This window comes from Crocodylus siamensis, chromosome 1, assembly GCF_052110815.1.
Source record: "Crocodylus siamensis isolate JL-2025a chromosome 1, ASM5211081v1, whole genome shotgun sequence".
NCBI lineage: Eukaryota > Metazoa > Chordata > Crocodylia > Crocodylidae > Crocodylus > Crocodylus siamensis.
In genome coordinates this window covers 313,419,470-313,563,648 of record NC_143395.1, presented here as the reverse complement: position 1 = coordinate 313,563,648, position 144,179 = coordinate 313,419,470, and positions in this window count along the sequence as shown.

Sequence of the window (144,179 nt, the reverse complement as noted above, 5' to 3'; positions counted from 1 at the left end):
AAGCAATTTTCCCTGCATGCTTTAAGAGTGTGCTACAATTGAGGCAAGCACAAACTGGATTATACTGGGAATCAATCTTTCTGGTGGGTGATAGAATGGCTTGTTAGCTGGAAGCCGCTTTTTCACATGCTGCTTATTTGGCAGGGACCAATTTTTATGTTTTCCCTGGAATAATAATCACATTTGTAGGTGTTGTGAAAAATTAATATTAATTGTCTTTTGAACTGAATCCGTTTGTGGTAATGTATTAGTTACTTGTTTTAATCAATTGCTAAATGTGATTGTTTAAAAAAAAATCCATTTTAAGTAAAAAGGACTAGATACATTCAAACCTCTTAAGTTGCTTTTTGATAATAGTTCCTGGACTAACTTTTATAAAAAAATCAAATGATAGTTTTCAAAAATTGCATTATTTTCATTGGCTCTTAGAATAAATGATACTGTAGAAAGCTATTGATTCAGATTTTATAATTAAATTAAGCACAACAAGAAATTTCTGAACATGGAAGTGGCTCTTATGTTTTCAGTTTGTTTCCAGAGTTTAGACACTAGTAACAATAATTAAGGGTTGGAATTATCATCAGAAAATATCACCACAGATACGTCAGCAGGGTTTTTGTTTTTGTTTTTGTTTTTGTTTTCCCCCTCCAGGATTGTTGATAGTTTCTTATAGGTATGCTTCTAAAAACAGGGAATAGTTTCTATGGTTAGAAACTGAGAAAATATTTTCTTCTTGGAAATAATTAGCTTTTCTTCTTTTCTGTCTCCCTTTGTCTTGCTACAAACTATAAAAGTCAGATGTTAAAGATGACCTGTTTTGATTATTTATTTAGTTTTTTAATAGCAACTCTAATACATTGGTTTGAATGCTTATTTTTTGCTACCCCTCTTCCCCCAAGTCTTTTCAATTAGCTTCAAAAATCAAGCAAGCAAGCAAACTTCCTTTTCTCATGTTCCTCTGTGATGTTAGCCTTGTGGACACAACCTGCTCCCTGCAACACTACATGTAATTTCATTTTCTGTGAAAAAACAGTATCATAAACCCCATGGATATGCTAATCAATGACTAGTGAAAGCCCAGATCACAGTTAAGTGAATGTTTCCCATTCTTGTCCTCACTGCGCTGTCATTGGCTCTCTGATCCATCTGAGTATATCAAAACTTGCCTTTTTTTTCTTTAAAGTAAACTTTAGGGGAGAAATACCAAGCGAATGTTCATGCTATAGTCATGTTTTTCTGTCTCTACAACTGAGCCTGAAACAAATGTCATCTTCATCAATATGGACTTTCAACCATCAAGACGCAGTGACCTGGGAGTCCTGCCATCATATCCCAGGAAAGGACTGTGTGTGTGGCAAGAGGTCAGTAAAGTGGAGACAGATTATCAAGCAAAAACAAACTTCAGCTTCAGGGGTCAGAGCCAAGAGGTAGGTCTCTAGCTTTGCTGGCACACATCTGTTTTTGGGATCTCACCTGCCACTTTTCTTGCTGTCACTACGAAGGGGAGAAGTAACTCCTTCTGGAGTGTTGGGGGAGGATGGGCTTTAATCATCATTTCTCTTAATGAGTAGTAGGATCACAGCATTAAAGCAGAGGCATAGGATGGCTTCATATGATGTATGGTGTATCAAAGGCATTATTCTGCCTTCAGGCATATTTGCATACAAGCACAAGATACCTACTATTAGACGGGATTAATCAAAGAAATGTCACATAGGCTGCTCTGATTTTAATTTACGAAGTGAAAATGGAAACTTTTTATTCACAGTTTTGCCTACCTCCTTAGTAAGCTGTTTCAGGAGATGAAACAGATGGGCTTATCTCTAGTAGCCTTTACACATTTATGCACATCATACATGCTTTTCATCTCCTTTCGGTCTTTTACACACACAAATACATGCACATACTTTTGTATATATATGTCTGCAAATATTGACTTATGCCTCAAAAACAAATTTAGTGTTAACTTGGGGCTGCAAATACCAACCGACATACTGAAGGTAGGTGCTTTGTGCCTGAAAACTGATCCATTTAAAAAAAAATCACAAAAATAACAAAAAAAACCTTGTTTTTTGTACATTTTCTGGACCATCACAGCTACAAAAGCACTCCAACCCTATTACAGCATACACTTCTATTTACAATTTTTTTTATAGTAACTTGTAGCATTTTTGCTTTCATAAAGTTATGGAGGGAAGGAATTTGTTTAAAAAATACGGCAAATCTAAATCCATAACCTACACAGCATTAGTAATCTATGGGCCTGTTTTTGGAAATTTCAGTTGCCAAGGGGTCTTCTACAGGGAGAAGACAGGAGCCAATATTAGTAAACACTAATCAAAGATAAATGAAAATTTTAAGAACCTCTTAGTAGGCAATCCCAGTTTTTAAAAGTCACCTGAAGGGCAGCTATTAGAACAAATCTCATTCTTACCATTTATATTTTGTTAGAGAAAAAATATTGAGAATTTTTTTGGCTTCTGCTGGTGATGTGACTATGGCTAGCTCTTCATTATAACTTGCTTCTAGGTTTGGGTATAGGATGGTGAATGTCATATACTAGACGCTAGTAGAATAATTATTTTTAGATGATAGTTTAGCATTGCTCTGCTTCAGAATCCAAATATTAATTTTTTCTAGGGCTCTATAGAATTATGGTAATTTTTAACAGTTGCTCTGACTCTTCCATTGGTGGCAAAATGCTCCTTCTTGGTTTTGCTCCAGCTATGCCTAACTTGTGTTTTTTAAGCAGAGTCGGAATCCATTGTTCAAAGACAGACACTGATTGCTTTCCTTCTGTGCCTTTTGGGAGTCCAATCAGTCTTTGAATTTTTATTCCTATGGGACTCTCATTGTTCCAATTTGCCAGCCAGTAGCTTTATTTGCTCTACCATTCTGTTTGTTGATTATCTGTCTCTGTTGATTCAAGTTCAAGGGTAGTGATCTCTTCTGTATATCAGACAGCTTCTTGTATTTCTACAATTGTAGGGCTCATCTTTTTCTAATTTACTGTCTATTTTAGCTTCCAGCTTGGCAAATTTGGAGTCTAAATTAGTTGCAGGATTAATGATGATTTCTGCAACAACTTTCATAGCAACTAGGATGTAAGATGTTTATTTGGAATGGCCTCCCACACTTACAGTTCATTTCTTTTTTCTTTTTTTTCCTTTTTAGAACTTAATTTTGAATTTCTTTAAATTTCAGATTTAAAAAAGAACACTTTCTAACCCCAGCCAGAATGAAATCAGAGTACTCTAATGTCAAGAAGAAGCAGAAAGGAACAAATGGAAGGGTCTTTTCTGCTTCTCATTTCCATGGCTCTCTAAGCAACTTATAAGAACATTCTTTTTACAAGTGAAACAATGGCTTCTGGCTAGCACACAGCAGTATGACATTCTGCTACAATAATGTATTGCCTGCTTTGCTTATAAATCTATTCTTTATACAAACCCACTTTTCACAACATTTCAAACTTCGAAACATGGGACTTTTTAAGTTAATAATACAGAATTAGGAGTTATTCAGTTAATTGGTTCCAGTCAACTGCAATGTTTAACAAGCTCAGATATAAATAGGCTAATCTTTTAAAATTAGTCTATTAATTTCTGGTTAAAAATTTAAAAAACTCTATCAGTAGTACTCAAAGAATGTCCTGAGGCACTAACAATCTAACACCTTTTTACACTCAGCAGCTTCATTAAGTCTGTTTGATTTTGTGCATAAGAAACTCTGGGGCCTGTTATACACTTCTGAAGAGCTGCAGATGCCTGTCATGAATGAAGTAAAGCAATTGGTATTCTACCAGCTTATAAAGTGGTGGGCATATCTTGTGTTATAGTACAGCATGCAAATTATAAGATATATTTTAATATTCACTGTATTTAATATTCAGAATATTTGCAATTCAAATGATATTTTCATATTTAAAGTAAGTGTTTAGGTCTAAATGATGAGTGTGCCATTGTTATTGATAAAATTAAATAAATATTATTAACTACAGTACAATTATATAATGAGCAAAGCCCCTGAAACATTCTGTTATAACATATAGGAGTAATAGGGGGCTTATAGCTATAATGATCCATGAATATAAGAAAAGCAACATTTTCAAGGTGGGGTGATATCTCTGATTTAATTAATTTTTTTAGTCAGGAGAAATAAGAAACAAATTTTCAGACTTCAAGCACCTTTCATCCAACTACTCTTCAAAACTAAATATTTAAATGTAATATAAAATTAGATTTAGCATTTGGAATTTATATTTTTGTTGTTACTTATGGAAATGTACACTGGTTTTATAAATGCAAGAAATTTTCCATAAAACTTTCACTACTATGAGCATTAATTTCAGTTCAGTGTTTCAGTACAAACTTGGATGGTTACATGCCATTGGACTAAAGCCTTGGCCTTAGTGATGTTGATGAGAAATATGTCATTTATTCACTGAAGCCAGGATATAATAGGTCCAGGTATAATCCACCATATTTAAAGTGCTGACAGCTGCATGAAATCCTGCAAACATTGTCTTTTCTATTGTTCTTGCCGATGTTTAGAATGGTAGAACTTTAGGAGTCTATCTTAAGATAGTAACAGCTACATATTTCTAACCATGGGACAGTAAGGATTTGACACAGATGAATATCAAATATTTTGGGAGGGAACTTTTTCAGAAGAAAAAGGTTTTGGTATAGGTCCTTGGCTGCTATCAGTCACCGTAACCCAGGGGCCAACACAATACAGTCTGTGGGTCAGATCCAACCTGTCAGGCAATTCCATCTAGTGCACAGGGCCCCTCTATAAGCCTGCTGTAAGCCCTGGGCCTAGGCTGCCACTCTACCAGCTGGCACAACCATGCAGGAAGTGAGACTCTGGTTGATAAGTAAACACCCCTCCACCCCAGCCTGGCCTGAACTGCCCCCAGTGCCAAGTTAGCGGGTGCTAGAAACAAGAAGCCTCTGCCTGGCAGAGGTTTTTGCCTGGCCACCCCAAGACTGTTTCTAGCCTCCCTACCTGTGAACCTGGAAATTCAGGCAAGGGCCCCACCAGGCACCTGGAGGAAGGGGGCTGGGAATATGGGGAGCTGTGCATTCTGGGGCCAGACTGGGCTGGCCCAACATGCTGCCAGAGCTGTGTCCTATGGGGCTGGCCCCACTTGCTCCCACCATGTGCAGCCAGAGACTCGGGTGGGAGTGCTATTGGGCAGGGTGGAGCTGGCCCTGCATGCTTTCACTGCCTGTTACTGGGTACGTGGGTGGGAGCATGGGGCTGGGTGGGTCTGGTGCTGCTTGCTGTCACCATATGAAGCTCCAGGGACTCATACACTCTGGGGACTCTGAGGACCCCCTCCCCCCCCCACACACCTATATCCTCCCACACACACACCATCTCCACCATTCCTGCAACACATACCCGCAACCTCCCACAGCCCCCACATACTCCCACCTCATTATAACACCACAGCCCTCACCACCACCTTACCCACACACAACCATACCATCCTACACCCCCATCACATACCCCACACCCCACCACATGGAATATACAAGAGTAAGACTATTTCATGCAATCACCTCTAGACCAGCTATGCAAATACACTATAATCAGGTCAAAACTGTTTAAAAAAAAAAATTAAATTAAAAAAATCTGTAGTAGATGCTTGTTTTTTTGTTCTGTTTTTTTGTTTTGTTTTTTTAGTATATGATTTGGTTTTTTCCCTAGTTTCAAGATGGCAACCCCCACCCTCCCACCACTACTAAAAAGAGTACTTCCCAGGCAAGGGGTGGGACTTCCAGTGGCAAATATCAGGGGTTAGGGCTGGGACTTCTGGTCCCAAGAAGGTGGCCAAAGTGGGATACTTGTTAAGGGGTTGGGCTATCCTTGTGTCTCTTGACAGCCCAACCAAAATGCGTTAAGTGGCCCTGCAACTGAAATAGTTGCCCATTGAAGTAGGGGTAGAACCCTGTATGCTTATAAATAAAGTTGTCCTTTTCTCTACTTCTCCCACTTTCTAGATTAAAGATCCATGCTGGCTGTGGGAAAGAAAGTTAGTAGGCTTATCTCCAATGGTAGTGGATGAATGAAAAGTAGATACTTCTGGGAGGAGCTATCCTTTCCATTCTTCTTCCTTTATGGAGTAGCTGATCCTTGGTCCCAAGCACATTTTTTCAAGGCAGGTGATAGAAGAATTTGGTGCTGGCCTTTCACATCTTGGCAGTTCCATCCTGGCCAAGCAGTTAATCATATGCTGAAATATAAATAGGCAACTAATCCCACTGAAATCAATGGGAATATACATCAGTTTAAAGCAAGCATGTGCTCAAGTGCTTTGTTAGCAGTGTATGAATCTCTTCTCATCCTTGGATTTTGTATCACTAACTATGAAGACACTATGGAACAACCATCCCTGCCCCTAAATGAGAAACAACTGTGACATTCTTCTTCTTTCCAGTTTCTGACTCCCTCTCTTTTAGTTGGATGACCTTTATTTTTAAATGTGGAAGAATAGAAGGTTAGATAGAAGGTATCTGGGTTTTCAGTTTGGGTCTACAATTGATCCTGTCTTTCATTTATTTTTAATGAAATGGAGAAGATTGAAATTCTTTGTTGAATTTACTGAATTTTCATTTAAACTAATCAGCCTTAACAATAAATGGACACGGTTTTCATCCCAAGCCCTTCCCATTGAGGAGAACTGAAGCTCCAGGTTCTACCAGTGGGGCTCAAAATCGCCATGGCTGTACCCTTTGACCCCTTTCTCAAATTTGCCAGAGAGGAGCAGCAAGGAAAGTCCCTAGTGGAGCTTTCTTACTTCATTTTGGGAGTTAGTGTGTGAATTGTAAGAACAGTTATTGTTAGACCCCAACTCCATGTGGCACCCAATGACCAGGGAGCTGATGATCCAATTGTCCATGGATCCTGTTAATCGTTAGCCAGAGCAAGCAGGGAGTAAGCACCAGCACGCATTGCTTGCAACAGCTTTATTCAGAATGGAGACAGCTTCGGACAAGGGTCCCTCACAGACACACAGCCCATAAACCAGTGGACCTGCCCTGAACAATAGTTTTTTCCTACATTTATACATTTTGGTTTATGCTCATTACCATTCATTCTACCCTTGCTCCTCCTACATTCCACACATTTTTCCTTCCAGCTTAAGCTCTGCCTCTATTTACTGTTTGCTTCATAGAATTGTCATGCATTTTACTCATGCCTTTTTGCTATGAGTGCATGTCTAAGACCTTGACTCCTGCTCTTCAGTCAATGGGCAGACTTTGACCAAAACTTGGAAGTTTCTGGAGGCTTCTTCACCAGTCACCATTCACCTTTTCACGTATGTTCATCTTGGATTCTGTTACCAATTATGTGTTGTTTTTACACATTCCAGTCAGTTTTTCTGTCTTATGTTGTACTTCCACGTTCCTAAATGTCAACTTATTCACAGCACACAGACTCACACAGATTGGCTTGCTGCTTTTTCCTCAGAAAATGGTTGACACAGCTAAGATGGTTACTTAGCATAAGCAAATGGGTGGCTCAGCTATCATTCTGCCTTGTGGTTAGCAGCTGTGCTAGGCCACAGGTTAAAGCCTTTGTATTCAGCTGCAAATCCAGTGCTCCCCAAGATCTGAATATTGTCACCCTAACAGTTATATGGGACCATGCTTTTCATGGGTGGACATGCCCTAGACTCCTGAGAAAAGCCTCTTGATGTGAGCAATGAATAGGGACTAGGCGAGTGGCTCTTAATCACCTTAGACTCAAGACACCACTAGGAAATGCCAGTTCTCAGCTTTCATTCAGTTTTTGATTATGGAAAAATAGTAGCAATTCTGCTATTACAAAGAAGTCAGAATGCCCACAACAGGTCAGAATGTTTTTGACACTAAGGATACTTGGGATTATTATGTGAATCATCTATAGGTGTTTGCACACTTAACAATATGAATATTGTGCAGCAACCCATGGTACCCTTAAAAGATCTTACATCACCCTGGTGCAGCATTACTAGAAAAGGATCTGGCTATCGAAATATTTATCATCAAAGTAGGCATCAGTAATGTTGGGGAGTCAAATAATTGGCTAATGGACTTGAATCATAAGTCAATTATTACAATGTTGTACATTATTGTAAATACTGTTTTACAGAATAGGCAACTCCAGTGCTGTTTTAACCATTAGAATAACTGTTGTGTATATGTATACGTAGCATAACAGGATGTATCTGTAGTTAAAGACACATAAACATATTATTTCATGTCTATACTAACTAATTTTAAGTTTGTCCATTTGGAATTTGAAATATAAAAAGAAATGCCCCCTTTCAGAGCTGAGGATTTATAAGTTAAACTTAGCAAAATATATATTTTTTTAATCCAAAGAGGTTAAAAACTTGAGGTTATATAAATCGTTCTGAACTCAGAACATTTTTGTAATCTACTAATACTTCATTTGTCTACATTTAACTAAAAATCACTTATTCCAGAACAGATATCTTGTAGGAAAAAATGCAGCTTGTAGCTATTTTGTTGAGTCCTACATTTCTAAAACTGGTTTTAATGGATATGCTGACTCAGCCTTAACTATAGTGCAACAAGGAATTTTTCTATAATTAATTAAATCAAATAACTGTCAAAGTAATGAGAAATGACTTGGTCTAAACCTTTTTCACAAAGAGGCATTAAAAGCTGTGGCTAAAATACAATGTTGCAGAAAGTCCTGCTAATGACTGTAAATCTCAAGTGTTGTCTCTCACACACATACAAACACTCTCACATGCACAGCCCCTAGCTTTAGTTATTACACTTAGATTCTGAAGAACTGTATGCCTCTAAAGCTATTGATCTGCAGACTTTCTGAAATTAAACTGCCAGGTATCACTGTGTTCTTGATATGTTATTGATTTTCTTCAGAAAGTTTTGGAGAAATGTGACAGAGCTGCAGGACGAATGGAAGGGCTTGGGGTTTTTTTGGTAGATAACCTCATTATGCAGCAGCTGACCATAACATTTTTGCTTTTCCACGCTTCAGAAAACTTTTTTTAAATTGTAGTGTTTTATGAGGCTAAAATGTTATGCCCTGAAATCGCTAACTCTTCATTGGTTTTACTTTCAAATGTGCCAAGCTCAGAGTATAGGAGAATTTTCACCTTCTATATTATTGCAGCTTTTAAGTTGCTCTTGTATCACTGGAGACGTTAAAAAAAAAAAAAAGCATGAAAGGGATCAAAGATCTACACTTTGTCTGTATTGTTTCACTTCATTTCCCTGGTACTGATTTAAATCTACCAGTGGTCCATAATTCCAAGGCCTGCTTCTTGCTCTCTTTTGGATGCAGAGATAAGCATGTTGCTTGACTGTCAGTCCTATAATATGGCCAAAGTCATATTATAGGACTGACTCATTCTAACCCTAGCAACTTATCAACTAGTGTAGTTAAAGTAAACTAGTTCTGTAGTATGTAATGTTTTAGGTGCCTGTAAGTACCCAGCTCAAATGATCAAGTATCCATCTGAAATCAGTCAACTGGAAGTAGCCTTCAGTATGAGCCTGTTAGCAGCTCAGTAACTTCATTACCTTTGGTTTTGACATTACAGTTTCTGACAGTGCTTTTCTTCTTTAGCTGATATGAATAAGCATGATCTATTAGGCACCTGTCTAGTATCATCTCTGGTGAAGATTGTAGTATATGTATTATTGTTATTTCAATAGTATCTAAAGAGCCCAATTAGTGCCCATTTTGCTGGGCATTGTACACATACATAGAAAAACACATTCTTTATCCAATAACTTAGAACTTAATTTGAACTAATAAATGATAAAAAAGATTGGGAAGAGAAGACAAAGATCTTACAGTTTCATAGGTTAGCAATTGTAAAAAGGGACAGTTCTTATCACTTGAAAGAAAAATCCATTATAAAATTGATTAAATCACCTATCCCAAATTCTGCTCAGTTTAGCCATCAATCATTTGTTTGCTAATCCCATAGAGGCCTCACATCTATAGTTTCTCTATGTTGCCTTTATCTTTCCTAAGTGATTCCTTCACTCAAATCATCCTGCAGATATGCAGCGATGCTCTGCTCCTCCAATCTCACCTCCTAGAACAGCTTCACCAGCATGGAGCCCAGCTCCTGTACTGGCCACTGTGTGTGTGTGTGTGTATGCGTGTGTGTGCATGCACCCCTTGCTCTGGATTTCCTTACCTTCATCCTTACATCCATTCCTTACATCTCCCTTATGTAAATGTCCATGACTACTAACAGAAATATTTTTCTGTCAGTCTGTGAGCATCAAGTGAAATTGCTTTTTATTGAAGTCTATCAATAAAGATTGAATCCTGCATAGCCTATTTATGTGACTCAGTTATAGTATGACTAAGAAGGCTCTTTTGCAAGACTATTACTTTAATATATTAAAACTGTGGTCTTTTTTATGAAATAACCCTTTCAAATGTTTAATATCATTATAGTAGCTTTTGATGCAATGCTTCTCACAAGGGGCTTTAATTTATTTCTAATCTTAGTCTCTATATTATACTGTTTCATTTGAGGTTATATAATGAAACGTGCGGTCTTCTAATTTGGCTATATAGCTTCTAGAGATCTAGAATTAGGTCTTCCAAGTATTCACAAAGATGCTGGGAAACTTCATCTTTAAATCTTGTCTCAGTGTGATATATAATTTGTTTATATGTGAGCAGATGAGGTTGACTATTACTCTGGCTTTATTACATGTAGTTGAACCTGACCTCTTAATATTGATGTTGAACATTCAGTATCAAAAACTGCCATGCCAGTATCAAAACCTGGGGGTGGAGAGAGAGAACACATCCACAGAGGAGCAAACAGCCCCTCCCCTACCTTGTGCAAGGGCCATCCGCCATGGTAGCCCCCAGGGCCCCCAACTCCCTGCACCCCAGTTTTCTCACCCGAGGAGCAAAAAAGCCTCCCCTAACCATCTCCAAACTCTCTCCTTCCCCTGTCCCTTTTGTAACCCCTTCCTATAGCCCCTAGTCTGCTAGCCTTTTGCTGCTGGCTGGGGAATGCTTTACCCAGTCTGCAGCAGCCATCTTGTTCCAACAAAATGCCATGACATAGCTGCTTGCTGAGTATCCCAGCAAGCAGTTATAACATGGCATTTCATTGCAAGTTGCATTTTTCATGAAAATCACTTCATTTAGTGATTTTCATGAAAAATGCGAAATTGCAATTTAATCTAGTCAATAATTATTACTTGTCAACCACCAGGATTCTAGCCTCCTCTTGTCAGGATTCAAGTCAGGACATGAGGCAGTGCTTACTACTGTGGCTTTCTGACTGTGGCTGGCTGGTGTTTGGTTCTTGCTCATTTCCCTTGGCCCATTGAGAACGATCGTATATTCATCCCTGTCTCTGCTGGCACTTTTTGCTGTTGATATTTCTTCTCCCCTCAAAGAAACTGGAGTTGTTATGAATCTGTAATGGTAACTTGTTCTCTTCTGCAACAACCCTCATCTTGGATGCCACACATACAAATATAACTTTACAACTTTTCCCTCTTGTTAGACAACATAATAAAAATGCCAGTAACGTAGAGGGAAGACTCTGGTTATGGCTGATATAAAGAGCACATTCTCACTTCTCACCAGACACCAGCCACAGCGCTGCACCTGAAAGAAGAGAAACTGCCTGAATCTGGATCCAAACAAATCAGGGATGATATTTGATACTTCAAAGAACACTCATCCCTAATAGCACTCCCTTCCAACTTGGCTCTTGACTGCAAAATTGTTTGCAGCTTTTGTTTTTGTTTTTGGGGGTTTTTTTTGAGGGGGGGGGGTTCAATGTTTTACATTGTGAAATATTCACTGTTTTAACAAAGCCTGCTTCAAGCAGTTTTTCAACATGTGTGTAGTATCACCGTCATACACTCATGCTGATAAAGTGTATATAGTATATATGTGTATATAGTATATATACACTTTATATATAAGTGTATATAGTGCACTAAATTAAATGTAAACCTCATCAAGACTCCCCAAGTGACCAGGGAGCCAGTGAACAGGGGCAGAAAACAGGTCAAGCAGTTTGCAGGTAGTTTGCTGGGAGCATGAGGAGGAAGGGGAAGGAAAAGAGAAGCCAGACATGAGGCACCAGGCACCAGATATTACCCAGGGAAGGTAAGTGATCCAGAGCTGCCTGTGTCTTTGACTTTCTGAGTGTTGTTGGGTAGGCTGTATGTTCTGAGAAGCTGGGAGTGTTGCTAGCTGAGTGATTGCTGAGTGATTGCTGCTTGTGCCTGACAGAAGCCCTAGTAGGGGGCGGAGCCAGTCAAGACCCAGCAGTGTATAAAAGGAGACTCCCCAAGCGACCAGCAAGATAGCAAACAGGGCAAGTAAACATGGCAAGCAGTTTGCTAGCCATTTGCTGCCCCTCCCCTTTGATCAAAGCTTCTTTCAGCTTGGTGTGAGGAAGCAGGGAAAAAGGAACCCTTTGGGGCCAAGAAACAGTAAACAGGCCAGCTTCTAGGTGAATTCACTAGGGAAGGAGTGTTTGGAAGAAGATCAGTAAGAGAGAAGAGACAGATTAAAAGAATTGGTTGGAGGGCATCTTGATGCCAACCACTGCCATTGCCTCTGCTTGCACCTGTGAGGTTTCTGTCCAGGCAGGACCACTCGCTTTTGAGACTTCCACCGAGGTCCATATTTGGCACTGTGGGTTCCTTCTTCTGGTGATTGCCAGGTATGGGAGTGCCTGTGGTGTGAGCAGTGCTTGCTGGTGGTGTCTTTCAGGGAACAGGTGAGAGAGCTAAAGGAGGAGGTGGTAGGCTCTGAAGCATTGTCCATCATGAGAAGTTCGTGTATGTGATGTTGGAGGAGACCTCCAGTACTGTGGAGTAAAAACTGCCAGAGGCAGTGCTAGAGAAAGGAGAGCATATGGACTTCCAGGAATCTGGAACTTGTGACTTCTGGCAGCAAGCAGAAATCTTCATCTCCACCTTCAGCAGTTCCTCTGGAGAATAGATATGGAGCCCCAGGAACAGAGGGTGAGGAGTATGTAGTCACTTTCTCCTGCTCAGGCAGGGGGTCAGACTTGAAGATCTACTAGGTCCCTTCTGAACCTACTTCTATGATTCTATGATTCTGTGATTCCTTGGTGGCGGAAGATAGGCCAGGTGGTTGGAGACTCCCTTCTGCAGGGGAAGGAGGGATCTATCTGCCAAACTGACCTATTGTCTTGGGAAGTCTGCTGCTTGCCTAAAGTCTGAATCCAAGATGTCACTGAGGGATTACAGAGACTCATCTGACCATCATGGGGGCACCCAGAGATACTGCCAAAAGAGACCCTGAGCAGATCAAAGTGACTACAGGGCTCTGGGTGCAAAGCTGAGGGGGACGAGGCAGGAGGGGGTCAAGTTGTGTTCTTTTTGATCCTTCCAGTCAAGGGAAAGGGTATCGGCAGGAACAGGTGCAGCAGATCAATGCCTGGCTGTGCAGGTGGTGTTGCTACAAGGGCTTTGGCTTGTTGGACTATGGGATGATGTTCCAAGAAGAAGGATTGCTGGGAAGAGATGGGATCCGCCTGATAAAGAGAGGGAAGAGCATCTTGACAGACAAGCTCACTAGCTTAGTGAGGAGATCTTTAAACTAGGCTCACCAAGGGATGGGGAACAAGGCCCTGAGGTAAGTAGGGAAGTGGGTGACCTGGAGGAAGAGCAAGCAGGAGGAGGCAACAGGGGAGGTGTTCTCATTCTTCCTGAGAAGTCAGGGCAGTTGACAACTTTAGGTGCCTGTACACGAATGCCTGGGGCCTGAGTAAAAAGCAGCAACAACTGGAAGTCCTTTCACAGTCATAAAACTGTTGTGGCTGGAATAACAGAGACTTGGTGGGATAGCTCGCATGATTGGAACACTATTATGGTTGGATATAAACTGTTCACAAAGGACAGGCAGGGGACAAGAGGAGGAGGTGTTGAACTTTATGTAAAAGAGCCATATGATTGCTTAGAACTTCAGTATGAAACTGGAGATAGGCCGGTCAAAAGTCTCCGGGTAAGGGTCAGAGGAGAGATCAACAAGGGTGATATCATGGTGGGGATCTGGTATAGACTGCCAGACCAGGAGCAAGTGGTAGAACAGGCTTTCTTCAAACAGCTAGTGGAAGTATTCCAATCACAGGTCCTGGTTCTCATGTGGGACTTCAATCACCCTGACATCTGCTGGGAGGAAAATACTGCAATGCATAGGCAATCCAGGAAGTTTTTTGGAGAGTGCTGGGGACAACTTTATAGTACGAATACTGGAGCAGCCAACTAGGGGCCTTGCGCTTCTTGACCTGCCATTTACAACAGTGTGTTCTTGTTGCCACAAAGGCTAATGACATACTGGGCTGTGTTGGCAGTAGTGTTGCCAGCTGGTCAAGGGAAGGGATTATTTCCACCTACTCAGCACTGGTGAGGCATCTGGACTACTCAGCATCTGGAGTACTATGTTCAGTTTTGGGCTTGCCACTACAGATAAGATGTAGAGAAATTGGAGAGAGTCCAGCAGAGGTCAAAGAAAATGGTTCAGGGGCTGGGGCCTATGACTTATGAGGAAATACTGATAGAAATGGTCTTATTTAGTCAAGAGAAGAGAAGACTGAGAGGGGAATTAATAGCAGCCTTCAGCTACCTGAAGCGGGGTTTGAAAGAGGATGGAGCTAGATTGTTTTCAGTGGTGGCAGATGACAGAACAAGGAGCAACTGTCTCAAGTTGCAGCAAGGGAAGTTTAGGCTAGATACTAGGAAGAATTTTCTCACTAGGAGGGTAGTAAAACACTGGAACAGGTTTTACTGTTCCACCAGAGAGGTGGTGGAAGCTCCATCCTTGGAGGTTTTTAAGAACCGGCTAGACAAACCTTGGCTGAGATGATCTAGTATGAGATGGTTTTGCTTTGACCAGGAGGTTGGACTAGATGACCTCCTGAGGTCCTTTCCAAATCTAATTTTCTATGATTCTATATTTAAATATCTCTCCATGTACTCTGTATTTGAGTATGTGTGTGACAGACTAAGTTTCTATCAACTCCTTGATTCTTTTCTAATATGCCATGTATTGTTAATTTTTTAAAATCTAAGACCATATGATTCTGTCTTTGTTAATATATCTACAGAGACTTAGAATAATAACGTGTTCAATGTCTAAGATGACTCTTTCTATGAAATAACTTATGCAACTTGTATAATTCCAATGAAGAGGTGACTGACTCAGCTAAGGAAATAAGTTCACAGATTTTAGTCATTTTGAATTGGGGGAAGAAAATGTACATTTTCTACACCAACTTTAATGAAAGGCAAAGGATAAAATGAAATCCAAAGCTTTACTATAATCTAAAAGTGCCATCGGATATATGGAGAGTACTGTCTCCTGAAAGATGATGTAACAGCTTAGTTTTTCTTTTTGAAAATGTCTCTATTTTATGTTCCTTTATTGTTAAATCTTTTGGTTAGTTCTTCATTTTTTCCCCACCCATATCAGTTCTATCAGAATTTGGACATAGCCTGTCCAAAAAAAGTCCAAACATAGATGAATAAATTACTTTACTTTTCTGGGAAAATGAAATCCATGTGGTTAATTCCTCAAATCCTTTCTTGAAAAGACTATATTATTTTGAGAATAAATAACAGGTACATCTTTTACATTTGGTATCACTGCCTGCAAAAGTGCTTCTTTTCAGATGGATTTAAGCTATGTCAAAAGTGAAATTTATTTTTGATTGTTAGATAAGGGCCATGAACAGATGTTACATTTGTCCTGGAAGAAAAAAAAACAACCCTTCTCCCGGCAAAAAAGATTACCATACAGACATTCAAGAGACTTCTTGTGGAAGAGAAACAGCTCTTGGGAGGAGGGAAATCTTCCTCAAAGAATCTGTTCTGGCTTCTTGAATGCCTGTAACGTTTGGGTAAACGTTATCCTTTTACTGTATTAGACCAACTGAACAGTTGGAAAAAATGTCCTTTGCAAGTGTTCAGGCACAGACGCCATTCTTATGCCTGGGTGTTTGTTCCCGAAAGCTTGCAAAAAACAATTTGTCCCACTATTTAGTTGGTCTAATAAAAGATATCACATTTACCCAAAGAACATTGTCTGCCTATGTTCTTAAATCAACGCGGCTACAACCAACACCCCCGAAACCAGAATGCCTGTACACTTCCCAGGCGAGGACATCTGTATCCCATAGCTCTTTCAGTGGTGTAGGGCATCATTGACCACCTTGGGACAGAGAAGGAAACAGTATTCTACTCACCCCATTTACCCCTCCGCCTCACAGATGAATTGTTTGGTGCTGTATTGACTTGCTGCTATGGCTGGGCAAAGGCACAGGACTTCCCATGCTGCTGCAAAGGTGGGTTGAAGGAGAGAGAAGGGTGGAGTGGAGCATGATTCAGCTCACTCTACTCATCTGCTCTGCCCTCCCAGATACCTGGATTTGTTTGCAGCTGCTCTGCTTCATTCCTATGGTCAGGCAAGGGCAGTTCAGGGCTTCCCCAGCCACAACAAAGGCTCCTGGCAAGGAGAAGCCTCGTAGTTGGTGCTTGGGATGGGTACCCCTCGTGCCCAACCCAAATTATGCTACTACGTTGTCTGCTTTCATCTCCTCTCAGCAGCGAGTGCAAGAAGTGGAGGTTATTGTCTTGCTGCAGGAACTGGGAGGGTTCCCAAACAGCAGTATGCCCCCCAACACTGCCAGCTGATTGGCAGACTGGGAAGGGAGGGGCATTCTCTGAGAGATGGCACTCTCTCTCAGCTGTCAGTGGTAGCTGTTGTCTTTAAGCAGCTGCCAAATACCATTTGACAGCCTTACTCCTTTCCTGCAGAGGAGAGGGCAGGCAGTCTATTAATAGGATCCCCCAGGGGTGGGAATGGCCCAGGGAGGAGCCTGGTCTCCGTGGTTGAAGAATTCACCTGTATAGCTATGGAGGTCAAGTAACACCCTCCAGTGATGGGGTGGAACATATGTATGCTCCTATTCCTGGGCTATTTTTCTACCAGTAGCAAATTTGGGGAAATTTTAACCAGTTGAAATGAATGTCAGGATGTGGCCAAATTAATGTAGGTAACTGATGAGTGCTACATAATGCACCTTTTGGTCTGGGAGTTCCTTTATGTTTTAGGCATATGATGTAGATTTTTGATATTTTAGTTTCTTGAGGTAAGTATTGTACATATTTACAGAGACAGAAATAGCTAAAAGGAAGCCTCGGAGTATAAAATTTGTTTTATACATATTTTCCTAAAGAGGTTATGGATTTTTTTGGATGTGCCCACTCCCAGCCTATGTCCTGTGCCTATCCCCACCCATTAACTTCCAGGTAAGGAAATGTAAAAGTTGAACTGATAACGGAGCTGTGTTTAAGGAAAGTGTCGGTCTCTTTAGAATAACAAAGATTAATTTGTGTCTGAACTTCTGAATACGCCTGAAAATCATACTACCAGAAAAGTTGATAAACTAAAATGGAATTTGTAGCACACTTGTCTGTATGCATGTGTGTTTTCCTTTCAGGGAGGAGAGGGGGGAATGCACTTTTTCTTGTGTCTCTTGAGCTCATTTAAGCAACTGCTGCAGCAATAGGACAGTCCCTCTCCCCCCCCGTCCCTGCCCCCCAAACACACACCTCCCTGCTTTACCTCTGTGTACTTTGGTTTTATGTTTCAGAAAGTTTGCTGGTATGCAGAGACAGGAACCATTTTACTTAACTTTGCCATAAACTATTAAGGAGGGCACCCACTTAACGCTGCATTCCCTTGTGAAACCTTTATTGTCATTCTATATTGTAGCTCTACCCAGTCTAAAAAAAGATATTTGCCTGAAATTATATATTTTTTTCCTTGGGTTTGGAAATTTAAGCTGTATGAATCCGAAGTAATAAGCTGCTATGCATAGATGTCCGACCAGAGTACACTAGTCAAAACAGTCCTCAGCTGCATGGTATGATAAAGCCCTGAATATGTTTATTACTTTTGAGTACTTTATGCCTGCTTTGACTTAAAATTCTTGTGGTTAATATTTTCCTAGACCACATATGTGCTGGTGATGCCTACCTGACAAATTCAATGAGATAAATTGTTTATCATGTGTCTTTTCCATCAAATTATTGCTACTCTATCCACTGATCTTTCTTCCAGATCTACTTCTGTTTCAAAAATTCTAAGCCACTTCAAGCAGCTGTTGTTTGAAAAGAAGTACTGTAGGTCAGGGAAAAATATATATTTATTTCTCTAAATCTTCTCTGAATATCTACATACTCTCTTCTCCACTCTCCAATGCTTTTGCCCATTACATCATCTGGTTGTACAGATTATGATACAGGCAGTGGCTGGACATGCTATGGTATGCAGGCTCCCTGCTAATACACTTTCTTCAACATGCCCCACCTTTTGTGTCAGAAAATGAAGTCCCTCTTAAGCAGAGGCTACCAGTCATATACCTTTAGGATCAATCCTACTTGACCTAATCACAAAAGAAGCCCCACTGAGTTTGCCCTGTGCAATATTCTTTTGATGGCATGGATGAGGACATACTTAATTTCAAATGTGATCTAAGGCATAATTTAATATTAGGTTTCCAGATTATACGTTTCATAAACTTACTATAAAATAACCTGTTTGGGTGGGAGAAGCTAATTATTTGAAAGAAAAATGACGATGCACTATATTATTGGGTCTATGACTTATAAATTAATCTACCACTCATCTTATGCCCTAAAATTGAAAATTGAGGTGTGTTTCTTAAAAGAGGAAGCTGATTCTGAACAATTTGGGGAAAACTTTGGGTATTGTAACCTGGTACCTTTCAAATGTGTTAAAATCTCTTAAAATGGGATTATCTTCAGGTTAAGGCAGGAAAAAACAAGCTAAGTGCCCTGCTCATCTCAGAGATATTTGTCTTCAGGCAAGGATTACTTTAAGCTGATGTTAGCGAGCTCATGTTGCAGTCACATTAGACTACAACATGTATGGAGACAATATGAGTTGGGAGCGGTCTTCCAACATTCCCAGGTGGCACTACTCCCAGTGGACTCCCTGTCCTGCTCTGGAATGACAGCAGGGGGCAGTGGGAGGAGACCTAAAGATAAGAATCCCCAGTTCCCCTCTGTGGTCCGAATGTCCTCTCCCCACTCTTCCCTTCCCCTCTCCTCCCACACCCTTTCCTGGTTCCTCCTGTCCACTGGGGCTCATCTTTCTTTTCTCCAGTCCCTTGGGGCTCATCACCCCTGCCCTCTCAGTTTCTCTGGTCCCTTAGGGCTTAACCCCTGCCTTCGTGTCCCTTCCCAGTTCCCCAGTTACTTGCAATGGTGGGGCTGTGCCACAGAAACAATCAGGGATACAGAACCTGCCCACCTGATGCCACTTCTTTCTGGGTTAAGCCCAGCCCCTGGGGGTGTGGGGGGGGGGGGCGGTGCTGCCACAGGTGAGCAGGATGCTGCCAGGGAGCTGGGGGGGGAGCAAGTGAGTAGTGCCCTGAACAAGGCCTGGTAGCGCTTGGAGGTCTTGATCTGGAGTGTGGGGTCTGGTGGGTTCCAATTCAGGCAAGGAGGATGGAAGGTCCTGATCCATATGGGGTCAGGGCAAACTCAGTGGGGCTTCTTTTGTGATTAGGTCAAGTAGGATTGATCCCAAAGGTACATGACTGGTAGCCTCTGCTTAAGAGGGACTTCATTTTCTGATACAAAAGGTGGGGCATGTTGAAGAAAGTGTATTAGTAGGGAGCCTGCATACCACAGCATGTCCAGCCACTGCCTGTATCATAATCTGTACAACCAGATGGTGTAATGGGCAAAAGCATTGGAGAGTGGAGAAGAGAGTATGTAGATATTCAGAGAAGATTTAGAGAAATAAATATATATTTTTCCCTGACCTACAGTACTGCTTTTACAGGACTCCAGACACCAAGCTTGAAGTCTATTCTGGCACTCTAGGGAATCAGTGCACAGGACAGGTATGGAGCATACTTGCAGCACCTAGCCACACCTCTGCTTGCCAGGCCTCTAAGGGCTCGTCAGTGAAGTACACATTATAGAGGGTATTAACTTTTAATATGTGACTGCTCATGGTACATCTTAGCTTAACACAGCCTAATATTTCTTAGTTAAAGCACGTGTAACAACACCCATCTTCCTTCATTCTGGCTTTCCAAAACAAGGTGCATGTCTTATAAGGAAGTCTATAGGATGCAAGTGCTTTGTGATCAGTCAGTTGCCTGGGGTAGATGGAAAATAGCAGCTACATTTTGCAATATTATTTTGGCTAAATGATTATGGCCCTAATTTTGCAAGTTAACCTTTCAAATGAATTTCACATTTCAGTGAAATTATTTAGAAGTTTAAAATGACACTTTGTACATAATAGTACATTGTAGAATCAGGGGCTATGTTACTGTTGGTGTCACTGGGCATAACCCTAGGTAACTCAGAGGGATGGAAGACCACGAGTGTCCCCCCTTGCCCAACCTTTGTAACCCTTTCTTTGGCGCCTGTAATCTCCTGTCCTTCTGGAAAACAGGCGAGCTAAAACTGTTATCTGTGGAATGCAAGGGCACCGCTTGGAGAGAGAAGGGAGGAGGGAAAGGGGAGGAGGAGACGGGTCAGCTGGTGGAAAACCACTGCAGAAAATTGACCAGGGTATAAAAATACACTGTTGCAGGGCTAGGTCCGTGGGATTTGAGACTATACAGTCTCCCTGCGCCTTTTACTTGAGCTCAAATAAACTCTGTCTACTTCTCCCCCCAGTGTGTTTATTTGGCACGACGCACACCAGGCGACGAACCCAATTGTTGCCTCCCTCGGGCACCTTGTGCCAGCAACATTACCAACTTTATGGACTACCAAAATTATTTTATAACATATACATGCATTTTAAATAATGGTTTTAAACAATTGGATTTATAATTATAAATTGAAGGATTTTGTATATCTTCTTTTCTTTGATGGACATAACTAACAGGATTTTGTTATTCTGTTTGAAATTCATAGAAATGTGGACTTTCTGTTAGGTACGTGATTCTTTTTTTCTTTTCAAGGCATCCATTCTTCATGTAGGCATCCTAGATTAAGACTACATTTTTGTGTATTATCAAGATGTTTTGTGATATCACAACAGAGCAAATGAAAATTGTAGCTAAATTATATGCTAAAGCTGATTAACTAAGAGGTTTGCTTAACTCTGATATATTTAGTTATGGGGTGTAAAGTTTGCTTGTAACAGATTAGCTTCTCATCCTTACAAACATAGAATATGCTCTGCAATAAAATAGCTACTCAAAATCTCTTCCAAACTCATCCTCTACAATCTAACTGCCACATCAAAATCAATCATAATTTTTTGGTAAGTCAGCATTCTCGAAGCTATATAAGGTTAAAAAAAAGTTGTAGTGAACATTATTCTTTCAGCAGGATTTAGTGTCTTGCAATTGCAGATAAATGGAATGATTTCCTCATTGGTTATATCAACAACATTCTATCGCTGAGTACTCAATGTCCACAAAGGAAATACTAGTAAAGAAAAGCCTATCCTGCAAACTTCATCGAACTGCTAATATTACTGGCAGATGGAGGTGTAATATAGTTGCAGACTCTAAGTCCCTCACCTTGCAAGCACTTAAAACCTGAATAACTTCATGGAATTCTCAGTAAAATTAAGTGTTTGTGAAATTAGAGTCTAAGATTTTGTTAGAGATTTATAGGTCCCCACCCCAGCCGTACAATTTCTGGTTCTTGAATTTTCATAGTGAAGCAGATGTCTACATGAAATGCTTTACTGTGTAGTAAGCATGTGTGTCTGCACATGCACATACTTACCATGCAGTAAAGTTCTACCCACAGCCACACCCCAGCAGCCTGCCTGAAGCCTTCAGGTGCTGAGGGACATTGCCTCACCATGTAGCTTGTATTCCCATGCTGGTCCCCTGTCCTGGGCACTGCAGGGACAGCCACATGGCGGCCTAGAGAGCCGGTGCAGGAGCTGCCATCATTGCTGACACTGTGCTTCACCACCCAGGGCCACAACTGGTCACAGGAGGAGACTGGTGACCTTGGGGGGCTGTTGGGTGAAGCAAGGTGTAGCAGCAGTTTACACAGGGCTGATGCTCCAATGCCCATGTCTATGAGGGGCTGTCAGGCTGCATGCAGAAGTACAAGCACAACTTGTCAGAGTGGTAATGTGTATAAAGGTCACTGACCACAACCATTGGTGTCTGTAAGTCCATGCCCTTTGTGTGGCAACTGGATGCCATCCTTGCTCTGGGACCCAAGCTGCAATCATGCTGTGTACAGCAGCATCAGCAACCTGCCCAAGACCCCACACCAGCCTGATATAAGTGGTGACCTTTAACCATGAGACGTCCCCTTTGGGTGCCTGATGCCCATCCCACCAAGCTCTCTACCCCCAGCCTCCATCAGCAGCTTAGAAAGCCTAGGCCAGCACCTTCCCCTACAGGTCCACAGCCTCAGCCTCAGTCCCAGCCATGAGGCACAGATGGTTATGTTACCTCCAGCTACCAGCAGGGCCAGATCCTCCCTGGGGGTGGGCCTCTGGCAGGGTGCCCACACACTGCACCCTGCCACCCAACGAGTCCACCAGGAGTCACACAACATCACCAACAGCAGGGAATGACTTGGAGCCACCAGGCATGCCAGCCCCACCTATGTGGTAAGCCCCACACTGTGGAGAGAAGCCTCCTCACCACGGCCCTGGCCCTGGTCCCAGCCCACATCTCCCACCCCCATCCCCCATCCATATCCCCTCTCCCTGTCTGGCCCTGCCATGCTCCCCTGGCCTCTGGATTTCTTCCCACATAGCATGCAGGAAGGTGGGAGACAGTGCAAAACTTTACTGAGAAGCTTATGTCCCCGCAGCTAGGCAAATATGGGTTTGACATGCCAAGGAACACAGTGATGCTGGTGGCATTGTCCTTTTCAGCTACAGGTAGTCCTCCAGGCAGTGGTAGAGGTTGCAGGGCAGCCCAGGCTTGCTCCCCACACCATCGAAGCCTAGGGTCCCATGCCAGGTGCACAGTTCACTCAGGCCACCCTGTAATCAGCAGCAGCGGGACATAGTGGGTTAAGCACCCCCCAGTCAACACAAACAGCTCCTCTTATAGTTCCTGGGACATGTGCAATAGGGACACATTTGGGGACCAGTGCTGGCATGGTTAGAGGCTGGTTGGGGGCTGGCCTCAGAGAACCCTGTGGGTAGGGTGGGGCTCCATGTAGCTCTTCATTCATGGTCTAGGTGACAGCACAGGAGGCCAGCTGGCCTGCAGGAGGAGAAGTGGGGTGTGGAACCACAGCAGCAGGTGCTGCCAGGAGCCTTGCCTCCCCCGGCCTGGTAACAGGCCAAGGGAGACAGGCTATCTGTGGCCAGCACCCAGGGGCCAACCAACTCCTGCAGAGTAAGCAGGGATGGGGGGCTCATCTGAGGGCTGCCTGGCCATCTTACCATGGACCCTGGGCCTCAGGGATGTAACCTCAGGGTCACCGGCACCCACAGCTGGGGCCCTGGGGTTGTGCCAGCTCCACAGGAGGAGGATCTAGGATTGGATCCTTCTCCTGGACTGGCTGGTAATGGTCACAGAGGACCAGTGAGTTGACACATGGACATGGTAGGCAGAGGACATTGCCTGGCAGGACAGGTGGTGGATGGAGAATGGCACCCCTGAGGAGGCATGGCACTGGCACGAGGAGGCATGGGACTGGATGGACCAGGAGTTCAGGGTGAGCTTCTATCCCTCGAGTGTGAGCATATGGAGGCCCTGCCGGAGCAGGGCACATTCATGGCCAGGGCAGTGCAGGCCACAGTGGAGGACTGCCAGGTGCTGGACACTGTCCTGGGCCTGACCTTCATGACACCTGATGCCTTGAGCCCAGTCCTCACCTTGCCTACCCCCTTGCAGCCACCCACCACCCAGAAGCACTCCTTTTCATGGGCCTAAGCAGAGGTTCAACATCACCTACACTAATCAGGAGCCCCTGTCCCAGCCCTCACCCTGGGTCTCCTGCCACCCAGCCTCCCCCCACACTGCCTGAGCCCAGTGCCACTGTACATTCTGTCTCAAAGCTAGAACAGAGCTGGAGCTCCCTAAAGCAAGGCAAGGACTACACACCATCCCTGCTGGCTTTGGCCAATGGTTGCTGGAGGGAGAGCCACCCATCCTGGGGGATAAGCACTCACCATCATCCCTGGACAAGCCCCCCACCCACTGGCCTCACTGTGAAAGGTACATCCACTAGGAGAATGGCCAGAAGCTGGGGTGTTGACCACCTGTCCCCATGTACCACCCCCTTGGTGCTCCCACCCCATGGCTGCCCACTCCAGGAGGGCACATTGTAAATAGATTGCACAGAGGAGAGGGAGTTTTATTGTTGGTGGGAGGGGTGGGTAGTGGAGGAGCTTTGTTGCTGGAGAGGGAGGAAGGGGGTGGGAGCTATTTCTTGTGAGAGCAATAAAGTGTTTTTCTGAGAACCTTCCACAGTGAGCATGGTGCTGAGGGTAGGTGGTGGGGCAGGGGGTCCATGAGTGGCTGTCCAGGCAGGCTACAGCAGGGAGTGCATGAGGTGATGGTCAGCTAGAAGCTCTTGCACCTGGTGCCCTGGCCCCTGTTGGTGGGTGTGTGGCTTGCTCAGGGCCTTGGCAGCATGTGGGCTAACTGTTGTTGTTGCTGCCACAGCTGGTGCTCCTGCTGCCAGGTGTCCTCTGATCACTGTGCCTCCTTCAACCAAGCCTCATGGAAGAGCTCTCCCTGGGCCTTAAAGATGTTATAAAGCACACAGGCTGTGATAATCACCTAGGAGATATTGTCCTTGGTGAACTCAAGAAAGATGATAAGGGTGCACCAGTGTCCTTTGAAGCAGGTAAAGGTACACTCCATCAGTGCATTGGTCCATCCCAGGCACTGGTTGAAGTGGGTCTGGTGGTGGTCCAGTGGCTGGTGTAGGTCTGCATGAGCCAGGGCAGGAATGAGTAGTGGGGATCCTGATGAGGAGGGGCAGGATCACCATGGCACTCAGCTGCAGGTCCTGCACCCTTGGAATTAAGTGGTCACTCTGCACCAGGACTGGCAGGGAGGAGTTCCAAAATGTGGATGTTGTGAGAACTGCCTGTCCAGCCCTGTGCTCACATTTGTGAAGGTGCCACGATGGTTGATGATAGCCTGAAGCAGAACACAGTGAAAGCCCCTCTGGCTATAGTAGGGGAAGTCACCATGGGGCAGGAAGGTGACCTGGATATGGGTCCCATCCAGGGCATGGAAACCAACTACTACCTCCAGGAGGTCATGCACACAGAGTTCCATGTGCCCCAGGACATCATGGAGGGTGCTGCAGTCCAGGATGGCCTATCTAGTGGTCACTTTGCTTATGCCGAAGAGGAGGCTGGTGGGCTAGCTTCGGCAGGGCAATGGCCAGCCGGGTGTCCACAGGGAGTGGCTAGTGCATGTTGGTGTCCTGTCACTCCAGCTGCAGGCAGAGCTGCTCTAGGAGCCCTGGAAGGTGGCCTGGGTCATGTGGAATACAGCTCCTGCACATGCTCCTGCCCTGCTCTACCCTCATACAGCAGCCAGAGGGAGCTCCAGACTCCCCTGGACTGGCAGGGGTTCCAGCGGTAACCCCAGGCTGACAAGAGGCATGGAGGGTCAGGCCTGGTGTTCAGTGGGGTAAGGGGGAGATGTCTCTGGGTCCTTGACTTAGCCCCAAGCTCTGTGTGGCTTGTATCTGCTCCTAGTGCTGGGAACATCTCCTCTTCCATTCCCCTCCTCCCCCCAATCTTGGGACTAAGCCAAGGAGCCATTGTGACTGGGCTGACCCTTTACTGCCTGGGCTGATTTGGAGCAACTTGCTCCCAGGTCAGCATCTACATGTGAGCTTAGGTGTATTAGTTTTAAGTGCCGTATTCTAGTACCTGTATCCATTGGTACTAGCAAATGACACTTTAAATTAATCTACTGTGCAGCAGTTGTTGCATGTATGTAGACAGTGATGCACAGTAAAGTGCACTTGTAGATGTATCTGGAGAAACACAGAGAGAAAGATATTGGAAAACAGTTAGGTTTTGGGGAGCAGCTTACCTTAACATTTGTTTTGATGTTACCTAAGTTACTGATAAAACTACATCCCAGGAAGGGATTAAACTTGTACTATTTTCAGCATGAGAATCTCCTCAGAAACTGTTTAAAATAGGTTATTATAATATTTTTAAAGCTATATATCAATATGTGTGTCAGACCAGACCGCAGACCACAAAGAAGAAAATGAAGCTGATTCATCAGGAAAAATAGCCTTCATATTTAAAGGCTCATACTGCAATCTTTCAAGTTTTGTTGAAAGATTGTGGTGTGTGTGACATAGAAGGAACAGTATGGACATTCTGACAGAGAAAAGAGGTTGTTATGATTACCATACTGCAGTTTGAACTGCAAATTAAGAAACATTCAGAATATACAGAGAACAACTTTGATACTGTTACGTGTAAATGCATCCTGGAAATGACATGATGACATCATTCTCAGCTTTTGTGGAAACATTCTTAAGATATGTTCAAGTCAGTATTAAGATTCACTGTATTGACAGAACAGGTCAATATTGACCACAATTAAGGTAAGTAGATAACAAAAGACAATAACATGGATTCAGGTTAGACTGTCAAATCAGGAATATCACTCCATTCATCCTACAAAATAAAGTTATTTTTCAGCCAAACATAACGTATTTTCGACGTTTTCATAAATATCAAGCTCATGAACTTTTAGCATACTTTTACTCTAGAATTCAGTGGTTTCAGTTTTACTGTTATAGATTTTCTCTCCTTTCCAACACTTGAAACAGAAAGAAAAAATACCTTCTATTGTTGAGCTGGCCTAAATATAACTACTGAGCATTTTAGTGTTAGAGGCTCTAAAGAAATAGCTTGTGGATGCCAGAATACATTTGTTGCAGGTTAATAATCTTCCAGTGATTGAGTTATTGATGCTCTTCCTGAGATATAAGCACAGTAAGCATGGTATCTTACAGGAAAATTAATACTTCTTTGTTTCCCTCTTAAACAGTTGTACTTTATGACATAACACAAAGAGGTTGATATGCTTCCTAGGCAATTTAGCTGCAGCTCCATTGCTATGAATGACAGCCAAGTAATTAGTCTTTTACCTGAAAGACAGCAGTGGTGTTATTAATAAAACACTGGGACAATAATGCATTTTTATAGGGGAAAAAAGAGAGAAACATAAGTTTTAGGGTGGCATTCATTTTTGGAAGGAATATAGAGGAATGGAAATGATATCAGTGTATTAAATATCTCATAATGCTACTGTATAACAGAACTACAGAGGCAGAAATTTAACTTGAAATAAAATGTACTATTTTTTGAGCCCTGAAACAATGAGATTTGAGGAAAGTTCAGTACTTTGTATGCTGTATACACCACATTCTGTTTAACTGGTTTTTCATGGATTTGAAAATGCATTCTATAGTTAGGTATACATCTGTTTTCCCCAAGATGCATATTATTCTGATTAAATATTTGAAATTAAGATAGAGTGATTTTGTGGGTTAGTTTTGATTATGCTGGCTAGTTTGCAAAGAAGAAAAGAAAGAAATGACAACCTCTTGTAAGTGTTTCAAGAATCTGAAGAGGCATGACTTTGTGATTGAAATTGTTTAATTAGCATTCCCTGAAATGCTAAGAATGAACCAAAGTATGGGATTACTCCAGGGATTGCCTTTAGGTTTTCAGATTAGAAAAAGTGAATTTTGTACCTATGATCTGCTTGTCTGACTAAATTACGAGGAAGCCCAAATTGAATTGTGGTAGTTAGCTCTATTATTGTAGTCAGGACTGGTAGGACCATGTATTATTTAGGTTGCTCATCACAAACTGATTTATTTTTTCCCCTGAAACAGTTCAGTCATTTTCAAGAAGGAGGTTAGAAAAAATGTATGTTTTTTCCACTGAAAGAAAAGAAAGATCTAATTACTGAACCGTATCTTTAGGAATCACTTGAGCTTTCAGGATTTAGATGATTAATTTGAAATTTGCTGAGGGGAAGTCACCAAAGCTATTTCTTTAGGTTTTTTCATGGAAATACATGAAAATTTGGTCAAGGTACAAGTGTTTGAAAAAATCTCGTTGTACACATGAGCAGTGGAGGTATGCTTGGATGTCCTCAGCTAAAATCTCCAAAGACTCTGTCTCCATTTACATGAGGCTCCAATGAGCCAAGCAGGGCGTTCTATTTAATTGTAGCTTTCAGCTCAGTGGTTCTCACCCTTTTTATACTCGAGGTACACCTTGTTAGACTTGAAGCACCTGTTGGAAAATACCAGCTCTTAGTTTTCATTTGCTTTTTGATAACAGAAACATAATAGAATAATTCTTCCATTTCAAAGAACTCAGGAAAGACCCCATTGAGGCAGAATACTATGATTCCTACTTCGAATCACTGGTTTATCTGGTGAATCATGTTTGCATACCTAACAGTGCTAAAATTGTGTGGCAACCTGCAGCACCATTGAAAGGAACTCAAGGCACCCAGGGTGTTGCAGCACCCTCATTGACAATCACTGTTCTGGCTGCTCCAGACCATTCCAGGTCTGAGCAATGAGACTGAGAGCAATGAGCCTGTCTATACAGTATTCTCCCATATGCTGCTGGGCCCAATCAGCCAATGGGGCTGATTTGAATGTAAGCAAGAGAAGAATGAGATTTAGGAGGTAAGAATAGGTGGTATGGCGTGTGAGTGGAAAATGTTACCTGAAGTCTGGTCCAGTGGAAGGTAATCTGGGTTCACAAGCTGGAAAGAGGAATTTGAAACTGGAACCTGATAAGGGAAATTGGGGAAGATGGACTGGAAACTAGTTGTGTGGGGGACACAAGACAGATTTCTGACAAGCTAAGGTAAAGGAGAAGAACTTGGCACTCTTCCTCCATTCACCAACGAATTTCTCTATGGTCCCAGGCAAGTCTTACAGATCAACGTGAAACCGTATCAACATACTTTCACTTTTTAAAGGTTGAACAAGTTTAGCAGTTAACTGCCTCTTGGTAGAGTATCTTCTACTTCATAAAAACCCTATTCTTTAAGTAGTCAAACATTAAAAATATGCTTGGTAGCTTTGAAAATAATTATTTCCATTCTATTTACCTATGTTTGATAGCTAAACTTGCATATGCCTGTATCATATCTCATACCTCATATGACAAAATATTTCAGAAGAAAATAAGAAAACTCTGAGACCTTTGGAAAACACAAGTCAAATCTTTCTGGCATTTGTTCATTCTTTCCTGTGACTAATTTTACTGCAATTTCTGGTGCTAGTGTAAATTCTTAAAAAATGTTAGAAATTGTTTTTGGTAATATTTCCACCTTCATCAGATAGTAGAAATCCTGATTTATTTGTTGGTTCATTTTGCATCGTATTAGTTTTTATTAGTTATGATCAACACCAAATTGCTAAGAACCAGTGGAACTTTGATATGTAAATTAATTGTCACAAAATATTTTTTTCTAAATTTCCATTTCAATCACACACATCTACGTGTCTGAAATATTAGATTTCTTGGAATTAATTAAGTAATAATGGAGATGGCTGGAATTATACGTAATAGCTGCTAAGATAACTGCTAGGGCCTGAATGTGAAGACAATTCTTCAACTGGTTTTGGAGGTGATATCTAGTGATTTGATAAAATGATAGGTAGCCTCTTTTGGACTTCATCAAAAGCTATATTTTAGGTGAATAGCCTAAGTATAATTGTTACAGAAAATAACATTATTTTAATCTTTTGAATAGTTGTCTAATTAATTGAATGCAATTTATATACCATACTGTATTGTAAAGTATCATAAATATACTATATACGAGTATCACTAGGGTATTAGTACAGTACAGAGATTCTTACCTGTCCCTTCAGTTGCTGTGAAGGCTGCCTTGAAGTGTGAGGAGATAAGAAAATTAGGTGTACATAAGAAGATAAATGTAGGCTTGCCCATTTCTGGCTGATCCTCTACCCCCACAGCCCAATCCTTCTGTAATATATAAATTAGTTTGTAGCTGAGTGAGTGGCACCACATTTCAAAAGTTATGGAAGGGTGCCTTAAGTCCAGTGAGGGGTGCCTCAAGTCCAAAAAGTTTGAGAACTACAGTTATAGTATTATTATGTTGGTATTACTATGTAGTATAGTATTATTATACTATGTTTACTGAAGAACACATTTGTTTCATATTTGCTCTCTTTTTCATCAGCAGCTGCAGAAGCAAAACATTCATAGTTTTTATTATTTGATTTATATGACTTTCATTATGCCTATTGTCTTGGCATCCATAAATTGTTTTACAAAATATTAAACACATACAAACAATACCTTGCTGCTTGTGATTGGCATAGAAGAATCTATTTCCAGACAGAAAATGACAGATCAAATCAAAATCAAATTGTCAGGAATAAAAGAAAAACAGAAAACATAAATAACTCTTACCAAATGATATAAAAGTGATGTTCTTCTGAAGACCGTCAATATCTGAATCTGAAAGACTTTGAACTCAACAACAGTGTTGTATTTAACTGTACTGTCTCATTTTAGAAAAGTTGGTTAAATAATTCAACTGATGCTTCAAGCTTTGGCCTTGCTATATCTAAGCACGCCTGTCAGCTGATACGTCTCCTACATATTTTTCAGACTGACTTGTAGGACGTTTGTCTTTAATCAAGGCTTAATCCTGATTAGAAAATAAAAAAAAAGAAAAAGTTGGGATTGTAAATTTTAGGTATGATAAGAGGAAGCATAGAAACCTTTACTTCATCTGTTATAAAGAGATCCTCAACCACAATAATCAATTCGTACTCCCCACAATCAGATCTGAGCTTTCATGTTGATAGAGATCAAATAAATCCAAATGTGTCTGTAAATGCCCATATCTCAATAACCTTTCCTATTAAAGGAAACTGGATGATGGGAAATGTGACTTCTTCCACAACACTGTAACAACCTTTTGTTCAGGTAGAGCTGCCAATCTGTCCTTCTGAAGATGAAAGATAAAAATAATCTATAATGTACTGAATGTATCTTTGATATAATCAAATACACTCCATCCAGAACTCTGGGATTATATTCAAAACTATATTAATGCAACCTGTTTTAATGTGTCTTTTGTTGTTGATGACATTATTGTTTGTTTATATCTGATAATACTGTGTGCTATTTTAGATTCAGAAAATTCCAAGTCCTGTCCAAAAGTTTATGATCTAAAAGCCCAAATTTTAAACCCTCTTTAATCAAGTTACTTTAATACATTCAACTCACTTTCTCAGACAAAATTAAAAAGAATAGAATGAGTCAATAACATGATTAAGGTTAGTAAATCCAGTCAGTGATGGGTCAACCAGAGAAGCCAAGTTGTAGAGCTGAGGACCTCTGGCTGCAAATATCACCAGTCAATAGCCCCTTCCAATTAAAAGGATGGGGTTATTAGCTGAGCACATCAGCTAATGTTTACCGTTGTAGTCAAAGTACAACAGGAAGAGTAATCTCTGAGGTATTTTGTCTAAGCGAACACTGTGATTGTATCAGAATCTTAACTGGGATCCACTGTAGAGAATTATACACCAGAGAAATGTGGTTTCTATCAGAAAAAAAAAAAATTCAACTTGGGGGTGATACTCAAAGATTAATGACCCATTTCAGGAATTCCTGACAACATCTGAGACAGAACAAAATAACTGGAAATGCAACCTTAACACTGGATTATTTTAAGTAATCCCTTTTTCCTGCAGTAATTATTTATCATATCAATTTTCAGAGAATTTAGAGATAACATAGGCGGAAGTAAAAAGTGGGGAATACAGTTCATAAGATCCTTTTTGTTTCACATTGGCCCAAATCCACATATTTTCAAAATTTCCCTTTAAACTGAAGTTCAGAAGTTACAAAGAGAAAGTAGTATTCCTGTCTACTTATCTGTTATAATAAGCAAGAGTACCTATGAAGACTGTCCCAAATTGGTCTTGAGTGTCTGCCTCAGGTCTTCTAGGCAGTGAGCTCAGAACAATGAAGTAGAAAGCTCCATTTAGAGCTGTGTTCTTGGGCTTTCAAGCCAAGGACAGAGCTAGGGACCATGGAACTAGGTGGCCTGCTCCAGGGATGGAAACCTGGAGCTTTCAGGTTTCCCTCCAGGGTAGACTGTCTACAACTACAGGTGCCATGAAGGCAATTCAAACCATGAAACTGAATGTGGGCCTGTGCTGAGTCAAGTACCTGTTGCAGTACCAAACTATTTTAGTTTAGTTGTCCATTTTTAGCGGATGTGCACAAGGTCCTAGAAAAGCAAAACTTTCTTCTGTGTCAAAAGTCCCACTGCTGAGAAATCCAGAGGCTTTAGGGTCTGTGGCACTAGAACACAACCAATAACATATTAATTTAAATAGAAGACAATCCTCATTATAAGACAACTCCCCTCCCCCCCACAATAATTAGATTCTATATTTGGAAAATTTATAAAATTATATTTTTCCAGATATAGAATCTGATTATTGGAGGTTTGCTTTGAATTTGTCCTCCTCCCACTGCTCTTCCCACCAGCTTCTCCCCTAGCAGCCACTTCCCCCTCTCCTTACTGTCACACTCTGCTCTCCCTAAGCACTTGGAAGAAGGAAACAACTCTGAAAACAATTACCTTGAAACTTGGCTGTAACAATTTGCATATAATACCCATGGACTTAGCTCATCCAGGATTGATGAGGGTTACCATTTTTTGAAGCTTCCGCAAGTTTTAGTACAGGTATTCCATAAATACACCTTTGAACCACACTTATCTGTAGTAAAGACTATGCATTATACTAGTCCAAAGCCAAATACTTATGATTTACCACATCATTCATTGCATGGGCCTCACCAGAATCAATAGCATTTCAAGCCATGTTGACTCACAGCTCAGCACTGGTCAGTATATGTGTACCTCAGATATTCCCCAAAGAAGATCCATGTGCTAATTAGCCCCCTCTCATGACTAGAATCGGTTGTTCTTGTCACAAATCCTGGGACACTCCACAAATTTATATGTAGATGAAGTACAAGGCAAACTGGCCTGTCTTCATCTCATGGAGGGCTGGGCTACGCACATCATATGAATCAAAGAGGAGTGAAGATGGAGCAGGAAAAAGAAGAAGACAACCAAATTGGGGAAAAAAAAGAAATCACATGCTATGAACTTAGAAAGAAGAAGGTGGACAAAGGGGGCAGGGAAGGAAAGGGTTGACAGAAAGTTTATCAGAGCTAATGTGGTCTGTGGCTAGTGGAAAGGAGAAAGGGGAAGGAGGAAGTGGAAAGGTGGGGGGGAGGTGAAAGGGGGAAACTTTCTTGAATGTCAGAGTATTAAAACAGGCAGCAAAGACTATGGGGATGTGAAGAGGGGGAGGATTAGAGCTGACTGCATCAAACAGCAGGATAGAAAATGTGTAAAGTGGTAAAGACGTGTATTTTAGATGGACAAGTATGACTGTATTGCATCTATCTATAAATGTCAGAAATGTGTTATCAAGGGAGAGGTGGGATAAGATTATGGCAATATTGACTCATGTTGAAGCAGAGATATGTTTACAGGAGTGTGGAATGCCACAGGACAGGGAATACAAGCATTTTGTTAAAAGATGGGAATGGGGATCGTCGTGGTGGTTGGGGTCAGATGTAAGTAAAGGGGCTGGAATCATTGTTTTGCTGAAGAGTGAGGAAGTAGAAGTGTGGTAAGTGCAAGGGATTTTGGAAGGGAGACTGCAAGAGATAGTGGTAGATTTTGAAAAGAAACTGTTAGAGACTTTTATTATATACTAGGATAAGAGCCTGTAAAAAATGACGGGCAAAAATAGGCTACTTGTTATAGGGTACCACATTCTGTTATTGACTGTGTCATTACCAACTTGAGCTGTTCTGTCTGGTCTTTTTCTATACAGTGGGTATCTATCAACATTTCCAAATATCTCCTCCCTAAATTCCTTTAGATATTTCTTCAGACAGTAATGATTTTCCATGCATGGTGCATTTGGATTCAATCCTTCACACGGTTGGTGAATCATATATCTCATCACAATGATCTTTACTCAACTGGCAATGTATGGTTGTACGATCAAACATTTGTTTTAAAGTTGCAGTAATAGTCATTGTTCTGAGTCATCATCAAATCTCACAGATACACTGGAAATGGTCTTCTTGAAGGCAGAATCACTTTACCGTTATGACAACAACTGCATTTTGGCCATGTGACAGTCTTTAAGCTTGGAAAGACTGTCAATCCAAAACTACGTTCCTCAATCTTGTCTTCAGTGAATCTATTGTTGTCTAGTCTTTCAGCCTGTCTTCTATTGCCTCTGCGAATGCTTTGCCTTTCAATTGCATCTCTTCTACAATGTCCTCTTTGTTATTTATTTCATTTTGTCTTACTCTCGCCATTCTTTCTGCATTCAATTGTCATCTATTCTCTGCTTGGTAAAGGTGTTATGGGTTACAGTAACGTTGTTAAGGGAAGATTTTTGCTCAGATACTGAGAGTATACCATAGCTAATTTAAATCAAATAAAACCACTCAAAGTCTAGAAAAGTGAGTGCAAATATGTTTTCTTGAGTGTGACAGACAAAATGACAAAGAGATAAACAAAGCAAATTATTATAGAGGATGGGCTGGCTAAAAGAAATGAAAAGGTTTCTCTGTTTAAAAAATTAGAGGTATATTTAAGCAGAGGTAGGCAGCAAATCCTGGTTGGGAGTTTCCGTTATTTGGGCTATGGGTGGTAGAAGGTGTAATCAAGATCTTTAGAATCCCCATGGACACTGAAGGGAAAGGAACAAAGACATGGCAGAAGTTAGAGGTAAGAGTTAAGCAAATCTTGGGATCGCGGAGGGGTAGGTAAATGTTATCTTTTAAGGCTAAAGTGGTTACAATGAAAATGTTACTCTGATTATCCTTTACACAGGATTATCCTTTTCCCACCATTCTGGCAACAGATAAGGAGAGTACAGAGAAACATATGTGGAGGGGTTTTGGCAGGGAAGTAAAAGATAAAGGGTAGCCAGAATGGAGCTATACAAAACCAGGGGCTAGAAGACTAGGGAATGCCAGATCTGGAAAGTTTTGTGTATGCTTACTATATACATATGTTCTGTAAAGAGGGAGCAGATGGAGTAGGGAGCACTGCATGCTTCTGCCATTACCTGCCAGAAAGAATGTTAAAATGGGGCATGTATGGGGAAAACTGGAAAAAGCCATGGGCATGGTAGCAACTGGCACTATGTGAAGATCAAGAGCTTTTTACAGGTAAATACATTTGAGGGAGTGGGATTAGAATGCTTGAAAGACCATAAGAAGGTGATTAATATGATAAGAAAGTAAGATAAGATAACAATAGTTGGGGATTTGACAGAAAGGCAGATGACAAATGTATGGAAAGAAGTGGCTGATAATAGACTGAAAGGGGAATGTATGGATATCATATGGATGATAATATGGATTATTCTTCCTGTGAGGGGTATTCAGCATAAATGGGGTATGATAAGATTGGTGGCATGCCCAAGAGAGAGATGTGAAGAATCTGTATTGCATCTACTTTGGGAATGCCTTTCTATGCAAGGTGTATAGGAGGTTTTTGAGGGTGATCAATATGAGCTGTGACTTAACATATGCAATGGTGCTGTATGGGTTAATGCTCAAAGGGCTGGAGTCACAGAGAATGAGCACCATACTCCTGTGTATGATAGTAGTGATATGGAAGGTGAGAAATCTACTATTGGTCAAGGGACTGTTTTTTACAAGAGATTGTTTGGAGTTGGCTATATGGAATAGATCAAGATGCAGATGAAATAGGCAAGAAGAAGGCAGAGAAGAGTTAGAGGAAAGAAGCATGGGGATGTTTCTTCCAAAAAGCCAAGGGGATGGAATGAAAATTATTGTCTTTTCTTGGGTTGGGCAAGTTTCATGGCAGGTTATTGTGTAAAGGATGAAAAGGGTGTAATAAGAACAAGGTATTGTAGGCAGAGGTTGTCAAGTTTGGTATAAATACATGGGAATGGAGTCGGATTTAATGACAGAGTCAAATTAACATAAATTCAAGTGTCATCCTTCATGATTATCCTCTTCCACATTTTTTTTAATAGGAAATGTTACATTACTCAGCAGCTCTTATTACTTTCATTATAGAAGTGAATAAATCCAGATAAGACACTCCCTCACAATTCTACCCTATCAACTAAATCTAAATGTCCTGAATTAAAATATCAGTAGTTATGCACATCTGTGTTCAATGGCCAGTGTGACAAACATTACTATTTTAAGGAATGGCATAATCAAAATATTTCTTTCCTTTCTGCTTGGTATTTGAGTTGTATTCTCTGCGTACATCTCTGGGTGCATCCAGACAACTGGACACATATGGTTTGTGGTACCACAGATGCATCTGCAGAACTGTGAACTGACACTGGAGATCCCAGTGTCAAAAAACCCACACCAGAGAAAAGCGGGGCAGCACACATGGTGGCAGCATGTAGCACCTGAAACCAGAACCTGGCCAGCCAAAGTCATGCTCCAACTTTCAACCAGACTCTGTGCTCCTAGATTGCGACAGCTGGAGCCCCAGGAGGCCCCCAGAATCCCAGGAAAAGTCACTGGGCTTAGCCAGGTGCTGGCCCCATCCGCAGCAACATGCCATGTGCCAGAGCACACATGCAGGGGCATTCCCTAGGGATAACTAACAGTGGCACAAATATATGCCACTGCTATTTGTCCCTGAGGAATGCATTTTCCTACTTGTGGGGACACGCCCTCTGGGTGCCTCTACATGAGGCACTTTACTGTGCATTAAGCTAATCTAATTTACTGCACAGTGAAGCATCACCATCTATATATGCACTGGACTTACTGCATATTAAATTAGCCTAATGCACCATTTGCTAGTACCAACACATAGAGGTACTAGATAAATGGCACATTAAGTAATGCACAATAGACCATGTATACATGCAGACCAGGTTAGTCCAGACAGCAGGGGCCACTGCTGTCTGCCTAAGCCCTTATACAGGGGGTGCTGTGCTGGCTGTAAAGGCAGCTGTCTCCTAATGTACACAGGGCGCGGAAACAGCTGCCCCAGCAGTCAGTACAGCTCCCCCAGTCCTGTCCACATCAGGACCAGTCCCTGTGCCTCCTGCTAGCCCCTGGGCTGGCACCCAAGGGAGTCTGGAGCTTTTCCTGGATGTTGCAGGGGGGCAGAGCAGGGCAGGATCAGCCCTGGACTGGGATGTTCCCACTGGGTGCAAATCTGCACCTGACGGTGTGCACATGTAAACACGGTCCCAGCCACATCTTATTGCACCTTATTGTATTGTGCTGTAACCTGAATGGAGATTAATTGCAGGTGTAGATATGCCCACTGTGTATACTCCCTAAAGCAAGCTGGGATGATAAGGAAATGAAAAATCAAAGAGAATATGCACAATGGTGTTCTAAGATTGCTGTGAAAGCAAAATACATAGCAAGCCTAATAGATATCTTAAGTGCTAAAAATTAAATACTCTACAAATAAGCATTTAAAAGACTTTTAGGCGGTTTATTTTGCATTTTATTTTCTCCTTTCATCTAGATTATAAATGAACTGGAGTAACCCTCTACACTACTTCTCCTGCCTTGTCTCATTCACCAGCCACACCAAAAATAAATAGGTCACTTGTCACAAAGCACAAAATTCAAGTAAGGGGATCTGCACAGAAGTGACTTGAAAGCTCTCTATTGCATTTTCCTAAGTCTGGTGCTGCTCTCTGCATAGGCATTTCCATCACCCTGTATTAGCATGACAGGAAGTCGGGCATAAGTTACATCAAGCCACAATGGCTACAGACAGATGAAAGTGCCACCAAGTTTTGGAAGAAAAAAGGGGGTTTCTGGCCACATATTGATTTTTCTTTAGCCACAAAGCTTTTTCTGGACTTCTCTAGTAGCAAGAAAGGTGAGACGTTTAAGAGATTATATATCAGTTCTACATACTGGAATTCACTCTATTTAACACTGCCAATGCAATGTGTATCAATTCTATGACAGTGGAGATCTTGTTTCCAGATCTTTAATATACTGTTAAAATATACAATAAGGTTCTTTAGAGCTTTAAACCCCTCTTTCCTATAACAGCCATACAAATTGTGTCAACCTGTCTTAATGTTAGATAAGAGAAATTATTTATTTAAGATTAACACCTTCATGGCAAAATTTAATAGTGGTCCAAATTACCTGAGTATTCATTAGCTTGTGGGTCATGTTGTTGGGAAAATGACTGCCCTTCCTACACACAAGAAGACTGTCTGTGTTCTCAGTTAAGGAATATCTTCCCAATTTCCTCATTCCAGCCTTTGTTAATAGCCCATATACAATGGCTCGGTAATACTCTGAATATCAGTGTACAGTCATAATCTATCACCTACATCAAGTTTGCAATATTGAAGCCCTTTCTCATCCTACAAGAGTAGTACTTTTAGTCCCTCAGAGTTTCTTTACTATTCAAAAAGGGTTCTTTTCTTAATCATTCATATTTATATTCTTTTTGGACAAATGTTTCATAAGCAATGACATGTCCTGTAGGGCTGGAGATTTTATCTTCCTGTCAGAGTTGATGTGGAAAAGTCAAGTGAACAACATAATAACAGTGCTTGAAAAGGTGGAAGGTGAGTCAGTACAGATGGGAAGGAAGATGAAAGAAGCTTTCACTCTCAAAGAATTTTGGAACAAGCAATAAAGTGTTAGCCAGCTTTAGCTTTAGAATGATGAGTGCTGAGTCTCAGAATAACAGACATGTGGACAAAATTAAATTACTTGGAACTGGAACACACAAAAAGGAAGCTATGAAAAGCTGTACTTCTCATCTATCATAAGGAACACTTTCCTTTATGTTAAGCACATTACTTTATTACTAAAATGCATTAAATCAGGGGACACAAATGTGATTTGTGGAGGGAAAAATAAAACCAAAATGTATAACTGTGCAATAGAAACATTTTAATGGTCAATGAAAACAAAATCATAGAGCACACTGGAGAAAATTAAAAACCTTAACTTATTTAAGAACCCTCTGAAAGAAAGTTGACCAACTGGGATGTAGATCCTTTGAACTAGAGGTTTGAGCTACAAAAATACCTCCAAGATAATGTCCTTGCTTGTGGTATGTCAAATTTTGAACAAACATTGCACTAATTTTCCCATATACTTTGTCTACTGTTGTGTATGAAATGGATAAAAATGTGGCTATGGTTCATGTACGACCATGCTGAGAATAAAATAATTGCTTTCTGTTGCAGATTCTGCCATGGATTTCCTCAGGAAAAACAGCTGATATCCCTATCTTAAGTATCTCAACCAGAAGAATCTTATCCCCTTATGTCATAGTGGTACTGATGAACAAAGAAGAAACAGGTGATAGGAGGGAGAAATAACACTTGGCACTCCAGAAGATTTTGGAGGACTTAGGTTGCTGTTCCTGATTTCTAAGTTAAGGTTAGAATTAAACTTAGATCTTCTAAAAATGATCACATTGGGTAGTAAACAAGATATGTATTAGCAAAGTAGGATGAATAATGTTTGAAAAAAACAGGGAATAGGTTCCATACCACACTAAAACCCTGTTTGTATTGCTTGGCTGATGTAAAAGGGCAGTAAGGATAACATTTAGCAAGTAGAAGATTCTCCTTGTCTGAATGAATCTTTGGAGGTCATTTAACCACATTAGTGGCTTCTATGCAACTGTCAGGCTTATCTGAGATGTCTGTTCTCCAGCAACCCATGGCTGCCCAAAGAATACTTTCTGCTGTTGGTTACAGAGGCTGCAATGTCAATGGACAGACTGGCTTTCAGATTCTTTCAGTATCGGCAAGCTGTAGAAAGAACCCTTTCCTAATGGTTTTCCCTTTCAACTAAGCATATTTCAGCTGCAGCTAAGGCTTTAGTCCCCGACTTCAAGATAAATCCTTAAAGATTGGTCTACCCTTAACTTACAAAAATAGACCACTAGGATCAAGATAATGTTACCTACAAGAACTTTGTCTTTAAGAGCTGAACCCATTAAAACACTCTCCTTCCCTGTTAGAATAGCAATGGTTGTAAGTGTGTTAGCATCATCCTTAAGTCAGTGGCAAAGGTTTCTTCTGTGAAAGCTGACTAAGGAGAATCAGTGGCCAATCGGCTAACATTAAGAGCCTGTTAACTATAAATAGAAGATAAAGAAAAAAGGGATTCTATGCTGTGTATATATTGAGGAAGAAAAGGAGAAAGGATCCCAGCAGGAACTGTAGTCCAGTATGACATAATCACTGATAAGCCAGGATTTAATATGGATAACATTTACCTGTTGCTTTCTATCTCTCTCTTTCTCTTTCTCTCATTGATTTCCTTTAATGCTGTTACCACAGTATATCAATTATTGCAAGATAAATTAAATCCAATATGAGGGGTCAATAGTTGTTTTCTGCTATTTTCTTCATCTCAATGTAAAAGATTCTGTTAATGAAATTATATTATTTAAAGAGATGAATCCTGGGGTGAAGTCAACAGAGGATAGTTAGCCAACGAGGGCCGGGCTAAGTTCCTTAGTGAGTTGATCAGTTGTATTATCCGCTATGGCAGAGGTTCCCAACCTGGAGTTGCGACCCAAATGAGGGTTAAGGGGGCAATGCCAGTGGCGCTGCACACAAAGAATGAGCCACACTATGTGCTAGGAGCTGCCCTGCCCCTGGGCTGCCACTGCCGCTGCTGCTGCACTCCACTCCCAGCAGCGGGTTGCGGCAAAAAAAGTTTGGGAACCACTGTGCTATGGGCACTGAGGTGCTGGAGATGTAGCTATGAAAGGAAAACCTGCCCTACCCCCTGTATGGATCCAAGCCTCATGTCAGAATGTGGCAACTCCACCACAGTGCCATACAGGACTGACTTGAAAAAGCCATCTCACGAACATTTGGGAGGGTAGTCATGAACTATGCCATTCCAGGCTCTGACAGCCAATTACAACCAGTCCAGTGCTGGATTTAGGCATAAGCTACTTAAGATACAGCTTTGGGCCTCACAATATGAGGGGCCTCTAAATAAGAAAAAAAAAGACTCAATATCAAGTTTTATAGCCGGCTTTTGTTTAAGCCTTGGGGTGAAAGCTGTTGAAATACAGACCACTGGTTGATACCCTAAAGGAAAAGGGATTTGATGTGACAGTGGAGGTATTGATCATTGGGACACTTGGATCATTGGATAGAAGCAATGAGAGAGCATCCAATGGTCAATGGAAATCTATGTTGAGCAAATCACAGGCCATCCTCAGTATATGAGCAGACCACCTACCAGAAGCAAGTGTGAGAAGGTGAACTAAAACCAGCAGTGCACACCACAGACTCATAAAGACTGTTAATGGCCTTGAATATTCCCTACTGCAGCAATTGTACCTTGCATACTGAAACTATTGTCTGAGAATGTCTTATAACCTGACAACTCTGTACCAATGTGGTTACTATGCCGGGGTAGTCTTGTTTTCTCCTTTCTCCATAGTATCATGTCGCGGCTTCTTAACCCCCTTTATCCAGAACTAATCATGCAAGCTAGGCTGCATGATAACTACATGTCTTAGATCACACAAACATACACCACATCTCTTTCTTTCATGTACATTGTTCTAGACCTTGTTGCCTCATTCAGAAGATCAGAGATGTCCATGCTAGTCATAGTAAGAGAAACAATAACAAGTATAATTTAAGTTCAGATTCACTCATAACTATGATGATTGATACGACAGGTTTGAACTGACAGTAAGAATGGAATACAGGTTTGTAGTGCATTTAGGCAACTCATCTCAGGAAGGAGGTTCAAAAGCAAGGTCCGCCATGCTGCGTCCTCATTCAGCCTTAGGCATAGTGAGTTACAGTAGTGCTGTTTGGAGGACAGATGTATGGAGTGCTGAAGCCAGATCCTGAGAGTAATTGGTGACATTTCAGAGCAAGCTGCATGTGAAAAACTTTTCCTCACATTGACTCCACTTGATTGTCTAGTATTAGCAATGGATCAAATAGTGCCCCCACCTGTGAACACAGGTTGGATGAGGAAAGGAGTCAATACCCAATATATGTTTTCTCCAGAAATATCTTTCAATTTCTAGGGTTCATAGTTTTTTTTTTCTTATTCATGTGGTAATTATGCAATAATAAATAAATAATGAATAATATAGAGCACTTTTTTCCCCCTTGACTCATTCTTGGTTATAGAAAAAAGCAAAGCACAATCAGTTCTTAGAAAATAATCGAAAGGACCAAACAAGCTCCAGACTTTCAAAATTTAGTGCTTTTTTCTATGTATATGAAAGAGATGCATGCTCATATTCTGATAAAATAAGGACTGTTTGAAATTTCACGTTACACTCAAAAGGAGTGTTATAGGAGGGTTTAAAGAGAGATGTATTTCCTAGATTTTTCTTTTTTATTTTGAACATCTTTTCATCTTGAAATCTTCCAGGATATTTGCCTTGTCAAAATGTCAGAAGGAAAGTCTTTTCTCCAACTTAAAATGGGCCCATCTGGAAGCAGGATACTCTGGAAGTATGTCAAGAAAACTTACTGCGGAAAATTTCCAAACCTCTTCCCCAAACCAGAGTAATTGAAATACTTTGGATAAAAGTGAAACAAGCATTTCAATTTTGAGTATTTATAAGTAAAGCAAATCAAAGGTTCAAACTTTTTGTGGATGCTATCATAACTATATAGTGTATTTTGGGTTCCACTTCATAGAATAGTATATATAAACTAGTGAAGCTTTTATTGTATAGTAGAAGTCGCTATGCTATGAAACTATATTTGTTCCAATATGGACAAAAAAACACTTCTTGTTCAACCTGGAGTGACGGCAGGCAGCGAGAAAAGTCTTAGATCACCTCAAGACCCCAAGGGTCAGGTAATCACAGACCCGGGTGAAGTACGTTTGCATGCCGTTGCCTGCTATCATGACCTGTTTGCAGCTGAGCTGTCCTGATCTGATGCCATGCGGGAACTCCATGAGGGCCTGCCATGTCTCTGTGCCCTGGAGGCCAGCGAGCTTGAGTGGGAATTGTCTCTGGAGGAGCTGGCATCCACTGAAGCTGGCCTCACTTTTGGCAAACCCCCAGGCCTTGACGGTTACCTGCCAAGTTCTACAAGACCTTTTGGCCTCTCCTCAGCCCCTGCCTCCTGCGTGTTTTCTAGGAGAGCCTTGCCGACAAGGTCCTGCCGATCAGCTGCCACCAAGTGGTGCTTATACTGCTGCCCAAGAAGGGAGACCTTGGCTGCATTAAGAACTGCTAGCCAGTCTCCCTGCTGTGCGTGGACTACAAGTTTCTGGCCAAAGCGCTGGCGACCCACCTCCGTACCATCATGGCCTCTGTCACTGGGCCTGAGCAGAGCTACTGCATGCCAGGCAGGACCATCCAAGACAACCTATTCCAGCTGCATGACCTCCTCACAGCCAGTGAACTCTTTGGCCTAGACATCAGCCTCATCTCTCTGGATCAGGATAAGACCTTTGACCAGGTGGGCCATTCCTACCTCTTCTAGACCCTGGAGGCCTTTGGCTTTGGGCCCCTCTCTCCCAGGGCACTCTGGGTCTTATATTAAGACACCTCCAGCCTGGCCAAGGTGAATGACATGCTCTGTGCCCAATTTCCCATGCACAGAGGCATCCATCAGGGCTGCCCTCTGTTGGGCATGCTCTATGCCCTGGCATGTGCTGCAGCACCACCTGAGTGGTGTGGCCTTGCCATCGGCCACAGGCCTGTCCATTGGCCCTCCGCTTCAGCCTTTGGCATATGCAGACAACTTGACCATATTCCTTAACACCCAAGAAGACACGTTGGGCCTGACAGACTGTCGGTGAGCCTATGAATGTACCTATATCAACTGGGCCAAGAGTAATACCATGCTGTTGGTGCATAGATCAATGTGACCCCCCCTAGATTAGCCAGGGGGCCTCACCTGGCCTTGTGAGGGCCTCAAGGTACTGGCTTTGTTCCTAGGGCCACCAACCTTCATGACACACAACTGGGACACATTCTTCTACCATGGATGTGTCCTTATTATGAACAATCTGGTAGCAATGACCCTGTGGTACCAGTGCACCGTACTCGACCCACCACAAGACCTGCTCAAGAGGCTCCAGTGCCTCCTGGTAGATTTTTTCTGGGATGGGCGCCACTGACTCCCACGAGCAGCTGCTGAGGGAACCCCTGGTGCACAACCTAGCCCTGAGATGCCCCATGCCAAGCCTGGCCTCTGCCAACCTCATGGCCATTCTCATCCAGGTGTGTGTCCTCCACCTGAGCCATCTTCTTGACCCTGCTTGGTCAGCCTGGCTCTTGCCCGAGGCCCTGACCACTCAGCTAGGCATGTGCTTCATCTGCAGCATGCACCATATCCTTCATAACATCCAGGCTGCCCTCCCACCAGAGGCAGCAACCATTCTAGATGATCACCTCTGGGCACACCGGGTCCTCCACACCACAGACGCCACAAGCAAGGCTTTTTCTGCACTGTCAGTTACCCTGGCCATGGCCAGCAAGCTGGTTGGTAAACCTGGGACCCAGCTGATGCTCCGTGTGCCTCCTGGCAGTGACACAGGTTTCCCCTTTGTTTTTCTGTTGCATAGAAGCCTACATGCCTGGGTGGTTCATGACTGTCATGCCCAGGTGCTGATACACTGTGGCGATGGTGCCTGGGGCCACCAGATTCCCCACTGGCCCACCCAGATTGGCACACATTGTATAAGCCACCAACTGCCAAGAAGACTGGCAACCTGCAGTGGTCGTTGCTGCACAGCATCCTAGCCAGTGGCACATTTGCATTCCACTTTCACCCAGCCACCTTGACTGTCTGACCCTTCTGCCCCAGGGGCATTAAGGAGAACACCTTTCATGCCTTCCTCAGCTGTCCCCACATGAAGCCGCTCTTTGTCACCCTTGAGTTCTGGGCAGGAGCCTCTTGGAGACCACCTACATGTGCTCCTACCTGTACCGTGCAGCTCAGCAGGGCACCGTCTGCCTGGCCAATTTTCACCTGGGTCAGGCCAAGATGGCCGTTCTCAAGAGCCACCACAACCAGCTTGCTGGGACTGGCTCAGATGATGCCCTATGTGACTTTTTGGCCTCCTGATGTGGGTGCTCTTCTCGCTGGAGTTTGAGCATGCTGGGCCCTTGAGGGAGCACTGTGCCACATGGAGGACGGGAGTCTTCAATATGTAGTCTGATGTCATGACTGGTTCGGGTGACTGGGCAGGCTTGGTGTTGGACTGTGACTCCCAGCTCATGCCATGCCCTGGGCCCTCACTGGACTACTGTTTCCTTTTTTGTGTGTCTAGGAAGTTGAAGGTGTCACTTGTATGATTGGATAGAGCAGGGTAGGAATCGTTTGTTTATAGAGGGCCTTGGTCTGCACGACTGTGTGCCTATGTCCTGACCACATAGTGGCATGTTAGGCATGATGTGTAGTACAGCAAAGGTGTCTGTCACCATGTGATGTTATGAATTTAATGACATGGTACCCTTGGTTTGATGGAAATTTGTTTGTCTTTGCTTTGTATATTGGACCTGGACCCTAGAGGGGCCAAATTTTTTGCCCCGAACTCCTGAGTAAAGTAGTTAAAAGTTGAAGTCCTTCCTTCTACAAAAATCTCTAAGCAGCTCTAAGCTCCAAGTTTACTTTCCAAAATTAAAAGTCATTTTCAAGTTGATGTTCTGCTATCATGATATTTGTACAACAGAGTTATCAGATCAGCAATTACACATGAAATGCATTGTCAACAAACCAGTTACACATAATTCCTTGTCTACAGCATGATAAATATTGTGGGAACTATTATAATTTGGTTTGGAGGGTATAAGTAGTCATTTCAAAAGCCATAGTTTTCAGCTTCTCTTGGATCAAAGATCTATGCATAGGATTTCTTTGTTAATGATGATCACAACACCCTCCCCTCTCTGCTCCCCATTGTCAGCTATAAGGTGACCTGATAACATTAAGAGTTCAAAGTTTAAGTGCAATAGATCAATCACCACCAAGTTCAAAGAGCAATATGAAGCAAAGTACATATTCCAGATCTAGAGGCAGTGTAGGATTAATTGTCAGGAAAACAGAGGAAAAGGAAGGCACTTTAATCTTCTTGTTCTTAGCAAGACATATGTCAAGTTTTCAGATATGCAATGTGAAAGCATAGCTGCAGGAAGAGAATCACATTTACAGAAACAAAAGGTGTAAAGTAACCTTTTAAAGTTTCTGTTCTTATTTTAAAGATGAAAACAATAAGACTTAAAGGTGCAGTGCTTATTTTTTAGTTCCAGGAGTTAACAGTGAAACTTTGCTCTGCCTTAAAATTGTATGGATATTTGTTTGGGTTGGGTATATCAAGACAAACTCAAGGTAAAGTTACCAAAATATGAAAAAAGGATTATAAAACATTGTTTTATAGCATGGTCAAGTTCTTACTCCATCCAGAAGTTTTTGTTTGGCACTCTTAAAATGGAAAATCCATTAAGAAATGGGGAAATGTCATGAAATTCATATTAAAGTGTGCTCTATTTTTCTTTTTCCTGAGAGGATTTGACATTTGTCCACTATAAAGTGTATGACAGGTTAAGTCATTCAAACTACAAATTCTGTAAAACATTCTAGAGATACCACATGATTTCCCATCTTTTCCAATCTGTATTTTTCTGATAGCAAGATAGTACGGAATTGTGGAGTCCTCTATTTCAGGCCTATGTAGAAGTGTCTGTAGGACAATTAATGTGTCTTAAAGCCCCATTTCATTTATATGAAATCGCTATTTCATTGGTTATGTGGATGGGCTGCATTTTCCAGCAGTCTTCTTACCCCAACTTCTCCTCACTCATTTATTCTGGATATCCCTATTGCTTCTGTTACTTGGGTTAGATATCACGAGGAATAGCTCCAGACTTAGATATGAGGAATTTAGTCTGGTCTGAAGTATTGTTTCAAGTTCCACCATGTAGTTCTTCATTAACAAAACATTAAAATGAACAATTATACTTAATAAAGGTACTGTCAGAGTCATTAAACAGCAGTTTTTCAAAAGGGTTCACTTTTTATTTAAACAGCAAAGTAGGCAGCAAGATTTTCCGGAGGCATTCACAATGCATTGGGTGGTAAGCACTTTAAAATCTTGTTCATAAATTGTTTCAATCCTTAATATGAAGATAGCTATGAGAGAACAATTTAGAAAAGGGAAGATGAATTCAAAATGTATAAAACATTAATGTTTTGATATTAAAAGGAATTAAAGCTAAATTAAGGACATTTAAATTACCTACTAATACTATTTTAAACAATGCCAACAGTCAAAAACCAGGGAATTCTCTCGCACTCATTTTTAACATAAATTAGGCACACATAGTTTAGAGTTAATAATCTTAAGCAAGAAATGTACTCAACTGAGTAGTGTTTTTAAGCTCTATTAGGCAAGGCATGTTTGCAACAAAGTTAGACCTTTTTTTTTTCCCTTCAGCAGTTAAGTTCACAATGGTACAGTTAATGAAAATTTAACTCTAAGTTAATGATGTTTCTGAAGAAAGCATTACTGCCTCTTGTTTGAAATCAGTTACTTGAGTTATGGCTCATTTCTACAGCTGTTTCTGCAAGCTTATTAAAAATACAAGAAGAACCAAAGCCAAACCTATTTTTGTTTTCCGACGCTGTTCCTGCTCATTAATTAGTTCCATTTGAAGTTTCAGTGGGCACACATCAGCCTTTTTAGAGGGTGGTTTAAATGTAATAATTAAGCTGTAGGAGTGATATTCTCAAAAAATAAAAATACTAATGGAAAAAATCCTGCTACACCTATTTGGCCAACTGCCTTCTTGTTTTACCTCCCATTTTCACAGCCCTGACATGTAGCAGTGCATATTTTAACATAAAATAGCAAGTCTGAAACTTTGACATGCTGTATATTTATTCTTGTGTGAAGTAAAACTTTTTTTTAGAGAGTACAGATGATTATATCTATTTTTTCAAACCAAGTGTTTCTTTTAAAGTGTAGGGTTTATTTTCACACTTCTGATTGCCAGAGAAGCAGGAAACAGAGAGCTGCACATCAGACATTCAAATCCAGACATTATGCAATCATGATAACAAGGATTAATAAAGATTAATTTAGCTCCCACTTAAAAGCCTTGGTGTTTCAGCAGCACAACTGTCTAGCTTGTAAAAAGAGAATAATTATAATTTCCTTTTGAAATGTGCTTCTTTGTTGTATAGCATAGTTGTCCATGATTTGAGGCTTATTTGTGCCAAACTGTTCTCTAGCTACTTATTTTTTAAGATGCTGCTGTTCTACTAAAGCAACTGTACAAGAGAAAGAAAAAGAAATATTTCTTCAAGTGCCTGCAATAACCTTTCACTATTTCTTCAGATTCCTGGAACAGATTTTCCTAACAAAAATAATAATAATAAAAAGAATTGACTTTCTATGCTGCACAAAATTACAAATGGAACAGAGAATCCACGTCTTCACAGCAATCTTAATTTTAGTAGCTCCCATTCTTTTCAAAAGGTTCTGCATTGAAATCTGCAATAATTGTGTTCCATGACCATTCCTGACAACAGAATTCCTGCATAATTCAGTACCTTTTTCCTTTGTGAAGATGGCAGCTAGAGAGGAGGGATGTCATAAAAGATGTGCTTCCTTGCAAACAGAAACAAAAAACTGCAAAGTCCAATTTTAGGCTTTCCACCTTTCAAAATGTCTTCACCAGCCCAGTGTGATTAAAAGGCAATATTACCGTATTTAGACTTCTTTGGTTCTCCTTTTTACTGTGTCTTTGCAAACAGCACTAAAAATAATGTTATGGGCTAGGCATAATTGTCACCCTTCATTTTAAATAGTTGCAAGAAACAACTATACCTTCCTGGAGAATCATAGAGCTGATAAAATAGGATCTCAGTAGAAAACAGTTTTATGCTATCACCCTAAATAAAAACACAGATCAGGGGAATGGGTTTCAATTAATCTTGTTTTGTGAATATGTGTATGTCTGTTAAAGACAGGCAAAAAACAAACCTTGAAGAAACAGAAAGAAAGAGTCCAGTTGACAGCAGAATCTGGAAGTGTTTACCTGACAGTGTTAATATTTTTTTGGCAGGGGGAACAGGAGTGGAGAGAGGGGGGCATTGGGAGGAGGCATGGTGAGGGGTAGCGATCAATGCTTGAAAGAGGATTGGAAAAGCCAGTTTCTTCTCCTGACTTTAGGAAAACAGGATTTTGTACATTCTTTGCAAATCAAGAGAATTGCTTCAAAAATAATTGGTTCTATCATTGGTTTTTCCTCCTAACTGAGCAGGAGAAGGCAGTACATTTTTAGCTAACTACCTGGATCAGAAGGAGTAATATATCTGTCAATTTTCCAAGGAAAGAAATTGTGGACATGGAGGCCTGCTTGCTGAAGTTAAAGATGGACAAAATTAATTTAAACAAGACAAAAACAAAAAGATGCAGGCTTTAAAAAAGGAATTAAAATAATAGTTGGAAGCATCTTAGAAAGATCTGAGAAATAATCTTCAGATAGAGATAAAATCTTTTCTGGGAAAACAGTTGCAAAGTATCTGGGAAGACTGTGAAGTCTACTTAAGAGACTCTATTTGGGCTGGCATGAAAAATGAAAGTGTTTACCAGTGACCTGACTACAATGTGCAAGAAGTCTTTCAAGGAAAAAAGGGGGAAAGGAAAGCTTTAGACAACTCAAGAATTTGTAAGCAGAGTTGAGCTAAAGCAGTGAATAAAATCGTCTCCATAAGTAAATCACAGGGCCATAGACCACAATGTAAGTCAGCTGCCTTAATAAAGAATTGGGCTGCTGAGAGAACTTGCAGGACACAGTACATTTGTTGTCACCCAAATCATAGAATCATAGAAAATTAGGCTTAGAAAGGACCTCAGGAGGTCATTTAGTCCAGTCCATTACTCAAAGCAGGATCATCCCCAGCATGATCATCCCACCCATAGCACAGCTTCTCTGGGTATCCTGTTCTAGTGTTTTACTACCCTCCTAGTGATACAGTCCTTCCTAATATCAAACCTAAATTTCCTTTGCTGAAACTTGAGACCATTGCTCCTTATTCTATCATCTGCCACCACTGAGAATAGTTTAGCTCCATCCTCTTTGGAACCAGCCTTCAGGTAGTGGAAGGCAGCTATTAAATCCCCTCTCAGTCTTCTCTTCTCCAAACTGAATAAGCCCAGTTCACCTCAGCTTTTCATAAATCAGGTACCCCAGCTCCCTAACCATTTTCATTGCCCTCCACCAGATGATCTCCAATTTGTCCACATGCTTTCTGCAGTGGGAGGCCAAAAACTGAACACAGTTCTCCAGATGTGTCCTTCACCAGGGCTGAATAGAGAGAAATAATCACTTCTCTCAATCTGCTGGCAATGCTTCTACTAATGCAGTCCACTATGCTGTTATCCTTCTTTGCAACAAGGGCACAGTTAGCTTTCTGCAGAGTTACTGCTTAGCTAGTTCCCCAGCCTATGCTGATGCACGGGATTGTTTCAAAGTACAGGACTTTGTACTTGTCCCTATTGAACCTCATACCATTTTTTGGTCCACTCCCCAATTTGTCAGTCTCTCTGAATCTAGCCCTACCCCCCAGCATATCTACTCTTCCCCCAACTTGGTTTCATCTGCCAACTTGCTGAGGGTGCACTCCATCCCATCTTCCAGGTTGTTGATGAAGATATTGAACAAAACTGGCCCCAGAACTAGCCCCTTGGACACTCCACCAGCTGCCAACAGCCACTGACTATTATCCTTTGAGTCCAATGATCCAGCCAGTTTTCTATCCAGCTTCCAGACTATTCATCCAAACCATACTTCCTTAGCTGGCTTGTGAGAATGTGGGAGACTGTATCAAAAGCTTAGCTAAAATAAGGTATGTCATGGCCACTGCTCTTCCTGCTTCCACAGAGCCAGTCATCTCATCATAGAAGGCAATCAAGTTGGTTGGGCATGACTTGCCCTTGGTGAATCCATGCTAAATGATCCTAATTGCTTTCTTATCCTCCAAGTGCTTAGAAATAGATTCCTTGAGAACTTGCACCATGATTGCTTTTCCAGGGACTGAGCTAAAGATGACTGGTCTGTAGTTCCCTGAATCCCCCTTCTTTCCATTTTTAAAGATGGGCACTATCTTTGTTCCTTTCCAATTATCCAAGACCTCTCCTCATCACCATGAGTTTTCAAACATGATGGCCAGCAGCTCTACAATCACATTGGCCAACTCCCTCAACACCCTTGGGTGTATCCCATCCAGTAGGACTGTGCAAAGCTTTGGTCCCTGATTTCATTCAACAGAGATTCAGCCTGATTTGGTGGCTAAATCTCTGAATCCAAATCAAATCAGAGGACCTTTTAATCTCTCCAAATCAAATCAGAACCCTCCAAATCAATTCAGAGAGTCTTGGAAATATTCAGCAATTTGAACATAGACACAGCTTTCTGCATACCTCTAAGTAGCAGGCAGCTTGTGAATGCTGCAAAGCTGAGGCACATGGCATGTCCCACAGAAGCATAGGGCTCTCCAGCACACTCAGCATCAGACCCATAAGTGGACCAGAAGCACTTCTGGTCTACTTCCGGGTCCACCAAAGAGCACATAACCCCCTCTCCCCCATGCTCCTCTGGCTCAATGACTGGTGCCTCCTGGGGCAGCACCCAGAGTCCCCCTGTGGCCAGTCACCAAGCCAGGGGGGCTGGGGAAGCCCCCTGCGTGCTCCCTGATGGACTCAGAAGTGGACTGGAAGTACTTGCAGTCCACTTCCGGGTTTGCCACCAAGCACGTGGGGAGCCCCTCCATGCTCCTGTGGGACGCTCCATCTGCCCCAGCATTGCAGCATTCATGAGCCGTGCTGGTACCTCGAGTCATGTAGAAAAAACATTTAAAGCTGTGTCTGTATCTGAATAGCTGATTCTCTGAATCAGCATCGAATCATCAGATTTGGATTTAGCTGAATTGAATCAGGGATAGTGATCTGAATCAATAAATCAAATCACTGTCCCTGATTCAGGCTCAATCCAAATTTGAATCTAATAGGGCCCACTTTGCAGACCATTCAGTCTGATGGGATGTCCAGCTCTTCTAAATAGTTCCCAACCTATTCTTTTGTCACTGTTGGCTGCTCACATCCTCCCCAAACTGTGTTGCCAGAAAGATGAGTAGTGAGAGAAACTATTAGCATTCAACTTGAGCACTAGCTCAATAGCAGAATATAGCCCCAGAAAAGAGACACGGATGTCCAGTTTTGGTACTGTAGTTCCTTACCTATTCATATATTTAGATTTCCAGGAAACATTGGCAGCTTGTCCATATACTCTGAGAGGTGGTGGAATTGGAATTTGCCATAGAACTTAAAGCAGTACACCAGAAGAGAATTCAGCTATAAATGAGATAAATGGCAGTGGATTATCATGAGGCCTACAGTAAAGTATAGGGCAAAAGATGATAAAAAATGAGCAAAAAGAGTTCTGTGTTTAAAAGGAAATCTAACCTGATTGCAATTATAAAATCTGGTCATTTTGGTTCCCTAACAAGGGAGATTGGCAATGATGTGAAAGTTAAGGGGATCAGGTTAGTTAAATTCTGGCATTAAAAAGAAGAAGAAGAAAAAAAGTCTACAATGGAAGAAGTGTTAAAAATATAAAGCTTACCAAATTAAGCATAACAATGCTTACTGAAAGCCCCTCTCCCTGCCTGGGAAATGAAGTAGGAGGTTTATCAAACAAAGGGACAAAGCTTGTAGTTACAAAAATGAGCCCTACAGTTTATGTTTATGGTTTAGGTATGGGCAGTTAATAATAATAGGTGTTTCTCTGTTAAATGTAAAAAAGAAATTGTGACATTCAAAGGAAGACTGAATACTGGCTCAAACATTTATTAGAGCAGACATGCTGAAAGGGTTGTGGAATAAGGGTTCCAGAACTTCACCACTTAATTGATCTCAAATGGAGAGAATTACATGAGAATACCAACCTGTCAAAAAATTGGGAAAATTGGTTTGAAAAATGGACCCTAGAAATTTGAACAAGAAGAGTGCATTAGTGGATGAGCTAATAATCAGTTTGGATTTCATTATGGCTAATAAATGTATAATATATGACAGGAATGATTTTTTTTTAAATAATTTCTGTGTGGAACTTCTCTTTAACCATGCATTTGAGGAGAAACAACATGATTTTTAAGAAATCAGTTTGTAGTGAATAATTATCTTGAGTTGTGTAGAAAAGATTATAGGGTTATAAGCTCTGGTCACCTTTTAGAAAAGGAAAGATAAGGAGGTTGAAATCCAGGGGACTCTAAGCTGTTAAACTTCTTTTGGATCTTAAATAGGAACATATACCTACTTATTTTTTTAATGTTTCTGAAAAGTGGAAAATAGAAAAAATGCCGGTAAAATGTTACCAAATACTGTGGTAAATTGTGTCATTGAGGAAAATTACAGGGAGGAAGGAAAAATAAAAGTGAGACCCCAGAATTCCTGTTGGACTCCTTCCATCTCAGTCCTGAACACTCAAATGCAGGGCAGCAATACATACAAATCTTTTTTGTAGGAGTTATTCTGATGCAGCAAAGATAGTTTCTACTGATCAAGCAAAACATTAATATGGGAGGGGTAGAAGTCTTATTAAATAACAACTTAATTATTAGTGACAAAGATGTCATTGACTATTGAACAAACATATCAGAAAGGCATCAGTGAGCCTTCTACTTGTCTGAAGGACTACCAGTAATTCTTCCTGAGGAATGAAAATAGAGGCATCAGGTTCTTCATGAACTATAGAAAACTACATGAAGAAACAAGAAAAGATGCTTAATCCTGTATGTTGCAGTTGGGTCAATTTAGATTTCTATCCTGGATTTTAAAAGTGGGTATTTGCCAAAGGAAATGGATCCTAAGACAGTGGGGAGGGGGACTGTTTTCACAGGAGAATAAGCCCCATGAGCAAGGTCTGTGGCTTTTGTATTATTCGGTATACCTGCCACATTTGAAAGGTTTATGGAATTGGCCTTTCTCACTCTATTTGCTATACATAGATGACATGCTTGGGCATGTTAAAAACGTTGAACAAGAAGTATTTTTAGGCTCTGGTGGACTGCTAATCTGAAACTGAACCTGAAGAAATGTGAATTATTTCAAAAAGCAGTAATTTATATTAGATACATGATTGGTGAGAAGGGAATTTTGACTGACAATAAGAAAATTGAGGTTGTGCAGAATTGGTGAACTCCCAAGATATTCACAGATGTTAAACATGTTTTTAGGATATTTCTCTGTTTCAGATAGGTTTATTCGTGAGTGTATCAATACTGCAAACTACTGCATAGTTTGTATGGGAAAAGGAAACATTTCTGTGGCCACCAGAATGCGATTATAGCTTTTTCAGAGTTAAAGAGGCTCTTGTTGACTGTTCCCAGTTCAACCTTTCCATATTAATTAAAAAAAGAAAACCAAACAAAACCCCCATATTTTATAGTGGATCTGCATACAGTACTATTGCTTATGGATGAGGGTAATACTAAAAAGAGCATTTGTCAGGGAGTGGAAAATTCTAATGAACGCAGACATAACAGGGCAGCTCCATAGGCATCTAAACTGTAAGAAGCAGAATAGGCTATGATGGGAACTAATTTTATGAGGCCTAAAACCCCAGTTCCTGCCTATCCCTCATCCCCACCATCCCCAGTTCACTGGCCTGCCTCCCCCCCGTCCCCGTTATGCTACTGTCAAAAAGATTTGGATGGGAATAAAACTATTTTAAAAGCTTAAACTTCCAGAAAGATGATGGATAAATACCGCATTTCCTCATATACAATATGAGATGTTACCCCCTAAATGGCATGGGGAAAAAAGCACCTTGATTTATAGTTGCATACAAGGAAACCTCATTAAAAACATTGCCTTTCTTTAAACTGCTGCCAAAAGCAGCATGTGCTCAGCAATGGAAGCCAATTAAAGTGATTAAATGTAGCCAACACTGAGCATGACTATAAAACACATGACCCACACTGGGCAAACACGCTGATAGGAACCTAGCACAAAGATCTATTAGTGTACCCCATCTGAAGAAGGCGCATAGTAGGGCCCATTAAGTGCAGTACCCCTAACACCCTTTTTCAAGTCATGGAGAGCCTCAGTAGTGCATACATTTTGACTTCCTCTTCACTCCCACAGCTGAGCTGCACCTTTATTTCTCATTTCTAATTATTCCTGTTTCTTCACCAGTCTTTAAATGCCTGGCAGACAACATGAAACAAGGCCACAAAGACTTCATTCCTCTGTCACACCTTCTCTAATCCTGGCGCTTATGGATAATGTGGCCCTGCCTTCCATGAAATGAAGCCGGACCAGGTTGCCTTATGCCTCAGCTACATATACATTTTTGGAGTATTTCAGAATTTATGAGAAATACACCCAGTTCTAGTCATGAGTGATAAATAATTAGCACATGGATCCCTTGTGGGGGGATTTGGAATATACACATCTACTGAGCAGTGATGAGCGGTGAGGTCCCCATGGCTTGCCATGCTGTTGACTCTGGGGGGAGTTCAGCCTGATGAACTATGTGGTTGATCACAAGCCTTTGTCTTTAGATTAATATAGTTTGTACTACACGTAAGTATGTACTAAAGTCCTGAAGTGTTTTTATAGAATAACTGTGTTTTTATAGAATACCTGTGCTAAAACTTGGAATCGCTAAAAAAGAAATGCAACCTCCTCCCTCACCCCCCAGCATGCAGCAATTCTGGATGAGCTAGATGTATGGGTAGTACATGCAGATAATGACAGTCACATTTAATTTCAAAGCTATAGTTTTTATATTTGCTCCTTGCTTCCATGCACTTAGGGACAGCAGGGCCTGTCAGCAAGAAAAGGGGGAAGGGGCTGCTAGGGGAAAAAATTGATGGGAAGCAGAGAGCAAGGGGTTTGTCTATTCACCAGATTTACTTTCCCTGTTTTAGGAGTAGGAGGGAGACAAATTCAAGGTGATTCTCCAATAAATAGATTCTACACCTGGAAAATTATAATTAATTTATAAATTTTGCATATATAGAATCTAATTATTGGGGGGTTGTCTTATAATTAGGGTTGTCTTCTATTTGAGTAAGTATGGTATGTAGCAAGTGAAGACTACAATTTATAATTTGTTGAACTTTTTCTTTTTATCTGTAATAAGTTCTTCAGTAAGTAATTATTTTAGGTTCTGTTTAGAATGTGAGGGGTTTTGCTAGCAGTTGGCATTAGCCAATTATAACTTCCACCATACTGTTAAGACAGTCATAGAATAGTTGTTAAGCCCAAGTAGTTGAAACAATAGTCACTTCCATAGCAGCCTTCACCCAAAATGGTAACATGCCACTTTAAAGCAAGGGCACATGCAGGCTTCCTGTTTGCAGGAATTTCACTGACTATTGTTTTATAAAGGTCTGTGTAGCTATAAAAGAGGAGCTGGAAGAACAGAGAAATGGAGAAATCAAGCTTAGGACAAAGACAGAGCAGGTTTTAAGAAAAGAGAGCAAACTACTTTATCTGAATTCTCAAAGAAAGAAGAAATACAGGATTGATTCCCATGTTATTGAGAAATCACGCAGAGACGAGAAGTCTGACAGAAGTCTTTTTCATTATGTGTTTGAGATCTAACTGATTAGTCTTTAATAACATGAGCTACTGCACATCATAACAACTGCTTTCAACTAGCTTATGCCAAAGACTCTTAAAGCAAGTGTTCCAAAGAGATTTTTTTCCCCAGCTAAGAATACTCACAACCAGCAAACAACAACAATGTAATACAGGAAAATATTAACATAACACAGATTTTCCAATGGCTGCAATCAATATAATAACTACAACTAATAATGCTATTTAGTGTCCTGTATTGTCATATGGACCCATTAGGTCTCCCCTGATATATCAGGACTACTGCTCTCATATACTAGACAGTTTATTGGTGTTGGTTGTGCAAAATCTTGGGGTTCAAGTACCTTGATGCTTAGTCTGTTTTTGATTTCAGACTTCCTCAGCCAAAATGACTAGTTAAGGGTGTGTCTACTTGGTCTACAATCACATGGGTTATTTTAAGTGGTGTAATCATATATCAAGAACCACATGTGCAGACGTTTGCTGGCTCTGGGATCCAAGCTGGGAATCTGGTATACAGAACTCAGGGTAGAAGAGGGGTGGGCGGGATTGGGGAAACTAGCAGATCTTTGGGCGGTGTTGATGGTTCTGTGGGAAGGTGTTCATCTGGGGGAAGGAAGATCAGGGAGTAAAAATAGCTCAGTCAGGAAGGCAGCCCCTTGGAAAAGCATACCTCAGGGTTGAAGTGAGTGGCCACCATGCTATGCTTTGATGTTCACTGGATCAGATTAACTTGTTCCTGATCCAGGTTAGTTCACATACTCAGGTGAACTAACTTAGATCAGGGCCAACATTTTTGGCCTGATTTAAAGCCCATGAATATCCACACAGATTGGCATTTAGATTGACCAAACCATAGGCCAATCTAAATGTAATGTCTACAGGTATCATAAGTGCTCCCTATCACCCCACCTTTTGCAATTTGGAGTTTTGATCTATTTTTCCATATATGTCACCTGTATGAGGTGACAATCACACAGAACTGTGGTTCTCTGTCTTGATACAACTATTTCCAACACAGATATACATAGAACAATACTGATGAAGTCATAGTAGCTCCTCAGACACCAAAGAGTACTGAGGTTTTCTCCTGTTTTTCCTGTTTCTCTTTGTATCTGAATATTCCCTGTGACTCAGACATCAAAGTATAACAGCACAAGTGCTCTTATTTTCATTTTTAAGTTGAACAGAATGTCAATAGAGGACAACACATGCTGTTTTGATGATATTCTGTAATGTAACAGTGCTAAATAAAGAGAAGCTTCTGATTTAACAGGCATTTTAGGTGGGTTCTTTATTCTTTTGATAGTTTTATGAACCAACCTACTAGACTAGTGACACTGAAGACTTATGGATACATTTCTACAACTATGGTTCTCTACAAACTGCTTAAATTTACACCCACTAAGCTGTGTTGTGACCATATATGATTATATCACATTTATGATATTTAGCAAAAACAGATAAGATATGCATAAATATCAGTTTAGCTATATTATCCTCTTGAGATGAAACCTCTAGGAAGTGATAGTGATGAAAAGGGATGCTTTTTCTGATTAAAAAAAATCCCCAATTTTTGGATTTAGAATTAAACCAAAATCCACATTTTTTCAAAACCAAAATGAAACTTCACTATATACATGTAGCTGTCATGTTGCATGAGTGCAGCACAGCTTGACAGGGTGTTGCACACTGTCTGGGAGCTGGGGTGGCTCTACCTGTCAGCTGGAGCCTGGCACCACTCAGCCCCAGTGGCCCCAGATCCCAGACAGTGTGCGGTGCCGTGTGGGGGGGGTGATCCCCACTGCCCCCCACTGCCCAGGGCTGCACATGAGCTATCAGAGGCCCCAGCTGGTGAGTACAGGGCTTTTTCTTTCTTTCTTTTTTTTTTTTAAGTGCCAGAAGCTGGGCCCAGGCAGGGGATGGGGCCGGGCAGGGCAGCCATGGGATCATCTCCAGAAATGTTTTGGATGGTTTCTTTTAATTTTAGAGATGTTTCAGAGCCTTCCATTTCATTTTGAATTTGGTGTTTTGGGCACTGAAATAGTCCAAAACACCTCCAAAATGAAACGGCTGCCAAAATTTCACACAGCCCTACTGGTCATTTGGGGCAATTAAACAAACCTCCAGCCCCTCTAAATAATTCATATATTTAACTTTCTTTTTCATAAACTCTTTTTAACAAGTATTGTAATAGTTTAGGATTAACCATCCTGGTACCTCTAAACAAAATCCCAGCTAAAAAAAGTGACAATTCCCCATAAAGTAATATTGGTGCCTGGGAAGATGTTATACTAACTCCTGTTTGCTAATATTCTTAGTCCTTTAATTACTTACTTCAATGTCATATCCCCACAAGTAGTTCTGGCCATCACAGTTTACATTACATGGGAGATCAGGTTTTTTTCTTGTTTTTCATAGATTCATAGAATCATAGATGCTAAGGTCAGAAGGGACCTCAACAGATTATTGAGTCCGACCCCCTGCCGAGGCAGGAAAAAGCACTGGGGTCAGATGACCCCAACCAGATGCCTATCCAGCCTTCTCTTAAAGTTCCCCAATGTAGGGGAGAGCACCACCTCGCTTGGAAGCCCATTTCAAATTTTGGCCATCCTCACCATGAAGAAGTTTTTCCTGATGTCCAGCCTAAATCTTCTCTCTGTCAGTTTGTGACCATTGTTCCTTGTTACTTTAAGACGTGCCCTGGTGAACAGCTCATCTCTGATCCCTTGCTACACATGTCAGTCTTTCATCAGTCCCATGGGACTCCCTGCTCACTATGGGACAGGGAGGTCTGGGGTGAGGGAGATTTCCTGCCCTCCATCAATGCTGACCTCATGAAGGAACACCTTGAGAGGCTGGATACCTTCAAGACAGCTGGTCCTGACAATCTACACCCAAGGATACTCAAGGAGCTGGCAAGCACCATAACCCAGCCCCTGGCATGTATCTTTGAGAACTCCTGGAACTCTGGTGTAGTGCCCAAAGACTGGAAGAAGGCCAATGTGATGCCTATCTTCAAAAAAGGGAGGGAAGTGGATCTGGAAAACTATAGGCCTATCAGCCTGATATCTATCCTGGGGAAGGTCTTAGAAAATTATTTTAAAGAGGCCATCCTTAAAGGACTGACCAACACCCTGAGGGCTAGCCAGCATGGGTTTGTTGTGGGTAGGTCTTCCTTGACCAATGTCATTTCCTTCTACAACCAGGTGACCTATCACCTGGACAAAGGAGAAGAGATTCATGTCATATATCTTGACTTCAAAAAAGCCTTTGGCCTGGTATCCCATGATCACCTCTTGGCAAAACTGGCTAATTGTGACCTTGGGTCATAGGTCCACCACGATCCATTAGTTGGGAAATTGGCTCCATGGTTGGACCCAGAGGGTGGTAATTGATGAAAGTCAATCGTCATGGTCCACTATGACCAGTGGGGTCCCCCAAGGCTCTGTCCTTGGACCCATACTGTTCAACATCTTCATTAAGGATGTGGACATTGGAGTCAGAAGTGGACTGACCAAGTTCACTGATGACACCAAACTTAGGGGCAAAGCATCCATGCCTGAAGACAGAAGGGTGATCCAGGCTGACCTAGACAGGCTGTGGCAAAGACGCAACCTAGGGGTGCCGTGAACTCCCCTAGCGCCCCCCTACTGTGCTGGATTGGGTCCAAATGCACCCTCTTTAACTCGCCCACCATGTCTTTGATGGTAAATATTGTTAAAGGGAAGCTGCCTTCTTACCCTCCTTGGCAAAGTGCTCTGCTACATCCCAGTCTGTGCCCTGCCTTTGATAACCCTGCAACCAAGGATTCAGGGGCCACGCGTGGGTCCTACAATCACCCTTGCCCTCACGGGTCTTCTGTCTCGTCTCCATTACCCATGCCCTCATGGACGCTCTCTGGCTCGTCTCCCTACCAGCCTATGTCCTCTCGGTCACCCCCCTAGCTTCCTTTGCAGCTGTCACCCACACTGGGGCCTCTTCCCTCTCTGAACTCTTGTTGCCTGCACTGGGGCCTGTCTCCCGTGCTCATGCCCGCACTGGGGCTCCATGCCCTTGTAGCCTGCTCTGGGGCCTGTCTCCATGCTCATGCCTGCACTGGGGCCTTGCCTCGTGATTCCCGCAGTCGAGGCTCAGGTGGCCGTAGCCGTGCCTGGCCCCCAGACCCCTTTTCCAGGTCTTACACCCCACTGGGCTCCTCACAATCGAGGCTCAGGTGGCTGTAGCCATGCCCAGCCTCCAGACCCCCTTTCCAGGTTTTGCACCCCACTGGGGCTTCTCACCTGCACCCACACTGGGCTTCTCCTGATACTGCCCACACTGGGGCCGGGGTCAAGACACCCCAAAACATAGCACCCTCTCCAGCACCAGGAACCCCCACACTACTGGGGAGCTCCAATGAGGCCTCCTCCAACCCCTACAGCCTCACCCAGTTCTCCGGTGTAACACAACAACAAAACAGAAAACTACCACTCCTGGGCTACAACATAAATTCCAAGCCAACCTGGCTATCCTTCATGCATATCCCTATCAGGGTTTCCTCCACCTAGTATCATCAAGCAGATGCTGCTCCAGCCATCAGGCTTCTCTGCTATGCCCACTCCCAGCAGAGCTCCCTCTCCCTCACCTGCAAGAGGGGAACTGACCTCTGGCCTCAGCCTGGCTGTTTATATAGGCCAGGCCCTGCCTGCTTCCGGTCAGCAGACCAAACTGGTTGTCTTGGCAACACACACCTGTGCTGCCCTGGTGACTGGCAGCTGAGCCCATACTACTGTTTGTCAGTAGCAGGCACCTTAGTGCCCTGCTACACAGGCTCAGCAAATGGGCAGATGAGAATCTGATGGTGTTTAACACTGAAAAATGCGAGGTTCTCCACCTTGGGAAGAAAAACCTGCACCATCCTCATAGGCTCGGCAGTGCTACGCTGGCTAGTACTACGGAAGAAAGAGACTTGGGGCTCATGATTGACCACAAGATGAACATGAGCCTGCAATGCGATGCTGTGGCTAGTAAAGCAACCAAAATGCTGGCTTGCATCCATAGATACTTCTCAAGCTGCTGACCCCCTGCTGAGAGTCACTTCCCAGCCAGTAGGTGTTCTGGATATTTTTGCACCCTAGTTGCAGCATTCTGCACTTGTCCTTGTTGTACTGCATCCTATTGTGTATGGCCTACTTTTCTAACCTGTCCAGGTCTGCCCGCATATGTTCCCTACCCTCCAGAGTGTGCATACCCTCCAGAGCATCCATAGATACTTCTCAAGCAAATCCCAGGACATCATTCTTCCCCTGTACTCGGCCTTGGTGAGGCCGCAGCTGGAGTACTGTGTCTAGTTTTGGGCCCCACAATTCAAAAGGGATGTAGACAAGCTTGAGAGAGTCCAGAGAAGAGCCACATACATGATCAGAGGTCAGGAAAACACACCTTACAACAAGAGGCTGAGAGCTATGAGACTCTTTAGCCTGGAAAAGTGCAGGCTCAGGGATGATCTGATAGCCACCTATAAGTTTATCAAGGGTGACCACCAGTATCTGGGGGAACATTTATTCACCAGAGCACCCCAAGGGATGACAAGGTCCAATGGTTACAAACTACTGCAAGACCATTTCAGGCTGGACATAAGGAAAAATTTCTTTACTGTCTGAGCCCCCAAGGTCTGGAACAGCCTGCCAGCAGAGGTGGTTCAAGCACCTGCATTGAACGCCTTCAAGAAAAAATTGGATGCTTATCTTGCTGAGATCCTATGACCCCCCGATGACTTCCTGCCTTCGGGTGGGGGCCTGGACTTGGTCTTCCGATGTCCCTTCCAGCCCTAATATCTATGAATCTATGAATCTACATCACCCTAATGAATTTGTAGGTGACTACAAAATCACCTCTCAACCTTCTCTTGCAGAGGCTGAAGAGGTCCAGGTCTCTTATTCTCTCCTTATAGGACTTGACCTGTTAACCCTTAACCATATGAGTGGCTCTCATCTGGACCCTCTTGAGGCTATCTACATCCTTCTTAAAGTACAGTGCCCAAACTGAACACAGTACTTCAACTGAAGACTGACCAATGCTACCTAGAGGGGAAGTATCACCTCCTTGGTTCTATTTGTTGTGCATCTGCTGATGTGTGATAAATTGCAGTTAGCTGTGCTGATGATTTCATCACACTGACAACTTATGTTCATCTTGGAGTCCACTATGACTCTGAGATCCCTTTCCGCTTCTGTGCTGCTGACCACCTGCTGAGAGTCACTTCCCAGCCAGTAGGTGTTCTGGATATTTTTGCACCCTAGCTGCAGCATTCTGCACTTGTCCTGGTTGTACTGCATCCTATTCTGTATGGCCTACTTTTCTAACCTGTTCAGGTCTGCCCACATATGTTCCCTACCCTCCAGAGTGTGCACTTCACCCCATAATTAGTATTGTCCATAAACTTGGACAGAGTACACTTCACATTCAAATCCAAGTCACTGATAAAGATATTGAAAAGTACAGGTCTAAGGACCAAACCCTGTGGGACCCCACTACCCACATCTTTCCAGGTCGATACCAACCTGTCCACTACCACTCTCTGCGTGCAACTTCTAAGCCAATTTGTCACCCACCAGACCATGTCAACATCTATGTCACAGCCTCTTAATTTATTTATGAGAATGGGATGAGATACTGTGTTGAAGGACTCGGTAAAATCCAAGAAAATTACATTCTTTTTGTTGTCTTTAATTGTGTTGCCAACCTCAGCTCTGTAGTTGTTTTGGCTTTTCTTGCTACCTCCCTGCAAGTGCAGGCCAAGTAGGTATACTCCTCCTTCGTAGCTTCCCCCTGCTTCCACAACCTATATGCCTTCTTTTTCACTCTTTGGCTCCCCTGGATTTCCCTGTTTAGTCAAGGAAGTTTTTTTTGCTCCTTTCTCCCTTTTCCCTCATACTGGGATAGTCTCCCTCTGTGCCCGAAGGATTGCTTCCTTTAGAAATGATTGCTTCCTGGACTCCCATCTCACCAATATTCTTCTTCTACAGTGTGTTATTGACTAGACTCTTAAGCACACTAAAGTTAGCCTTCCTAAAGTCAAGCACTTCCATCCTACTAGTTATCTTACCCATCCTATGCTGTATGGTGAATTTGATTGATTGGTGATAACTGTCCCCAAGGTGACAACGAATCTGCAGGTCCCCTATCAGTTCCTCCCCCATAGCCAACACCAAGTCCATTAAGGTATTCCCCCTAGTGGGACCGTATACCTCCTGTGTTAGGTGAAGGTCCTGCACACAGGTTAAGAACCTACATGAATGGTTGAATTTGGTTGACTGCTCTTCCCAGCAGTAGTTTAGGTCCTCCCTGACAGCCATGTCCCTAGACTTTTCTCTTCTTTTTTTTTTATTAAATTGAGCTCAAGGAACAGTGGTGGCAGCCTGACAGATGGAATCTCCTTCCTTGCCTGCTTTCTTGGGACAGCAGCAGGCACAAGTGACCTAGGAGACATGAGGGCATAGGTGAGCCAGCAGAATTGTGGGACAGCATAGAGAATCACAGGGGAACCCCATATATTAGTTCCCATTATGCAGATTCCACAGATCTCCCATTATGATCCTATTGCTGTGAGAAAATTGCACCAAACCTTCTTTAAAGACTCCTAGTTTTGCACTTACAATCATATAACCTCATGGCTCCCTTTAATGATCTCACAATCTTTATTAAAAATTGATCCCATTAAATATCTTTCTAAAGTTTTATTTTCAGGTTGGTAGCATGTATAACTAGATTAGCTATAACTAGTTCATCAATCTTAAGATAATTTGTTCCCTTACCTTGCTGGTTAGGGCAATTGTATTGAGGATAGCCTCTACTTTGCTGTATCTTTCTACAGCTTGAGTTAAGTTTTTATGAATGATATTATTTCTGTGACATATAATTACCATTTTTGTTTGCTTACCTCCAGCACCTTTTCAAAGCTCAAAGCTGTCAGTCATGCTCTTCTGCTGCTTTTCCCCCAAACAAAGCATCATCTATGCAGTACATTCTATGCAATCAAAGATGTTGTTATGTTTTCCCATGAAACACATCATGCGCCAAATGCAACCAAAATAGTAGCCTGAGAAAATAGTGCCTTGCAAAGAAGGTGTTCAGTGTACACAAAGGTGTAGTCTGTTTTTGTCAGATTGCCTGCCAAAATGCTGCTAATAAATTAAGTGCAGAAAAATACTTGGCTTCAACTATTTTTCAAAAACATTTTCCTCTTGTAGGTAATGGAAAATGTTACCTTCTACATATTTATTAACATGAAAAAGTTTCTGTTTCTTATTCAGTATGTTTGTTTTCCTACAATGACCATGCAGAAGGCAGGTCAGGGTGACACCTTAGACACTAACTCATTGAAAAACTATCCTGCCCTGCTGTCTTACTGACTCCAGAATGATATGGCTAAAAAGATGAGAGAGTGTACTTTTTCCATTTGCTTTATGATTCCCAACACACTGAGTCTATCTAGTTTATTCTTCATAAATAAATGAGACTGAATGAAAGATACACAGCTCTTCAATCAATTTATTTTCCTAACAGGAACCAACAGCAATCAAACTTTTTTTAACTATTTAAGCAATAACTGAATAGTAGTCTTATAGGCAGATCCACTTATAATAACAGAAAGATTCAGATAGCACAAATCATATGTTCCAGAACTACCTACTCTGGGAGAACACTATGGAAAAATCATGGTAGGAATTAAAAGTTATTGAACTCTTGCTTTCCTATACATCATATATCAGATTTCAACAGATTAGAGCCAGTGATAAATATACTGGGATCTAAGATAGAAAAACACCAAATTCAGATTGTACCATGCTTCTTACTTCTTTAAAATCTACTTAGTTTACAGTGTTCTGAATGTCTCAAATCCAAAGTCTCATACCAGGGTTATATCTGTTATCAGAGGATGTGTCCAGCTAGTTTAATCATATAGTCTTAAAAAATGCTATTATATATTTTAGGAATGTGTGTGCTTGATAGAAATAATGTGCATGAAGGGTTATACACCAGATACAGCAGGGGATACAGACTCGTATGAGTCTGCTTTTGCAATGTTAACTGAGTGTTTGTCCTTTAGGCAGTTGATTCAAGGCCTGAGATATGACAGATTTTGTTGATGCAGGTGCTTCATTTCACTTCTGGGTGATGTTAGAGGTCATGGACATGATGAAGTCAATCAGGGAAAACATGGGTCTCATGCATCTAAACCATCCCAAGGGAATGTTATACGGTAGTCAGGCATTATGTTTTTGAATTTATTTTCTAGGTTGTGAGTAGTATTGTCTCTGTACAGAGATGCTCACTTGTGAGAGCTAAGTATTAAATCTTCCTATTCTAGGTCTGATGAAAAATAAATTACTTCATACAGCAAATGTCAACTACTGAATATACATAGGGAGGCAACCACCAGAAAAAAAATTAAACAAAAACAGCTAAAGCTCTGAATTGCATATATTAAAAATATTTTTGTTGTAGCCCTCAAAGTAGAAAAAATGTATCTGTGTGGTCTGAAAATACAATTACTTCAGTTTCAAGGGAAAGTGAGCAGTGACTCTTCTATTTAGTTCACAAATTTAGATATTTGTATTTGTCTTTATTTTATACTGATGATTTTATATATTTAGATTTATAGATTTCTGCTTAAGTCTAAGAACATGATTATTTTTTCCTGTGATGTCACCCACATCTTTTTCCTCCAGCTCACTGACAACAAATTTACTTTTCATGAATGGGTGAGATTTTTGATCTTTTGAGATTTTATTTCCATATCATTATACATTTTTATTTCTGGGTAACCTTTTACAAATAAATACACACATACTCATGCACACACACAAGTACATGTGTACATATGGCCAAATACAGAGGTTTAAAAAGCTGGGGAGGAATTGATCTAAGTTTTGTGGTTTTCTCTAAGCAACCTAGTTTAGATAGGGAGTGAACATTTACCCTTGTTGAGGTGGGGAGGCAGCAGAGCAAGGAAGCACACAGGCAGCCTGCCCTGACCAAGACCCACAGGCAGGAGGTGCTCTAGTATGCCTCTCAGCATGCCCTGTAGGCTACTAAGGCTGCCAGAGACAGTTGAGAGTAGCTGAGTGCCTGGGTCACCACTGATTGGCTGCCCAGTGCTGACCACAATACCCCAACTTTCCCAGTCTCACTGTGGACCTTCCACCACATCCCACCCAGAGGCTTCCACAAGAGCTGCAGAGCAAGTGCCTTCCCCTGTTAATTGCATATGCCTTTGTTTCCCAGCCTGACTGAACCCCAGTATGGTGCCCTACTACTTGTGCACAAGAACAGAGACCCAAGACCTGTTGTCACCCTCTGCAAGACATCATGTGCCACCATCTAGATTTGATCTGCTAGCTGGTTGCTATTGGTGCTTCAGGCCACCAAGTCAGTAGCTGTTCCACTCAGGGCCATCTACTACACTCTGCTTGCCAAGCATCCTGGACTGGGCCACTGACTTCCAAGTCAATCCATTCAATGAGGGTGAGGCCACCCAGCATACCATGGATGCTCTGGATTTACCTCCAGACCATTGAGCACTGGTTCTGGGCCCATACAACTAGCAGCAACTGGTGGGAGTTGATTGTCCTCATCATCTGGAATAATGAACAATGGGTTCAGACCTTCTGCATGTGCTAAGCCACCTTTATGGATATTATCACCCAGGTCACCCTCCAAATTGTGTGCCAGGAGGTGAACATGTGAACAACACTCACTCTAGAGAAGTAAGTAGCCATGACCATCATGAAGCTGTCCACCACCAGCAGTTTCCACTACATTCCCAAGCAGTTTGACATGGACAAGTTCATCACTGGACAGGCCATCCAGGAGGTGTGCCTAACCATCCAGAATGCCCTGGACAATGGCTTCATTCTCCTTATCAACCCACAGGAAGTGGTTGCCAGATTCTGCTGCATGGACTTCCTCAACTGTATGGGGGCCATGGGCAGCACTCATATCCCCATTCTCTGCCAAGGGACCCAGGTGTTCATCAGCCACAAGGACTATTTCTCCATCAGCTTGCAGGGGAGGCATCGTCAACTACTAGTGCCACTTCACCTACTTCCTCACCAGCTGGGCAGGCAGCACCTATGATGCCCACATTTTGGGCATCTCCCCTCTCCTCCAGGTGATTGACAATGTGTGTTAAACTCCTGAAGTTCCCAGTTTTGTCATCAGTATCTCTGTCGCCCATCCCTTCATCACTGGGGACCTGGATTACTCCCTCCTGCTCTGGATTATGAAGCCCTACGCAGAACAGCAGGACCACTGAAAAGAGCACTTCAACTACTGCCTGACCAGGAGCTACATGACTATGAAATGTACCTTCAGCCACCCCAAGGCCCACTGGCGGGCACTCATTATGTGCCTCAAGGTAGAAGAGGAGAACCTACTACACCTAATTATCACTGCATCCTCCACAATGTCTGTGAGATCAAGGGAAGCTCTTTTACAGTGCCTGAGCAGATGAGGCACAGCACACAGACCAGACATAGTGGATGAAGCATACAAGGCACAGGGAGGCTGGGGAGAGAGAGTCCCCATATTGATCTTTGGAGCACTGGCCCCACAGTCTGCATAGACCTGGCTGACTAACCCTTTGCCCAATGGAGATCAGGAGCACTACCCAGATGAATAGGGCCAGAAAGCTCTGATTGCCCATGCCCTGGCACTGGGCAATGGGTCTCCTGCCCCAGGCACCTCAAGATGTGCAATCCAGGTGGTGCCACCCAAAACTCTGGATGCCTGTTCTACCTCAACCCCCCATTTCCCCTAAGGGTCATACACTGGAATGTAAGGGAATGCAGGATGAGCAAGAGATGTGTATCAATTTATAATGCTGCAGTTACCAACTATTCTTGTTTTTAAGGAAGTAGAGCTGGTGAACTTTGCCTGAATTGGAACTTGGCCCTCTTCCCACTGATACAAACCAGCATACCTTTGGATTATGGTAGAGGTGGGAGAATATTGGGGTGGTATGGGAAAGGGAAAAAATAATGTGGAGGGGTGGTTAGGACAGGGAACAAGGACAGGGCTGGGGGCATATGCAGAGGCAGAACTTAAGACAGAAACTTGTAGGGGAGGCATGGGAAAAGGGGATTTAGAGCTGGCACTCCAGACTCAGGAGTGAAGACCAAGGACTTCCTGTGTAGAAACTGGACAGGTCGGTAATCCTGGACAACCTGTTCACCTGATTGGGCTGCAAGGCACAGGGGGAAGCAGCTGAAGAGAGGGAAATATTGCCACATCAAGGGCAGTGGACTCCTGGTGCTCCCTTCTTGGACCCTCACCCCTTTACCCCCTGCCCCTGTTTCCCCTTTCCCTCTGTGGGACCCCAACTCCATGATCCTTGGCTATACCTGGGGTCTTCCTCATGCAGCTAGATTGAGCTCAGAGGTTGCCCATCCCTGACATGGGATACTCCCCTCCAGGAAGACCTGGGCCAAGAAACATATTATTGGGAGAAGAAAAGCCCCTCTTGGGTCTTCCACCTGGCAGGTGTACAAGTTGGGGGAAGTGGACTCAAATGCCAACAGGTGTACCAACAATGGCCATGCATAGATGGATGGTGGGCTGCACTCTTCCCCCACCTCTAAATGTTTCTGTACCCCACTGGGACTGCACTGCAACTACTTGCAGGTTCTGCATATACAGGGTGACCATCAGGGCTGGGGGGACATTGATAAGCTCAGGAAGGAGGGTGGTGTTACAGGTGGCCCTGGCCTTGAGCCTCAGGCATTCTAGTCAAACTCCCTATGCCAACTGGTGCCCACTAGAGGGGACCCCACAGAGGCTTCCCTGGACAACAGATCACCAGCTCTGTCACCCACTCCTCCTGCCTAGGGTCTGCCTCCCACTCCTCTTGCTCTCAGTCAGGGTGTTGTGCGAACCATTCCCCTCTGCCCCAGCTTCCAGGAGTCTCCCCTATGGGACTCCTGTTCCTGTCAGCCTTGGGAAAACTCCCCAGATTTGGCACAACATGCTGTTGGGGGCTGGGCAGAAGTCTCTCCTGCCAGCCCTGCCCTGGGGAGCTATGAACTTTCTGTGTGAAGCAGCACTGGTGCCAGTCAGGAGAGCCATAGGTGGCTGTAGAGCCATCTAGGACCCTGCACATAAACTCTCTCTGCTGGTGCTAAGATTTTGCCAGCTCTGCCTAGGCATGGTGGCCATGTTAAGCCCCCATTTTTGCAAACAGCAGATGGACATCCTAAGCCCCTATTCCTGCACCTTGGCAGCCTGGATGTAGCCATCCCCCACCCTGAGGATGTGTACACATCTGGAGTCTCTTCTCATCCCACTTCTCCATCTCCTGGAACTAGGAGCCATCTGTGTTTGCCCATCACTCAGAGGCAGCAACCAAAGCCTGCATGATCTCCTTGGTTATCAATCAGGGGAATACATCAAGGGTTCACCAGGGCACCATAAGGGAAAACTAGGAGTAAAGTCCACAAAGTCATGGAAGACCATTTCAGACTCAACATTAGGAACAATGTCTTCACAGTCAGGGTGTTTAGGCTGTGGAATAAGCTCCCTGAAGAGGTGGTACAATCACCTACCCTGGAAATCTTCAAGAGGAGACTGGACATTCACCTTGCTGGGGGTCACCTGACCCCAGTTGTCTTTCCTGCCTGGTGCAGAAGGCTGGACCTGATGATCTTCTGAGGTCCCTTCCAGCCCCCTTACAATCTATGAATATATGAATGCCTCCTACAGACATCCTTCATGTGGTGTGTCATAGAAATCATAGAAAATTAGGGTGGGAAGGGACCTCAGGAAGTCATCTAATCCAACCCCCTCCTCAAACCAAGATGATCACCAACTAGATCATCCCAGCCAATGCTTTGTCTAGCTGGGTCTTAAAAACCTGTCCTTCATCAGGTATCACATCCTCCATGCAAAGTGCTCCCTCACATAGGTCAGTTTTTCTGCAGTTTGATAGGGGAGATATAGAATTTTTGGGCACTTGCTCCACTCCCTCAGAGGGTCCAGGGTCACAGGGTGCTGCTGGGACTCAGACCATCCCCAGAATGGGCAGGAACTGACCATTTCAGGAAATGCCAGGAAAGCTCTTACACCATCCTTTGTCTTCCCCTGTCTTTCAGTGCTGTGACCATGCACAAGCAGTACTTTACTCCCAATTCAGCCAGGCCTGGAGCTTTATCACTATTCCTGGAAGAACACCTGTCAACATGCCCTGCTTCTGCATCAGGACCTGGTTCCCAGGGAGAACCAGGTCCTGATGCAGGTTCAACACCTGGAAGGGGATGTCTGCTTTGAAGGCACACAAGGGAAGCCTGGGTTCCAAGGCTACATGAAAGTCTGGCGCATGTCCTACCTGTGACTGAACTGACACCCTTGTATGAGTTCATAGTTGCCAGAACATGATTTGACTGAGAGAGGTTCTCCACACCCCAGTTCTCTAAGAAGAGTCCTGCCATGTGTAAAGCTGCTGAAGGGTTTTTTCAGAGCATGCAAGCACTTTTAGGGTGTTTGCATTTTTGGGACAAGGACCTGCAGTAGGTTGTGCGCACTGAATGCATAAACTAACTGGACAGCTGTAACTCCAGGGTGGGAAGCCTGGGAAAACAGGGGGGAATAGCCGGGGAGAGGGTAGATGAAGCCGTGCTGAGAAGGGCTGCTACCCAATTGCTTCTGAGAGGACTACTGTATTGCTGGTATCCTTTACTAAAGGCACAGGGGTTGTGAAAACAGGTTCCCTTCCCCACTCTTAAGTTCCCTGCCCTCAGGGAGTCACTGGGAAGGAATCAGGGACAGGGGTTGCTAGAGCACATTTTCTGGGAGAGCTAAAGAAAGCAGCAGGGAATTGTGCCTGTGTGGGAGCTCCAACAGACAGCTCAATAAAGTACAGCCAAGAACAGGCACTTGAGGTGCCAAACACAGGGCAGCTGCCTTGGGAAGTGTCTGGGGAATGGTGTGATTGATTGTAGGCGCCCAGGAAAGACTTGAAATGAGAAGAAACCATGGTCTCTGGAGCAGCCACACTTGAGGTTCTGACAGGCACCCACATCTTCTGTCCAGATGACACCATCACTACACCTTTTCTGAGGAAGAGTGAGTGAGATAAAGAGGGCAAGAGATGGAAAGGAGATGCAGGGGTAGCAGTAGATGTAGTCTTTCTTGACTTTAGACACTGTCTCTTCGACACTGTCTCACCCCATTCTCATTAAAAAACTAGGGGACTGTGGTGTCAACACCTGGAGTGGAGATGGGGTTTTTTACTTTCAGAGATTGGATTAAAGGAAGGCTCTGTCCAGGATTGGGATGGAGACACTTACAGCAGTGGGAGGTTGTTTACGAGGTTGGTACAGTAACTGCTGTCACTGTGGGATTTGGAATCACCTGGCTTCCATGGACTATCTGAGAGATCAAAGCAGATTGAGGGAAATGAGAGTGCTGGAGTGCCAGTTGCAAGTATTTCCAGATGCACAACCCAGGAGTCACCCTGGCAGATTAACTGAGATGTTCCCATGGGCGACTCCTGCTATCACATGAATGCATTTCTTGGACTGAGAGGAGGAGGAAGGGAGGCAGACAGGCAGAGGGGTTCTTTGGCAAAAGGAAAATATTATTGTTTTTGCTGTACTGCAACTCCAGTGGTTCTCATAGATAGTTGCATGTTAACTCCTGCCACCTGGCCCTGGGGCACTGCCAACTGGAACTTGTACCAATATTTTATACTTTGCCTACAGAGCTCAATAAACTGTTGGTGCCTTTCTATGAGTGCAAGGGGCAGGAGGGAGTGGGGGAGCTGTTTCACACCAGCAGTACTATGGGCAGCTGGGAAGAGGGTCAGCTTTTCCCAATAGCTGAGCATGGCCCTTAGAGATAAAGAAGGCAAGAGATGGAAAGGAGATGCAGGGGTAGCAGTTGATGTAGTCTTTCTTGACTTTAGACACTGTCTCTTCAACACTGTCTCACCCCATTCTCATTAAAAAACTAGGGGACTGTGGTGTCAACACCTACACAGTCAAATAGGTCACTAACTGGCTGGAGGGCTGCACCCAGAGAGTGGTGGTGGACGGGACATTTTTTACCTGGAGTGATGTGGGCAGTGGGGTTCCGCAGGGCTCGGTCCTCGGGCCCGTACTGTTCAACATCTTCATCAGTGACTTGGACGAGGGGGTAAAAAGCACCCTGTTCAAATCTGCTGATGACACTAAGATGTGGGGGGATGTGGGCACATTAGAAGGGAACAATAGGCTACAATCACACCTAGACAGGTTACAAGGGTGGGTGGATGAGAACAGGATGGGTTTCAACACTGACAAGTGCAAGGTGATGCACCTGGGGAAGAACAACCGGCACCATACCTACAGGCTGGGGAACTCCCTTCTCGTCAGTGCAGAGGCAGAAAAGGACCTTGGAGTCATTATTGATGCCAAGATGAACATGGGCCGGCAGTGTGGGGATGCAGTCAGGAAAGCCAACTGTACCTTGTCATGCATCTACAGATGCATCTCGAGCAGGTCCAAGGAGGTGAAGTATCACCCCATCTATCTGACACTGGTCAGGCCACAGCTGGAGTACTACGTCCAGTTCTGGACACCACATTTCAAGAGGGATGCTGGCAACATGGAGAGGGTCCAGAGGAGGGCCACTCGCATGGTCAGGGGGCAGCAGGGCAAAACCTAAGAGGAGAGGCTATGGGACCTGAACCTGTTCAGCTTCCATAAGAGAAGGCTAAGGGGGAATCTAGTGGCCATTTACAAACTAGTCAGAGGGGACCAGCAGGCACAGGGGGAGTCTCTGTTTCCCCAAGCACTACCAGGAGTTACTAGAAATAACGGTCACAAGCTGGCAGAGGGTAGATTCAGACTAGACATCAGGAGGCGCTACTTCACTGTCAGGGCGGCTAGGATCTGGAACCAACTTCCAAGAGAAGTGGTGCTGGCTCCTACCCTGGGGGTCTTTAAGACAAGGCTAGACAAATACCTTGCTGGGGTTGTTTGACCCCAGTACTTTTTCCTGCCATGGCAGGGGGTGGGACTTGATGATCTGCTCAGGTCTCTTCTGACCCTACCAACCAGCCAACCTACTAGGTGTTATAAGCAGGGATCCTGTTTTTTTTATGATTAAAAAACAATCCCCAATTTTCAGATTAAAAAAGGTAATCCAAAATCCACATTTTTCCATGATTAAAATGAAACACTACTATCTATCTCTTTATCTAACTATTAGTGGTGTTGCATTTTAAACACGGAAAAATTTGGATGAGGGATGGATGCTGTGGGAGCAGCTGCTACACTCGTAGTCAGGGGGCTGGAGGGGCACTCTGTGCATCTGGAAGGTGGGGGCGCAGGAAGGAATGGAAGAGAAATGGAAGATAAAAACCCATGGCAGCTATGTCAGAAACTGTCCCAGAGGCTACATGTTTAGTCATGGTCCATGGGGTCAAATACTGGGGGTGCAGCTCCTGCAAGATGGAGGGCATGGTGTTTGGGTTCAGGTCCTTGGTCACAGCAATGATGATGTCAGTGCTTTCCTGCTTAGTGCCAGAGCCCTGCACAAATGTGATCTGTGTACTCAATCATGCCTGAGATGTCAGGTCCAGTTACAGATGCACTTTTGCTCCCAGATCCCATGATGAACTGGGAACTAGCTCCAATGGGCTGAAGTCTTTGGGAACAGCATCAGCAGAAAACATTGTACCTCATAGCCCCTGGGGACCTGCTCCTGGGAATTTGGTGTTCCTGTTGTCCTAAGGCTTTCTTCCATCTCCTCCTTCAGTGGGGTCCCTACGAGCAGCTCCTCCTTTTCACCCAATGATGCTGTACATATGCAGGGAAGCAACAATATAGTGTCGAGCTATGAAGATCCTGTTTGGGTGTGTGGGTGGTTATATCAGGCCCAAGGAGCTGTGCCAAACTCAGGGGTTATCTTGCACTCAGTGCTGGGGTCTCCGTGTATGTTGTGGGGTGCTTCATGATGAGGTGTTAGGGGAATGGGGGCACAGCTGGGGACTCAGGTGCCCAGGTCCCAGGGCTCATTGGATGGGATACACATGCCTCACTTCACTCCCCCCACTGGCTTCCTGCAGCTGACAGGTTGAAGGCAGAGCTGGGGACCTGTTTGTATGGCAGTGGGACAGATCAAGGCCAAGGCTTGCTGGCCATTCAGCCAGAGCAGCCAAGTGCTGGCTGAGTGCGAGCATGATTCCTCCCTGAAGTGGCAATGGATAGGGGGTACACGGGGGTGCAGGTGCACTCCCTGAGAGCACCCATGCACTCCCTGACTGGCCACACTCACTGCTCATGCAACAGGAGGGTGGGAGCGCCCCCACCCCGCGAGCTCTGGCTGGGGAGTGGAAGTGCTGTGGCTGCTTCATGATTGCCAAACAGCAGTCAAGAGTCATTACAGTGATTCTCAAGATTCTTTCTCCAAACTACAACTGATACCTTCGAAATTGTAAAATGTCATTTAAAGCTGGTTTTAAAAATGCTCTATTGGGTCTAAGCAAATTAAACAAACATATTTACGTGCCTCTTATTGATCTTCCTTTGTAAAGAAACTGGGGTTTTGTTCCTTTCCTCTGCCAGGTTTCCAGCTGTGGCAGAGGGATGGATGGAGAGGCTTTGGTTTCACTCCCCCTTAGCCTGAAGTTCAGTAAGGCAATGGCTTCATTTAACTGAATGAAAACTAAGGAGAATCATAATGAGACTCTGGTAGCCGTGTTGGTATAAGGAGATAGGCAGACAAGGTTCTTTGGGTAAATATGGTATATTTTATTAGACCTACTCATATAATTGGAACCATAGGCAACACGTAGGGGGAGAATGAGGGGTCACGCCCCACTCCCCAAAATGGTTCAAGTAAAGGGAATTCCAAAACTGCACTGGAGATAGTAATCTACTATCTAATAAATATTAGATAGTAAAATCTATCACTGTTTCCAGCCTCATTTTCCCTTGTCTACTTTTAGTCAATAACCCAACCATTTTATAACATCAAAAAAATCAGGTTGGTTTACAGAGATGTGACTATGGGAAATACCTGTAAGCTTCTAGGCTCTGTGTGTGGCCAATATTTTTGACAAGATTCTTCTATAGGAAAGAAAAATAATTTTAAATAAATGTCTGCATACCTCTTTCAAGTAAAACTAAATTAAAATCTATCACTTGACATTCAAGAACGTTGCAGAATAAGAAACATTATAATTAGTATTGCAATTATCCAGAATGTGAGATGCTTAGCTGATGGCACTATTTAATAGTCATTGTGTTAACTGCAACAGAAATTGACGTCTTATATATTTTACCACAAATATTTGGATGTTCCTACGATTATGAAGGTAGTTCAGTAATCATAGTTTCGGAAGGTATTGTCAGGTCTTGTGCTTTTGAATTTGCTACATAAATATTGCTGTTTCTGCTTTTCATGCTTCATATCCAAAACTGAGCTAGTGAAGATGATCTAACTGTCCTCCTGATACCATTCCTGATATTTCTATTTCTGATGTCTTCCTGCTGCAAGGTGGAGAATCCATGGAGCATCCTCATCGCTTCAATTCTGGGTTGGGAGTATTCAGAATTACAGTGTTTGGGTGGAGTTGTTTTTGTTTGGTTTTTTTGCCAATGGACACTTTCTCAATGTGTCACAGAACAGTGTTGAAACAAAACTCGTATTGTAATAAATGGTGTTTTCTGCCCTTTGAATTCTTCCCTTTGCTGCCTTAGATATTCTTTTACTACAATTTGTACTGAACATTTTATATCTTTTAAAGAAAAGGTATACCATTCTATATCTCCAATCAAGGACACAGTCTTAGCTCTTGCAAAATGCTATTTTGTAATACATCTTAATGTGGTTAGAATATATCAAATGACATTATATAGGATAAATAATGGGAAAAAAAATCATATGTATTACCTAAAGAATGAGAACAATTATTCTGTCCTCCTGAATATTAAAGATTAAAACTCTTCCGCACCAATGTTTTAGATGTCAGAGAACATATGCAATTATTTTTCTTCAGTAAATTTTATTTATGTTGGTAGATAAAGATGAGTCCAAATCATAATCTCAAATCTAAAACACCTAGATTCTGGTGGATACAGTATTTGATTCTTGCTGATGGATCACTCATCTCTAAATAATACAACAGCTACATGTAGAGTTTCTCAGTTTTTGCCAGGCAATTTTCTTCTTATATTTTTCTTCTTTTCCCCCCTTCCATTCTGGTTTTCTGTAGCCCATTTCACTCCTTTTGATCTGTGATGTATTTGCTCAGGTGTTTCTCATTTTTATGGCAGCATCAATTAACTTGCTTAAATTTGCCCCTGTTGCTCTCAGAATGTCTTGATGTTCCCTTTGAAGCCTTCCTGTCCATTATCTACCATTTTCAGCATCAGGGGCTGACCTTAGCAGGAGTAAAGTTTTCAGTCAATAAGCCCTGCCCTCTTAGTAGATTTGTTTTCAGATGAAAGAAATGAAATTACCAAATAAGCTTCAATAGCAGCACCGTCACATCCTATGTTGTCAAGACAAGAGACAAAAATAATTTCTATCCTTGTATATTTTTCCACAGTCCATGGGTGGTTGGAAAGGAGGCTTATGTTCAGACTTTCCTTTAGCAATTTATCAGAATGCTAAAAAGAAATTGTCTTGTCAATAATGTTGCACATTTTAGAATACCAAAATTAGGATTTTTAAAAATCCCTCAACATTTCAGTTACATTTTTTAAAGGTAGCAATAAGAACAGTCACCCTCAGGAAAGGAATGGCTATGAGCATGTTACATGAACGAAGACATGATTACAGTTAGATCAAACTTTTGTAACCCCCATATGAGAGTGCAAAATCAGAGATCTGAAACAAAGCTGAACTTACCATTTAAATGGTCAATGATTTTTAATATGGCAGTTTTTACAGATGCTGCCAGTACTGAATTTTTTCTAAAATATCTTGTCACATGAAATATTTCAATTATAGGCCAGCAACAAAACAGTCTATTGTGAATGACTGATTATGGGATACTACATGGTACAACACTATAAATTATTTCATCATTTCATTTTTAAGGAAAGAAATGAATGTCTGTCCAGATATTAGTTAGCTGGAACTATTATATATACAGCATTTCCTCTTTGTATACCTCCTAAAACCCCAAAAATAAAATAAAATTATTTGTTATTAAAATTATGCATCGCATACAGTTGTACAGTAGAAGTCTCAAATTCCTTAGTTTTTTATGGATTGGAAGAATATTAGATCTGTTAAGGATGAGAACTGAGAATCGGGTTAAAAGCTTCTGTTTCTTGTCTCCCACAAGCTTGTTATGTGACCTTATCAAAGTCACTTAGGGCCAAATCCTCAAAGGTACTGAGGAGATATAGCATCCTGAACTTGCAAGGGACTGCAAAGGTATTCAACACTAATTGGTTAAAGTTACATACATATTTTTACAAATATTTTTATAAGCAAGAAATGTTGAAAAACAGAACTGGAATCCAAGACTTCTCCTAAAGTGATGTGCCCTCATCATTGGGCTAGAGTGCTGTGCTTTCTCTTACTTATGAATCATGCATTCTTTTCTTCATGGTGCCCAGGTTCAACAGTAATGGTGGAAAGTGCCTTACCTCAGGACTGTCCAACTATGGCACAGTCAAGGAATGCATGCAGCACGTGTTCACACCCTACGCTGCACACCATGTAGACTACATTGTGTACTGGTGGTCCATATGGCATCCTCCCCACTGCTTAGACTGTGCCACATGGCCCACTGACCCTGCCACATGGGCTAGGTCAGTGGCACACTACCTCTTTTCCTGCTATGTGGGCTATGTAGGCAGGGTATGCCCCCACAGGCTCGTCTCGTACCATGCTGTAGTGGGAGAGGTGGGTGCCAGGTCCCATGAGCCACGTGTTAACTGCTTATGGACAACATCTGGCCTGCAGACCACATGCTGGTTTCTTGAGCCCTCACATGACACCAGCTGGATATCCCTGCCATATCTATAGAAGTATAAGAGGTTGGCTTGAAATCCCTTTGGCTGAAGATCTACAACCAAAGTCTCCCAATGAATGAACAAAATTGTACCTCTTCCATCATCCATTTAAAAAAAAAAAAAGAGAGAATGATAATTTTCTTTTCTTAAACAGAAAATAGTATATGCAGAAGTGGCACATACCCAGCCATGTAACTTGTTTCTAATGTTGATCCACAGTTTGTTATCCTGTTTTACATGCAATGCAGATTTGCAAGTATCCACATGGCCCTTGAGTATGCGCAATAAGAATCAGCATTTGGCTTACTAAAATGGCAGTCAAACTGTAATTTTTATCTTCCTCAGGGATGCCTTTAAAACTGTTGGACTTGTTCATCTATTCATCTCTTTGACTAATCTAAGCACAGTTGATCACTAGGGCATGTAAGATAGTAATCACTATAGTATCCAAGCCTCAGTTTTGTCCTGTTGGTTGTAATATGCCACAGGGGTAAACACAATTTTATTTCTACAAGGTAAACTTTGGTGATTGCTTTGTATTAATTACTTTTGTAATTTGTCTTTATTTTTTATTCTATTTTATTCTAGATCAGACCCCTTTCTACAGATGGCTATCTTTTGCTTAACAAAAAATTTAATTGATCCTCTAATTGAAGGAAATATATTGAAAGGAGTCTGATACCACAATATCTATGTTAAAATATAAAATCAGATAAATATTAAGTAAGACTGATACCCAAATAGGCAGAAGAACTTAAGTAATGAGCAACTGAAGTGAGAATAATGGTTGCACTTATAACAGCCTGAATAGCAACACATCTTTGTTCCTAAACCAACATTTGGATCACAAGATGTCTTTTGCCATTTTGTCTCGTCACCTACCTACAGAGATGAATGGAATTATCTGGTAACAATGTGTGTAATCACCTCAGGTATGTATTATTCCACATCACCTTATTCTACCTTTTAGCTTTCAATTATCTTTATTAACTGGTGAGCTTTACAGAACATTAGTGACAAGAAAAGTGCACATTCATTTAATTTGCCAACAGGTAGAAAATGAATGTCTCAAGCTATAATTCTCTAGCTTTTGTGTCCTTCCAGGTTTCTCTTCCTAATATATATCTTTTCATAGGACATCTGCTGGTTGCCAAAAAAGAGTTCAAGGAAGATGAGGCAACGGAAATGCAATCAGTGTATAATAAATGTCTGAAATAGCATCATTCATTACACCTGACTAGTGTTGTTTAAGAAACTAAACTTAATGTCAGATAGCAAAGCTTTAGCAAAGTTGCCTATCTTGATATTTTTGCAAATGCTGTAATTTGGTTACTTGGAGAGAAGGGGGATCCACCTTTAATTTGTGCTTGAAAATGCTTTGTCCATCACATTGTAACTCCATGTTATTCAATGTTTGGTCTGTAATATAATCTACTTTTCAAAGAAAAACCCGGTGTACCTACAAGAAGTGAAGGCTTTGTCTCAAAGTTTTACGGGTATTGATTTATCACTCCATTACCGAATAGAGGGATAAATCATTTGTATAAGAGCTAAATATTTCTATATATTTTTTCTCCCACTTTCTAAGTCTCTTTGAAAACTCCCATTTAGTCTCAATGAACTCTTCACTTTTTAAAGCCTTTCAGTCACTTTCCTTCTAGGTATGGAGGTGTTTGTGTAGTTAATTATGTATCTTATTACAGTTTATCCATGCCTTAGTCAAAGGAATTGCCAGATAGCATTGTGAGGTGTCCTCAACCCTATTTAGTCCACTGATTTGAAACTGAACTCTGAATCCAAACTCACGTTTGGCATTTTATTGCATCATCCTGCTGTGAAGTCTCTGTATTGCCTATTAGACTTTTCTGAAAGTAATATAATCTGTTTGCCTAAAAACATATGACATTTAGGCTCTTATCTGAAGCTGCGACTCTCAGAAAAAGCAGCCAGAAATGAAAGAGAAAAAGGGACTTAAAGATAGGGGGTCTGAATGGTATGTTCACAAAGCTGCCTAGTAGGAGATCATTAGAACAGTCCACAATTCCATACTCATCTTACTGCCCATAAACAACTCACAGCAAGCACCTACAAGGGCAATGAAAGGTATTATAGTGAACTTGTGTAAATGTCTAGTTTGTAAAATTGTTGTAAAGGAATTCATCTTAGGGACTTCAATAAGACATCAGGGCTTACAAAAATCAGAACCCTTGACATAAATTGATGTTATAGACTCTGCAATGTTTTAGATGTTTGATTAATTCTGCAAGTCATTCAGATTTTGAGCTATAGTTGTGTTTCATCCATAAGAGTGGATGAATTGTATACCACTGCAGTGGTAAGCCTTACTAGAAAATCAGGAATAAAATCAAATCTGGAGGAAATTGCATTCCACACAACTAAAGAATTTTGCCATGGCAGGCATGTATTCTCAAATGGTATCAGAGAGATACATTATTGGTAGGGAGCCAGAGATATGCCATGTCTGAGAGAAATGATTTTCTGTGAGTTAGAGAAAAAGCAAAAATAATGGATATGCTTTATACAACTAGGGTAGCAAAAAAGCTACTTGCTCCCATGACCAGAAAACCACTCTTCTTTCCTTTCAATTTTTCAACATAGAAAGCTAAGGAATAAACAAAAGCAGCAATCAAAAAGACTTTAGGTTTTAGTTAAAGGATTTGCTTTCATTACTTAGTGTTTAAATATTCCATTGAAATTAACTAAAAAATACAGGAAAGGAAAGGAAGTTCAAGAAATAAGCTAAGCAGATAAACTGCAAGATAATTGTTAGCCCCTCTTATACCATGAGGATAAGAGGGGCTAACAATACCAAAAGGTAAGGGTAATTTTAAAAATTGCTAATTTGTGATCAAGATGCCTAGTGTATTTATGGTAAAAGTAGTGGAGTAGAATTTGTTCTACATATCTTGTTAAAAGTATTATGGTAATATGGGATGGTGTCATATTTAGGAATTTCACTAAATGAATTTTTGTAGGACTGATTTGTAATTCCAGCTAAATAAATGCTGACAATAAAAATGGGAAGTTGAGGAGAAAAAAAGAAAATTATCTTTAAAAAGCTAACTATTGCCATTTGAAAACACTCAGTGGGTGTGTCTACACATGTACATTTACTGTGCAGTAGCCTAAATTACTATGCAGTACAGGCACATGTCTACACATGTAGACCTGTACTGTGCAGTAAATATGGTGTGTTGTGGCAATGTGGGCATAAATTTGATACCTGCATGATGTAGATATCAAATTTATGCTGAATTAGTTACTGCACAGTAATGCATATGTACACATGGTACCACACAGTAACACAGGAGCCTCCTAGCTAGGTCTGCCCAGCTACTAGAGGGCCAGCCCCAGAGTTCCTGCCTGGCCCCCTCTCCTGCTCTCTGGCAGCCCCTACATGCAGGGTAGAAAAGCCTGTGGCCATTTTTTTTTGTGGGGCACACACTCCAGGAGCCTTCAGGAGCCTGTGCACACTGGTGGAACCCAGCATGCCCCTAGACAGCCCACAAGCTCTTTGCTGGTTCTGTCCTGCTCCAAAGCTGCTGCCTGGCCACATGTGAGTGCTGCAAAGGGCTGTAGTTTGCTGCACCCCTTGCTCAGCCCTCTGATCCCACCAGGGCTACTGTTCCCACTGGCTGTGCCACCAGGGCCAGCACCTGCTGTCTACTGCTGCTCACCCTCCACCCCTCTCTCTCTGCATGGCCATGATGAATCACCTCGGCCATGCAGTTGCAACTCTCTGGCTGTGTCCCTGTTGAGGTGCTGTTGCTAGCTTTTTAGGGTTGGCCACACAGGGTCAGCTGCATGGGGGCCCAGTCAGCTAGTGTGGGGACAATGTCCACTGCATGTGGTGCTGATGGAGCAGCAACTTGCTGCCCAGGGCTGTCCAGCAGAGGCTGTGCTTGTGCTCCCTGGCACCTGCCCCCCTGCCGCAGTCCCATAGAGCCCCTGGGTGCCATCTGCCACCCCAAAGCAGGGCCCTACACCAGCAGTGCCCTTGAGGACCTGGTGCAGTACCCAACTGCCACAGGCAAACCTGGGATCTGCTGCATTTCCCCCAGGCCTATGGTGGCACTTCCTGTGGCTGAGGCTCTCTGCCTTGGGTGGCCCCACCTCTGAGCCACTCACAGGTGGACCCAAGGATGGGATTGGACACCTGAAGTGTCTTTGCAATTTGGGGAATGGGTTTTTTATTGGTGAGTGGGGACTGTGGTGGAGGGACATTGTGTGTGGGGGTAGAGAGAGGTGGAAGGAGGGATTGGGGGCTGTTCCATTAATAAAGTTTGTACTATTTGACCTATGTATGTGTTCTGGAGTGGTGCTGGGGATGGGCAGGGGGTTGGGGGTGTGAGAGTGGTGGCACAGGTGGTCTGGAGTGGGGAGCACAGAAGGAGGGCGTCAGCCAGAAGCTCCCACAGCCAATGCCCTGGGCCCAGCTGGTGGGTGTATGGCTGCCCTGGGGCCTGGGTGGGAAGGTGCACAGTGGGGCCAACAGGTCCAGCACCATGGCCAGAAGCAGCATGGGATACTGGTCACCAGGAGCAGGGGCAGGGGTGGTATGGGGAGACAGGTTGGGCAGGGAGAGAGCTGCTGTGTACAGGTGATGCAGGCAGGGATGAGTACTTAAGATTGCCACCACATGATGAAAGCTGCCTTTGGCCTCAGCATGGCTGCCAAGTTCTGGCAGACAAGTGAACAGAGTCTGGACCTCCCAGAGTCTGGTGGCCACAGGGGCACATGACAGACTGCACTGACTTGGTACTAAATCTAGCCCCAGGTTGCCCTAGTCTCACTTTCTGTGCAGAAAATTTAATGCAGTGTAATTGCACATGTAGAAGCACCCAATAAGTGTTAAAATGAGAAACTAAAAAAAGGAGATTCTTGATTCAAAATTTTTGTTTTCATTTTTCTTTCAAATAAGCAGTCAATTTAATAAAACCTTTGATCATATTATACCTTCCATTGTTTAATTTACTAATTCTTCTGAGGTAAATGGTATACATTTAGGGAAAAATTCTATTTCAAGGGATGAATGATGGCAGTTCAGCTTAAGTTTAACTTTGAGTTACTTGACTACCACATAGGAGTGATTTTATTATGTCCTCCCAGTCCATAAGGCTAGGGACAGACATTACACATAAACTGGTTTAAGTGATCAGAAACTGGTTTAAACCTGTAACGGAACAGACACTTAGTGCACATAAACCAGTTTGAAAATGGCCAAAACCAGTTTGAAATAAACCTGGTTGAATGTAGTATCAGACTTAACTGATTTGGCTCAAACCGGTTTATGTGATGTCTGTTCCAGACCCCATGCATGTTTAAGTTAAATAAGAGACTCCCCAGAATCCCAGAATGCTCTCTGGGCTGGGCTCTGCTCCAGAGAGTGGGGCTGGCCCCACCCCTCTGCTGTCTAGCCAGAGCAGGGTTGGGGTGTGGCCAGATGCTAGCCTGCCATGGCCCTTGAGGCAAATTCCTCCCTCCCCCACATGACGCTGGCAAACCCTGTAGACTGAAGCTGGGGTTTTCCAGCCCCGCCACAACTCCACAGCTTTCCTGCAGGCAGACAGAGACAGAGTTAATCCCTTCCTCTGTCCAGCTTGCCTGCAGGCTTGGATGGGATTAATTCCACAGTGATCTGGGAGCAAGGAAGAGAGGCAAGCTAGTTCTTTGTGTGCAGATCCAAGACCTGTACCTGTGAGCCCAGAGCTAAGACCTGCAAGACCAGACTGATTGGTGGGAAGTGTTGGCAAAGACTTGACAATCATAAAACATATGTACTGGAGATGCAGTTAGAGGAAGTTGCAGACAGCTTCTGGCTGGAAGTTGCAGACCAAAGAATGCAGAGACCTACATTTACATTATAAAGCAGAACATGTAAAACCTAAACAAAGCCTTTCTGAATGCCTGGCTGTAAGGAGACACTCTGCCCTCATGATTAGTAAGACTTATGCAGGGCTTTCCCTTGTGTTCCTGCTTTACATCTTAAGTTAGACTAAGTTGTGTATACTGTGTTTTACTGGGCTGTATCTTAGCTTAGGTGAAGATTTCTGTAAGTTCACTGTTATATGCTTTGCTAATTGCTGTGTTCAATACATGCTTGCTTTAGCACTCCCCGGCTTCTGGCTTTAGCCACTGCAGGTGCATGCCTCCATTTCCTGATTTAACACAGAATGTCTGGCCAGTTATTAATCAGTTTAAGCTGTGCAGCTTAAACTAACCTACAATGAGTGAATCAATTCAGGCTCAGGCTTTTTAAATGTCTGTCCCTATCCTAAATGCCTCTATTATAGGAATAGCTAGACATGTGTGTGTCTCCAGGTAGTGAACCTATCCCTATAATGGGGGCACTTATATACCAAGAAGGGGAAATCAAATTCCTTCTATGCAGTAGTCAGAGTTAGTCTCAAGCTGCACTTTAGTTGTCCACTACATGAAATAGAATTCTGCCCTTAATGAAGATATTTTATTCTACCCCAGCAACTGTGACAGAATTATAGAGAATGTATTTCATTTTGATGTACAGCTCAAAAGCACTTCTCTTGCTGACAGGGATAAGGTCACCTGTCATAAAATTGTATTTGCTGTCCAAAAATTGATACGTAACTATTGAAAATTGTGAAACAGTTTAAAACTTAAGATGTGTGATAGAGCTGCTGACCTTTTCCTCAGCAGAGGTAATACAGATACCATCACCAATATATTTGCTATTTTCTCAAAATATATGCAACATTTTTGTTGAGCAAAGGTAGTGACCATTTCTACCCTTGATGATTGTAAATGCATTTACTTAGTTTTGGCTTATTGTTCTGTTTATATGTAGTGTACATTTAGGATATACATATCCTATCATAATGTTGTTTCTTTCATCTCCCATGTCAGTTGGGAAGCATGGTGTTTCATACCTCATAAAAATTGCTCAAACTCTGAGGATCATGCCTGAAAATGCAGAAAGCAGAAATAGTTAAAAGGCTGGGACAGTTTAATGTAGAAATGGTTGAATAACAATGGTTCTGATGAATATAAAAATGAATGATTAGGTTAGGAAAGGTAAATTGGGAACCTCTACTTACCTTTTCTTTTAACACAAGAGCACTCAGGAGCTAGGAGCAGTGGAGAGAGGAAGGACACGTGTACCCCCTTACCTGACCCAGAGCGGAGGCGAGAGCAGCAGAAGCTAATGGAGCAGCAGCGGGAGCAGCAGCAGCTGATTCCCCTAAGGTAAGTGGGGCAGAGGGACCGACGCAGCTGAGCCGGATCCGGAGGGGAAGCCCCCGGATCCCTCTTAGCTGAGCCGGTAGGGAGCCGCACTCCCAAGCCACACAAACAGAGCACACAAACAGGTGTGGGCTGTAAGAGTGCGCCGGTGTTTACACTGGCATTCACGCTGGAGGGGGAGCAGAAGGGGCCCAGAGGCTGACTCGTGTTAGCGCGGGGCAGAGGACCCAAACTCAGCTAGAAACTCAGCGACTCCTATGATGGTGTCGACACGGAGTGCTGCCAGGGCCCCTGCCCGGGAGGCGCGGCCTTCCCGGGACTTGTCTGAGGCCTCCACCCAGACGGAGTCCATGGGGGGGCTGGCATCCCCCAACCCTGCCTGTGGAAGCTGCCCAACAAGACCTGGGGGGGCAGGGACTGGAGACCCCCACACCTGTCCTGCAGGTACCCGCCTTAGGGCCCTGGAGGCACAGGTGAGGGAGCTCCAGGAGGAGGTTAACAGGCTGAGGGGAATCAGGGAGGCAAAGGAGGAAATTGACAGATATTTTCTTTCCCTGCAGGGTTGTACGACCAAGGAGGATGCACCTCAAGATGAGCCCTCCACTGCTAAGTGGCAGACGGTCACCTCCCGTGCCAGGGCTGCTTGAGACATGGCAGCACCAGTTCCTCCAGTCTGGCTGGAGAACAGGTATGAAGCCCTGGCAGCCCAGGAGGAGGAGGAATGAGAGGACAAAAACCACGGTGGAGGCAACTCCACGCTCACCATGTCCTGTGCAAGCTGAAGGAGGCAAAAAGGCCAGGAGGAAGAAGCGTCGTGTGATCGTCATTGGTGACTCCATCCTGAGCGGTACGGAGGGCCGCATCTGTCACCAGGACCCCTCAGCACGTGAGGTATACTGCCTACCTGGATCGAGGATTCAGGACATGAAAGGGATGCTCCCAACCGTAATCCAGCCTACCGATTATTATCCCATGGTCCTAATCCATGTGGGCACTAACGATGCGGCCAGGAGGAGCCCTGATCGCCTGATGGAGGACTACCATGCTCTGGAGTGTGTGCTGAAGGAGATGGGTGCACAGGTGGTTTTCTCTTCTATCCTGCCAGTGAGTGGACGAGGCAGATGGCATGAAATGTGCATCATGGAGACCAACTGGCGGCTGCAGGAATGGTGCTTCGAGGAGGGCTTTGGCTTCCTCAGCCATGACCGGCACATCACGACGAGAGATATGCTGGGATGGGATGGGCTCCACCTTTCCCCTAAAGGTAAGCGTGTGTTCTCTTCTAGATTGGTGGACCTCCTCCAGCGGGCTTTAAACTAGGCTTGTCAGGGGAAGGGGAAGATGAGGGCAGAGGAAACATCAGACTGCCAGACCAAACAGCACCCACAACTACAGCCCAGCCCAGCTCAATGAGCAAAGCGAATAAACAGGTAAGAGATAGGGGCCAGGGTAATGCTGGGACTAGGGGGTCAGTACACACATCCACAGGAGGCCTCAAATGCCTCTACAGAAATGTTCGTAGTATGGATAACAAGCAGGAAGAACTCACCCTCCTGCTGGCTGACACCAGCCCGGACATAGTGGGGATTACGAAAACGTGGTGGGGCGCAATGCATGATTGGGCGGTGAATGTCGAGGGCTATAGGCTGTACAGGAGGGACAGGATAGGAAAGAGGGGTGGGGGCGTGGCACTCTATATTAAGGAGGAATACACATCCTCGTCAATTAGCAAGGAGTCAGGGGAGGGGCACTTTGAAGTGCTTTGGGTTAGAGTACAAGGCAGTCGAGGGGAAAGAGACTTAATGGTGGGAGTCTTCTACAGACCTCCCAACCAGGGAGAAGAGCTTGACCAGGAATTCCTGGGTCAGCTCACAGAGGTAGTGAAGGCTAAGGATGTGGTAGTCATGGGGGACCTGAACTTCCCGGATATCTGCTGGGAAGAACAGTCAGCCAGGTCTGAATGCTCACGTAGGTTCTTGGCCAGAGTGCAGGACCTCCATCTAACCCAGGAGGTGCACAGCCCCACCAGGGGAGACGCCTTGTTGAACCTAGTGCTGGCCATGGGTGATGACCTGGTGAGGGGGCTGCGGGTGCTCGACCACCTGGGCGACAGTGATCATCGCCTGCTGGAATTCACCATCCAGCGCAAGGTGGCAAATGCATGCAGTAAGGCAGAGGTCCTAGTTTTTAGGCGGACAAACTTCAGCGAGCTAAGGAGGATAGTTGGAGAAGCGCTGACATCCTGGAGGGGAGGGGAGTCAGGTATCCAAGGAGAGTGGTCGCTCCTTAAGGAGATGATCCTCCAAGCCCAAAGGAAGGTAATCCCAATGAGGATCAAAAGGAGCAGGAGAGCACACAAGCCTCCATGACCCACGAAAAGCATCTGGGAATGTGTCCTTGCTAAAAAGGAGGCTTACACCCAATGGAAAGAAGGGGTCATCACCAGGGAGGACTATTCTGTAGTTGCTCGGGAATGTAGGGGGGTAGTTAGGAAGGCCAAGGCAGAGATGGAACTGGGACTAGCTTCCCAGATTAAGGACAATAAGAAGTCCTTTTTTAAATACATAGGGGGTAAAAAGAAGGTCCCAGGTAATGTGGGGCCTTTGCAGGACTCATTGGGAAATTTGGTCGTCAAACCAGATGGCGAAGCTAACATGTTTAACGATTTCTTTGCCTCTGTCTTCCTAAGTAGGGACCAGAACAGCCACCTCCCTGCTGGGCCCCCCTCGGGCCCCGGGGGAGGCACACCTGGGCCACGGGTTAGCATGGATTTAGTTAGGGAGCTTCTGGAGGGGTTGGACGTATTCAAGTCAGCCGGTCCGGATGATCTCCACCCTAGAGTTCTAAAGGAACTGGCTGAGGTCATTGCAAGTCCCCTTGCACAGCTTTACGAGCACTCATGGTGCTCTGCTGAGACACCGGAGGACTGGAAGAGGGCTTATGTGGTTCCCATCTTCAAAAAAGGCAGGAAGGAGTACCTGGGAAACTATAGGCCGGTTAGTCTTACCTTGATCCTAGGCAAGCTGTTTGAGAAAATTAAGCTGGCACAAATACAGGAGGGGCCAGCAGGGGACTGCATGCTTAGGGGCAACCAACACGGTTTCATCAGTGGCAGGTCCTGTCAGACCAACCTGGTGGCCTTCTACGATCAGATCACCAGATAATTAGATACAGGGGTAGCAGTGGATATAGTCTTCCTGGACTTCCAGAAGGCTTTTGACACTGTCTCTCACCCCATTCTCATTAAGAAACTGGGGGGCTGTGGTATAGACACCCACACAGTCAAGTGGGTCGCCAACTGGCTGGAGGGCCACACCCAGAGGGCAGTAGTGGATGGGTCCTTCTCAACCTGGAAGGACGTGGGCAGTGGGGTTCCGCAGGGCTCTGTCCTCGGTCCCGCGCTCTTCAACATCTTCATCAGTGATTTGGACGAGGGGGTAAAAAGCACCCTGTTCAAATTTGCTGATGTCACTAAGATGTGGGGGGACGTGGGCACACTGGAAGGTTGCAACAGGCTACAATCAGACCTAGACAGGTTACAAGGGTGGGCGGATGAGAATAGGATGGCTTTCAACACAGACAAGTGCAAGGTGATGCACCTCAGGAGGAATAACCGGCACCATACCTACAGGTTAGGGAACTCCCCTCTTGTCAGCATGGAGGCGGAAAAGGACCTTGGGGTCATCATTGACTCCAAAATGAACATGGGCCGGCAGTGTGGGGAGGCAGTCAGGAAGGCCAACCGCACCTTGTCATGCATCTACAGATGCATCTCAAGCAGGTCCAAAGAGGTGATCCTCCCCCTCTGTGCGGCACTGGGCAGGCCACAGCTGAAGTACTGTGTCCAGTTCTGGGTGCCACACTTCAAGAGGGATGTCGACAGAACGGAGAGGGTCCAGAGGAGGGCCACTCGTATGATCAGGGTACAACAGGACAGGCCCTATGAGGAGAGGCTACGGGACCTGAACCTGTTCAGCCTCCAAAAGAGAAGGCTGAGGGGGGATCTTGTGGCCTGTTATAAACTACTCAGGGGGGATCAGCAGGCATTGGGGGAGTCCCTGTTCCCCCGAGCACCGCCAGGAGTGACCAGGAATAACGGTCACAAGCTGGCAGAGGGTAGGTTTAGGTTAGATATCAGGAGGCGCTACTTCACGGTCAGGGCGGCTAGGGTCTGGAACCAGCTTCCAAGAAAAGTGGTGCAGGCTCCTACCACGGGAGTTTTTAAGAGGAGGTTGGATGAACATCTTGCTGGGGTCGTTTGACCCCAGTATTCTTTCCTGCCATGGCAGGGGATCGGACTAGATGATCTGCTCAGGTCCCTTCCAACCCTAGAAATTATGAAACTATGAAACAAAAGGGCATATTATAACATCAAAAAGCTACAATTTTAACATGTATGAAGAAAGATAATTATATTATCTGTTTACATAATATTTACTGCCAAAAGATCTTTGAAGTCAAGAGCTTAATTTGATTTAAATATATATGCATATATATTTACATAGGTAATAGAGCCATTCACAATCTACATTAAAAATGAAAAATACTGCATAGACATGAAAAATATTCCAGAGATATGAAGCGCCCAAGCGTAGGCTCAGAGCCCCTCCAAACAATCTACTTCTCTATCTGACAGGCTTAGGTGCAAGTGTAGCAGGAACAAGAGACCATGGTGTTTCATGGCAGCACCTGAGGCTTGGAAGAGATGTAGTACAGACTATGGTCTTTATTTGGTAAGGACTAACTAGTAAAATTTCTCTCTATGGGCTGCTTTCTTCCACAGTTGTTATTTTCACTTTCCTATGAAGCATCAGTGTTGGGCACTACTAAAGATAGGGAACTAGATTAAATAGATTACTGATCTAATCCTTGTGGGGATCTCCACACTCCTCTGTTCTGTGGGCCCAGTTCTGTTTTACTGAAGTCAGCAGGAGTTTTGCCATTTACTCCATTGGGAGTGGTACTGAGTTTCAAATAATCAAAAGAAATTACTTAAAAAGTAAGTTAATTGGGTAACATCTGTTTTTTCCTTATGTGCTTTAACAGTTCTTGATAAGGCGGGGAGCTGCTTTATTATTGGAGGCCGTTAGAGCTGTGCAAAACACCATCATTTTGTTTTGCCATTTTGAAGGGACAGTGATTCTTTTTGTCCTTTCATGTCATTTCTGTAGCACTGTCCCATTTCGTTTTGTCAAAACTGTTTTGCTGTTTCGACTCTTTTCAACCTTTTACCCATAGGCTATAATGAGGAATCATGAAAATGCCTAAAACATTATTTGTATCCTGATTCAGATGCAAATTACAGGGATCGTAGCCCCTTCTCAGGGCATGAAGCCTGACAAGTTTCAAGGGTATAGGTCAGAGGTTTCTTGGAAACTGAACCTCAAAATCTTGAAAGCAAAATTTGTGACACTTGCTGGCAGCGGCAGCCTCCTCTCATCCAGCACACAGATCCAGGGACTTACAGCCCTGGAAGGGCTACAGGGCTGTGCCAGACTCCTCCAAGGTGTGCAGGCCCCTGGATCTGTGCTGGATGACAGGAGGCTGCCATTGCCACCTGGGACCAGCGGTGAGTGCAGCCCGCACCCAGAACTGGGGAAGATTGATGCTTCCACTGGCTCCAGACAGCAGTGTCAGCCTCTTGTCATCTGGGAACAAATCTGGGGGCCTGCATGCCCAGGGGGGTGGGCTGTGGGGTTGTGCCAGAGTCCTCCCAGGGTTGCAGGGCCCCAGATCTGCACCAGATGACAGGAAGCTGCTGCTGCCTCCTGGCTCTGGCACTGGGCACAGCCCACGTAGAGTGCCAAGCCCCATGGAGCTCAGCCTGGTGGTGAGAGGTGGAATGCAGCGCTGGCTCTGCCCACTTAATACCATCAGGCTGTACTCCAGTTGGCTCCACCAGTCACATGGAGCTCAGCCCGGCAGCAGGAGGCAAAGCACAGCTCTGGCTCTCCCTACCTCCTGTCACTGGGCTGTGTTCCATGGGGCTGCAGAGCCGATCATAGTGCAGTGCTGGCTCTGCCCACCTCCCACCACCAGGCCGTACTCTGTTTGGTTTCACCAGCCCCATGGAGCTCAGCCTGGCAGTGGGAGGCAGATTACAACCTGGTTCTGCATGCCTTCCACCACCAGACTGCTCTCAAAACAGCTCTGTCAGCCTCATGGAGCTCAGCCTGGTGGCAGGAGGTAGAGCACAGCCCCGACTCTTTCTGCCTCCTGACACAGGGCTCTGTAGGGCTGTCAGAGCTGATTGGAGTGCAGCCTAGTGGCGGGAGGTCAGCAGAGCAGGCATTGCACTCTGATCAGCTCCCCTACCCCATGGTGTGTAGCCCAGCAGCGGGAGGTGGGGAGAGCTAGATTTGTGCTCCACCTCCTGCCACTGGGCTGAACTCCATGGGACTGTGGAGCCTGGTGGCAGGAGGTGGGGAGAGCCAGAGCTGCATTCCAACTACCACCACCGGGCTGAGCCCCATGGAGTGCTGCAGCCCCATGGAGTGCAGCTCAGTGGCAGGAGGCGGGCAGAGCCAGGGGCACACTCCTATTGGCTCTGCCAACCCCACAGAGTGCAGCCCAGCAGCAGGAGGAAGGGAGAAACAGGGCTGCACTCCCCATCAGGCTGAGCTACATGGGGCTGTGGAGCCATTCAGAGCACAGCCCTGGCTCTCCCCTGCCTCCCACCACCAGGCTACTTCTTTTGCTTATTTTGCACATTCCTGCTACCTTAAATATAGCCTCCCTCCCCACTGCTGCCCATCCATTCCCTAGACTCAAGGTAGGACAAAAATATGGTAAAAATAGGTTAACCAAAAAAATAAAATCTATACTTGGAAAATCTTATCTACTTTAAAAGGAAATCAAAGCACTAAATAAAATAAAACAGTTCAAACAAAAGACCAAAAAAGAATGCCCATGGTTTCATAGGTATTTCTAGGTGTCCAATGTCATTTTAAATACAATTTATAATTGTATTAAACTCTAGCAGTGCATGAGTTTAACTATTTAATGATAGTGATATTTAGCTCAGGAACATATTCTCAAATAAAGTAGCTGGGGTTTTTATCGGTTTTCTTTTCTCTTCATTTTGTTTGGCTATGTTTATATATAATTTTCTTTTATATAAGGAAGCTGTCCAAATTTTTTTCCAAAACTTGTTGGTACATGAAAAAGTGAAAAAGGAACTCACTACAGTTATCATCTGCATGCATATATATTTTGTGTTAGTGAATACAAGATGAAACAGGGATAAAATTTTGACTGTTCAAAAAACATTTTGACTATTCTTAAAAACAGAAGTGTCTGGGTTTACTCAAAAAAGACTAGAATTTGAAATGAAAGTAAAAGACACCCATATCATCACCAGAGATCCTGGTTTTCTCTGGAAAAAAAATCTCAATTTTCAGATTAAAAAAGGTAACCCAAAATCTATATTTTTCTGTGATTAAAATGAAATGCCACTATATATATCTATATATTGGTAGTGTTTCATTTTTATTGCAGAAAAATGTGGATTTTATGGGGGGGGTTTAATCCGAAAATTGAGGGTTTTTTGTAATAAGGGTCATAGATGAAATGTATACTTTATAATGAGGAAACTGGCACCAAAAAGTGATTTACACTTCTTGTTCTAAAGATTTTAGTGAAAAATGGAATCAATGTTCAGATAGCTTCTGCTTACAAAGCTAAATATATATATATATATTTTTTGTAGGAGCAAGGTTTAGGATGTTTTATAGTTTCTAGAGCTAACCTTGGAGTATCTAACACTGTACATATATAAATCTGTCCAGTTAGCTCAGTTTAGCTGAGTGTGCTAGATTTTCTTTTGACTGCCCTAAATGGTTTAATCATGTAGACAGTAATACAGATACATCTGAGGAAAAAAAACCCTGATGTTATATGTTGTCTCTGGTTTTGGTAGTCTTTAGTTATTTTAATTAGTACACACTTTTCTTACAGCAGAGCTCTTTCTGTCTCTTTTCATCTTCTCTCCCTTCTGTGTGTCTCTTAGCAGTGGCATATCTAATTAGATTATCCTTTCTTTGTGTGTGTTTCAAAGCATTCCTTACTCTATCAGTAGAAGGGGATGGATTTCCTGTTCACCACAAGAAAAAACTTGAATCTGTTTTAATATTTTCTGGAAGCCCCTATCTTCCCATATGCCATGTTTTTAACATAAGTAATTTAATTATATCTTCAGTCTTATCTTAACATTTATCAAAAAATATATTTTGAATTTTTGACTGCAGCTCCTAACTTGAATAGACATTACAGCATTGCAGGATTTGGGGCTATGTAAAAAAATCCAATCTGTTTCCCAGGACAATAGGTCTTTCAACTTCATCGAGTGAAATCTACCTGATTTCAAGGCTTCCACTCAAAACTTTATCTAACACTTAAGTCCCCTGTAACATGTAGACTTCTGGTTAAACTACCTGCTTTTGCCCATGTTCTTCTCTTCTGCAGACTCTGTATAGTTACTTGAATCCACAGAGATGAATTTTGGATAAAATCTGATGGGAAAGAGACTTTATTTCCTTTTTGAAAGAAAAGGTGGTCCCTTCCATGCATGGATTGCAGCAGTCCAACTTCATTCTCAAGTCTATGAACATTAGACTGATTTTTTTCTGTTAAAATTCTTTTTCAATAGAAAACTGGATTTTGGATAAATGAAAAGAATTCAAGAAAGGTGTCTGGTTTCCCCCAAACATTTAAAACTTTCATTGAAGAAATGAAACTACTAAGCCCAGACCTTTTGGGATATTAGTTTGTTTGTTTTGTTTTTCCTATTTGTTGATTTTTTTCTCAAGGTGCGTGCAAGGGGGGAGGGATGTCTTACGGCCAACTCCAATAAATATATAAGCTAAGATAAAATATCAACACTCAGAATTCAGGGAAATTTCTAACCAGCCCTTTCATAAAGCTATAATTAGAGTGGAAAAATATTTTTCCACACTAAATATTGTTAATATATTTTGCCAACCCAGGTTTTTTTAACCTACCTACAATGCACATAGGCAATATAAGTTTATTGCCAAGGTAGTCACCTGGATACTAACATGAAAATGTAGAATTTGTATTTTACAAATAGCATGCATTTTCTCAACTCTGTACCTAATATCAGAATTAATGGATCAAGCAGACAAAGGGATAAAGTTAAGATGTAGTTGATGTTAGAAACTGGCTGAGTTAGTGGTCGGTTATATGGTGAATACTTCATTTTAATTTAAGCAGAACTGGGAGTTTACCATAAAACATTTTGCTAGTTGATAACTGTAGCATTGCTAATCTTTTATCTTAACTATCTTTCCTAAAGAAAGTTTTGAGGTAGGAAGGGGGAAAAGGCTGGAGGGGCAGTGGAAGATAAACAAAGTAAATTTGTTTTAGTATATTGTAAATAATATAAATTATGAATATTATTATTGTTATATTGATTATTTGTAATTACTTTCATTATCTGATATTTCTCAATTTGTAACATTTGTATCTCCCCTCAGGTTGTAGCATTTTGATAAATTTCCTTTTCTATAGCAGAGCTGAGCAACATTCCTCTGAAGCACTGATAATTAATCCTAGTGCCACACAAACTAATAGAATATCATATGGACTCATACTTTTCCCTGAGTAAGGGATAAATGTACGGGCAATTCATCTGAAGAAATTTCTAACCAATTGAATCCTTTCTTCCTTTTAATAATTCAAAAATTGCTTTTCCTTATTAAAAACAAGCTGCCACTACTTAAATTAACCATTTAACTAAAAAAACAAACCAAATGAACTCACCTTTAACTTAAAGATTGTTCTAACTACATAGAAAAAAACCCACTGACTCCAAACAAACAAACTAGACAACAATAATAACTCATATAATATTGACCCAAAACAACTTGTGTAATGCAGAACATGGTATACATTATAAAGAAGTAGTGGATCTTTATGAAAATATAATTAGAGGTTAAGTAGTATAACATATCTAAATAAATGAAATATCATAGATTGTTGTGCCAGGGTGCGTCTACACATGTCTCTACACATCTTATGTTACTGCACGATCATTTGGTACTTCCTTTTGGAAGTACGCAATGACAGCATAATAACAGCCTGTACTGTGTTGTGCGTGCCACACACGTTATTTTTAACTGTCATTTTGCTGTAGCAATACACTAAATTGAGGGAGAGCATCACTACAATGACATAGCTGTGGTGTCACAGTTTCTGCCCGTGGATGCTACATCACCTTAGTGTGTTGCTACGGCAATGAAGTATCATGTGTAGATGTGCAAATACAGGAAAAAGAGTTGCCTTACCAAACCATAATTTTCAGAACAGTTATTTAAAAGTTTCTAAATACTACAATGTGGATATATTAGCCACAGCAATGTTTCCCAAGTCTGATTTATATTACTCCATAGTGGAAATTAACCTTTATAACATTATCATTGTTTATTTATTATTCCATTCACACCCTTTATAATCTATTTTTGTCTTTGGGAGGTGCATAAGACAACTAAAACAACATAAGACAACCAAACATTTGTAGCTTTTTCAAATTCCTCTTTACTTGCTGTTGTGCTTTTTGCCAATGGCTTAATAGTTGGTAGTGTGTAACAGATTTCTAAATCATAATGATCTTATTTCTTGATGTGAGGATTGTCACAGGTCAGCTGGGCAATGTGAGTGTATCAGTTTAGTTGCAGACTGACTGATCACTGCAACTTTATTAGCCACTGGGCTTTTTGGTTCGGGATCGAGGAGGTGATGTTGGAAAGGAAAGAAATGACATGTTTCACTTACAAAAAGGAATGAATTTTACTTATGACAACAAAAGATATAGTTTGCATATATAATAGTTAATAAAAAGGTTAAGCTAATAAACAGACAACATAACAATACAGATTAAAATTGACACCGATAATAAAACAGATAAAGAAATTAACGAAGAGTTCCCACTTGGTTAGCAACTTATCAATAGTCCCTTGGTTAGAAGATGCACGTCAAGTTGAATCAGCAAAGTCAGACGTCTCTGAACTGGGCTGCCCGAAGAAGAACCAGTGGAAGCCCCTCAGTCAGGATCTAGTCCTCGCTCTCACAGGGAAGAGAGATCTGTGGGGTATGGGACAGCAATGACTCTTCTGTTCTGTCCTTCCTGAGGGTTAGTATGATGTGTGTGTTCTTTTATATTCTAATTATGCTAATTTTTAGTTATGTAGTCATTCATGATATTGCTTTATAGCTGTTATCCTATGGGGTTAAAAGGTGTTAGAAATTATTATAATAAGTTACTGCCCAAGCTTGGATTTATCCAATAAGCAAATTGCAACACAGCATCTTCAGGTGTGAAATTAACATTACCCCGCCTAAATCCAGCCCCTTCAGAACTCTCAGACCATGCTTTTTTGAGATGTTCTTTCTTGAAATGTACTGGATGAGCTGGGCAGTTGAATCCAGTTTTTATCATCATCAAGGCTAAATTCTGAGTGAGAAAGAACTATTAGGTCAGCTAATTTCAGAGCTATAGCTTTGTCTTTGAGGCCTAATGAGTTCCATAAACAGTCACAAGTTACATTTGTGGGTTACAAAAATACACGCTTCATATTAGACAAAAGTTCCAAATGCCTCCAAGAAGCACATACTTATTGTTTAATCATTTCTTTGGTTTTGGCCATCACAGAGGATGCACATAACAATTGAACTGTTCCCAAATTTCACTGATTGAGGACTAGTTCACAACTGTGCAGCATGCTGTGTGACTGACACCAGGAGTGGGAGTGAGCACCCAACCCAATGTATCTGACAACGGGCAAGTGGAGAAGAAAGTGCTTACACCACTCTCAGAGGATCTCAGATGGCCTGTAGCTGGGACAATTTTCAATTTTCTGCATTCCATACTATCCTAAATTTGAGTTCAGTAAACTTCAGTAGCCTGCTAATAACTGAAGTATGAAGTATACTGACCTGACTTTGCAGGTGGGAGAGGAAGGGAGAGGCTGGGCGGAATGCTTGGAACTACACCTTTTGTTTCTCTGGGGTGGAGGAGTGGGCATAAGGGGCTTTGTTGAGTAGAGGTTGAGGCACAGCAGGAGATCCTGGTGTCAAAAAAATGACGCCAGAAGAAAGCAGGGTGGTGTACATGGTGGCAGTGTGCACTGCCCAAAACTGGGGCCAGGCCAGCAAGAGATATGCTCTACCTGCTAGCCAGGCTCTGCACACACAGATTGCCACAGCTGCAGCCCTGGGAGGCCACCAGGACTCCAGGTAAGGCTTGTAGGGCCAGTTGTCTCCCCTACTCCACCCTGGGTAACTTGCTGCATGCCAGTATGGGTACCAGGGTGTTTCCTGGGGACAAGTAGCAGCGGCACAAATATGTGCCACTGCTATTTGTCCCTGGGGAAATGCACATTTTTGATCATGGGGACCCATCCTAGAGGTCTACCAGCATATCAGAGAAGTCAGCTAGAGCATGGGAGGTAGGTGGGTAAGGAGTGATGCAGTGTAAAATGCCTGGAGGACCAGCCAGACCCATGTCAAGGCACACTTGATTTTTACATATAATACTGACCTGGTACATGGTGAACTGGTTCCAGACCAGTGCTTGGTATTCCAGATATACTATTGAACCATTTCAGGTGGCTTTAAACTGGTCTAACAGACATGATTGTATATTCCAAGTTTAAACCATATTTAAAGCAGTCTATTATGTATGGCCATGCTCTTAGAGGTACTTTTGACTGAAGGAATGGTACCTTGTACTCAAAAGCTTGTCTAAGATGTCTTCCAAGTATACAGTTAATCCCATAAAATAGATCATTCAAGGAAAAAAAAAATCCTTGTTTTAAAGAAGAAAATTCTGCTCATCTTCATTTTTTTTAATATTCAACCACTTTCTAACTCCAACTGTAAACAATTCATTTTCTCTTTTCTTTAATATCTTAAAAAATAGAAAATTCAAATATATCCTTTTGCAGCCCCTGATGTGACCTTGGCAACAGTCATCAGAAAACACAGTGTAATTAAGTAAAAAAATGCACTAATTTTAAATGTGATTGTTGTTTTGTCTCCAGATTTATTTTATTTTTATTTAATCATTATTTTATTTAAAGAAAGTTTAAAATATATCCTTATGTTCTGAAATATGCTGTAAACATGTGTTATAGAAATTTAAAACATCCCAGTTGATGAACAAAAAAGCTTTTATTATTTATATTACTATTGCAGCTAGAGTTTCCAGTTAGGATTGGGACCAAAATGTGCTAGAAATGTGCAATCACATTCTGGGCATGTATACACAAGATGCTATGTTGTTGTAGCAATGAGCTACATTGCCATAGCTCATCGCTACAGCGATGTAACATCTAAAAATAAGCATGTGCTGCTGGGACTGCGCAATACTGGCATTTAGTGCGCAGTCATTTAGTACTTCAGCAAGTACTAAATGCTTGTGCTGTAACAAATGTGCAATCAAGGGCATGTGTAGACGTGTCCTGTGTAATACAAAGCCTGAAGAGCTTATGTCTGATCTACATAGGGAGTTGCACTTATTTATCTAGAGGTGTGACTTTTCACAAATTTAATCAAATGGGTACAACTTAATTTTATGGACACTCCCATGTAAGTTTAGATCTTGAGGTCACTGGAAAGTAAACTGCTTTGTAGTTGATTGACTTCTCCATAAAGGTAAATATTTCATTATTCAAATTTTGAGAGAAGATTCCCAATATGAGGAGCAACACTGAAGTAATATAGCCTAGGAATAGCCCTGGGGAAATGGTAATTTTCACACTTCGCCATCAGTATTCATATATGGCACTAAAGGAGGATTCAGATAATTTATGGGGCATTGAGCAAAAGTCCTTATGAGTTTGCCATGTTCATTACAACAATTTAAGTGTCAAGATGAAAATTTTCACAGTAATATTACTGCAAAGTTCTTATGTGTTGAAATAGCAGTAGAACAGAGGATGAAAGAGCTAATTAAGATAATAGTTGATTTAGTTTTACTCAATCAGCCAGGGAAAATGAATAGGTATGTGGTGAATGTGGAGAGTTGCATGTGTAAGAATTTATGAGTTGTTATTATTTGTGCATCTTGACCATATTATTATGATGTTGTCTGCATATTTTGAATCTATTCAATAATGCACACTTAAGAAAGTGAACTCACCAAGTGCTGACTCCGTTTTGTAAACTTCAGCAAGAGCTTGAAGTCCTAGCTCAGCTGTCTCTGTTTGACATTTTAGGTTTTCCCAGAAATGACACTTGCCTGGGTAGTGGTGTCAGTTAGAAGACTCAGATCAGCTCACAAAAAGTAAGTCAGGTATTTGCTCTAAGAAAACATGAAGGCTTGCTGCATGAGCCTTGAAGTAAACTAGATTTAGATTAGAAGCAGATTAGGTGGAGTGGAATCCAGGACCCTGGTTAAAGATGCAGGTTCCTTCCTGTTTGTTCTCCTTTATTCAGGACTCGCACGCTTTCAACTGCTTACAGTCCCAGCTTCAATAAGCAGGGATGGAGATTTTTCATACTTTGCCAATTCTATCACCTTCAGGTTAAGCACACTCCCAGCAAGCTGGAAATGAGGTACCACATCTCCTCAAACTGCAGAGCATATTATACTTTTTGGATGAATGATTTAATCCCTAGGCTGTTGGGAAAAGGTAGGAACCCCACTACATCTACATTCTGAATCTGAAAAACTAGATGTTGTGAATGAAAGTGAATGGAAATGCTTAATAGGCAGCTTGAGTCAAGCACCTAGACTCCTGGTCTGGATCCAGATGTGCAGGCACTTGTGATTTGTGGCACTGACAACCTCGTTGCAGCACCACAAACTGGATGAATAGCACATTAATCAGTGTGTAGTGCAACTAATTTTCAGTGCTGGGCCAAAATTTGCTCCTGGGATTTCCCAGTAGCACAGAATAAAACAAAACAAACAAACAAACAAACAAAAACCCCAGAAAAAAAGCAGTGCTATCCATACCAAAGTAGTGAGTGCTGGGACAAATGTAGAGATGGGGGGAGACAGCAGCCCAGGGCTTCCTGCTCTCCCATCCCTGTGTGCTGTATAGTCCCCATGCTGAGGCACCCTGCACCTGAGCCAGCCACTCCTGAGCCACCCAACTGCTCCACATAAGGCAATCACTTCCAGTCACTCATATTCAAGACAAATTTACTCACACTGGAACAGATGCAAAGAAGAGCTGCTAGGTTGTTCACAGCAATGGAAAGCCTATTTTATAATAGGACACTTGAAGATCCTAATTTATTTAGCTTAGCAAATGACAGGTGGAGAGTAGCATAACTTGGGGTGGGTAAAAGAGGCACCCATCTTGGGCACCTAGTTAGGATAGGCACTGGAATCATGCCCCAACCCCATGGAGTCTGTGCCCTGGCAACATACCCATGCTAGGAACCAGAGGTACTGAGTACATGGGGGGACCAAAGGGCCCTGGCCCCTCTCAGGAAGAGGTGTGTAACCTGAAATACATAAAACTTTCCACATGTCCATCATCCTAGCCCGGCTCCCGCCCCCCAGCAAAAATAAAAGTCAGTGCCTATATTAGGAACTTTAAGAGTGACAGCTGGGGTGGCAGCAGCAGCTCAGCTGGTAGGAATTCTCAGCATGAGTAATACTGAGGCTCTCCCATTCTCTCAAGTATGCCCCTCTTGGCTCTCAGAACCAGCATGCACTCTGCCCTTGCTTTCAGAAATGCACACACCTTCCTCATTCCACAGGGTTTACGCTGGGCTCCAATTGTTTATTATGCCACTCCACTGCAGGTAAAGAAGAGATACAATTGCTATCTGTAAATATGACAAGTGGAAAAGAACAAGCAAGGAAAATAACCTTTTAAGCCAAAGAATGGTGACACAAAAACAAATGAGTATAAACTGGCCATGAAAAAATTAGGCTGGGAATTAGAAGATGATTTCTAAGCATAAAAAGAATTAATTTCTGAACCAGCCTTCCAATCATCAGCTAACCCTTGATACAAGGATGAGGTCTGACGGGGGGTGGGGTTTACTGGTGAGTTTTAAGGTGGCTGAGGAATCCAATCTGTGTTCTGCATGTTTTTCCACAGACATGACAAGGGGTGCCTTGGGGGTGGGGGGACACAACTGTTGGCCAGGATGTTGCGCACTTTCCTTCCTCCTCTACTGTTTTTTGGCTTCCTGAGCAAGATGGTTCTCTTTGACGTAAGCTGTAGGTTGATGTATGGTGTAGCGCCATTGAGACCTATTACCAGCCATCACTTTACAATTTGTAGGGTGGATGCCACCCTGTTAAAGTATGTTTTCAGGGTGTCCCTGTAGCACTTCCTTTGTTCTTTGTGGGTCCTCTTACCATAACTAAGTTGGGAGAAGATTTGTTTTGGGAGATGAGTGTTCAGCCATCCGCAAACAGTGGCCAGCCCAGTGGAGTCTGTTTCATGATATTTCCCATCAGTACTGATTATGTTAGCTGTAGGGAGGATGCTGGCACTGGTGAAGGATCTTCCTGAGGCATCACTGATGGAACCATTCCAAGTGCTTAAAATGAAGTGTGTATGTGTGTGTGTGTGTGCGTGCGTGTGTGCACGTGTGTTGCTTCATTTTAATCATTTTAATCATGAAAAGCTGGAATTTGGGTTACTTTTTTTAATTAAAAAATTGGGGATTTTTTTTTTTTTTTTGTCATGCTCCAGCTGGACTCTGCCAGCTTTGTCCAGCAACAGATGCAGTCAGCACTCTCCTCACAATCTGGAAAGCCCCTATTTGGCTTGCTGCATGGCCCTGGCCATGTGCTGGGGAGACCCTGTCCCCTGTGGAAAAAACCCTGTGAGCATTTTGGCGGGAAAATGTGACCAATCGGGGACTTGAAATTGGGCTTGTCATCTGGCCTATAAAAGCTAGGGTTGAGTTTCCACCCAGAGAGAAGCCAGAGCATCCACTGCTCAGTGGGTAGGCCTGGCCAGCTTCCCATGGCTTCTCCTGCCTCCGGATCCATAGGCAATCTTTTGTGCATCCATTCATACCAGTTTGTTCATCATTCTGTTCTTGATCTTGGATCCATCATTCTGTTCCAAGTGTAACCGCCTGTGCAGCCACATCTACACTGGTGGTACGTAAGTAAGAGATCAAATAAAAATGTTCTGAAACCGTTACAAGTCCACCTCTCCCTCTCGCAAACTAACATCAGGGGATAGAACCCACCGGGGCAACAGTCACAACCTGGCTTGCACCCCAAACTTTTATCAGAGAAAACCAGGTAGGCCAGAGGGCCTCTCAGTAAGGCACTGATGAAGAGCCTTGCATATAGCTTGGTCTTGGAGTGCCTTGATGTTAAAATCTTGTCCACATTCCTTTCGGTTGTTCACAGTGTTCTGGTGCATGCTACATGTCCATAATTGATGTGACTAAATGGTGGTCCATCTAGAAGCCATCTATACCTCTCAGGATTTGAATGATATGAACATCAGTACAATCACAGGCTCTGACAATAAATACCGCATTTCAATAGGATTAGTGAGGGCAACTCCCTTATCTCCACAACTTAAGATGGAACTTGTTTAGCTTATTAAAGAGATTGTTTCATAGGTTGGCTGAAAAAGCAAGACTGGGATGGTCAGGACATCTAGCCCCATATTCCTGAATCTTATATAATAGTGGCACAGTAATTGAAAATGGCTGTATGTATTTGTATAAAAGTTATTTATGGAAAAACATTCAATTTTCTCATGTAGTTTCATTTAATCTGTCATATTTATTTAAATCCAAGACAAAGATTTTTCCACAATCACAATGGGGAAGAAAAAAGCCTTGTCGTAGATTTGAGTACCAGCCCAGAGCAGGCAATAGCTTAGCTTTGACTTTGGTTCCTGGCTTGCTTCTAAAGCTGGAGCTAAGCCATCCACTGCCCTGTTGTGGGGTGACTCATGTGGTAGAGGAAGGGGCTTCCAATGGGGAGTGTGGGGAAGACTGAGACTACACCATGGAGGTGAAAGAAAAACAAGGGAGATCATGGGATGGATGAGAGAATGCATCAGGACTGGGCTCCAAGGGCAGCTGTGATGTCCCCTGCTGCCCAAGTGGCTCCTTTCCCACTAAAGGCACTTGGGATGCCTTCCCTTTTACTCTATGCTGCCACACCTTGACGGAATTATTTTATTGTAAAAAAGGAGACTGCCCAAAGATCCCACAGTGAGACCTAGCCTGTTTTCATCACTGGATCCATCCTATACCCAATTTATTCCAGTCTTACCCCTCAAGTACTAAGTGGGTGCCTTCTGGCCCCATCAGTGCCTCAGGTCACTGTGGAAGACCAGAAGGGGGTGCTCCTGTGCTGAGCCACCCACCTCACTACACCCAACCACCTACCAAGCTCCAGGTGCCTCTCCTGAGGCACCTCATATCTGGCCAACACCCTTCCTACCCCACAACACTGGGTAAACCATTGCCACCACCCAGGGGTCTGAATGTTATCTGGGCCCTGTGCCTCCCCTTCCCCCCTGCCCCCAGGGCACACAGGCTTGGTAGACCTTGAAGGTGCTTAACCCACTGTGAGAACATTGGGTGCTTCCTTTAGCCCGAAGCACAAAAGGTAGCCTCCCTTAGTCAGCCAGCCATAGGTAGCTTACTGGCATGTCCTAATCCCTCTCCCCACCAGTCCACCATGCTTGTTATAATGAAGAGTTTTATTGGTTAAAGAAGGTAGGCTTGGGGAAGGATACAGGATAGAGAAGTATCAAAGAATAACCTTAGAGCAGTGTCAGCTTAGTAGCTGATAAGCTTCTATATTACAGTAATCCGTATTTCTAGATAAGTTTCAGGTAAGTTACTCACATGTTCATCTGGAGTCTAGAAGAGCTTCAGAGGCCATGTGCTTACACCCTGTTCCCCAAAATGGCTCCCCCTTACAGGGAGACGATGCCTTTTAATAACTTTTCTGGCCTAATCTTGCATACCCAATCAGGGAAAGTGTTACTGGAAGTTGGCCAATCAATTTGAAAAGCATCATGCTACCTAGTGGAGTGACAAGGGCTTCAGCCCCTGCCCTCATGCCATGAAGTCAGTGCTAACACAATAGAGAGCTTTCACCTCTCACCTGTTGTCAGGCATGTAGGCAGAGCTTTTTGCCTAGTCTCATATAGGAGAGAGAGGGAGGTGGAAACAGGCTAGCCCCCAGGAAAGAAGGAGGCTGGAATAGGATTTAATCACAGTCACCAGTTGTCTTCAGAGCTATTTATGGTCTCCATCTGACCCTGTAGCCATGCTCATGCCACACAGATGTTATTTTAAATCATCCACTGGGCCTAGTGGCCCCATCTGTTAATGAACTAGTCCACCTAATGTGCCAAGCTCCTGGCCCAGGCAAGACAGTCTTTTTTTCTGGGACCCTGGCCTTAGTATGGCTTACATCTGCACAGTCAGACTGACTGCCTCATCTCTGGTACTGGCTGTATGTGGCTCCAAAGCCACAGCCCTTACTGCCAGATGGCTCTCCAGCTGTCCACAAGGGTTCCCATTTAGGTGTGATGGCCAGCCTGGATGCAGTTTAGATGCCTGCCCCTTAGTTACCTACTCATCATCACCATTGGCAGTCTCTTGTAGTCAAGGGTGATTGTTTTCCATGATTGCCTTATCTATTGGTCTGAAGATCAAGGCCACTCAAGGATCAACAGATTCATTTTAACCTGAGTATGTGTTTCCACATGGGGTGGATGGCTCTGGATTCCTCATTTAGTTCATGATACACTGTTTCTGCTGCTCCCAATTTTAAATATCTTGTTGTTGTGAGGTTTCAAAGTACTGAGATTGTTGCAGCAAACTCTTCTTCCCTTTGGGGCAGGCCTGGGTAAAAGCCTCCTATCAGTTATGTTGATGTTGCATTTTTTCAAGTTGGCCTTGAGGAGGTCCTTGAAGTGCTTTCTCTGCCATCTTCTTGAGCTTACACCTTGACTAAGCTGGGGGAATAACACTTGCTTTGGAAGTCTGGAATTGGATATTCAGATGATGCTGGCCCCAAAAAGTTGTTACTGAATGATTGTCACCTCAACACCCATGGCGTTTATTTGCAAGAGCACGCTAATGTCAATGTTTTTACCTTACCACTAGTTTTAAAGGATCTTCCATAGGCAGCATGGATGGTACTTCTCCAAAGACTTTAGGTGTCTCATGTACATCATCCAGGTTTGAGTTCCATACAGTAAGGTAAGGATTATGACAACTTGAAAAAACATGACTTTAATTTTGAATCTGATGTCATCTTTGATCACCCATTTCCTCAAGTGTCTGGAGGCTGCACTAGTACATTTGGGGCAATGTTGGATTTCTTCATCAATATCAGACTTTTGTGAGAGGTGGCTTCTGAAGTACAGGAAATACTCAACAGTCCCCAGAGTTTAATCATGAATATGAATTACCAAAGTTGGGGACTGCTTATTAAGAGCTTGTTGATGGAGGACCTTTGTTTTCTAAATGTTAAGCATGAGTCCCAATTTCTTGTATGCCTCAGTAAAGACATCAGCAATTGCCTGAAGGTCTGCTTTTGACGGAGCCCATACTACAGCATCATCAACTTACTGGAGTTCAGTGATTGAAGTTTGGGGAGTCTTGATTTTGGCTTTGAGTTGACAGAGGTTAAACATTCGGTATGCTATTAATATGGTTGTTTAACTTCACTCCATCTAGGCTTTTGTGAGATCAAAGGAGGCCATATTAAGTGGTTTATGTGTGCTTCTTGATGTCCTAAACCCAAACTGAGCAAGAACTCTGTAGCAAATGGAAGAAGATGGTTCAGGGAGGTTCTCATAATGATCTTTCTTGTGGTGGACATCAAGATGATCTGTCTTTCATTTTTGACATGCCTGACATGCCTCCTTTCTTGAAGACTGTCATGATCTTGATATCCCTGAGTTCATCTGGGATTTCTTCATCATTCCAGATCCTTAAGATGAGGGCATGGAGCTATGATGTAAGTTCCTCTCGCCATTGCTTGAAAATTTTTTGCAAGGATTCCATCAGTCTGATATATCTTGTCATTCTCCATCTGCTTGATGACTCTCCCCTCCTTTTCAAGGGATTCTGAGATTATTGCTGACTGGTTGTTGAAGGATGTAATTGAGAACACTGTAATCAACAACAGAATCTCAATTGAGAAGATCTTCAAAATGCTCCTTCGAGCATGCATTGATGGCTCCCCTTTTCTTGATCATGACTTCTCCATCCTAAATTTACAAATCCCTGTAAATTTGGGATTTCTAACATGTAGACACACAGTGGGAATTACATGGAATTTCATACCCATTGCTTATTGGCTAAGTCTTATCTCATGTAATCAGGAAGTTCACACTAGCTTTGTGGAAAATATTTTCAATTTTATTTAATGGAGGACTGTATTTTAGCTGGCTCTAACTGTATTTTACAGTATTCTAACTGGAAAAACCAAGAAAATAGTATTTCAATATCTTCCTGACTGGAAAGCTATGGTCGAGTACATTTTATTACTTTCTCTAAGTATTTTCTGAACTATATTATTCATATTTTGATATTTGGGATCACATATCCTAAATGAGTGACCCTTGCAAAGCCAGCAGACCAAGGCACTTAAGGGGGCACTTAAGGGAGCCCACCCCTGCCCCAGCCCTAGCACAAACTGTGGGCAAGGCAAGAGCCCCTAAGGGCACACTTGCCTGCCTGTACACTAATGCCAGGAGCCTGGGTAACAAGCAGGAGGAGCTTGTCCTCCTGCTCAGTGCAAAGAATTATGACATCATTGGGATAAGGGAGACCTGGTGGGACTCCACCCATGACTGGACCACGGGTATAGAGGGCTATACGCTGTACAGGCGGGATCATGTTGACAAAAGGGGTGGGGGTGTAGGTCTCTATGTGAATGAAAGCTACATGTCCCTGCAAGCTGATGTTGGTGACTGGCATGGACAGCTAGAGACCCTCTGGGTAAAAATTCATGGGAAAAACGGCACAGGGGACACAACGGTGGGAGTCTACTACAGACCTCCCACTCAAAGTACTGAGCTTGACCAGGAGTTCGCCCGGGAACTGACTGAGGCCACTTGCTCCAGGACTTGGTTGTCATGGGTGACTTCAATTACCTGGACATCTCCTGGGAAGATCACTCAGCAAAATCCGAGCAGTCGCAAAGCTTTCTCTCATGCGTGGATGACCTCTACCTGACTCAAGAAGTCTATGGGCTAACGAGAGGCAAAGTGCTGCTCGACCTGGTACTGGCCACAGGGGATGACCTAACCGGCGACCTAGTGATCGATGGGAAGCTCGGTGACAGCGACCACGAGCTGATCACCTTCACCATCCACCATAAAGCTGGCAAGTCAGTCAGCAACACAGAAGTCCTTGACTTCAGAAAAGCCGACTTTGACAAGCTCAAGAGGCTAGTCGGTAAGGCCCTCAGGGACCATGACCCAAGGGAGATGGGAGTTTGAGAAGAGTGGTTGCTTCCCAAGGAAGTGATCCTCAATGCACAAAATAAATCTATTCCAACACAGAGGAAAGGCAGCAAGAAGGCACAACAGCCCTCCTGGCTCTCTAGGGACCTAGCGGACCTCCTGCGGCTAAAAAGGAAAGCCTACAAAGGATGGAGGACGGGATTCACCTCCAAGGAGGATTATTCTGCACTGGTCCGGTCCTGCAGGGAGCAAACCAGGAAAGCCAAGGCTGCAACTGAACTCCAACTAGCTTCAAGCATCAAGGACAACAAAAAGTCCTTTTTCAGATATGTGGGGAGCCGGAGGAAAAGCAAGGGCAATGTTGGACCCCTGCTAAACCAGATGGGGCAACTGACAACTGACGCCCAGGTAAAAGCCAACCTATTAAATAGGTACCTTGCGTCAGTCTTTCATCAGTCCCATGGGATGCCCATGCCTGCTATGGGACAGGGAGATCTGGGTGAGGGGGATCCCCTACCTTCCATCAATGCTGACCTCATGAAGGAACATCTTGAGAAGCTGGATACCTTCAAGTCAGCCGGCCCTGACAATCTGCACCCCAGGGTACTCAAGGAGCTGGCGAGCGTCATAGCCCAGCCCCTGGCACGGATCCTTGATAACTCCTGGCACTCTGGTGTAGTGCCCGAAGACTGGAAGAAGGCCAATGTGGTGCTGATCTTCAAGAAAGGGAGGAGAGTGGATCCGGCTAACTACAGGCCCATTAGCCTGACTTCTATCCTGGGGAAGATCTTAGAAAAGTTTATTAAGGAGGCCATCCTTGAGGGACTGGCCCAGGCTAACATTCTAAGGGATAGTCAGCATGGGTTTGTTGCGGGTAGGTCTTCTTTGACCAATCTCATTTCCTTCTATGACCAGGTGACCTATCACCTGGACAAGGGAGAAGAGATTGATGTCATATATCTTGACTTCAAAAAAGCCTTTGATCTGTTATCCCACGATCACCTCTTGGCCAGACTGGCCAGTTGTGGCCTTGGCTCCACCATGATTCACTGGCTGGGAAACTGGCTCCGTGGTTGGACCCAGAGGGTTGTAACCGATGGCAGTCACTCATCGTGGTGCCCTGTGACTAGTGGGGTCCCTCAAGGCTCTGTCCTGGGACCCATCCTGTTCAACATCTTCATTAATGATGTGGACATTGGAGTCAGGAGTGGACTGGCCAAGTTCACCGATGACACCAAACCTTGGGGCAAAGCATCCACGCGAGAAGATAGGCGGGTGATCCAGGCTGATCTGGACAAGCTCAGCAAATGGGCGGACGAGAACCTCATGGTGTTTAACACCGAAAAATGCAAGGTTCTCCACTTTGGGAGGAAAAACCTGCAGCATCCTTATAGGCTCGGCAGTGCTACATTGGATAGCACTACAGAAGAAAGAGACTTGGGGGTCATCGTTGACCACAAGATGAACATGAGCCTGCAATGCGATGCTGCGGCTAGTAAAGCGACCAAAACACTGGCTTGCATCCATAGATGCTTCTCGAGCAAATCCCGGGACGTCATTCTCTCCTTGTACTCGGCCTTGGTGAGGCCGCAGCTGGAGTACTGTGTCCAGTTTTGGGCTCCACAATTCAAAAAGGATGTGGAGAAGCTTGAGAGAGTCCAGAGGAGAGCCACACGCATGATCAGAGGTCAGGAAAACAGATCTTACGATGACAGGCTGAGAGCCATAGGACTCTTTAGCCTGGAAAAGTGTAGGCTCAGGGGTGATCTGATGGCCACCTATAAGTTTATCAGGGGTGACCACCAGGATCTGGGGGAACATTTGTTCACCAGAGTGCCCCAAGGGATGACGAAGTCGAACGGTCACAAACTCCCACAAGACTTTTTCAGGCTGGACATAAGGAAGAATTTCTTTACTGTCCGAGCCCCCAAGGTCTGGAACAGTCTGCCACCGGAGGTGGTTCAAGCACCTACATTGAACACCTTCAAGAGTAAATTGGATGCTTATCTTGCTGGGATCCTATGACCCCAGCTGAGTTCCTGCCCTTTGGGCAGGGGGCTGGACTCGAGGATCTCCCGAGGTCCCTTCCAGCCCTAATGTCATGAAATCTATGAAATCTATGAAATATATTGCAGAGTAAAATGTATTTGTTCTACTATGAAGCTCAAGTTCTTTTTTTGCTGTACACTGAAGACTAAGGTGTATTATTCTTGGACAGTGTCCTAAACATAGTACATGTTTTTTTCTGTAATCTCCAAGTTATTTGGCAGCATTTCAATAGTATTATCATTTAATATTAGCTTGACATAATTGTCTCCCAGTTATACAAAGGGCATTTTCATTGACATAAAAGTTTTTTACTTTCATCAGATGAGTTATAGTTTATTATTTCTGGACAGAGGCCTAGGTAATCCTTTAGGCTTGCAATATTGCCTTCTGCAATTCCCTGAGAACATATTACTTGATATGACTCTTTTCTATATAATTTACTTTATCTTAGAACATTCCTTACAACTTGTGAAGTGTCAGATTCAACAGATGTAGATGTGTACATCTTACATGTGTAGGTTAAATGCAGCCACGTTAAGGACAGAGTTAAAGATAGGTTGTGTCAATTCTTGGGTAACAGGTAGCAGTCACTACCTTCCAACTAGACAGTTCTTTCTGTCATTTACAGAGAACTACCCAGAACTGTATATTTTAATTATAAAATGTAACTAGGAATAAGTTAAAATCTGATCTGGACACAGAGCTGAACACAGAAGTTAGTGACCTATGTTGAAAACGATGAGAAAACTGTCAGTGGCTATGTTTTGGGGTGAATGGATAGCAGCACAAAAATAAATAGAAAATAATTAAAGAACTAAAAGGAAAAGTGTATAAATTACTTTCGGCACAAATGAACAGAGAAGGCCACATGATCTGCACAGACAGCATTTTGACAGGAGATGAAATCCAGGCCCCTATAAAATCAGTGGTAAAACTCTCATTAAATCAATATAAAAAAATAGTCTAACCTTGAAAAGGATGGTGGCATATGGAACCGAAACTGTAATTTTACTAAGGTGCTATTTAAAAATATTTAGCCAATAATGTTCAATTTTCAAAATGTAATAAAAAAGGTTAAATATTTTGGTAGTGAAGAAACTATACTGCTCTAATTAACTCTTGTAACACAATTTTGTGTAGCAAGAGGATATGCTATAAACAACTTACCCCGTTCTAGCTCAGTGTGCTTAACTTCCTTTCGTCTTCCACAGAATGCACAGGGTAGTCATACATTTTTCAGAAAACACAGGAAATGAAAACAAAGAAACCCTAAGGAGCAAGGCAAATGCCCACTGAATCACAGAATCACGAACAAAATTAGGCCTGGGTACCTCAGGAGATCAACTAGTCCAATCCCCTGCTTGAGACAGGGCCATTTCTATCTTAACTTATCACATGCAAAAGTGGTGGTGTATTTTAATTCAGCTTAACAATTCATTTAATCAGTGGCCATGTCTACACAATGCAGTGACTGTGTAGTTGTTACACAAATACTACCTGACTGCACAGTAACTAGAGCTACTACTCAGTAACATCATTGAATGGCTTTTAGGTGACTGACTGCACAGTTGCACATTGCTACTGCACCGTAGTGTAATGTCACACTTTTTTAGCACGTGACACTATGGTGCAGTAGTAACAAACTACTGCACAGTCAGTGTCTCGTAGATGTCGACAGTGAGTTGGAAAGCAGCCACACTATGCCTGACACAAGCAGTAACTTTAATTATAATTTGGCAGAGACAAATGCAGTGATTATGTGTGTGTGTGTTTATATACTTGATATTGTGAATGGTGTCAGTCATGTAGAAGAAGGTTGGACAGGTATCATAGTTAAGTACCTAGACACCCTAACTGTATTGTGTGACCTTTACAACAAACTACTCTTTTTCATAACATTCAATATCTCTGAGAGAGGTGTATCTTGTACAGGATACAAGGGCGTGAAGTCTTCAGTAGGCATGGAAACATGTTGTAGCAGGCACTAGGGTGCTTGCTACTGGCAATAGTGATTTGGTCTTAGCTGCCAGTCAACAGGGCAGCACAGCTGGTGGTTGCTAAGGCAACCGATTGGGTCAGATGACCAGAAGGGGGCTGGGCCTGGCCTTTGTAAACAGAGAAGGCTGAGGCCAGAGTCAGTTTCCCTTTGGCAGTCTGAGCAGTGGGAGCTCTGCTGCAGAGCAGAGCAGAGCAGAGCAGAGCAGAGCAGAGCAGAGCAGCCTGACCACCTGAGCGTTGGCATTATGGTACAGGGTGGAAAGAACCCTGACAGGGAGGTTTTGAAGGAGAGCCAAGGTGGCAAAGAATTTATGTTGTAGCCAGGAGGCTTATGTTGTGTTGCAGCCAGTTGGCTTATAGCTTTGGGTTTTCTGTTTGGTTGTTTGCATAATACCGGAGGACTGGGAGAGGCTTTAGGGTTTGGAGGAGGCCTCAGGGGAACTCCCCAGTAGCGTGGGGGTTCCCGGTGTCCCGTAAGGGCACAGTGAGCGGGTGCTGGGGAAGGCACAGCAGTTTGGCACTGGGGTGGTGCTGCAGTTGGGGGGTGTCTTGACCCCAGCCCCATGTGGGGGTGATATCGGGACAGGCCCCAGTGTGGGTGAGGACCCTGGAAGGGGTCTGGGGCCAGGTAAGGCTAAGGCCGCCTGAGCCCCGGGTGCAGGAAGCATGCAAGCACAGGCCCGAGAGCGGGTGGGGGAGTGCGAGAGGTGTGAGCATAGGACCGAGTGTGGGTGGGGGAGCGCAATTAGGGAGCCCAGCGAGGGCGCGTACACAGAGAGGCCTGGGAAGGGCGAGCATATCAGTGAGATGCCCCGGAAGGGGCCACTTAGGAATGAAGTAGACACGAGAACGTCTGGAACAGCTGAGAGGCTTGAGGCGTGGTATTGAGGTGGAAGGAGCCACGCAACACCCATAGGGTTGGGGCACCAGAGTCCATTCGCGTAGAGCGGGGACCAGAAGAATAAGAGCACTGGATCCAAAGGGAGGAATAAGGCAGCCTCCCATTAGTATTATAGAACATCAAAGTCATGGCGGGCAAGAAAGAGGGTGCTAGACCGGCAACTTGGCACGGTAGGGGCACCAGGAGAGATCACGGCCGCTCCAGGGTCCCTGCCCCATGACGCATGTATATTGCTCCTGAGAAAAACAATAGCAAGTATATGACTCAGTTAAAATGTAGTTCCTAGAGTTATGTCTCCAACTACTGTTGGATTCCTCCCAATAGCTTATTGTTTAATGGTATGACAGCTAAAACACTGGTGCTAGCCACCTCGTATATCACAACTTATATTTAAATTTTAAACTTTTTTAAAGCAGGGATTACCTGCTTATGAGCACCACCTCCTTATAGACATGTCCAACGCCAAGATCAGTGAAGTCTTTATCCCCATATGGAGCCTCTTGCTGATAGCATAATCCTACTGAAAGAATAATTACAATTTAAAAATAATTCAAGGGAAAATTCAATAGTGCAAATAAATGAGAGTTCTTGGAACTGCTAATATCCCTGTTAAGGCTGCTGTCTAACTTCTGGTGAATTCTAGTTTATTTTCTTTTCTATTTTAGACAATTATCTAACTATAGAATATAGTCAACATCATTTATATATTGTAATAAAAGTACTCAAAATAACCAGTGTTCTTTTTTTCAGAAGGTACATAGATCTTAGATATAGGGAAAAATATAATGTAAATAATTACATTAAATTTAATAACCTCATTTGTTTGAATAATTGTATTTCTTTAGATCCTCTGAAATATTTTTTTATATCCAAACCATCCATCTTTACAACATTTTTTTCCCTTTCTGATGTACTGTTCTCTTGTTATCTTCACTTAAATTTATATTTTTTTAGCTAAATTAGGAAAAGATCATTGAGTGGAATTCTAGTCTGCACATTCTGGATTGAAGCCACTGGTTTTTAAAGAAGGACTGAAGGCAGAGAAGGAGGTTTTCTGACATACAGGCAAATGGAATTGAACAGGAAAATGTCAAAAACACTTGTTGGAAAAGGAACCAAAGGAGGGAAAGAGAATTGATGGAGGAAAAATAGGAAATAAGACCTTACCCTATAGAATGAATCCTGGCTGCATAATTCCCTTTCATGTATGTGAATAAACTATATCTGAATAAACATTTTACACTAGTCCAATTATATCCATATCTAACACATCTGCTTTACCCATAGCAGTATAGTTAAATGGTACAAATATTGAATGGTACAGGGCCTGAAGAAACAAGAACTCCTAAATCAAGACAAGAGTAGTATTTCCTTTGGACATGGAGAACTGTAGCAGAAACAGTTTAAAGGTATCTGCAGACATGCCAAGAGGCTGCTCCAATGCATTGTAATTAGCATGTTCCAGGCAGCCTCCACATCATTTATCAGCATCCCTGGGCTTCAAAATGGCAGCAAAGGCACTTTAACTAAAGCTTGTTTGATTAGCTTTAGTTAAAGCACCCCTGCCAACATTTTGAAGCATGGGGATGTTGATACACAAGACACTGCAGCACTTTAATTAGAGTGGCCCTCAGGCCTGCTCTAATTAAAGTACCTCCACACCAAGGAAATATGTAAAAATGCACTGACTTTCCCTTGTTACATAACCATTGTTCTTAACCCATGGAATAGAATTATAAAATGCTACTGTAGTTTGTATTACTACATGACCTTACTTTCACAGCATTGACAGCTTTACTGATACAGTTGCACTGACCTTATTTGAAAGTAATTTATAATATTGATTTTGTTTGGTGTTAGCTACATAATAAAATGTAAGATAGATAGATAGATAGATAATGTTACTTTAAGATTTGTATTTCACAGGTCTTTCAGTTTTTGGCATCTGGCTCCTTTTATTTTTTGGCATTTGTACACTTTCAAATTTCAGTTTTATTTTTAATTAGCATCTTTCAGTTTCAAAGTTTATTCCATATTATGTAGAAGTCCTGGCTGGGGGGTGGGGGTGGATTTAAACAATGGGCTTTAGAGTACATTCTCCTAAGTTTCCTGACTATTCACTAGTTCTGGACCTCAGCTCAACTCAGCAAACCTTTTGATATTGTTTTTTTTTTTACTCTTCCTTGCTTCTCCCAGCAGAGAGAAGTGGATAACACATTATTGATTTTAAACTTAGGGTTTTTTTAAAGCTCTTAAATAAAATTCCAATTACCTTAATCTTATGCAAGGTCACCAAGAGGCTTGGTAAGAACTAGGCAAATTGCTATAGATTTGTAGTTCTAGTGAGTGGGCCATAATTCTCAATATCCTTATAAGTACTGCTCAAAAAAGAAAAATAGTGGATTGAACCTGAAATATTTATTCTACAATATGTAAATTGAAAAGAATACCTATGCATATATTTTGCAAGATCACCAGTTTAAGCTATTTAATTCTATCATCCTTATTACATATCTCCAGCTGGAGTAGTATGTTCAGTTCTGGACACCGCAGTTCAAGTGGGATGTGGACTACCTGGAGAGGGTCCAAAGAAGAGCCACTCATCTGACTGGAGGCATACAGGGAAGGCCCTATGAGGAAAGAGAACTTAGAGAAGGCTGAGAGGGGACCTTGTGGTGGCGTACGAATTCATAAGGGGAGAGCAACATGAAATATGCAATGATCTGTTTACCAGGGCACCCCCTGGAACAACAAGTAACAATGGCCACAAGTTCTTCATGGTCAGGGTTGCCAGGATCTGGAATGGGCTTCCAACGGAGGTGGCGCTTCCCCCATCCTTGGGGGTCTGCAAAAGGAGACTGGACAGGCACCTGGCTGGGATTATATGATCCCAGGTTTGGTGACTCTTTTCTTGCCTGCCAGGGGCAGGAAATTGGACTAAATGGCCCACTGAGGTCCCTTCCAACTCTAGAATCTATGAATCTGTATATAGAACAGAAATTTATGTGCAAGATACAGAAGAAACCAGAACAATTGCATTATTAAATGACAATTCTCTTCAATACTTTACTGAAGCTTTAACTACCCAGAGTTTCACTACAAGTACTTATTATTGATTCCTTAGAAAAGCTGATGGTTATATTTCAGTTTCATTCCTGGATTATCATTTCATTGACATTAAAATTATAATAAAATGGTTTCTGTAGCCTTCAAATTGTAAGTCAGTTAAAGTCTGTAACACTGTTAGGTCCCTTCCCTCGGCCCTACTTCTATCCATCCCACCCCATACCTAGTAAAAAAGAAGCTATATCTGAAATTTGTCTCCATGGTTGGTTCAAGTAATTCCTCATTCTCAGTTCTCTTTTGAATACCATGGAAGCCAGATGTAGCAAAAGGCTAAATTATGGATTCAGATTAATTTTCATAACCCCCCCCAAAAAAACAAAAAAACCCCCCCAAAACAACTTCCTGTCCTTACAATAGTAGGGCATTAATTGTATCTGTGGCAAGTTAAGCGTTGCTTTTTAGTATTTGGAGCATTATGCCTGGTAGCTATGCATAAGTTTTGTTGCCAGAGTTTTTAAGACTGGGTTATTAACAGGGATCCTGGTTTTCTCTAATAAAAAAAATCCCCAATTTTCAAATTTAAAAAAGTAGGCCAAAACCCACAATTTTCTGTGATTAAAATGAAACACCAATATATAGGCTCCAGGATGGCTGGATTTCACCAGATCTCAACACCCATTGATATTACAGATGATAGTGGTTGTGGCTGCCATAGGTGTAGGTATGGGAGAGGAAGAGTGAGGCAAGGTGTGGATGGAAGACCAAGCACCTAAGAGCAGAGCAAGATAGCAGAGACAGGTTGGGAAAGGCCTATCATGCGCTATTCTACTGCAGGGACCCTCCAAGGCCACACTCACCTCTCATCTGCTGTACGAGCTTCTCCAGATGGTAAGCCATCTGCTGGGTGCCTAGATCCTGCTGCATAAGTTTGGCCGCAGTCCTGGAAGCTTTGACATAAAGTTTAGGGTCTGTACACCACTGGGTGATGCACCCTGCTACATTCTTCTGTCTTTTGGTACACTTCAGAAAGGTCAGGAGACCCCTACAGTCAGGGAAATCTGGGGAGGGTCTGCCAACATGGGATGGACATTTGCAACAGAAGAGAAGTGAGGCCACACCCCAGGTGGTAGCTCACCCACAAACACAGCATCTATGGCTTAATATCCAGACACAGCATTCTCCTCTCATTGTCCAGGTCGAGAACTGGCTCCGGGAGAGTGATCCCTGACTTCTTGGGTGGAGAGAGGCCATCTTGCACTTCAGGTCACTTGTGACACTCATAAAGCTGGATTTCCATCTCACTAGTTTTCCTATCCAATCTGGTAGGCTGGGATGCAACTGAGAGGTCAACAAACCCCTCTGCCACTCCCTCCAGGACAGATACATTCTGTATCACCTTTACTGCCACCAGGACTCTGGAAGCTGGGAGACAGATGAGAAATTGATGATCCCTGCCATTGCCTCCCCACTACCAAATCATCCCCATCCATGGCCACATGCAACGGGGTCCCCAGAGGACAGCCAGAGTGAGGTCAGACTCTCCAGTGGGGCACCCCCTGGTGCTGGCTGAGGAGGGTCCTGGTGGGGATGCAGTGTCCTGAGAGTTCCCCTTCATCTTCCTCTCCTAGTTCTTCTTCTTTGTGGTTGCTGCCATCCCTTTCTAAGGGATGGACCAGAACACTTCTGCCTCCCACCCCCAGGGCTGCCAACCTCAGACAAGGCTGCAGTGGAGGGCAGGTGGAAGGAGGCCCAAGTCCCATCATCTGACAGGACTCTGGTGCCACAGTCACCAGCCATCCCACCTGCATTGTCTGGGGCAGTCAAAGCAGACAGGGTGCAAGTGGAGGCATCAGCCCTTCCAGTGGCCTCTGCCCTATGGAGGGTGGGCACTGTAGGTGGGATGGGTGGAGGAGAGGGCTGGGTGGTAGTCCGAATCCCTCTGTTGGACAGTGCTCTCATGACAGAGACCCCAGCCACCTCAGATGGAATGGGGCTGAAAGGAGGTTGGGAAGAGGTCCTGGCCTCACTGGGCAGGGCCTGTGTCCCAGAAGTGGATGCAGCATCCTTTGGCACTGCTGCAATCACTGATGTTCCAGCCAATTTCCCCTGCAGGCACTGGGCTGCTAAGTGGGAAGAACTACTACACTGGAAACACATGGTCTCTTCCAAGAAAAAAGAAAACAGAAACATCTACCTGTTGAGCTTGAGGTTCAAGGAGAGAAGCAGAGACTAGGGTGCTCTCTGAAGAGCATGAAGGTCTGCTTTCAAACAGACAGGACATGCTTCAGTTTCGGCTCCTTGCTTCCAATCATCAGTTGGCAAAAGGGACTCGTAGGAATCCCATTGTGCTTGAGTCCCCTGGCAAGCTTCCCATTGGAGAAGTGTGGGGGCACATTGGAAATCACCACCCTCACTGCCTGGGTGTCTAGGGGCATGACAAGATAGTGAATGCCCACGATGTTCAGGCCCTCTGCACACACCCTGTTGACCAGGATGGGAACACTCAGGTAAATCACTGGGACTGTGTTAATATGAGCCAGATAATGTACATTATGCCATCCCAGGAGATAAGCTAGTGTACCTGCACAGACCTTGACCCTGACATGGGGAGGGGTATGGACCCTCAAGCCATGGTTAAGGTTGGTGTCTTAAGAGGCATCTCCATGCCACCCACTGGGTGTAGGAGTGTCCAGTCTTGCTATGACAGAGTTAATCCAAAAAGCTAAAATTAACTAAGGGAATGGAAAAAAAATGTGTATATAGACTACAGAGATAAGTGTCTGGGAATGCAGCCATAAAAAGCAAAAAGGGAGGGGGGGTGAGTGCACAGAGGGGAGAAAGAAGGAGTGAGAAAGAGAAAGGCAGGGGAAAATTGTGTGGGATTTAGGGGGGGAAAGAAATCAAAAAGAAAAAGAGAAAAGGAGAGAAATAAGAGCACCCCTCAAAATGCAAAAGATGAAATAAGATAACTTCCCATGGTAGACAGGCAAGAAAGAAAGACTTTGACTTTTAAGACTTTTTTTTTTACTTTTAAGAGACATTTATTCTGGGAAGGGTGACAAATGGTGGGCAGTAGAAATTATGTACAGTTCAGTCTGAGGATCTGGGCCTCGAGGACAAGGCCTGGGCTCATGGCCTGCAAGGCCTGCCCACACACTTTAGACAAGAAAACAAAAAAACACAAAGAACAAAAGAAGTATTTACATATACATATACACAGTTCTTACCGAGGGGATGTCCAGGGGGTCTCAGGACATCAGGGTTTGGCCCACTTGGACAAAGCCCAAGGTCTCAGCTTGCTGGGTGCACCTCTGCACCTGGAGGAGCTGGTGGTGTCACAGGGCAAGGAGCAGGCGTCCCGCCTCAACTCTGTACAGTGCCCCATCGACTCAAAGATGGACACCATCTGCTGGAGGACCGCATGCTCGAATTCAAGAGAGAGGCAGGCCTGCACCAGCAGGTGGAACAGCTGCAGGACGTCGTGCATCCAGGTCCCAGTGAGCTGGTTTCGCCAGCTCTTCAGGGTGGCCATCTTGGCCTGGCCCACCAGGAAGTTGGCCAGGCTGACTGCGACTTGCTCAGCCACCCGGTATGGGAAGGAGTGGATGTAGGTTTCCTCAGAGAAGCCCTGGCCCAGCACCTAAAGCAGCACCCCAAGGGTGGCAAAGAGCAGCTGCAGCTGGGGTCAGCCAAGGAAGGCATGGAAAATGTCCTCTTCCAGCACCCCTGGGTAGAAGAGGCAAGCCACTGAGGCCACCGGGTCCAGGTGGCGCACAAAGGTGCCAGTGGCCAGGATGCCATGCACCAGTCTCCACTGGAGGTTGCCAGTCTTCTTGGCAGTGGGTACCTTGTAGAGTGTGCCCCACGCTGGGGTCCCGGGCCATGCCAGGCACCGCCGCCACACTTAGAGTCCCAGAACCGGGGCATGCCAGGTGCACACCACCCATGTGTAGAGTCCCTTCCGGGGTAGTGTGCCAAAGGGGCAGACCGGATTGCTGCTGGGGGACACAGGGAGCCTGAGCAGCATGTTGGGCCAGTCATCCAGCTTGCTGGCCACTGCTGGGATGACTAGCAGTGGTGGGAAGGTGTCACCTGCAGCGTCTGTGGTGGGGAGGGCTTGGTGAGCCTGGAGGTAGCCTTCCAGGGCAGTCGCTGCTTCCATTCGGAGGGCGGCCCTAACAGCATGCAGAAGCTGGCCCACAGTGTGGACAGAGAGCAGTGCCATCTGGGCAGCCAGGGCTTCAGGTGACAGCCAGCCAGACTCCGCAGGGTCCAGGAGGTGCCCCAGGCGGGTGGTGTGCGCCTCGATGAGAGCAGTCACGAGGCTGGCGGAGGCCATATTTAGCACGACATGCTGCAGGGCTGGGTTGTGGGTTCCTGAAGCACCTGCGGGAAACACAGGAGCCTGGCTTGGGGGCAGAGATGGAAGGCAGCCCGCCAGGCCCGTACCATCTTGTGGTAGAACGGGGGGAGGACCGCCCCATTCAAGAAGGTGAGGTCCAGCATAAAGAGCTCCCGGTCAAAGCCAAGGCCCCCCACTAGGTGCAGGAACTGGCATGCCAGCTGCTGCCATGGGAGGTGGCCCTCGACATACAGGAACCGCTGGAGGGCTTGCAGGTAGTAGGCGGCCACCCTGCTGGCCAGGTCGATCAGGACCTGGCCCCCTCGGCGGTGGGCAGGTAAAAGACAGCTCGCAGGAGCCAGTGGCATCCATCCCAGAGGAAGTCCACTAGGAGCCACTGAAGTCTTTTGAGGAGCTCCGGTAGAGGGTCCAGCACAGCACAGCAGTGCCACAGGGACACTGCCTCCAGGTTGTTGGTGATGAGGACCCAGCCATGGTAGGAGAAGGCAGGCAAGCGCCAGTGGCAGTGCTGCAGGTGGGTCTCCACTCTCTCCGCCAGGCCCTCCCAGTTGTGGGCTGCAAGGGCCGGTGGCCCCAGGAACACTCCCAGGGCTTTGAGGCCCTCCCGGTGCCAGGTAAGACCCCCCGGCAGGTCCGGAGGTGGCCTGCCGGTCCACATCCCGAGGAGGAGTGTGTTGCTCTTGTCCCAGTTGATGCAGGCCAATGCAGCGAGCTCGTAGGTGTGTTGGCAGTCCACCAGGGCCTGCACATCCTCCTGGCTGCCCAGGAAGACTGTCATGTCATCCGCGTATGCTGTCAGCCGGATTGGGGGGCCGGTGGTAGGGCCCTGTGCCAGTGGCAGAGCTAAGCCAGTCAAGCGACGTTGCAGAGCATGCAGCAGTGGTTCGATGGCCAGTGCATACAGTATGCCCAAGAGGGGGCAGCTCTGGTGGATGCTGCGATGCACCGGGAACAGGGAGCACAGCATGCCATTCACCTTGAGCAGGCTGGAGGTGTCGTGGTACAGGACTTGGAGGGTTGCCATGAAAAGAGGCCCGAAGCCAAAAGCCTCGAGGGTGCTGAACAAGTACCGGTGGTCGAGGCGATCAAAGGCCTTCTCCTGATCCAGGGAGACCAAGCCAACGTCCAGGTCAAAAAGCTCTGCGGCCGTGAGCAGGTCACACAGCAGAAACAGGTTGTCCTGAATGGTCCTGCCCTGGACACAGTAGCTCTGCTCCGGCCTGATGACGGAGGCCATAATGGTGTGGAAATGGTTTGCCAGCACCTTCGCCAGGATCTTATAGTCGGCGCACTATAAGAGAACTTATAGTTCTCATCAGACCAGGCCGTGGTCCAAAAGGCCCGACGGTACGATGCAGCTGCTGCGTAGTAATGGCAGGTGGTGCTGGGTGATGTAAAGGTGGTTGAGGTGGGCCATGGCGATCCCACTGGCACTCAACTTTGCCTAGGTGTATTGCCGTGTGTCAGCATGGAGGACCTGCCAGGCGTCAACAAGATCTGTTGCTTCCAGCACAGTCTGCAGTTTGTGGGCTGAAGGCAGGTGCAGCTCCGGCCCCATCTGGTCTACCATTACATTAACGGTGGAACTGAAATCCTCACCCACGGGGAGCAGTTCAGTGTTCTCACTGGCGTCACACAGGAGGTCGCCCAGGGTCTCTAGGAAGGCTACCCTCTCTCTCCCATCCGTGGTTGCATAGATGTTGACAAGGGGCAATCTCTGGTGTGCCATGGTGATGTGGATGGTCAGCAGCCAGCCAGGGACAACCTCTCATGACACCTCCAAGTCATCCTGCAGCTGTGGTGAAAGGAGGGTCACCACTCTGCTGAGGTTGGTGCCATGGCTCAAAAATAAGCAGCCTCTTCAGGCAGCATGCCAGTCAGCTTGGACATGCACATCGCTGTGCGTCTCTTGGAGGAAGACAATTGCCAGCCACTTTTGCTGCAAGCCCTCCAGGATGGCTGTCTGCTTCACCGGGTCTCTGCAGCCGTTGGTGTTTAGCAAGGCAATGGTGGTAATCACCATCCATAAGCAGGATAATAGAGAGGAAGGGTAGGCAGGGTGCCGATGGGAAAGAAGGTTACAGAGCCCGGTAAAAAACACAAAGACAGGGGAAGACCTATTCTTGCCCGACCCTATTCTGTGGGCCTGCCTTGGCCCCACACCTCCCTCACTCGGGTCACCAGCTTTTCAAGCCAGAAGGCATGTTGATGCATGCCCGGGTCCTGGTACATGAGCCTCTCCACATCACTAGCGGCATGGACAAACTGTGCAGGGTCTGGGCACCATTGCTGGATACTCTCTGCCATGTTCCTCTGGCCCTTGGTCTTGTCTAAGAGGTTGATGAGGCCTCCATAGTTGGGGGCCACCCAGGGTGGGTTCTCCAGCAGATGCCGAACGAGAACCAGAGGGACTATACTCTGGAGGGGACCTCCCGGTGAGACCGGTGAAGGTGCCCTCAATGGCCAGGCTCCCTAGCAGGCCCCCTTCAGCATCTGGGTAGTAGACCATCTCCAGGAGATCAATCCCCATCTTCTTTGGGGGGTAAATGTCATCCTGCTCCTGGGGCCGCTTGCGGTGCTCTGAGAACAGGCACTGCATCTCCTCCTCATTGGCCTCAGTGGGCAGGGGAGCGGGCGGAAGGGGGGTGGCAGGATCCTCTGCTGTCTCCTGTGCCTGATGCTGGGGAGGCAGACACTCTCTCTCTACATTGCTTCTCACAAGCTCCATGAGCTGGGATGGGGGCAAAGGGTTGCCAGACAGTGCTGGGACAACCTCAGTCCTGCCCTGAGGTGGCGGGGTTTCTGGGGGGGCAGGCAGGGTGGGATCAGGTTCCCTGGCTACATTTTCCCTGGTGCTGTCAGAGGCAGGCCCCAAAGGTGCAGGTGCTCCTTTAGAAGCTCCTTTTTGCTTCTTGCTTTTAGCTTTCTTAGGAGCAGCTGGCACCTCCCCCAAAGGGGAAGGGCCAGGCTGCTTGAGGTTCACCACCTCTGAGTCCACCGCCTTGACTGAGGCAGAGGTGGAGGGGAGGTCTCGGTTGCTTCACCTGACGGGGCCCCAGTGCCTGAGATGCTTGCCACCCTGGGCAGAACTGGGACAGGGAGGGACTGGGAGGATTCCCTAACCCCTCCACCAGGCGGGGCATCAGGCACCACAGGGGCAGGAGAACCCTGGGAGGACATCCCAGCCCCCTCCCCCAGGTGGCATGCCAGCATCAGAGGGGGTCGATCCCCCGGATGGAGTAGGGGTGGAGGGGGGCTTGGAGGATCTCCCAACCTCGCCCTTTGATGAGGTCCCCACACCAGGGGTGGATGTGTCATCCCCCCGTGGGCACTGGGCAGCCAAGTGGGAGCTGCTGCTGCAGTGGCGGCATGAATTCCCACCCTGGGAGAGGTACACCATGTAGGGCCTCCCATCAAGCATGAAGGTCATGGAGAGAGGCAGGTTTTGGGTGCCACCTGTGAGAAGCATGAAGGCCTGCCTCCCAAAGGACAGGACATACCTGAGTTTGGGGTCCCTGCTCCCCATGGTCAGCCTACACCAAGGGCTGGTGAGAACACCATAGCGCTCGAGCGCCTTGGTGAAGTCTTGGTCTGGCAGGTGTGGGGTGACATTGGAAGCCACCACCAGCACTTTCAGGGTCTCCAGGGGTGTAACCAAGCAGTGAACCCCCGAGATCTCCAGCCCCGCTGCAGACAACTCCCTCACCAGGCTGGGAGAGCTCAAATATACGATGGGCACTGAGTTTACCCAGGAGGCGTACTGAACACTGAGGCATCCCAGCAGGTCTGCCAGAGCTCTGGCGCAGTCCTCCACCCTGACGTGGAGAGGGGTGTGCACCCACAGGCCATGGCTGAAGGGAAGGTCTGCAGAGGCGTCCCCATGCCACTTGCCCTGGCTGCTGGTAGCCATCCCGGCCAGGAGAGAGTTAACTCTCCCACAGAGGGGGGGAGCCTCAAACTGAGGCTGGGGACTGGGAGGGGCTAAAACAGCCCCAAAATCGGCCATGGCGGGGGGCAGAGCAATCCTGCAGGGGCTGTAGGCAAGCCCGAAGGCAGGAGGAGATGGCAGAGACCAAGGTAAGGGGCTTTGCAGGAGAGAGGTAACAGGAATTAAAGGGAGATCACAGGCAGGGGTGGGGGAGGGGAAGAGGCAAACGAGGCTGCCAGAGCCCAGGGGAAAATGCTCAGGTTTGACTAAGAACTCTTTCTCCTGGATCCTGCCCTTCTGGTCTGGGGCACTCTCTTGCCCTTCTACCACAGCCTGGCATGGGCCTAGTGGGCTGCCTTCCACTGCCAACCCCGGGCCAGACATCTGCAATTTCCAAAGTTGCTGCAGGATCAACTTGTCTACAACCCATCCCTGCAGCACAGGCTGTCAAGCCTCAGGTCTGATAGCCTTGCTGACTCTCATCCAGTTGTGTACAGTCCAGTTAAGCCACCTTCTTGATACAGAGTGGTCAGACTGGCTGTCAGCTGAGGCTTTGGCTACCCAGTTGGGCATGCGTTCAGTCTGCTGCACTGCCCATCTCTTGGGGGATGTGCAGGCCACCCTCCCAGTGGAGGAAGCAGCTACCATCGAGGATCGCCTCCAAGCATGGCATAGCCCTCCTACCAGAGATGTCTCCACAGAGCCCTTTCCACCACTGCCTGTTGTCTCAGCTATGGATAACAATCTGGGTGATGGGTCTGGCACCTTATTGACTCTTCCCATGCCTTCTGACAGCAATGCCGGGATTCGCTTTGATGTGCTCCTCCAGAAAGCCTGAAGTTCCCTACCCAGTGCAGAAACACAAAGGCCAGCTGCTGCCAGGGAGGGTGGTCTTCACAATAAAGGAGTCTCTGGAGAGCCTGAAGGAGGAAACCAGCCACTCTACTTGCCAAGTCAAGCAAGCCCTGGCCTCCCTCAGCTGTAGGCAGATAGAGAACATCTCAGAGGAGCCAATGGCCTCCATCCCAGGAAAAAGTCCACCAGCAGTCTTTAAAGCTGTTTGAGTAAATCTGGTGAGGGGTCCAATATGGTACACCAGTGCCATAATGTTGCATCTGAAAATTGTTCACAATGAGGACCTGCCCATGGTAGGACAGGTTGGGCAAGTACCAGTGCCACCGCCGCAGGTGCGTCTCCATCTTGTCTACACATCCTCACTGATGCCTTCCCAATTCTGGGATGGGAAGATTGATGGGCTGAAGAACATCCCCAGAGCTTTAAGGCCGTTGCGCTGCCAGATGAGACCTCCAGGCAGGTCTGGGGGCGGATGATAGGTCCACGCAACCAAGAAGTAGGGCGTTGCTCTTAAGCCAGTTAATGTGACCTGAGGAAGCATGCTCATAAGCGTGCTGACAGTCCACCCGGAACTGGACATCAACCTGGGTGCTAAGGAGAATGGTCACATCATCTGCATACACCATCAGCCTAACTGGTGGGCCACCAACCAAACCATAGGTCAATGGAAGACCGAGGCCAGTCAGGTGCCATTGTAGTGCGTGAAGCATGGGCTTAATGGCCAGAGCATATAGCATTCCTGATAGGGAGAAGCCCTGAAGGATGCCCTTGTGAGCCAAGAATGGAACAGAGAATACACCATTAACTTTCAAAAGATTGGAGATGTCTTGGTGCAGTACTAAGAGGGTGGAGGTGAAGACTGGTCCAAAGCTGAAGGTCTGTAGGGTCTGAAAAAAGGTAGTTGTAGCTGACCCTATCAATGTCTTTCTCTTGGTCCAAGGAGGTGAGCCCTATGTTCAGTCCAAAGAGCTCTGTGGCTGTCACCAGGCCATGAAGCAGGAACAGACTGTCCTGGATGGTCCTGCCCAGCATGCAGTAGCTCTGTTCAGGACTGATGACTGAGCCTATGGCAGCATGCAATCGATTGCCTAAGGCTTTAGACAGAATCTTATAGTCTCCATACAGAAGGGATAGTGGCCGTTAGTTCTTAATGTGGCTGAGATCTCCTATGGATGAGAACCGCCCGGTGACAGCTGACAGGCAAGATTTTATCAGCGAGGCTCTCATGAAACACATGCAAGGAGGGGCCAAAAGGTCTTATAAGCAACCCATTGAGCCCTGGGGCTTTGCCTGTGGTGAGGCTCCCCACCACGATCATGAGTTCTTCCACAGACAGCTCTCGCTCAACTTCATCAGCCGCCATTGGGCACAGCTTGGGAAGTCCATCATGTAAGTGCTTAGTGGACTCCAGGCAGAGAGGTTCAGCTGCAGGTCCTGATAGAAGGCTACAGTGTGATGGCGGATCGCAACAGGATCTGTGAGTATCCAGCCGTCCAGAGTCTTGAGATGGTCAAGGATTTTCTGCAGGGCTTTTCCAAGTTGAAAAAGAACTGGTTTGGGGCTTCAACCTCTGCCATCACTTGGCAGCAGGCACAAATCCTTGTGCCTCGGGCTGCACCCTCTGCCAGCTCCCACAGGTGCTTCTTCTGAACCTTAGGGCTCTCAAATAGTTCTGTGTCTCTGCCAGCATCATGTCAGGCAACCTCAAGCTTTGCTACATCTTCCTCCAACCACTGGACATGGCATCGGAGCTTGCTCATTGCCAGCTGTGTGTATTGGTGGAAGAAAGCTCTGATCTGTGCCTTCCCCACATGCCACCATTGGTTTCAGGAGGAAAATGTTATTCCTGCAGTCTCCCATGTCTGTCAGAAATAGGCAAAGCATTCACAGAAGTGAGCGTCTTGCAGCAAGCTGGTGTGGAAGTGGTACCAGATATCCACAAGGTCCCCTGCCTCCAAAACTGTCTGCAGCTGCTGAGCTGAGGAAGGATGGGGTTCTGGCCCATTCAGGTCATGCTGTTCTTCAACCATGACACTAAAGTCCCCACCCAGGAGGAGAAGATCATCATTGCCAGCTTTCCTTCCCAAAAAGTCAGCCAGGGTCTCAAAGAAGGCTGTCCGTTCTAGCCCGGCAGTGGGTGCATAGATGTTAATTAGGAGGAGGTGATGTGCTAACATGATATGACAAGTTAGCAAGCAGCCAGGGATGACCTCTTGGGTTTCCACTGAGTCAGGCATCAACTGTGGTGATAAATGGATTGTGACTTCTCACTGAAACAGGTTCCATGGCTCAGGAACATATGGCCCTTCCAGGTAGCATGCCAGTCAGCTTGACTAGCTGCATTAGTATGAGTTTCTTGCAGAAAGGTGACACCCACCTTTTTCTGGCACAGGAAATCAAAGAGTGCCATCCACTTCACAGGGTCTCTGCAGCCATTGTCACTCAGTGAACCAAAGGTTGTGGCAGCCATGTGTGATGGGTGTAGAAAAGGGGGACCAGCAAAGCCAAGGGAACAGAGAGGAACAGAGAGGAACCGGAGAGAGGAGCGGACAGGGAAAAAATGAGGCCTACAGGTTGCCAGCCAGCACTGCTCGCAACAAGCACCCAACATCACTTGTAAGCTTGCTTAGGTGAAAACTATATCTCTCCATCCCCATAGTGGAGTGCAGCGCTGCTGCTGTGACTTTAGCAGACACCACAAATGTCTCAGATTCTGGGAACCATTTATGTATATCCTGTGCAACCCTCCAGTGGTGCTTTGTCTGGTCAAGAAACTCAATAAGGATTTCAACTGAGTAACCAACACCGGAAGGTTCTTCAGAAGGAGGAACAGGTTCCACCTCCAGGGTAAGGATGCTCCCTATTGAAGGGAGCACCTTAGCTGAATGGAGGACACCACCTCTGGAGGCAGGACATCTATTAACTCATCCTCGGAGGCAGAATCAAAATCTAACTCCGAGGAGGAGGATGTGTACACATCAAGCACTGAGACCCTCCAAGCTGCGGAAGGAACACTTGTCCCCTCACCAGGGCCTGTGGGAGCAGCATCCTCAAAGAGGGTGTGGGGAAGACATCAGTTCCTGATCTCTTAGGTGGGGTGTTCTCATGGGTCAGGCACTCTTGCTCCCAGAGCCACTTGCAGCTCCCAGAGGGTCCATCCTCCATATCAACCTCATCATCCTCAAGGAGCTGATAGGTGTAGGTAGGGCTGTCAGACTCCACCACCACTTCCTCTATCCCCAGGTCACCCCCAAGTACTACAGGGTATAGGGATGGGATGCTGAGGAGGTGGGCAGAGAGGGGGGCCCCTGCTCACTAACCTCAGCTCCCCTTGAAGTGGTGGGGAGGTCTTGGGGGGGTAACAAGGCCTTTTTAGAAGACCCTTTTTTTCTGGAAATTGCCCTTTCCAGCAGGAGGGGCCAAATCCTCCCCTGAGGGGAGAGAAAAAGTGGGGGCTGGTTCACAACCACAGAGCTAGCCAACTTCCATGAAACAGGGAGTGATTTCCCTACCACCCAACAGGGCTGCCGCTCCAGAGCCAGATGAACCACCACTGGATGCAGCCACAGGTGGCTTCACCCCGGCTGGGTTCTTCTTTGGTCACTGGGTAGCCAGATGGGACCTGTTCCCACAGTGAAAACATGAGATGTCCCCAGTGCTGAGGTAGACCTCATAACACTGCCCATCAAACAGGAAGGACATGGAGTGGGGCAAAACCTGACCCTCCCTGTTGAGAAGCATAAACAGCTGCCTTTTAAAGAACAGGGCATGCCGGAGCTGAGAGACCTTGCTGCCAAGCAGCAGTTTATGGACTGGCCCTGTAACCATGCCATAAGGGCAAAAGCAATTAGTGAGGTTGATTAAGAGAAATGAAGGCATGTTCAAGGCTACCACACAAACAGCTGGTGAGTCTAGGCGCATTGCAAAGCAAAAAACACCTTCAACAGACACACCCGCTACCACAACCTCACGCACTAAAGCAGGAGAGCTGAAGAAGATGATGGGGACTGAAGTCACCCGGGCAGCACAGAGGACACGTTTTCAGCCTATTAGCACCCCCACAGCAGCAGCACACTCCTCCACTCCAATGGAGAGAGGGGCATGAAGCCGGAGACCAAAGCTCTGTTCCAAATTTTTATTTCAAAATTTACATTACTTTCTGAAACACCCTCATATGTAAAACATTGATAGCATTCATGATTTTTAACATGTTTCAGTTCTGGTTATTTTTCATATTTAGAGTCCTTTACCTTAAGTCATACTTGGCACAGACTATATTAGCAATCAGAGAGCTTAGAATTTTATACAAAGTATATTTCTTATGTTTACCATGCACAGTTCAACTGTTATTTATTGACAGAATTTATTGAGAAAAAATATATATATCTGATCCCTTATCCTGATATGCCTTGTCATTGTATGGATTTTCATTTTTTCCCTAAGAAATCTATTGATTGACCATTCTTCCTGTGTATACCTTAGTCAAGTCCTCCACCATAGCAAAGTTTTTTTCCTTACTTACCTCAAAAGAGGCCAAAGATTGCTGTCAAAAATACCTGCTATCTATTGTTGTTCTTTTAGGACAAATTATAGAATAGCTCATCCACTTTTTTCATGACAAATTCTTAAAACTGACAGGTTGTCAATGAGAGATGTCATCAGTCTTGGCTTCCGGATGGATGGCTGGAACAAGCAGCTGCAAACACTTCTGCTGGCAAGCAAAAACTAGTAAACTTTACAATCTATACCTAGGCTGTTATGGAAAATTGATTATTTAAATAAAGAAATGGAATCCAATACAGCTACCTACAAAACTAGCATAAATAGAATAAGATTATAGATTTAGGGCCAGAGGAGCCATTGTGATCATTTACTCTGATCCTACCTAGTATGGGACATAGGAATTCAATGAATAATTATTCCAAATCTGTAACTTCTATAACCTTCGGCTATAACCCTTTAGTAATATATTTAATATTATATTAAATCAATATGATGGAAAGTGTAACACTTCCATAAGTAAGTAGCCCCAGTAGATAATTACCAAGATTGGTTGAAAATTGTCTCTTTGTAAAATTTGGAAACAAAGAAGCTTTTGGACTAAAAAAAAGTTTTCCAGGAGCATCTATTTCATACAAAATATAAACATAACAAGTGGAGAAGAAATCCCCTCACTTCCACTCTAAATCAGCTAATTTGCTACTCATGCCTTATATCTAATCAGTGTTTGTCTAGAGACAGTTTTGGATTGATATCTTTTCTTCTACAACATTTAAGAGCATCATAATCTAGAAGTTTGGGAGGCATGTCTATATTTTGATCAATTCTTCTTTCAGAAAAAAATAAATAGAGTGAGATAATTCAATCTCCCATTAAAACATGAAACCTATATTTTGATCAATTCTTCTTTCAGAAAAAAATAAATAGAGTGAGATAATTCAATCTCCCATTAAAACATGAAACCTAGATTTATGGGCATTTATACACATGCTCCCAGGGGCTGCTCTAATTAAAGAGCCCAGAACAGCATGTGTATCAGTGTTTTCTCACTGAAAATGGTAGTAGGGGTACTTTAACTAAAGATCAGCAAATCAGTTTTAGTTAAAGTGCCCTTGCCACCGTTTTTCAGCATGGGGATGCAGATACATGTGATGCTGGAGTCTTCTGGAATGCAGTAATTATCATACTCCAGCAGATTTGATTAATCAAGTCTTCTCCAATGCACTGTAATTACAGCACATTTGAGTAGCCTCCTTGTACATGTATAGGTGCCCTATGTTTATGGGTTGTAACCAAATCCTTTTCCATGTTTCAGCTTTACTTTTAAGCTAATCATCCCCCTAATGCCACGTTCAGAGGACATATCAACTCCTAAAATCACTATTACATGAAAATCTCTTTAAGAACCTTTTACAGTTTTCTTCCTAATAGCCATCTCATAAGCTGTGTGATTTTATTTTAGATTTTCCATAAATAGCAGTGAAAGTTGATTATTGGTAGAGAAAAACAAAGAAGAGAGAATATGGAGAGAAAAACAGCTGTGAATCATAAGAATGAGAAAACTGAACCCCCTATCTGACCTCCCCCTTTTTTTTTTTTATAATGCGGGGGCATGGTGTGACTTAGGATTTATTCAGAGGTTGAAGTGGTCAAATCTAATCATGATAAAGCAATCAGAATCCCAATTATATACTATAATAGCAGCATTCACTACCATTTACTCAATAGTGCCATGATGTCACACGATAAATACCTGGATTAAACTACTAAATACATGTTGCCACCAGTTAGAAAAGTTTGGGAAGTGCTTAAGGATATGTCTTAGGGAAAGACATAAAATGAAGATTTTTCACTTTGCTGTTGCAACAGCATTCTTAAACCGAGAGTTATACATAGGATCATAGGACAATAGGGCTGAAAGGGACCTTACAAGGGCATCTAGTTCAGCCCCCTGCTCAAGGTAGGCCAGTTCCTGACTAAACTATCCCTGCTGATTGTCTGTCCAACTTGCTTTTTAAAATTTGCAACACTGGAGATTCTACAATTTCTCTAGGAAGCCTGTTCTGATGCTCCATCGCCCTCATCGTGAAAAAGTTCCTCCTATCATCCAACCTAAATTTCCTGTGCTGCAGCTTGAAGTCATTGCTCCTTGTCCTGTCCCTAACAGCCACTGAAAAAGCCCTTCTCCATCCACTCTGTAATAGCCCCTCAAGTATTTGAAAAAAGTTATCAAATTCCACCCCCTATCCATTCATCTCTTCTCAAGACCAAACAATCCTAGTTCTTTAGCTGTTCCTCAGAAGTTTTGCTTCCCAGGTCCCTCATCATTTTTGTTGCTTTGCGCTGAACTCTTTCCAATCTCTCCACATCCTTTTTGAAGTGTAGGGACCAAACCTTGACTCATTACTCCAGTTGAAGCCTCACCAGTACTGAATAGAGTGGGAGAAACACTTCCCTTGATTTGCAAGTAACAACAGCGTATCGATACAACCCAATACACTGTTGTCTTTTTTGCTATAAGAGCACAACGTTGTCTCATAGGCATGGATTTTTAATCATGGATTTGTCCATGGTTAAAATGAAACATCACTATAGATAGATAGATAGAGTGAGTGAGTGAGTGTGTGAATGAGTGAGTGACATTTTAATCACAGAAAAATATGGATTGGGGTTACTTTTTAAATCTGAAAATTGGGGAGTCTTTTTCTTCCAGAGAAAACCAGGATCCCTGGTTTTCACACATGGGTCACTGCTTAGCCTGTTGTTGTGCCATGAATGGCAGTGTTTTGGGGGGTTAAGGGTCCGCAGAGCAGGACTTACCCCATAGCTGATGGTCTATGCCTGGTGTAAATAGGCCTGACCCTGCCTGCCAAGGTGGGTGTGTTCTGCTCTGAGCATTTAACACCTGATAGGAGTTTAATGGGTCTCCAAAGTACTCTTGCTGTCCAGACAGCTGTCCAGCTGTCAGTTTTTGCAACAACAGGGAAGGTGAGGTCTGTCCCTCTTGTGTCTGTTCTGAGCATTTAACCCTTCATAGGAGCTTAATGAGTCCCCAGAATTCACTGGGCTGCTTTAACATTCTCCTTTGAGAGACTCAGCAGTTTTTGGTCAAAGAGCCAAGAAGCATACATGCACAGACTGACCCAGCAGACATCCCGCCACCTGAACCATAGATTCCAGGGAATCAAGTCGCCTGAACTTACAGCTGGGATTAAGCATGGCTGTGAGGTGAAGGGGGAGGTTAAGAAGGGGAAGGGGGACTCTCTTTTGCAGCCACTTCTTTGCAGTAGGATTGCACTTTCTTGCAATCACTCTGCACCTGCTACCACCTGCGGCCAGGCACCCCTTCTTGGTCATTTCGGGCCACCCACTTCTTATCCATTTACAAGATTCACTGAATGCATCTTTTTAGTATGCTGAGCATTCCTAATTCACTCTGTTTTCCTGCATTTCTTGATTTCAGCTCTGCTTTCAAAGCTGCTGTCAAGGACATACAGGCTACCAAGGCAGGCTGCAGCCAGTGCACACATGGACAGGATCATGAATGCCTTTAGGGACTGTTAGCATTGACTGCACAAGATGGTAAGACAGATTGATTAGGCTATGGGCAGATTCATGGCCATCCAGCACAAAAGGAGCTACACTGTGTACAGGAAGCATTCCAAGACCTAACATTACCAGCAAATATTGACTTGACTACTGGCAATGAGTCAATGCCTGCTTGTTGTTGGCCCCATTCCTGCCCCTGCCCCTGTCCCTGCCAGGGAGCAGCAGAGGTGGGTATGGATCCACACTCTACCTTCCACAAGTTCTTGGTCAAGCTCTGGATAGCCAAGTTGTTTTAGTTAGAAAAGATTCTTGCTTATATTTAATTTTTTTCATGGTTCATGCACCATAACTGTAGTACTGTTAAAATAAATTCCTATTTTGTAATAATTGTGAGTCATTATCTTAGGAAAGTTTTCATGGATTATTTATTTTTTTACTTACTGGTTTGTAAATAAACATTTATATTTGCTTTGTTCACTGCTTCAGTTACTGTTCACTCTGCTTCAGAGGGGTAGTGTAGATGGAGGTCTTTGTGTGTTAACTAGCTTGTGGAAAGGTGGGGGAATGTTATTTGCTGGCTTATATTGGCAATCAGAATTTTGTCAAGCCTGCCTGACTGGTTTCGAAGTTGCTCTGATCTCCAACATTTCTTATCATCTCCTATTCAACTTCTGACCCCTGTTAAGCTTTACCCACTCAATTAGTTCTTTGCACTTGTGCTCAGAGCTCCCACCCAATTAGCACTCCCTGCAGTAACAGAATTCAGGGGCAGCCTACAACCAACTGGTCTGGGTTTGCTAACCATCTTTCTCTGGTCACAATGATAAAAGTCTGGGCCTTGAAAGCTCCTCCCCACCCACCTTGGCGGGGCTGGCTAGGGAACAATGGAAATCTACATGCACTCAGAGGAAATACTATAGGGGTAGTGCTAGAGCAAAAAGGTCCAGTCCCTGGTGCATCACTGCTACAGCTGGTGCACCTGTATGGCTCTAGCAGCGGGTGGCAGTAACCCTGAGGTGAGACTTCTGTAGGGGCCTGCAGACTCTCCCACAGATGTTGGCCCTGCTGATGTTGGCTCTGCAGAGGCAAGAGACATACGTCATTTGTGTGAGTTTGCAGCACTGCAGAGATAAAATGCTCTGCTCCAGGGGCCCTGTACTGCCTGGCCTCAGATCAGAGGTCGGCAGAGCGCAGGTGCCCCAGGAACATGGTAAACTGTCCCAGAAGAGCTGTGCCAAGATTGTCATCTGCTAAGCTCCCTGTCCTTGCTTGCTTCCCTGGGGCTGGCACCCAGTTTGGAACTGGCCACAGGAAACCTGCCTCCCCTGTCCCCTTCCCAGGGTGGGACAAAGCCACACTGTTGGCAGCACCTGCTACCACAGCTCCAGACTCTACTGCCTGCAGGCCAGCTGCTATACTGCCACACTGCTACCCAGCCCACAGCATCCAAGCTTGGGGTGTGCATGGCTCCGGACAACTGGGGTAAGGGGCTGGCTGTGCCCCCCACCCTCCCTGAAGAGGGCGTCTCTAGGGAGGTGCCATGGGGCTAGTTCTTTCCATGCCACAACTGTGCCCTGAGTGTGCCCCTGCTTCTTGTTCCCCAGGCAGCGTGCAATGACCTGTATGTTCAGGTGGAGGGGTGCCTGAGCCACTACACCCTGCTCCTGCTTATCCTCCTGGTGCTCTGGGTATATCTGCACTCCTGGCTTGGAACCCTGAGCTATGACAGCATGGGGGTATGCCTGGGCTGCCCCACAAGCTCTGCCAATGCCTGGAAGGCTACTTGTGATGGCACTAATTGTCCTTGATCCCTGGTAGTAAGGAGGACATCACCACCAGCATTGACACCTTCCTCAGTGTGTGACAGGCCTGTGCCTACCCAGCTGTGGGGACACAGGCTGTTCAATAAAATTTTGAACTGTATCCCACTTCTCTGCGTGCTGCAGTGGGGTGGGGGGGTGGAGACCTGGGGCCAGAGGGAGTGCAGGCAAGCCACACCTCTAAACCCTTTTCATGTCAGCAGGCAGACATGGACAAACATATTTTTTAATTTCACAAAAGCATTTATTATATTGCCAGTAAGCCAAAGCAGAACAGAAATAGTGCAGGGTCAAAATGCTCACCCTCCCAATGTGTTACAGAAGTACTAACAGATAAAACCCCATAATCTGTGCTTGGTTCTACTTCCCTCCCCCGTACCCTCTCTGCTTGTCCCTCCCCTTCACAACTGAAATGTTGTAGCACTCCCCTTGTCCTGCTGGAGTAGGGGCACCCTTCACTCACAAGCACAGTGGCTATCACTGAAATTTTCACTATGGGCAGGGGGGATCACAGATAGGGGTACCTATGGGGTAGAGGCACACACAGTGGATGTCACATGGGTGGTTCTAGAGGGCAGCTCATAAATAAGGTCTGGTGTTATGCATTTAAGGACCTCCTGTCTAAACTTGCTCTCCATTTGAGGGCCTTGCTCAATATTTTGACAGCACTTATTGGCCAGGTCAAGGAATTTTGTTGTGCTGACCATGATGTCCTAGTGAGTTGCTGCCTCTCACTCTTCAACCTTTTGGTACATCTCCCAGAGTTCACTCAGCCAGTCATCTGTGGACCATATTCATGATTCAGAGGTCTCCACCAAAGCCTCCATTCTTTCTCTTGACCATTTCTGGCTGTAGTTGTGTTCACTAGGGATCCTGGTTTTCTCTGATTATTTAAAAAAAAATCATCCCCAATTTTTTAATTTAAAAAAGTAACCCAAAATCCATGTTTCCATGATTAAAATGAAACACCACTGATACATAGACAGATATATAGTGTTGTTTGATTTTAATCATGGGGAAAATGTGGTTCTGAGGTTACTTTTCTAATCTTAAAATTGGGGATTTTCTTAAATCAGAGAAAACCAGAATTCCTTCACATATTTGTTCAGCTCTGATTTGTGCTAGTGTCCATGCTTCAGGCAAACATCCCAAAACTCCAGCAAATGTGGTAGCTAGAAACATAAACTGGGGGGCAGGGGAGGGGAGGTGTTGATGGTCAAAGTTCCTGTCCCCATTCCATGTATTTAACTGACTATTGGCAATGCTGAGGCATTATCTCTGCTACTTGGTGAATTAATGCAGCCATCCACAAAGGTTATGCAGGAACAGAGATGTCTCCCCAGTCCACTAAGGAGATCATTTCTCAGCAGCACAAATTCCTGACACTAAATGAATTAAAGCTTCCCCCCACTCCGAAGCAGCTTCAAGAGAGGGTTTAGCATGTCCACCCCTGTATACAAAATATTGTGTGACTCTAAGCCATGGACATATTTGCTGATTACAACATTAACACTCTCCCTCCTGCCTCATTGCATTCGGGTCTGGCACAGAAGTGGGGCTTGGTCCCTGTAAACTCACCCACACTGGTCTATTGCCCTTTGTCCTTAACTTACAAATCCCTGGGTGTGGATCCTCGGGTGTCTCCAACACTGACACTAATCTTTGGGTCTCTGGAATTTCTGGCTTGCTGAAAAAATCCAGGGTCATTATCATTGTGGAATGCAATGTGTCCTCCTCATCTGGGATATTCTAAATAGGCCTGTTCAGTCATGATTGCAGATACTGAATTTCACACCCGTCTCAGTTCCAAGTAAAAAAAAAAAAAAGATTAGCCCAACAAGCCCAGCTGGAGTCAAACAAGGACGTATGATTACACCAACACTCCAGGTCACTCTTGCCTGCTTCTGTAAAGTGTATAAAATGCTTTACCAACATATCCCAATCTAATCAGCTTCTCCTCCACATATTACAATTACAGAGCAGGCCTTGGAGAATGTTAAGCATTTCCCCTAAAGGTAAACAATTTCCCCCAAAAGTAAACATAGACGAAGATATTCCACACCAGATAAAAACTGCTTTAGCAATGGGAAAAAGAAGGTATCCAAGGACATCTTGAAGGTCAATCTAAAGAAATGTAATATTAACTTCAGTACAATCAAAAGAAGACTTGATCACTGAGATCATTCGTGGATGTTCTCAGCATTTTCTAAACTATGTTAACTCACATGCATAACTAACATCACATGTGGACTGACTTGTGTAACACAATTTGAATCAAAGTTCAGTTCAAATTAAGGGTTGATAGACAATCATTAACTATCATGACAGAGGACACTGACTATACACAGTCTATACATTTGGCCATCCCTTAATACCATTTGGAAGTAACTAGGAGGTGATAATAAGCATGTGTAACACTGCTACATTGCTGCAGATATCTAAAGTGTTGCTCTAGAAGCTGTAATTGTCCTGATATTTATCAGGATGAGGTGTTGTTGGCATATTTGGCTTTTTAAAGATGTTACTTTGTGCCTGATAGTTTCTATTGGTTTGCAAAAACACAATGAGTTTTCCTTCCAGGGCTTGATATTTTCAATGCTTATCTGCTTACCTGAGTTCCTAAGGATGGTTTTTCTTAAAAGCAACACTGAATATACATATTAATTAATGTAGTTTAAATTGCCTAATTCAGACTGCTCTAATCTGCATTAATTTTAATCCTCATTCAGTAAGGATTAGTTAAAATGGGCTGGAGCCAACTTTAATTTGGACTACAGATGCCTACATCTATATAGTTACAGCTGTAGTTTGGATTAAAGGTAGAAAAATGTAACATCTATACATGGCTTGAATTGTCCCCTATGGTGCTGTGATTTATAAACTAAGCATTAATCGTTTTGAAGAAATTTACCTCAATATGAAAGTGGATCAATGAGAGAGGCAAAGGGAAATAGCTATGTCCCAACATTGCCAGGATCCACTATTTACCATGTCTGGAGCTGAACATATGGATTGGTCTTTTCATTCATCTCTGGACTTATCAATGCTTTCCCATTTACTGGAACATTGCCCTCCTTGTATCAAAGAACTGCTGCCACTAATGATTATTAGAAAGATTAAAATGTATACTATGAAGTAGGGCTGTGTGAAGCAGGCCATATTCAATTCGGATTTGGATTCAGCCTGATTCGGGGGCAGTGATTGAATTCGCTGATCACTGACCCAGTTTGATTCAGCCAAATCTGAGGATTCAATTCTGATCTGGAGAATCAGCGATTTGGTCACAGACACAGCTTTATATGTTTTTTCTGCCTACCTCAAGGTACCAGGCATGGCTCGTGAACTCTGAGATGGTGGGACGGATGGAGCATCCTACAGGAGCATGGGGAGCCCCACCACATGCTTGGTGGGGGGCCCAGAAGTGGACTGGAAGTACTTCCCAGAAGAACCCCTCCGTGCTTCTCTACCTCTGCAATCCACTGCAGGGGGACCCCGGGTACTCCCGCCCAGACCCAGGAGGTACCAGTCGCCGAGCTGGAGGGTGTGGGAGGGAGGACCCAGAAGAGGAGTGGAAGTAGTTACGGTCCATTTCCAGGTCCACCACCAAGCATGCAGGGGATCTTACTGTGCTCTGGTGGGATGCTCCATCCACACCACCATCTTAGCATTCAAGAGCTGTGTTTGGTAGCTTGAGATATATAGAAAAAACATATAAATCTGTGTCTATGGCCGAATCATCGAATCTCTTTGAATCTCTCTGAATTGAATTGGAAACTTGCAATTTGATTCAGAGAGATTAATGGGTTTCCTGATTGATTCAGAGATTCAGCCCAATTTGGCCGCCAAATTGGGCTGAATCTCCTCAAAATCAAATCAGGGACCAAAGCTTTGCACTGCCCTAATATGTAGTTATACAGTGGGCACATGATATGTTTACTGAGTAGGTGACAAATTATCTCCAGAGAAAACATCTCAGTGGGTGTGTCTAGATATATATTTACACATGCCTAAACTTAATGTGACTTTACTTAAGGCTCATTAAGGTGATTTAGGCATGTGTTTGCAAGTGGATGCATGAATGCACATTATATTTAGATGTGAATAGCTAAGTGAATAGCTAAGTCACATCAGTACATGTGCAGGTGTGCACTTTGTGTTAATGTGTATTAGTGATTTAGTTATTTGCACCTAGATTTGATACTTGCTTTATGCAGATATCAAATTTAGGCTCACATAGCTTTAAATCACCATTTTTAAGGTGTATTAAGCATGAGTACATGTAGACACGCACCCTTAACATGTGGTAAAAATGGTGATTTTAGGCTAAGCCAATTTAAAAGAGGCATGTGTAGATGCACCCAGTGTCTACATGTGCACATCTATTAGGGTACAGGAACTTTTTTTTCATGTGCAAGAATGCATGGGTAGATAATGACCTGGCTGGGGCACAAGGGTACTTCAGTGTAAAGACTGCCTGCCCTTGTGCCTCTGGCAGCCCCTCTTCAGCACACTGAGCATGGACAGAGCAGTCCGGGGCTGGTAGGCTTACCCCTTGGCCCCTCTGCCTGCCAGGGCTGCTCCCATCCAGTTCAATGTGCTGTGGTTTGGGTGAATGTGTGAATGGGGCACTTGGGAGCTTCCCAGAAGCAATAAGTTCTGGAGTTTATGGTGGTACATTAATGGCACATGTAGATATGCCCAGTGATGCTTAAACTACTTTATCTTACCTATAATATTTAAAATTCATGTTCAGATTGCATTTATATACATAACCTCCTGATACTGTTCCAGGTATCTTTGATGAGAAACATAGTAAAAGGTAATCAAAGTAGTGGTACTTGTACTATGATATACATTATTTCTACCACCAGACTAAATCAAATCCATGTAAACTTTACTGTGTAAAAAGTTCAACTGTGGACTAACTTTGAAAATGGAAAAGTGTTTTACAAAACTTGTAAGACTTTAACTAGGTGTAAAGTTCAAGCTTGCAATCCTGTCATTTAGAGTCAAAAGGAGTTTTCATCTGATAAGGACTGTGAAATCAATCCACTGGGAGGAAACATAATACATCACATGCACCATTTTTCTCTTTTTCCATCTAGAGAAACTACTGTATTCCAAATAATAATACAAGAACCTCATTCTAGTGGCCAACCCCACCCCCACCACCACCTTAGGCACCTAGACTCATTCAAGGCCTACTTTTTTCACTTGAAAGCATCCTAGGTTCCTAAATGTAGGCACAGAAATGCCCTCCATCTGATTAGTCAGGCAACTTGTTGTAGCCTGAGGTTTGTTGTGATTCAAAATGGAGCATGGTTCCACCTGAAGTTCACCTAAGTTCTTGGAGTGACCTGATCTGTAAGATTTTTTTTTAGAGCACACACTATTTGCTTCAACAGCACTGAGCACAGCACATATCAACTATCATCACTGTGGCTCAAAACACAGGTGCAGGAAAAGGAAGTAGTATTGCTGGTGGTGCACTTTTACATGAGAGCATAGAGATTAGATCACTTCTTCTGGGAAAAGGAGACGTAAGTTCTAGGTACTCCTCAGCCTGATTAGGTTTAAACCTTCCATGGGTGAACTAAACACTAGGAGAAACCTATTCCATCCTTTTGTGGAAGGGGAACAGTTCAAGAGTATAAGGGTCATGGAATCAAAGAAAAACAAGATAAAGAAGAAATGTGACAGTGCAGTAGTCGGTAAGGATGGCAGTCACCTGGGACAATGGAGGATTTCTCCTGGATTATTTCTGTCTTTTTTGAACCAAAAACTGTTTGATGGAAAAATATTAAGAGCCCTGGGAACAAGGACCAGGAGCAAAGGGCCAAAGGAGCCCTAAGTGCCTTAATTATAGGGTTGCAGAATCGTTTACGCTTTTGCTTATTGTCTTTCTGGAACACAATACTCAGATTCACTCCTTCTCCCATCCTGACATTAGTTGTTAGACTAACCCTACATTAGTCAATCCATATCACAGTATATTTTGGACAAGGGCTTGGTTTGGTTATTTCTGTCCTTAAAGCATAAATTCAAATACTTGAAATTCCATATAGTCTTTTCTGATATATGTTCATCCCTCCACTAGGAGCTCATTTTATATTTTAACATACCATTTGTCATCAAAATAAGTTTTGCCAGCATGCTGTGTGAGTAATACATATGCAGCCAGTAAGAGACCCAAGAGATGTTGGCATTTCCGTTATTCTCAGGACCTAGCAGGAGCTTACAACAATGTTAAAGTTGACATGTCTAAACAACACTTCCTTTTCAGTACTTACTGAACAATTCCCCAAATGTTTGAACCTTGAGGCAATCTTACCACATTTAGTCTGTTGCACTCTAAGCACGTATTAAAGAATGGTGTTGAGTAGTTTTTCTCTTCCCTGAGGACTCACTAGTAAGCTCCTGCATGGGTCAATCATTTCATCCCTCCTGTGAAGTGTATGTCTAAGGCTAATTAGGAAGACTGCAAAAGTTGGCCTAATCTGTCATTAACAATATGCTGGTGAAACTCAGCATTGTGACATGTTCATCAAAAACACATTCTTCTTTTTTTCCTGGCCCAATGTGTCTGATTAGGAAATAAGCAGCTGGCAGGAGAAATCAGCTGAAGGAACAGACCAGTTATGTTAGGCTTGTCTATCTGAAGGCTTACACTTGTATATTGCCAAGATTTATAACTACTTCCATCTCTTGACTTTCAAGTTTCATTAGTAACTAAAAACGCCTTGTTCCATTTATGGGTGCCAAGAAAGTTGCAGCCTTTTGTCAATTGAAGATTTTGCTACAGTTATGAGCATTTTTGCTGGTACCAAGCTGGAAAATGCAGAAGTATAGCATAATGGCAATCTTTAAACAAACACTACAAAGTATCAGTATTTGCAGAGCCCTTCATCTGCAATAGGCATAAAAAAGGTAGATTGATAAACCTTAACAATTCAAAGCTTGGCTTACAGTAGTAGTTTTAACTGCAGTTCAGGCTGCTAGTAGTAACTGGCCACAACTACATGAGACACTGACTGTGCAGTTGTCACTTGTATACACAAGTAGTAAATGACTGCACAGTAACTAGAGTGACTGCACAGTAGAGTCAACAAATGTCTTCACTACTACTGCACAGCAGCGTTGCATGAAATAACATGTGACACAATGCTACTGTGCACTAGTAATGAGCTACTGCGTAGTCAGCATCTTGTGTAGACACGTCCACTGTCCTTTATAGTTTGGAACAGTTTGAGATTTGGCCATTCTAAAAAGGCCTCAGGTTTTGAGAATAACGTTTTAGTTCCTGAAATTAAAAAAAAAAAGGGGTTTCTAGCACTCAAATGTTTCTAGCTGTCAAGTCATTTTCAGATTTAAAAACATTTTTTTCTTGAACCCATTCCCTTTGATCCTCTAGTGCATCAGCTTGATGGTCTGGAAAGTGTGGCACAGTCTGATTAGACAAAAGGGTTTCATAGAATGATAGGGTTGAATGAGCCCTTAAGAGTCATCCAGTCCAACTTACTTCATAGATGCAGGATTTGTTTTCCCTAACCCATACCTCAAAAATACTTATTTTGCCTTTTTCTGAAACCCTCCACTTTCTGTGAGGAGAAGGTGGAGGAGACACTCTTTGATTACTTCCTAGACAGGCTCTAGCTATGAGTGCTTTTTGCAACCCTCAACACCCACTTTGGCATGCTAGGTTTAAACTTTTCTGAGACTGTGTGTATTGCCTCTGTTCTGTAGTGAGCAGTTGAGGGGAATGTAATCTGCCTGGTCAGTTTCCTACTAGGCTAGGCCAGACCAGGCCAGGATGTTGATCCTGAAGAGCATTAGAAACCAGATTTCAAGGATTGGCTCCAACAAAGCCCCAAAAACTTCCGTTTCCTGGTCCAGGTGCATATCTCATTTGAGTTTAGACACTTCACCATGCAAGAAAATGTTTGTGTCATGCTGGGGAACTTTCCAAGGTGAAAGGTGTATGGGTAGTCCTAACTGTGTAATCTCATGAAGGGCATTAGAGAGGAGGGGTGTGGCAGAGCACCCTAGGTGTCTGCCACTTTAACTTAAGAGCAGGCAACAGGATGGCCTGCAGATGTGGGCTAGCCCTAATAAAGTGGTCACATGACACCAGGAGGGCCCTAGGATTGGAGGAAGGGGCTGAACAGCCTCCATTTTAGATCCAGGCCCTCAGGACTGAGCCAGCAGTTTTCCACCTGGAATACTACCCAGTTGAGCTGCTGCTTGGAACATCTTGGAGGTAAGGGTAGAAGCTATGGGGATGGTAGGAAGCTCCTGGCCCTGGGTAAGACACAAAACTGCACCCTGCTGGGGAAGGATGGCCTAGTGGGACTGCTTGTGGTGGGATAGTTCCCTGAACTGCCAGGCCAGTTGCCTCCTCAGTGGAAGGTGGACGGGCATGAACACTGCATGCCCCCAGAGGCTAGGAAGGGGGGGATATTTTGCTCCCACATGCAACAGTGGAACTGTTGGCAATGGAAGTATGGCAGCAGTGAACGGTGAGCTCCCACAGGCAGCCACAGTGCGGGTGGCAGCAGGGAGGGGTTGGTGGTAAGTGCTGACTGGTGGTCAGTGACCACCTGCAGATGCCACCAGAAGCAGCCAGTGGTGACTGGGGACCAACACAGACACCCCCACTGGTGTTGGCAGTGCGGGGGTGGCTGCAAGTGGAGACTGCCCTCAGGAATCACTGGCAATGTCAGTGGTGCTTTTTGCAGGGTGTGCAGCACGAATCTCAGTGGGTACATGTGCACCGGCATGCACCCCCTTTAAGG